The sequence below is a fragment of the Leptodactylus fuscus genome, chromosome 8 (genome assembly GCF_031893055.1).
Source record: "Leptodactylus fuscus isolate aLepFus1 chromosome 8, aLepFus1.hap2, whole genome shotgun sequence".
NCBI lineage: Eukaryota > Metazoa > Chordata > Amphibia > Anura > Leptodactylidae > Leptodactylus > Leptodactylus fuscus.
The window spans coordinates 86,542,138-86,686,316 of NC_134272.1; the positions used below are offsets into that span (position 1 = coordinate 86,542,138).

At 43.0% G+C, this 144,179-nt stretch overlaps 1 protein-coding gene across 10 annotated transcripts; it reads right to left on the reverse strand.

The window, feature by feature from the left end:
• Nucleotides 1-4,773: 4,773 nt before the first annotated feature.
• On the reverse strand, nt 4,774-80,756 carry R3HDM1 (R3H domain containing 1). 10 transcript variants are annotated; one of them, XM_075284549.1, is made up of 28 exons: nt 80,626-80,756; nt 62,792-62,911; nt 52,410-52,618; nt 49,403-49,610; nt 43,049-43,090; nt 42,643-42,732; nt 39,864-39,999; nt 38,829-38,907; nt 32,003-32,062; nt 30,893-31,033; nt 27,031-27,139; nt 26,849-26,944; nt 25,298-25,335; nt 25,169-25,219; nt 24,849-25,057; nt 21,106-21,360; nt 17,933-18,090; nt 14,859-14,960; nt 12,718-12,984; nt 12,124-12,247; nt 9,893-10,050; nt 9,393-9,544; nt 9,200-9,312; nt 8,729-8,898; nt 7,793-7,937; nt 6,884-6,966; nt 6,506-6,590; nt 4,774-5,767 (listed from the first exon to the last, which is right to left on the reverse strand). In XM_075284549.1, the coding sequence occupies exons 4-28, from the start codon at nt 49,568-49,570 to the stop codon at nt 5,400-5,402; spliced, it is 3,399 nt and encodes a 1,132-aa protein (XP_075140650.1). In that variant the 5' UTR covers nt 49,571-49,610; nt 52,410-52,618; nt 62,792-62,911; nt 80,626-80,756; the 3' UTR covers nt 4,774-5,399. The 10 variants fall into 10 exon arrangements, 9 of the variants coding, with proteins under 9 accessions (XP_075140650.1, XP_075140648.1, XP_075140649.1 ...); XM_075284547.1 differs by having other exon boundaries at nt 9,209-9,312; nt 24,831-25,057; XM_075284548.1 differs by having other exon boundaries at nt 6,515-6,590; nt 24,831-25,057.
• Nucleotides 80,757-144,179: the final 63,423 nt, after the last annotated feature.

The window sequence follows — 144,179 nt, forward strand, 5'->3', positions numbered from 1 at the left end:
AGGGATTGTCTATTGTCCATGTACACTTTTGGGCAACCCCTTTAGCAGAATAAATATGGCTGCTGTTATGTGTGCAGTCGAGATGAGCGAATACCGTCCGATCGAATATTACGCGGTAAGCACAGTAAAAATTCGTATCCCCTCCCACCTTCCCTGGCGCTTTTTTACACCAATAATTATGCAGGGGAGGTGGGACAGGAAGCAGGAAAACGTAGGCATCGAAACAAAATAGGAAAAAGTAATTGGTTGGCTAAATCAGGTGACCTCGGATTTACGTATAAGAATAGTGGCAGCCATATTCGTGTCAGATGCGGTTTGGTGAGATAGGTAGAGACATTGTGCTGAGGGTCAGAGAGAGATTTTAGCTTCTGCTAGGCAGGAAAACTGAAAATCAACAGCTCTTTTCAGAGCTAAACTGCAGTAAGAGTATATACACCTCCAGTATATACACTCAACCTGCCAAAATTTCACAAAAGCCCTTTTTAGGGCTCAAATTCCCTACAACTCGTATACACTATATGCCTGTTCCATAGGGGGTGAGAAGAAACCTGTATACTGTCATGTGGTATATAGGGTAGTGGATATACGCTCAATATATCTACCCTCCAAGTGTATACTGTAAACAAAAACACTTGTACACATCTGTAAATGCGTCAGGGTAGCATAAAGCGATGGGGGCGGGGGCGTGGAAATCCAGCTGGGGATCCAGGGCACAGTCGAGCTACTGCGGATCCAATGGCTACTGGAGAGGGGCAGCCAGCAGTGCCCTCATCCACAAGGTCAAGCAGGGTACCGCGCTGACAAGGCCCGAGCACCAGGAACCGATGTTACAGTGGATAGCGGATATTGCTTCCAGCGGCATTTGCACCAGCCAGTCAGCCACTACCTCCAGGCGTGTTACTACACAAGAGTGTGTCTCTCCTGGCGATTTAGTGGTTGTGGACCCGCAACCAGCATGTCCCGTCTACAATGCTAATGATGAGACACAGTTCCGTGTTTCTGTTCCAGCTCACAAGTTCCTCGTCCTCCAACACCACCACCATCACCGATGAAAAACATTTAAAACCACCCCATTAAGGCTCACCCCAAGGGCCTGAAAACTAATTTTTTTTATGGCTCACCCCAAGGGCCAAAAACTAAAACTCTGCTGGTAAAAGGCTGAAGTCACCTCAAGGGCCTCAATCTCTGCTGGTAGCTCAGCTTACGGGCCTCTAATTTAATTTGGAAGGGCTCACCTCAAGGGCCAGAAAAGTAATTTTTGGAGGTCTCACCACATCACACACACATAAACAATGACAGGTCAGGGTGGGGACTGTTGGATTTCCCATTGCCTATTCCATCTGTGGTTGTCATGGACAACGTGACAAAGGGGTGCTTGCTAATGTTTCTTTAGCTTAAAATTTGTGTTTCTGTCCATCCAATTGGGGAGGAAAGAAGGTCTCCAGGTATTCCCACTTTGCATAGAGGTTCTATTGAGTTTGGAAAGTGTCTATTTGATGCGACACATTTCCCATGATACAGACAATCTCACTATGTTTGTTCCAACTGACCATGAAATAGCAAAAATAATAAAAAGAAAAAAAAAAATGGAATTCTCTTCACATCATGAAATTGTTTTCCTCCATGGCTACCCCCTCTTTGGTTGACCTATTTTTTACTTTATAATTTTGGAGGGGTTTCATGTAATGATGTCATAAAAGGAGATGACATCATCAAGCATTTTTTTTTTGCAGCAGTCACACAATATAGAGGGTTAAGCCTAGGGGATACACACTATGGTAGTATGGTGCACGTCCCTTTAAAGGTTGTTAAAGTGATCAGTATGATAATGTTATAGATGATGCAACCATTTCTGGCAACAGTCCCAGACATTCAGTAACAATAATGGCAAATTCATGCAAACTCCATCAAGTGACCATTCTGTGGCAGGACTTATACTGTACATCCAGATGTTACCAATGACTTGGTATTGTACCCATTTATTATATATTATATTATCTTGTCAGCAGTCTATGCACCTGCGCCATGTGATTCCGGTCCAGTTTGCTCCCGTGTGCCTGACATCTCCTTTATTACAGGAATACATCAGCATCTATCAAATCTCTCCTGGCAGCTCTGAGACACCAATCCTTCCAAACAAGCTCTTCCCTCCTCCTGTGTCTCCAGTGCTGCTGAAGATACCACTTATGTTCTATCTAAAAGACCAGTGATGCAATAAGTCCTACTAATATTATAAGTGTGAAAGTTTGTGTGTTTGGATGTTTGTTCCTCAATCACGCTAAAAAACATAGTTTTCCCTTAGGATTGAGTCACAGGCTACTTTTGGTGCCACTAAACAACATGGCTTCCTAGCAGGAGACTCACAAAAGCAGGACTCCTAGCCCCAGCTATAGACTCACACACACTGCCTGGCATTTCCTGCCTCAACCTGCCTGCACACTCCTTACTGTCACCTCAGGAGTAGCCTTCACTCTACTCACTCACATATCACATTGTCTGTATCACTACATACACAATATAAACAGATCATATCACTACATACACAATATAACATCACATTGTCTGTATCACTACATACACAATATAACACATCACATTTGCTATCCCACCAAACTTTTTAAAGCACTTTTACAGTTTCACACGTCTGTGTCCGCCCAATTCTCAAGTCACCGCAGACGAAGTCGCGGGTAAAAGCTAGTGTCATATAATGACTAGATGCATAGTAAAACTGCCATGATTCACAGTACCTGTCTATCCTATTCTGTGAGTGCTGTGTGCAGCCTGCAGTGTATCCTATGAGATGCAACCATCATGATGCTCCCTTTATACTGCTTGTCGATAATTTCTCTAAGTGCCATGTGCAGAATTTCCAATTTTGTTTTTTATGTTATGCAGTGTCACACCGCTCTCCCCTGCCTCCTGCTTGTAAGAACTTACAGGAAGAAAAATATCGCAAGTAGGAAGACAAGTTTCTTGGGTCAAGGGAACTGTACTTGTACTAGAGACGAGAATATTAGTTGACATCATCAGAATCTGACTCAATACTATAATCTGCATCAGTTGTACCATTTTAGAGAAGTCTATTCAGACTGGTGGTTTGGCTTTAAATAATGGCAGGTACCATGAGTGGAGGTTGTGTAAAGATGACCATGCTACTCAGTGGGGTGCTGGGCCGGACCACCAATCATATTCTGAAGATGGTCCAGCAGTGCAAAATATTAGGAAAATCTCTTTAGGCTAAGCCTATATTCACATTACAGGGATATAGTCTGTGTAACATCCGCATTAAATTCCTTGCATGTTCTATGTTATATGCATTGTATCTACAGCTATTCCTATGACCAATTTTTTGACATGACCTATTTTCACCCGTATTAAAGGATCCCTAAATAAATTCAACTGTATAAGGGCTAGTTCACACGGGCAAAGAGGGGACGGATTATGGCGCGTAATCCATGTCATAATCCGCCCTCTCACAATGGGAGTCTATGGAGACTGCCAGGCTCCTTTTTTCCGTGAGCGGTATGGTGCCACTCACGGAATAAAGCAGCCGCCTGTCCTTTCTTCAGATCCCTGGGCTGTTTGTGCCAGGTGACCACTGTAGACAACTACAGGCCTCACCGGTGACCTCTTCCTGAACAGCACGTCACAGTAGTCACCTGCCATTTATGAATAGGTTACTGCTGAAGCAATCCTCTAGCTCAAGTGGGACGTCACTGGTGGGATCTGTATACAGATTGAACGGAGCCGTCGCTGCTAGAAACTGGAGCCCGGAAAGAGGCAAGTAGAGGTTTGTTATGTTTAAGGGTCCCTCAGGGGCAGTATTTCTAATAAGGGCATCTCATCTATATCCCCCATTGATATATTCAGGGCAGAACTGCAGTACCTAAAGCCGCAGCTAGACTTTGTACAGCGAGTAAGCAGCGCAACGCTCGGCATGTAAACATTACAAGGAGCCGAACTGCCCTGGTACCTGATGAAGAACTGGACAAATCCTTTAAATCTCTAGCAGCGTTGATTGCAATGAACAGCTGAATCTTCCTGGGTTACATTCTCCACACAGATAGGTTCTTACTTACACAGGGATGCCATCTTGTATAATAGAAGCCTGGAAGGCCTGATCATTTGTTGTAGGTGCCTGGATGCAATATGGGCTACCCTTACAATACCACAATGTACTTTTTTTTTTTTTTTACCCCAGAAATGCATGTTTGTACTCTATCACAAAGATTTTGTGCTTGGAATAAACTGAAACAGTAAAATGGATGTGTTTTTAGCATCAGCACCGAGAGTGTGCGGCCATTTTGGTGAAGAATGACATTTTTCTAATGCAGGGGTAGGAAACCTTCAACTCTCCAGCTGCTGTGAAACTCCCAACATGCTTCATTCACTTCCATGGGAGTTCCAGGAGCAGCAGAGCAAAGCAAGTATGCATGCTGGGAGTTGTAGTTTTGCAACATTCCCTACCCCTGTTCGAATGTATTGATCCAAAAAGACACAGGGAAGGCTAAAGGAGTAGTATATTCAAGACCGACAAGCCTCGAGAGAGAGCGTATGTGTATATACTTGTATGTAGGTGGATGACCAAGTGACCTGTAGACAACCATGTCCGATTGCAATGGCAACTACCAGTGAAAGCAGATCTGAAGCCAACTGGTGACCAACTGTGCATAGCAAAGCCCATAAGGCCCGTTCACATGGTACGTGGGTGCTCATATGCATTTTAGCCCCTACCTTGCCCTTCACAAAAAAAACACTAAACCACAATTAAAGAAAAATGCCTTTTGTGAGAAACCATTTATTTACAATGAACTTTCACAAAGCCTTAATGTATAGAACTTATGAAGGGCACAGTGAAGAGGGTCCTTCGCTTTATCAGCAGCCCCTTGGAAGACGGGGTGGGGGGGCCCGGACTAGACTTCTCTTCAAAACAGTAATAGGTCTATTATTATAATATATATCTATATATATAGATTTTTCTTTAAGTGCAGCAATAATTTCCCCACCCTGTTCTATTAAAGTGGATGACAAAGTGCTGGCTTCAAGGAGGAAAAAAAAAAAAAAAAGAAAAAAAAAAAAAGTAGAAAACAGACTTTTGTTTTTTTTTCTTTGTTTTTTTTTCTTTTCAACATGGGCATTCATTATGAACAACATTTTTTTTTTTTTCTGTACAAGAGAACTTTGGGTCCGATACAGAAATATAAATATAAAACAAACAGGCTATAAAAGGGGAAGGGTCAGGGAGGTCTGTCCTACTGACGGGTGACTCTCTGCCGGCGCTGTAGGATCATCTTCGGTTACTAGACTCTGGCGGTGGTTTTCTACACGCAGACCCCTCTGAAGGCCAATCGTCGTCGTGCGAGAAGGGCGGACATTGCAGGAACGCCTCCCTTTGTCTTCTACTGAGAGCTCGCTCTTTCGAGGATGTGAAGGTCGTAGGGTTTTCTGCTCGTTCTCAGTCTAAACTTGTTCATTAAATTATTGTGTTCTTTCAGTGCATTCTTAGCAGCCGATACGGTGGGGAAGGTGGCCACGATGGTGTAGGTGGAGGCCAAGTCTGAAGAGGGGCTGGCTTGTTCAGTACTCGGGTGGCTCTCCCCACCGCCGCAGTAGTGTTGATGGTGTTGATGTGGGGGCTGTTGTGATCGAGGGTCCCGGAGCCACCGAATTTTAGCACCTACTTTAAAAAGTTCACCAAAAAGCATTTCTGCATCTTTGCGACTAATTCCGTCAGGCAGTTCTGTGATTTCTAGGACCTTCCCAATAACTGCAAATACGGAGACATAAAGGAGATATGAAAAGATCTGGGTTAGGCCGGGATTGTCAATAGATGAGAACCTTGTACCCAAGAACTGACTTTGTAAAATCTAGACCTATAAAAGTCAGTGATGATCCCCCTGGTAAGACCACCACTGGGGAGGGAGAGGTCATCCCTTTGATGGGAGGCCCAATGGCTGTGATGGTGGCCATTTGGACACACGTGGATCCCTCATCGGATGACTTACTGACGAAGTAGACGAGATATCAAACAGTCCTCCATCTTCTTCAGGAATGTCGTCTTCCTGTGTCTTCTTCCGGCACAGGCTTTGAAACTTGTAGGCCTCGGGCAAAGCCTAATGCGCATGCCCACGGCCATTTTCTTGTGGCCACGGGCATACGCAGTAGGCTCTGCCTGAGGCCTACAAGTTTCAAAGCCTGCGCCGGAAGAAGACACAGGAAGATGACGTTCCTGAAGAAGATGGAGGCAGCGCTGGAAAGTTCTCTGGCAGCATTGGGAATACCCCCAGTGCTGTTTATGCACTGGGGCACGCCCCCAGTGCTGCGAGAGAACTCATCTGCATACCGGCGAATACCGGTATCTCTACGGAATGGCGGCGCGGAGAAGACATCTAAAGGTAGGAGACGAATAGCCTTTCTTAAGGCTTTTCCGACGTGTTAGGGACAAAAAAAAAATTCATTCTCAATGATAGGATCCCTTTAAAGGGTAAGCATGCAAAAAACATACCAGGTTCACCTGCAGAGAGGTCCGTGGAAGCAGCTTTCTTGGCATTTTTTTTGCCCCTATTTCCATGTCTGTGTCCAGACTGACCCTGGAACATGCACAAAGGAGATTTCTTTTTATTATATATATCTGCTAGACGATATTATTGAGTCTACTATGATCATATTTACAGTGTATCTGTATCTATAGCTATGTGCCCATGTGATTGTATATTATCTGGCTTATAAGGAATATGAAAACATTCATTCTTTTACCCCCAGTGACTTGGATCCCTGGAGAAAAGCCTATGTATCTATATTAAAGAGAACTTTATCCCCTGAGACGTCTTCATTATATCCTAGATGTGGATGTAAATGTAGGATCAAGAACACGATTATAAACCTGTTGACTTGTTATATGTCCGTGTACTAATTGAGGAGCATTGTATTGTAATGGCTGACCAAGTAACGGATATCTTGTATCACCTGCCAGGGAGAGAAGAAACAAGACAGAAAGAAACCGATAAGATGGAGGCGACCCGAGTCCTGAGAAGTTATGTGTAGTGCTAAAAATATTCACACCCCAAACCTCAAGATATTTACTAGGCCATCCCCGCTTCTTACAAAGCCTACATGTATGGAAGGTAACGTTGTTGTACCTTATGCTCCGATTTATGGACAGCTATTATACCCGACTCTCTCAATATACCTGCACACAGCATGCAAAGGGATAGGGTATTAGCTTAATACTACAGGATTGGGTATGCTGAAACTAAGCATGCCCAATCCTTCTCACCCCCGACACCTGCCATTGTGGGGAGTCAGTATCCCTCCCCATACACCTAAAGATGGCTGGCCTGGATGAAATCAGTGGGTCCGGCTTATTTTACTTCTTCTTATGTGTATGTAATTCTTAAAGGGCACATCTGCTAAATTTGTAGTATAATGGTCCCCTTATGTCCCCACTCTGCAATTGGCACGTCTCACTCCTTCTCTATCACTCATAACCCTGTCAGTGCCAGTACAGGGAATGTGCAGGGAGTCTGCAAAGCTAGGGAGAGGCGAGTAATAATGAAGTCCTGACCGCTCGCTCCCAACACATCACCAGTGAGATAAATAGACCAGAAGAACACAAACTCAAGCATCCCCTCCATTGATATTGGGTAAATGGGGCCCTGTTCTTGTGCTCCCCCGAGACACCCACCACTCAGGCAATAAGTTGCCTTTGAGAAAAAAAAACTTGAATTCTGCCCCCTGACTGTCTGGGAGGTGCAGTGCATTAGTTTTTAGAGACAAATGTAGAACCTCTTACCTTGTCCTGGAGCAAACGGCCTAGAAAAATGTGGAACTAGAGGGAGAGCGGATAAACCAGGGCGGATGTTTTTCATGTTGGCTATTTGGACAGGGACCGGTGACTGAGTGGGCGATGTAATAGGACTGCTTAGATGTGAACTATGCTGCAAAAGGGACCAAAAACAAAAACCATTTACATAGATCCATCTGTGTAGAGAGCAGCATATAGTCACAGCGGCTCTATTCCATACCAAGGCATACAGGCCTATACTCTGTAAGGTGAGGGGAAGTAAACCTTAGGGGAAATGTGTTGCCAGAGAATGAACTTTTTTTCTTTTTTTAAAGTTTTTCCAAGTTATGCATATTTATGCATCTTAGACTCTGGCCACTAAGCCAAATAATATGCAGACACTTCCTATTTTTGGTAGGAGATTTCTTTGCAACAGTCTCCTCACTTACAGCATGATTATAGTGATCATGTATATGTAGATAAGACACAGAATCCATCAGTCACAATAGGTGATGTAACATCTTATCTACTCCCCTCTCTGTACAGGTCACACAGCATGCCCAAAATACTCCCCATAGAAGTGAATAGGGTCTGCTCCAGACTACTATGTCTATAGCTCATGTCCAGGAGACAGGAAGTCAGAGCATTTTTGGCTTGGTGGCAAGAGTTGGAATTGTTTTAAACATTAAAAAAAATAAATAAATAATAATAATAATTATAATATATATATATATATATATATATATATATATATCACAAAATAAAAAATAAAAAAATACATGTGACTATAAAACAGGTCGTTTTCTGACAACACTTTCCCTTTAACTATATAGCCATGAAGAGCAAATCCATAAACCCATCCCAAACAGGAGATCTTTCCAGAATGACTGAAGCAGACTCCATAGTCACAATCCTTACGGAAACATGAGCGCCCCCTTCATTTACCTGGGTAGACGGATCCAAGCTTCCATACTCTGCTGTTTTATGAGCCCTCTGGTGGTCACAATAATATTTATTTGGCTTCCACTGAGGTGGTGAATGTGTTTGAGGTGGTGGGTTGTTCGGAACATTGAGCTGCATCATTACCATTCCACCAGGAGGGGGCGGTGCTGGTACTGTAAAAACCAAGATAAAAATTTTGCAGTAAAAATTTGCAGGAAATAAACGAAGGAAATTGAATCGATTATATTAAATGGGGATTTGCAGGATCAGGCAAAAAAACCAAACAAAAAAAACATCTGTCGTCTTGCAGAAACAGCGCCACATCTTTCCATAGGTCATGTCTGGTATTGCAGCTCATTCACAGTCAAATAAATTGGGTTGAAATGCAATTGAAGAGGCAGCCTATGCACAGACATGGCTCTCAAATGAACCATATGAGTAGACAATAGATAGATATGAGCTTTTTGCACGTACACTGTATACCTGCACACTGAGGACCTGGCAGTGGTTGAGCACTACAAGGAGATGTCGTCCTTGGAAATTGCATCTGGTCAGATCCTGGATGCTGCATATACCCCACTGAGGAGCTGCAAAATACAACTTGCATCAGTGGTCATACATTATAGTACAATATAGAGTGCGGTATATATTTATATACCGTCCATACCTCAAGTTATTTTGCTGTCCTGGTGAGATGACGCTGTAGTAAACTGGCATCCCTGTGGTCGGTAACTGCCCCTGGTGGGACTGGTTAGGAATGAGCACCTGTTGGTGATATGGCTGTTGTGGCACAGACTGGGAGCCTTGCCGAACGGGAACCTAAGAACACAAGTCCACCAACTTATTAGACTTTATAGAGTACGTCTATACCTGATCATACATAACATTTGGACACCATGTTCAGGGGTGACTGCTAAGCGACCCGCTATATTAGGGAGCCCATCCCTCCAATATGTTCAATAAACCATCCCTGCACCAGCTCACTGCCTTCTTTGCTTCACCTTCAGCCCCCAGGGGGCACCACATAGTAATCAATGGATCATTATACCACATGGGGGGGAGGGGCAGACCAGGGGGTTGTTGGGTTGGGACTCCCAATCAAAATTTTGCATGTTCTTTCCAGTTACAATATACACACATGCTTTATTACCGCCTTCCTGGTACTACCTGGTATGAGGGCACTGAGGAGTACTGCACCATAACACCTTGAATGGGATTGCCAAGGTTGCCATGTTGCCCACCGACCAACGTCTGATTCTGAGGCGGCTGTACATTGACCATGCCTTGGTAGGTTGGTTGCTGGCTGGGTATTACTGCAGGATAAGCTGCAACATGCAAAAGAAGATTAGATGAGATAAGAGAAGATTAGATAAGAAAATGCAAAGAATCTGAAACATCTATATACAGAAGGATACAGCCCCAGAGGAGAAGGAAGAAAATAACTACTGTGGTTCAGACCTAAGTCCCAAGAGAATGCTTTGCTAGAAAGTGGCCTAAGTTTTATATTAAACCTATTTTTTAAAGAATTTTTGGTGAAGTTTTTAAAAATTGGCCACATGATCTGTATTCAATAAAAATCCAGTGGCCGGGGTCAGAATGCAGTTCTGACTCTAGCCACCAAGTCATATGATAGACTGAAACTTCCGGTTTTCTGTAGGAGATTTCTTTGCAGCAGTCCCCTCACTTACAGCACACTGTAATGGGTTAAGAGCCTGCTCTACCCGTACAGTTATGGGGTCCAGTTTTGCTTCTGTAGGAAAATCGAGGTCTGACCCAACATCCCAATGCCAGTGGGGTGTAGACAAGACAACGGCCTGTGGGAGGTCAAAAGCCTGAAAGTCCGCACCACTCCGACCTTCCCCAATCTAATCCGCTATAAGAAGATTTTTGTGTGAGGTGAAATAACAGATCGGGGAAAAGTCTCCTGTTAAGTCTAATTCTCAGCCTGAGCCCTTTCCAAGAACAAATGTTCCCCGCCGCGCATCAAAAGAGACGCTCGCTTCAAGTAACCCTCCCCGCGCACGACATGAGAGCAGAGCCGCGCTTTCAGCTCCACAATGCATGAGAATTTAATTTACATTTCAATAATGGCACAAAAAGGTTCTGCAATAAAAGGGCCGCGCCAGCCTCAACAATACGCGCGTATATAAAGACTTACCCGCTACAGGCAGAACCAAACTGGTAGGGGACTGTAAATTGTACTAAAAGGTGCCATAAAGGCAGAAATAACACAAGGCATTTGCATAATAGGTGAGGGACAGGAACGGGACCGTGTTCTCTTTTATTCACATTTGAAGAGAGTCTACAGTGAAGGTGCAATATACGCGGGGTCATGTGACACCCCCCACCGGGACTGGGATTAGTGATGTCATTGTGAATATCACAAGAGATCATTGGGGTAGCAGGAGCCCTCTAATAATGTAACAGTGTCACTACACCAGGGCCCTATAGGTATTAGGATCCACAGACTTATTGATAAGCCGGGACCATGTCCAGTTCCTGTGTCACCACTGATTTTAAAGAAGGCCTAAAAAGCCCACTGACATTCATCAATTTGGCGTATTTTTGTTTATCTATAACTGTTCTGCTATTCCACAGATATAAGCCCTTTTAGTATTAACAAAAGTTAGGGTCTACAAATCAAGCGGTCGGTAACACTTTGCGACATACGGCAAAGAGATACTTCTCTTCCCTAATTTGCATCAACACTAAAAGGGCTTATATCTGTGGAATAACTGAACAGATATGGATAAACAAAAATACACCATGATGGATCACATGATGGATGTCATTGACTTTTCAGACTCGGTGCCAAGTTCTCTTTATAATGATCTTTGTGCACCCCTGCCCTTGGACTCCACTTTACTGCCCAGTCAACATATGCCTAAGTATATACTGTATACTACCCCTGCCACCAATGGAGCTCACAATTTTCTCAGCTCACCCCTTAGGTTTCCTTTAGTAATGTAACCCATTGGTGTTTTGTAGAGAGAATTTAGAAACCAGAGAATCTGAGGAAACCTATAGAATTGATTTTTAAGTTTTTGGTTCTTTTTTTAATTCTAATATTTGACCAAATAGGACGAAGGAGGAGACAAAGGCTGAGATTATCCTGCCGCTAAAAATTTTTTAATTTTTTTTTTACCCTATAAGTGTCCTGAAAAGAAGGCTATCCTACAATAATGATGATCAAAATTTAGAAAACATCAAAAATTCAAAACAAAAAAACAAAACGTGAAGATATAGGAAGAGAAATCGAAGAAGAGAAAGTGGCTGGAAAAGAGACCGGTTCACTGTGAGAAACTTAAACCCTCTCATACAGCGCCCCGGGCCCGCATCCCGCCGCTCCACGTCTACAACACGGCAAGTATCGGGAGAGGAAGAAGAGGATGACCAACCTGTTTGGTGGGCGGCTTGTGGCAGTGTTTGGTTTGGTTGAGAACTAAACTGGACTGATGATACAGGTCGATACTGTTGATTGGAGTGAGGATACTGGTTAGGGGCACAGTAGCAGGTTGGCATCTAGACAAAATTAAAAAAAAAAAAAGTTGATTTTTTGTTTTTTTGATTAAAAATGTATGCCCAATTTACAACCAACCAATTAAATCGAGTCCCTTGTCATTTCCAATGTTATGTTCTTTTTCTTATTTCATAATAATGACCCGAAATAATGCGAATGTAAAAACATTAAACATTTCAGTACAGCTGCTTCGAGTGATAGATCACGGCTTGAAAATGTTAACTCATGCACAATTAGCCTGATTTTTTTTTTTTTTTTTTTTTAAATAATTCCCATCCCCATTCAGTACATTCTGTCCATAAAATACAGAATACCGCAAATTAGTCTGTTGTCACATAATAAACCTTCAAGCCCAAAACTGGATTCCACTAATGAATCCGACTTCACCATTAACAGGCGCTAGAAGCTCCCGGTGTCCTTTACTGACATCTTCCTCATTAGCACCTGAACTAGTCCCAGGGGAGCCCCGTACCTGCTGGAGAGAGGGGGGCTGGATGTATCCCTGCGGCTGGAGCACTGTAGGATTGACAGGCTGGCTGGAGGCAGAATAGTTGGGGGGTGGCACAGACTGTCCAAGTGGTGGAGGAGGGGGAGGAGGGAGCGCCATGATGTAGCCAGACTGTGCAGAAGGTTGAAGCACCACGGTGGATTGGAACATGGTCGAATGAGCATCTGAAGACTCTGCCGAAGGCTGTCTGGCAAGACTCATATGGCTAAACTGGGAGCCCAGGTTGTCTGGCTAAATATATATGGAAAAAAAAAAAAAATTAAAAAAAATTCATGTAAGATTATAAAAACACAACAAAAATATTAATAAAAATTATTAATAGGCCTAAAACTTTAGCAACAAATCCTATAACTAATTCTCTTATTAAATGTAAAAATATGCAAAAAATAAAATTGAAAAAGTCCAACGCCTTAGTCATACCGATGCTAAACAAGTATACAATTACTTTCAGATATGGAAGCCATCAAAAAAAAAAAAAAAAAATTGAATAAATAATTACAAAAATAAAAATAAAGCAGAAGAAGAACACAACTATTTTTCGAACATAAAATAAAGTTAGTCTTTTTGTTTTAACTTCTAAACTGTGTCGTGAATACACAGAAATTCTCATTTAAAACAGTAGAAAATAAAATAAAGTGCCGAATACAAAAATTTCTCATCCAAAAACATCAAAATTAACCTAATAATCTAAGATCAAAAAAAGAAGAAAAAAAAAAAGTTTCTAGTCTTGAAAAAAAAAAAAAAAAAAAAACCCCACCCCCACAACCTTCATCGCTCCTCTTACTTTAATTGTCAAGGTGTTAATTAAGTTATCGTTGATTCATCATAATTTTTTTTTTTTTTCATCTGCCATCCCCGAGGATGGTAAAAACAGCTTAGAGTAGCAGTGTTCATACTGTATCCTGGAACAATGCAGAAACACATCCCCTGAGCTCAAAAATAATTAAGAAAATAGATAATGCTGCCAGAGCGGCTTCGGACTGCGTTAGCAAAAATCTCGGACAATCTATAAAAATGACAATCCCCAAAAAATAAGGTGATTAGAAGAGCCTGGGGGGTAATTATGGTGATATCAGATAATTAGAGTTACAATGAAGTATATGAAAAAAAAAATGAAGTCTTAAAAAATAATTAATAGAGAAAAAAAAAAAGTTTGAACTCATTATTCGGGTTATATAAGGAATTACGGTACTGAGGATGCTATTCCCTTCCCGAATTCTCCTCATCTGCAATTCTTAGGCTCGTATTACAACATTCTTGAAGACACAGTAATGTGGATGTAATTAACTAGTCACCAGATGTTACAATCAATCTGGAAAATGGATCTTAACGGGAACGTGAAAAGATTCTGCTTTATGAAAGTCTCATACGGTTATAGTATCGAAACTGGCCTTAAAACTATAAGATTACAGCTAAATTTTTGGAATATTACGCTTTTAATTATTTTTTATTAAATTTTGAGATTCTGATTTCTAAAATGATATTATATACTTGTAGCATACACATCTAAGTATTTTTCAGAAAGAAAAAAAAAAAAAATCAAAAATTCAGGAAAATCCCAACGCAGCTGAACAATTTCACTTTAATTAAAAATACCGAAAGGAAGGTTTATCCGTGAAAGGTGGACGCCATCTCCTCCACCCGTCAGACAAACCGCATTGTTCCTGCCTTGGGTGATGTATAATAAATGGAAGATGATTGATGATTTGATTTAATGCACAATGACTGTTCTGTACAATATACACGGGAGTGTTTCAGAATCTTAAAAGGGTACACAAGGAAGCTCACGGGGTCTTGAAGGACCTTGGCTTCCTTAAATTTTTTATACAAGCAATGTTTCTAGTGGAAGGTATCAACTATCCCCCAATGGGGCCATAGGAGGTCGGGACAGGTACTTGTATACCAATCCTATGCATGAGTTGCTGGCGCTGTATATCGTTTGCTAAAGGTTGCTAACATTCTTACAATAGACTAACAAAAAATGAAGGGGGAAACAGTGAATTTTTTTTTTTTTTGGGTAGATTTCTACCAATTTAACATAGTTCAACTTCAGACACAAACACATCGCAGAGATAGCAGAGAGAATATAGAGCAGAAGATAGTACCACAGTGTACTGCTGAGTGGGTGAGACTTGCAGGAGCGGGGGTGGATAAGAGACGGCTGGGTACTGAACAGGTTGCGAAGAGGACGGCAGAGACCGGATAGGCTGAAGGAGTAACAGTTGAACAAACTTGGTTAATAAAAGACAAGAAAAACAGGTGGATACACTTAACACAAGACTAAATGATGAGGACGAGAGAAGACTTAACACTCGGCAGCCAAGTTATGTGCCCATTTATCTATTGACGTATCAAATTTTTTTTTTCAAAAAGTTCAAATTGGCGAAAATGACATAATAGTTACTACCGCTATTCCCCACACGGCTTCCATTGTCCTCGTGTCCTGGTTCCTCTTATGTGAGAACTACCAATAGGGAAAGACTAGTAATACGAAAAGGGTTCTCCTCGGCAAGAGAGGGGGCCGCTCCTACAGGGCCGTTCTTCGTTCTGACTGATATCCTCTATGATATCCGTTCACGAGACAAGCACCTTAACAAGAAGTTCCCAGCAACAAAGAGTTGCATGATCGGTACCTGAATGGCTCCTTCATGTCGGTATTTTAAGTGACACATTTTTTTAAAAAGTTTAAAAAATAAAAATCATAAAAATGTTAATTTTTTTGCACAAAATTTTTTTTTAAAAAAAAATTCTAAAATAAAAATATATCTATGTATGATTTTTGAAATTTTTTAATATTTTTTTTTAACTGCACTAAGGATGGAAGCAATTCTAATGTTGAAATTTTGCTTTTCCTTTGGCGATTTTTACTTTTTTTTTTTTTAAACAGCATCAAAAACCGAAATGCATGGCATCCTCCATCTTACCCTTGACCAAGGGTAATGTGCTCTTCAGAATTCCTCCAGTGTATTGGGTGACACGTGGAATTAATAAAGCATTCAAATACAAGGCTGCTGAGTGCGGCAAATTCCTTCCTCCCGTGCTACAATATGTCTGCGTCTATACTGACGTTACATTCATTTTCCATATCCTGTCACTCAAAAGTGATCCGAGTAGACGGCATTCCACGCCTGCCTGAGCCGTCCACATAACATTACACGGATGGCGGTTTCCCACCATAGCGGATTTACTGGGTGTAACAAATCTACATCTATTTGTGTAAGATAAGATATTCACTCGTCTATTATTTACATGACCTCTCGTTACATTGCTGATTTTATGCAAATCTCTATCATATTGTAACGTTGTGCTCATCACTATAGGCAATAGGGTGGAATACAAGGCCCCCCCATTACCGATTTAGGGGGCAGGTATCACTTTTCTTTCACTCTAAGGCTACATTCACATTGGTATTAGAGTCTGTCCAGTGAAGAATCCCTCTAAAACTGGTGATAGAATAAGTCCTGTAAACCTGCAGTTTTTTTGGTGATGTCAGAAAGAAAAAAAAAAGAAAAAAATAAAAATAAAAACGGACACCCCTTATAGTCAATGGGGTTTGTCAGGATCCGTTGTTATGGGTCATTATAATTTTCGCCTTTGTTTAATCCATCCTTAGGATGCCTTCACATCTTAGGAACATAAGTGGGAATTTTTTTCAAATTTTTTTTTTTTTTTTTTAAATGTGCCATTCTAACCATGATCTACATTCGCTACAATAGAGACGGGAAAGCTGTTCCCTTGAGGTCTTAAGAAAATCAACTGCTGCCAACAGTGGTCAGAACCGGTACTGCAAAATCATTTAAATCGCAAGAACATAAAAACTTCTCAAAATAGGACAAATCTACAATTTACAAAAATATAGCTTAAAAAATTATATAGTACCGAGGAACCAGAATTCATAATAGATGACACATTAACTTCATGGCTACGTTCCACCATCACCGTTATCAGGCAGTTGTATAAGTCAGGTGTCGATCATAAAGACAGAGTAAGGCCAGTTGCAAATGACCATGTACTGCCGGCCTGCTGTGAATTAAAGGCACGGGGGACAAGCGGATGGCCCCTGTATGCCGCCCCTTGCACTAGCCGAGCCTCTGCGTCCCCTTTTATTAAAAGAATAGGAGACATGGAGGGAAGGGCTGTAAAACAGGACCTGTTCTATATTCTCCGGTCTAGACTGTCGGCCCGCACACGTGGATTCACGGTCATGCATAGAAATGAATAGGTAACTGATCACAGCCACGGTCGTTTGCAAGGGGCCTAAGTATGAAGAACAGATGGTGCTTCTATTTTTTCCCGATTCTGGCTTCAAAAACGACATTATCCACATACCGACGCCCACTGACTATATACGTCCAGGCGGCTGACCGGTCACTCTGCAAGGACACACCTGTACGTCGTTGCGTGGTTAAGCAGGTGCACCAGATCGTGCAGCTACAGGAGCGAGGAGCCAGCTGCTAGAGCAGCCAGAGAGAAGGTCAGGACAATTTATTACTGTCCCTGCCTTCCCAATCGTTGCAAAAAATGGCTGACCTTATGAGGACACAATGTGTAAATGAGTAAAAAAAATTATATAAAAAAAATTTAAGCAGAAAATTGTGCTATTACAAAATTTTTTTTTAAAAAAAAAAAAGCTAGGAGAAATGACAAAAATAAAACCCTACCTTTCACCACAAAAGGCACAAATCATTGGTATAACCCAAAAAAACGCATGTATGGAGAAAAAAAAAAAAAAAAAGTCTGAACTGGACAAAAGTGGTTAAAAACCTGAAAGTGTAGACTTGGCCTAAAGGAGGCGTTAAAAAGCATGCAGCAAAATAAACTAAGCGTCAATGTATTAACAAAAAAAGTTCCCTGTGGCCGACGACCAACTAAATCTGAACATGAACATGCAAAGCTTTTGTGACAGCTGTGTAAAACTTCTCAGCCAACTATTCACATTATAGCCATTATAGGGAAATATGGTGACACGATGCACAAATACAGAACAGAATTAACAAGACTGGTGTCTGGACCTGAATAATATTTCTTAAAAGGGATGGTTTAGGATTTAGCTGAAAACAGCGCCACTCCAGTATGCAGGTTGTGTGTGGTATTGCAGCTCAATTACTTGAACGAAGCTAGTATTATTGGTACATAAAGATATATATATCTATATCTTGTGCCCAGTCTCCGTACATACCTGTGATATTAGGTGGTTTGGAGCTTGCTGGTGGGGAGGGGGTAGTGGCGGAGGTGGAGGAGGGGGCGCTGGGGCAGGCACTTGGGTCCTAACTGGTTGTTGAGTCACAGGAGGATTATACACAACTGGAGTGCCATCTGGGTTTATAAATGGCTGACCTGCGGAAACATAAGAGTCAACGCTGTGATTTCCTCTCCATCGTAAACAGGAAGTCATTGATACGGTGCAAGAAACTTAATCCCCTACCGAAATAAAAAACAAGGATCAGATCTAGTATAAGTTTTTCTAGGCCAAGGCTACATTCACACTAAGGTTTGCTTTCTGATCTCTATTGACACGGCCGTATATTTTATTGAGGCCCATTAATAAACATAAAGGGGGGGGGGGGGTCTCAAATCCATAACAGAAACCCCTTTAATATCCAGATCTATTGGGCGACCCTGCTCGCTGGAGACAGAGGCAGCCAAGTAACGAGACAAGTGACTTAAAGAGATTTTCAGGGACTTATTGAGGATGACCCATTCTTATGAAAGGTCATTGATATGGGATTAGTGGGTGTCTGATATCTGGGACCCCACCAAAGAAGAAGCCATAGCGTTCAAGTGAGTGCTGCGACCCCTTCACCGAAGACTGAGCAGAGTGCCATATATATCATAGGGGCCTCGTTCGGTTTTGCAGCTCAGCTCGGATACAGATGAATGAGACTGATCTGCTGCTGTACCATGTAATGGATAAACGTGATGTCCTCTGACTGCAGGAAAATATACTGAGGACAGGTCAACAATAGGAAAGGTTTCGAACACAATCCCTTTAACTCACATTTTGAAACGTCACCAATTGCCTCGGTCTAATTTACTACTGGTGGGTCTGAGATTTGCCAAAGTTAAATCTTGACAAAAATTAATGGGCACAACATGTTAGAGAAATGGACCTTGTTGGACCTAAACCACCAGAATATCTGTAAACCAAGCCTAATATTCTGCACCACGGTACTGACCCAGAGATCCGTCTTGGTCTATGGTTGATCTCTGCTCCGCAGCAATGTTGATCTCAAGCACAGTAGACATTGCTGGTGGTTCTGGCAGGACATTGCCTTTAAAGCAAACTTCCAATTATATTACAAAGGTTCATATAGTGGTTTTATATCTTATTAAACAGCATGGTGGCTCAGTGGTTAGCACCGCAGCCTTGCAGCGCTGGAGTCCTGGGTTCAAGTCCTGCCAAGGACAACATCTGCAAGGAGCTTGTATGTTCTCCCCGTGTTTGCGTGGGTTTCCTCCCACACTCCATAGACATACTGATAGGGACTGTAGATTGTGAGCCCTATATGGGACAGTGACTGTCAATGTCTGTAAAGTGCTGCAGAATATGATGGCGCTATATAAGTAAGCATAATAAATAAAGAATAATAAATAGGTTGCCTTCACCACTTATCAGGCGGAGTTACATAGAAGTCTATGGAGAGGGGAGGATAAAGGAGGAGGCTGCTTGAAAAGAAACACCAATAGCTGCAGCTGTTACACTGAAGAGGGCGCTCTTCTAACACTGCTATATATCAAGATAAGACTCTACCACTGCACAAAATGAGGCAGTAAATTGGCCAATAGCGACCACTTGCTTTTCTGCAGCATTAAAGGGATAATACAGGACTGTGATATTGAGAACTGCGGTCTCTTCACTATTTACCACCCGCAGCACCACACATATGCTGGCTGTGCTTGGTATTACAGTTTAGCACCAATTATTGGAGTTGCAGTCTGGCCGTGTGACCAATGGACATGATGTCTCTGGCCTTGAAAGTAGAGCTCAATAACAGTCCCGCAATACCCCTTTAATTATTGGGGAACAGTCAGGAGGGCCCCAAACACGGCCAACCTTTATACTATGTGTATGGCCCGTTTAAGCTATGCCAAGAATATAGGAGATGAAAGTAAAAAAAGAGGTGACCCCTGAGAATTCTTTACAGTAAATATGGTTGCATATTCTAGTGAGATTGGTGCAACATGATGAATCTTGCATGGTTTTATCCCATAAGGATTGCATCTGCCTTAACATCAGGCCGTTATAGGATCTAGAATGCAAAACAGTTATACATCTAAAAAAAAAACAAAAAAACCATGAAATCTAAAATTCTAATTTAAAGGGATTCTACCACTAAAACATCTTTTTTTGTGGATAAGACGTCGGAATAGCCTTTAGAAAGGCTATTCGTCTCTTACCTTTAGATGTGATCGCTGCCGCGCCGTTCCTTAGAAATACCATTTTTTACCAGTATGCAAATTAGCTATCTTGCAGCGATGGGGGCGGGCCCCAGCACTGAAAATGAGATGGGGGCGTCCCCACTGCTGCTCGAGAACACGATCCTGCGACACCTCTATCTTCGGTTGGATCCTCCCCTTCTTTCGTCGTCTTCCTCCTGCCTCACCTCCGACGCCTGCGCAGTTGGCTCTGCCAGTGAGACACCAGCAGAGCAGAGTGCGCATGCCGGCCAGCGGACATTTTTGGGAGGCCGCTCCTGCATTGAACTTCAAGAGCAAGAGTGGCCTCCCAAAAATCGCCGCTGGCCGACATGCGCAGTTGGCTTTACTAGAGTCTCACTGGCAGAGGCGTTAGAGGTGACGCAGGAGGAAGACGACAGAGAAGGGGAGGATCCAGCCGAAGATAGAGGTGTCGCAGGATCGTGTTCTTGAGCAGCAGTGGGGACGACCCCATCGCATTTTCATTGCTGGGGCCCACCCCCATCGCTGCGAGAGAACTAATTTACATACCGGTAAAAACCGGTATTTCTAAGGAATGGCGCGGCGGAGATCACATCTAAAGGTAAGAGACGAATAGCCTTTCTAAAGGCTATTCAGATGTCTTATCCACAAAAAAAGAGGTTTTATGGTAGAATCCCTTTAAACTGGAATATTCCCAACCCCAAAACATTATGCAATAAAATCTAGAACCCAAAACATTCTGAATTTAGAATTCCCTTCACAAAAAATGCATTCTAGAACCCAATAATTTTATTTTTATTATTATTATTATTTTTTTTTAACGTTCGCCTCCCCCCAAAAACTTAACACAACCTAGAACTCGATTTAAATTGTAAAACCTAAAACCACTTGAGCAAGGCTCTGTGCACATTGCTGCCCCTCAGATATACAGAGTGGTATTCACCAAGTACAAACCTGTTTGTGGGTTGATCAGAATGCTGCCGGGTGGAATGCCAGTGGCTTCCAAGGGAAGCAAAAAGAAGCTAGTGCTAGATGGAGCCACTTGCCCACTTAAGCCACCATCAAAGGAAAGAGTATTACTAGTGCTGACAGGTGGATAGACGGCGGCTGAGTCGTGGGAAGGCTGGCTTACAGCGGGTACTGGAAGAGGCTGCTGGGAGAGAGACAGAGAACCTCTGGACGACCCTACACTACTAGAAGACTCTGAACCTATGGGAAAGGAGCAATGGAAGAAAACAAAAAAAAAAAATTCTGTATTTTTACCTAAAAGATCAAAAATACAACATGCACATTGATCGATGCAAAAATGTTAACCCCTCAGCTGCCACACAGCAGAAGCGGAGGCTCATGCTTAGGACAACCAAGGGAGGCGGGAAGTAGCTAGACCACATCAAGCAAAGCATGCAAGTAGCAAAGGGTTAAAGGTGGATCCCCCTCCTCAGATGCAAAAGCTAGTCAGAAACAAGCAATACCTAATAACTAATGTGCCTATCCCCCAAGTCCCAGGGAAATCAGGATCAGACAGGCTGATAGGCACCCTGACCATATATCCTGTGGGGAGGTGATAATGTCAGGGCTCTACGGCATCTACACCTCTGAGTCGTGACCAAAGATCTCCGTGTCCCCCGCAGACTTCTGCAGTATTGTAAGTGGATGGAGTTGCAATGTGATCCTGAGGGTGCTGAAAGTGCAACTTCTAAAAAATAAAATTTAATCCAATCGATGTTTTTGCAACCAGAAGTTGAAGCACCCTTGGGGGTCACAAAGCGACTCTATTCACTTACTTTAGTGAAGGAGTCGCAACGCGACACGGCAAACTTTGGCTCTAGCCTAAGTGTCAATCTTGGGACGAGCCCTTTAAATGATCCATCTGCCGCTGCCACTAGGGGGCGACTTAGATACTTACTGCACCGGGTATTATGGAGTTTAAGCTCCCCCTAGTCTAAGTCTAAGGGTCTAAGCTCCCCCTAGTCATGGGTGCAGGCAGCACGAATTTCATTCCTGTCTATGCTGCGGTTTTGGAGCAATGTGTCAGGAAAACAAAGCTTCAAAAACTATAAAGATCACCAGAAAACGTCCCACCAATGTTGTACAACGGTAGCCAATATTGAACTGGTGACGTGACGACCCTGTCAGGGCGGACTGTATTATATTTAGCCACATATTGGGGCACTCAGAGGGCAAAAGGTCCCCTTTAACCACTGATAGAGAAACATTGCAAGCAGGTGCACCATGCAAAGTTAAGCCATTCTGCACAGCGACAGCACTGCAAGCCATCCCTATGTAGAACCATGACTGAGCTTGGCCAGGTTAGCTGCTTATATGGCTCTGTGCCCTACGTCCATCTGCAACCCTGTATGACAAGACGAGGTTCAATGCAGGAGAAACTCCCATCACCTCAGATCAAAGGCTTAAGGCATGTTACCCATGTGTATTCCTGCAGCCATGCACAGATTACTGTCCCCAGCATATTAGTGTGTCTATTGTAACAGGACTTAAAAACAGGAACTGGAAAGATGCAAAGACTTTTAATAAACCAACAGAGAATTAAGAATGTGTATGAGAAGTATGTGCCCCCTTAGTCCTGTATATACTGTAATGATATGGTTACTCTAAGAGAGGAATGCAATGAACATTTATCTGGGTGGTCATCTTGTAATACTACAAGTCGTCTGTAGGGGTCAATGTGACGGGGAATGCCTGGTGGTCCGCATCTTCTTTATTCCACATGATCTGTTTGCGAGGGGGCTCACAACCTCTTACAATAAAGCTACCGTGGTGATCTGCTGATCTCTATGGCAGCTCCGACCTGCATGGGGTGGTCTTTGGGATGAAAGGGGAGAGCACATCCTTTAGGGAATGGAAGCGTCGTAGACTAATCTGCCGGCTTGCAGACATTTTCTTAATGAGCTGTAAAATCTTGATCTTAAAGGGGTCTTCCAATTAAAATATGGTAAGGCATTCATAGATGGGATTAATCCATTTAACAGGTGAAGTCTCTTGGCTTGGAGGTGTAGAGGAAACCTTTAAAGAGAACCTTTCACCACCTTGAACAAGTCCTTTATAACATTTAATAGCTGCACCGATTCCGGCACAATTTTGTCTCTAGCCCCCACTGTTCCTGAGCAACCAATGCTATTAGTCTTGGTGCCCAATATGCTATTTAGACTAAGTACTGTCAAATGGCAACGTCAGGCAGGAGCAGACAAGGGGTGCGAGTCTGCAATCAGAGACAGAGTCAGTTCTCAGTTCTGACTCACGCCCCCTGACATTGCAGAGCTTACACACTATCAGGCACCGTGTTGCTCAGGAATGGTGGGGTCTACAAAGAAAATTCCAACTGTGCTGTAATCAGGTGATAAGAACTTGAACTGATTGAGGCAATGAAAAGTCCTCCTTGCACGTTGCAGAAATGCAGCTTCTTTTGTTGCAGATTTTGCAGAGGGCTACAGAGGGAATGGGAAATATATAGGAAGTTGTTATACTTCTCCCTTCTGCTCAGTCCAGTCCTTGGCTCAAATAATCGCAACAAAATCTGCAACAAAAAAAATCTGCATTTCTGCAACGTGGGGCCTCAGCCTAACGGGTTTGGTTGAGGCACAAACTAACTATGGAAGTAAGGAGAGGTGGAAAATTTTAAAAAAGCGAAGACACCTGTACCCGATTGCTTTGTTGTCCTGCACTGGTGTCCATGCGGTCTCATGCTTGCCTACCTGCACCCCATGTGACTGCTGAGACTGATCAGTGACATCAGCAGGTACTGGAGAGGATCCAGTGATGCCACACATGTTACCAGCGACCAATGAGGCCACCTACTGGTCTCAGCGCTTATGTGGGTTGCAGGACTTCTAGCAACAAGTTACCATGCAAGACTTGAAACAGACACTGGCGGCAGGAGAGTATATGTTTTTTATTTTATATCTCCCCCAGTCTCCTTACAGGTCGTCAAATTCCTAGTCAACCCCTTTAAGTCCTCTACCTACTGTAGGCGATAGAGACCCTAATAAACCGCCCCTCCCCTCCCAAAGTCATGATATTTTCTGGTTGGTATTCTCTTTCTCATGGGTTGGTTTATTAAAAGGGTTTTTATAAGACTAGAAAAAGGTCAGAATTTCTTTTTCGGGAAGAAGACTTAGCCTAGATTTTGGACTTAGCCTAGATTTTGGACTGTGTTGGGTATTGCATCACGTTACCAAGGCTGAGCTGCAATACCAAACCAAACCTATACAACAAAGTGATGCTGTTACTGGGGAAGTGGTGACAATTCCATATCTGATTATGGATTGGAGTCATGAGCTTGGTTTGCCAAGAATGTTGCTTTTCCTGCACGAGGTGCGCTATCCAACCAATGACATGTGAAGTAGTCAGCGCTGTAGCGTACCAAGGTTATTCTCAAGGGCGAATCGTAACTAGGTAATGACTAACGCTTCCAGAGATGACGGAACCAGTTGCCTACATGCATGCTGTGGTCACAAGGTCTGTCCGCCATCTTTGGCTTCCTGTATGCCCATCTAAAGCTCAAAGCTACAACAACAAAAAAACTACTTAAAACCTGCAACAAATGTTGGCATGTTGGACACAAGCACACAAAAAACTCAAGCATAGAAAAAACAAACAAAAAAACAAAACCAATGAGAAAATGCCTTGGCAGCCGCTTCTCTGGTGCACACCGGTGATACCTGTTTTGGAAAGCCTGCCTGTGCTTTTGTTGCTTCCAGAGCTATCCCCTCGTGTCAAAACCGAAATCCCACTGAAGCTGCTAGCTTTGGTGACAGCGGGCTTCAGGTTTCGGATGGAGCTGTCGGAGTCCGTACTGCTCCACGGGCGAGGCTCATTATACTTGACATCATTCTCAGTACTGCTGAAGAGGCTGTTTCCTGATCTACCTGAAGCGTCTTTATTGATCCTGAAAATTTATACAACTGGACTGTAAAGATATATGGAAAAAAGAAATCGCAAGGAAAAAGAAAAGCGGAATACACACACATGCAGACGGAGAGGGGGGAGGGCGAAATACCTAAATATCTGGCGCCTTTGCTGGGTAAGATTACACTCTTCCTCTTGAATTCTGTGGGTATTGTAACAGGACAGTTAATGGGGTGCAGGCAATGTATCTTCGTAGACACACAGGGAAGCAGAGTCTTACCTTTTATCCGTGAGGAAATTCTCCTGAGAACACAGGGACTGATGGAGAGAGAAGGAAAAGGAGATTGTTGAGTATTAACACAGATTTTCAGCCCAGACAACAATTTGTAACAGAAGAGCCAAATAAGATGGATGTTTTTCCCAGTTTATCTCCAGGGACCACAAAGGATTCAAGAGGTTACAATCCAATCTGAACACTGCGACAATTTAGTAATGATAAAATGGATCATATAGTGCAGAGAGAACTGTGCATAGGTGATGTACATGATGGTGAGAACTGTGCAGCTGTTCATAGGAGCGCTGTATTATCAAAGAAATGTGCAGCAGCTCATAGCTGCACTATATGATCAAGGAGAGAACTCTGCAGCAGTTCATAGGTGCACTGCATTATCAAGGAGAACTGTGCAGGAGTTCATAGGCGCACTGCATTATCAAGGAGAACTGTGCAGGAGTTCATAGGCGCACTGCATTATCAAGGAGAACTGTGCAGGAGTTCATAGGTGCACTACATTATCAAAAAGAGAACTGTGCAGCTGTCCACAGCTACAATGTATTATTAAAGAGTAAACTGTGCAGCAGTCCAAAGCTACATTGTATTTATGGAAGAGAGGACTGTACAACTGACAAAGCCAAATACCAACTATGTGTCTTCTACCCTAGAACACCAAGGAAGTAGGAATTACACTAGATTAGTCTGGAATCTTACACTAGCCCTGCATCTATTCTTATACCATCAAGAAGAACCACCATAACGGTCAACACTAAAAGGGTTTTCCAGGCCCCAGGGAGGCCACAGGATAGGTCATCCATAGCAGATTGGTAGGGGTACAACACCAAGATCCTGCACAGATCAGCTATGCTCCTACTCTGGTAATAGGCACCCATTACCTAAATAAGAGCTGAGCTGCTTCCGGCCAAATCCACTGCAGTATCTCCCAGCATTCAAATCAGCTGATCAGCGCAGAGTGGGATGTCAGACCCCCGCTGATCAGAGACAAATGACCTATCCTGTGGAAAGGTCATCAGTATAAAAGAAAAAAACAAAAAAAAAAAAAAACACCCTGGGGTTGGAAATTCACTTTAACCCTTCACCTCCGTAGCCACCAGAGCTGTGGACCTGAACCCCTCCACCACATTAGACCACCAGGGAATCAAACATTAACCCCTACATTAATCTAGACCACCACACTTGATAACATTAACCCCAAACTATCCCAGAACACCAGAGCTGACAATACTGACCCTTTCATCACGCTAAACTACTAGAGCTGACATGAATCCCTCCACCACAAGAGACCACCAGGGAATCAGATATTAACCATTCCACTACCTTAGCTGATAATACTAACCCCTTTCCTATCATAGCACACCAAGGACGGCTTAACCAGTCGCGTTTTCTGTGGTCTTAGATGCAAGAAAACCCAGTAGAACATAAAATGCTACACCCTGTACTGAAATATGGAGCGTGCACGTGCACCCTTGAGAGGCCGATGAAGCATAGATACGTGACAAACACGAAAGACAAAACCTCGACATAAAACATTCTACCTACCTCTTGCGCAAATATCCGCTCTCTAGCCCTCTGGTATTCCTCTTCCCGTTCTTCGATGGACTTGCTTCTCCTGTCATCCTTTAACCTCATCCTCATCTGTGGAGAGAAAGGGATTAGCTGCAGGATTGGCGCATAAGCCGGTGGTATCTGTCATGTACGGAATCCACGGCGGCGGCGCCCACCTGATTATCGTCCTTGTCCAGGCTGGAGTTATCCCTTTTGAGAATGTACCGCTTCTGGAAGTCCATGCTCTTCTCGTCCTTGATATGTTCTTCAAATTTCTGATCAGGGCTGAAAGGACATTTAGGAGGTCTATTAACATTCATGGTAAGATGGCGGTATTAATCTGGAGATGGGGGAAGTTACTAAGAATTTATAGCAGCGGGCACCTTAAACACAGAGCAAGAAACACAAGCGTGTGCCTGACACATGAACATTTCAAGCCTTCCATTAACAATTTAATTTCTCGGAGCAGGCAGCGAACATGGCACGCAATAAACACATGTCACCTCTTATTACGCAAATAATTTGACAGCATTGAAGCCTTTCTATGCAGCTAGGTGGAGAGTGAGCCTCCCGTAATGAAAGAGCAGGCTTATCACTAGGGTAGGTATGCAGATTTAGAGTTTGGGATTTGCCATTATATCACTTTAAGGGTATAGTCACAGGCGACATTCTGCTGTAAACTCTAGCTCGCTGACATTTGGAAGTTGTAAGGGTCAAAACGGAAGGGACTCCAAGACTAGGCAACATAATCATATAAAAGGAACCTCCAACGTCTTTGACTCCTTTAATAGGTGGCGCTTTACCGATTCTGGCGCAGTTGGAATTTTTTCTGTAGCCCCCACCGTTCCCGAGCAATCAGTGCTGTTAGTTGTAGCAAAATGATGCTCTTTGCAGTCAGGTGGGCGGTCCCTATCTTGTGGCTCCTATCCAGGACCGCCCATTTGACAGTAGAGAGCATAACTGTGCTGTAACTAACAACACTGTTTGCAGTGGGAACGGTTTGGGCTAGAGAAAAAATTCCAACTACGTTGGAAAGAGTTGAGTGGTACCTGTAGAATAATGTGAAGAACTGGGAGTTGGTTGAGGCGAAAAAAAGGTCCACTCTAAGGGTATATTCACTGCAACGTTTGCATTGCATACATTTTTGTCAATGCAAAACTCCATTGAGTGCCTCTGAATGGGGTTGTCACTGCCTGGATTTCTGCAAGCCCCATGCAGATGCGCTGGGTAGTTGCAGAAATCTATGACTAGACACACAAAAGGTTATGTCCGCCATTTTCTATTGCGCCAATACGTTTAATATATAAAAAGGAAGCCTTCATTAAAAATCTGATTTGTGCCTATAGCTCCAATTCAGGCCCGGTACGTCTCCATGATTACAGACAAAACCTGTAGTTGTACTCCCACCTGCCCAAATGTTGGGGTCATATAGAAGAGAATATGACTGCAGGATGACACTACGTTATACTTGTATACAAGTGGTATCATTCGTGGTATGGCGGTATAAGTTTTACAGCCGGATCCTACGAGCCCTACTACCAAGTAGACCAGCGGCTTCCAACTACAATCACCAGTCTAAAGCCATTGACTGCTGAGAGTTGTAGTCTTGCGACTTCTGGAAGGAGACAGATTTCGGTATATACAGGGTAACCACCTATAGCCGTCACCAGAAATGGGAGAAGAGCCGTTTGAAGCCTCTCTCAGGTCACTGCAGTTGACCCCTAGATACACAGTAGAATGGTACGGCCTAAACATGGCGTCAGTTACCAAGACTACCACGGTTGCCCCTATGAAGGTGAAATGAAACATGGCTGCCAATCTGTAGGGGATGCTTTAGAAAGTCAAAACACACAGAGGAGACACAGGAAGAAGACGTATGAGCCGCTTCAGGATGGACACCGTATACACGGCGCTCCTTATACTACTAACTGAATATGGACACCGTATACACGGCGCTCCTTATACTACTAACTGAATATGGACACCGTATACACGGCGCTCCTTATACTACTAACGGAATATGGACACCGTATACACGGCGCTCCTTATACTACTAACAGAATATGGACACCGTATACACGGCGCTCCTTATACTACTAACAGAATATGGACACCGTATACACGGCGCTCCTTATACTACTAACAGAATATGGACACCGTATACACGGCGCTCCTTATACTACTAACAGAATATGGACACCGTATACACGGCGCTCCTTATACTACTAACTGAATATGGACACCGTATACACGGCGCTCCTTATACTACTAACTGAATATGGACACCGTATACACGGCGCTCCTTATACTACTAACTGAATATGGACACCGTATACACGGCGCTCCTTATACTACTAACAGAATATGGACACCGTATACACGGCGCTCCTTATACTACTAACTGAATATGGACACCGTATACACGGCGCTCCTTATACTACTAACTGAATATGGACACCGTATACACGGCGCTCCTTATACTACTAACTGAATATGGACACCGTATACACGGCGCTCCTTATACTACTAACAGAATATGGACACCGTATACACGGCGCTCCTTTTACTACTAACGGAATATGGACACCGTATACACGGCGCTCCTTATACTACTAACTGAATATGGACACCGTATACACGGCGCTCCTTATACTACTAACAGAATATGGACACCGTATACACGGCGCTCCTTATACTACTAACGGAATATGGACACCGTATACACGGCGCTCCTTATACTACTAACGGAATATGGACACCGTATACACGGCGCTCCTTATACTACTAACTGAATATGGACACCGTATACACGGCGCTCCTTATACTACTAACTGAATATAGACACCGTATACACGGCGCTCCTCATACTACTAACGGAATATGGACACCGTATACACGGCACTCCTTATACTACTAACTGAATATGGACACCGTATACACGGCGCTCCTTATACTACTAACAGAATATGGACACCGTATACACGGCGCTCCTCATACTACTAACTGAATATGGACACCGTATACACGGCGCTCCTTATACTACTAACTGAATATAGACACCGTATACACGGCGCTCCTTATACTACTAACAGAATATGGACACCGTATACACGGCACTCCTTATACTACTAACGGAATATGGACACCGTATACACGGCGCTCCTTATACTACTAACTGAATATGGACACCGTATACACGGCGCTCCTTATACTACTAACTGAATATAGACACCGTATACACGGCGCTCCTTATACTACTAACGGAATATGGACACCGTATACACGGCGCTCCTTATACTACTAACGGAATATGGACACCGTATACACGGCGCTCCTTATACTACTAACGGAATATGGACACCGTATACACGGCGCTCCTTATACTACTAACTGAATATCAAGGTCACATGACATGGGCGAGGGTCACATGACTGACGCCATGTTTGGGCTGGGTTATACATATAGACAGCATTGGTATAATAAAGGTGTAATAACATGTATTTAGTAGGCCCGGGCACCCAACATTTAGGCCGAACAGTCTATAGGAATTGGGAAAGACGCCAATTTCCTTTCAATGGGTCCTTGCATTTAGTCACCATACATACATTACTGCATAAGGGGACATATGAGCAGGTCTGAGTCCACCATATTAGAGTGTTATCCGGGACTAGGACTTGAGTGCAGCGACCTCTTTCATACATACCAAGCACAGCACCATACATAGTACAGTGGCTGTGCTTGGTATTGCAGCTCAGCCCCATTCATTCGAACGGGACTGAGAAGCGCATGGCCTTGCAGCCAATGGACATGATGTTATGGGCCTGAGAAGAGAAAGTGGAGCTTAATATCACAGTTCCAGATAATCAAATTTATATCCATATACTACAGAGCAGTCACGACATTTCTGGCTTCAAAGACGTCCAGCGGACTATCGGTGTGTGGTTGAAGATTATTAAAATGAGCATTTTCCCTATTTTCTGTGCACGATGCTGAGACTCCCCGTGACCTACGACATAGCTGCACTTTTATAACACTCACATTCTTGTATTGCTCGTTTTGTTCACGATGACAGATTTGCCGCTTTGGTCCACGTTGTGATCAAGGCCAAAGTAAGCAGCGACTCTGTGCAGGAGCATCCTGTGATACGAGGTCATCGGGGGGAATTTCTTACGCTGAATTCTGCAAATAAGCAGAAGAGACATCACAAACGCGTCCGTACAGACGTCTACAAAGACCGAAACTTCAGCAACGAAAACTAATAAGACTGAAGGTTTTATAATCTAATCAGCTCTGTAACATTGTAGCAAAATAATTATACAGTGTAACTATCAGATGTATATACATGCAACAAGCAGGGAAACAGTCAGCTAAGAAGGGAGACAGTCAGGGAAAGAGGAAGCGAGACAGTCAGGGTGGGACGGAGAGAGTTCAGAAACCTTTCCAAAGATCTCTTTACATCCAGGCCTATAACATGACAAGGAGACATTGTAGGGCTTCTTTACAGTAAGAGCAGTGATACTACACAACCCCCTGCCACAGGATGCGGTGATACAAATGCAGAGGACCCTCAAAGTCTCCTTGAAAAGTAAAACTAATCACCATTTATGGAAACTAGTATTTTGGCACGGGGCGGCAATCTGATGAATTTATTTCTATTGCAATATTTGGAGTTGGGAAGGTTTTCCCTCGAAGGTGACGTTCACATCCGCAGTGGAGTAGTCACAGTGTGTCAAAAAAAATAAAATAAAATAAATTAATTTTAAAAAATCACCCAACGAAAAAAAATGCAGGTCCGATTTTCATTTGGCAATTTCAGTTTTAAATCGATATGCGATCTATCCCATTATAATTAAAGGGTCTGTAGGGCTCCGTATATATCCGCTGTTGTCCTCTGAGGGACCAGAACAACGGGACAACCAACGCAAGTGTCAATCGAGCGTCGTATAGGGCAATTGAAGAACAAATAGACACCTTTCATACACAGGGTTAAACATACTACAGGTGACAAGCGTCTCATTACTGGGGGTCCCATCAAACAGGATTCCAGGTCCCCATGCTTGACGTCAGCCAAGGACGCTATACATGCCACCACGTATGGGACAGACTAGGAAAGCCGAGCGCTGTTCACACACAAAAGCCTCTACTTACTCATTGGTAGAAATAAAATCTAATATGTCCTGTTCCAATTTGAGCAGCATCATTCTGTCCCTAAAAGACAAAAAAGAACAATGTGATTTATGGGCGAAAGATAATAAAGGAGGAAACTTCTATTATTTCTTGCCTTCCTGCTAATAGTCCTCAGAGCGTCTCCCTTACAGTGACGGCACGGCCACCATGACGCCTCCTAATCCTCCGCTCGCTTTCTCCGTCTCTAATTCAATCCTAATCACCATTTAAATTAATATTAATTAGTTTGGTTAATGGCAGAGCAAGAACATCAATTATGAAAGGCATTCGCGAGGCCGCTGCCTGCGCTGATCAGACGGCCAAGTCCCTGCCCCCTGCTTCTGTGCTTCTGACACGAGCCTGCAGATCACCAGCAGGATGGAACGCTGCTGACAGGATGATGCGGGGGTGCACAACCCAGGTCCATATTATGCACCCATATGGTAATAGCATGCAGGCAGCAAGCGAGGCACTAAGCCGGGGTCTGTTACCACATTCATCCTGATACTGGATCTCTAGAGAAAGCCTCATTCTATTCACTGTATGCAGACTCAGATCTGCTGCTGGATCTACGCAGGACGCTTGGTTCTGTACCAGGTATCGCTACTAAGCCTTTCACCTAGCATGAACCTGTTACGCCATCTGTATACTAGGCTTGGTTACTTACTGGAGTCCACAGCAGACATAGTTCTTGTAGGATATTTCCATACAAATGTAGTAAGCTTGGTGCCGGTACTATACCTGGGCAGGGACTTGGGTCTTGGTGCTGCATTTATGCCACAAGCTTGGATGAGTTACTGTATCTAGGTTCCGTTATTTTATCTATGCGGTTACTTTGGTGCTGGTATTGTATCCACGCATTAAACTCAGCGCTGTTACGCCATATACGTAAAAAGCTCATAGGTGTCACTGAAGCAAACTTGGACCTCTTATGTTCACAGGGCAGAATCTGCCCCCAAATCAGTGTCTAATTCCACCAGGATTCTATTCAATGGAAGACGGATCAGAACAGGACGCAGAAAAAACTTAAGCGTCCTGCTCAATCCTGCCACAGACTCCGCAGGTTGAGACATCCCACAGATTAGGTCCATTCACCTGTTATTGTATGAATGTACTAACTTTGGTTCTGGTACCTCATGTATTTAGTAAGCTTGGTTCTGGTACCGTATCTATGCAATAACGCAAAGCCCTGACACCATATCTACATAGTCATTGCTCAGTTCGGTTACCCGATATACAGTCCTATGAAAAAGTTTGGGCACCCCTATTAATCTTAATCATTTTTTGTTCTAAATATTTTGGTGTTTGCAACAGCCATTTCAGTTTGATATATCTAATAACTGATGGACACAGTAATATTTCAGGATTGAAATGAGGTTTATTGTACTAACAGAAAATGTGCAATATGCATTAAACCAAAATTTGACTGGTGCAAAAGTATGGGCACCTCAACAGAAAAGTGACATTAATATTTAGTAGATCCTCCTTTTGCAAAGATAACAGCCTCTAGTCGCTTCCTGTAGCTTTTAATCAGTTCCTGGATCCTGGATGAAGGTATTTTGGACCATTCCTCTTTACAAAACAATTCAAGTTCAGTTAAATTAGATGGTCGCCGAGCATGGACAGCCCGCTTCAGATCATCCCACAGATGTTCAATGATATTCAGGTCTGGGGACTGGGATGGCCATTCCAGAACATTGTAATTGTTCCTCTGCATGAATGCCTGAGTCGATTTGGAGCGGTGTTTTGGATCATTGTCTTGCTGAAATATCCATCCCCGGCGTAACTTCAACTTCGTCACTGATTCTTGAACATTATTCTGAAGAATCTGCTGATACTGAGTGGAATCCATGCGACTCAACTTTAACAAGATTCCCGATGCCGGCATTGGCCACACAGCCCCAAAGCATGATGGAACCTCCACCAAATTTTACAGTGGGTAGCAAGTGTTTTTCTTGGAATGCTGTTTTTTTGGACGCCATGCATAATGCCTTTTTGTATGACCAAACAACTCAATCTTTGTTTCATCAGTCCACAGGAACTTCTTCCAAAATGAAGCTGGCTTGTCCAAATGTGCTTCTGCATACCTCAGGCGACTCTGTTTGTGGTGTGCTTGCAGAAACGGCTTCTTTCTCATCACTCTCCCATACAGCTTCTCCTTGTGCAAAGTGCGCTGTATTGCTGACTGATGCACAGTGACACCATCTGCAGCAAGATGATGCTGCAGCTCTTTGGAGGTGGTCTGTGGATTGTCCTTCACTGTTCTCACCATTCTTCTTCTCTGCCTTTCTGATATTTTTCTTGGCCTGCCACTTCTGGGCTTAACAAGAACTGTCCCTGTGGTCTTCCATTTCCTTACTATGTTCCTCACAGTGGAAACTGACAGGTTAAATCTCTGAGACAACTTTTTGTATCCTTCCGCTGAACAACTATGTTGGACAATCTTTGTTTTCAGATCATTTGAGAGTTGTTTTGAGTAGCCCATGATGCCACTCTTCAGAGGAGATTCAAATAGGAGAACAACTTGGAATTGGCCACCTTAAATACCTTTTCTTATGATTGGATACACCTGGCTATGAAATTCAAAGCTCAGTGAGGTTACAAAACCAATTTTGTGCTTCAGTAAGTCAGTAAAAAGTAGTTAGGAGTATTCAAATCAATAAAATGATAAGGGTGCCCATACTTTTGCACCAGTCAAATTTTGGTTTAATGCATATTGCACATTTTCTGTTAGTACAATAAACCTCATTTCAATCCTGAAATATTACTGTGTCCATCAGTTATTAGATATATCAAACTGAAATGGCTGCTGCAAACACCAAAATATTTAGAACTAAAAATGATTAAGATTAATAGGGGTGCCCAAACTTTTTCATAGGACTGTACATGATAAGCTTGCTTCTGGTTCATCTATACAGAAACTTTGGTGCTGGTACCATATCTATGCTTGGCCCTCTGATCATATCTGTGCACTAAGCTGGGATTTTGTAAAGTTTCTACGGGGCTGGAATCTGTTCCGGTGTCCATGTAGTAAACTTAGTTGCGTTTCCACATCTATAAGTAGATCTTTTATTGCATCTATATAATAACCTTGGATATTACCGTATTTCCTGTAGTGATCTCATCTTTGTACTACACTTACTTTATTACCGTATTTGCACGCCTAATGAATCCAAATAACCCGAACATTATATACACACCCCCATGAGGCCCCCACCACAAGTCAGGATTATATAAGTATTCTCCAATGACACGCCCGTGGCTTGCTGCACCTACCTCATGTACCCCCTTTTCACTTCTTAGATCCGTTTTCCCCCTACCAATCACAATCTGCTTTTAGTAGGTGGTAGTTGCAGAATTACCGTATGTAGTCCCAATGTGCATTATTGCACCCCCTCCCCCCAAATATAGGAGCCCCCCCTGATATCCTCTGCTACAATCTCTCAAAACGATATGTAAGACTGTTCATTCAGCGTTCTGTATCTGGGTGGTGCGACAGGGAGACAATAGCGGCAGCGACAGGCTGAGCGAGCACAGCAGGTGCCGAATTGTAGCAGTAACAAAGGATTAAGACATCTCGCTCTTAAGAGCGCTGGAAATAGAAGGCATCGCATTGATGTCTGGAATGCCGCACTTTGGGGTTTAGACTGCTCTTACATGGGCGAGGGACCACATATGGTGAGAAATCCTGATCGCCATTGACTGTATATAGTTATTTTAGGAACAAAATCCCACGTAGCTCCTAACATGAGAAGGAAAGCTGGGTGACCGGTAGTATGAATACAGCTTTCTTAGGGGTTGCCTCCCAGCTTTCCCAAGCTTAAAAGGCATAGTTTGTGGTTATCCGGAAACAGTGCCACTTAGGTTTATGGACAGTGTCAGGTACTGCAGCTCCACCTTAGTCACTTAACGTCCGTCACAGTTCATGGAAACTTTACAAAGTTATCTGACAATTCCTACACAAATTGTATTTCTAACTATACTGGTTGTCACCCAACTTTACCTCTAGATAATCTAACCTAAACAGTAGAATACGTATCAGTATGGCAGAAAGGAACAATGCAAGGTTTGTGGGAAAGCTGGGTGGCAACGGCAAAGCGTGGTGTGCAAAGAGCCTAACTAGACATTGAGGTCTGGTTAAGTCGGGCAACAACCCCTATGTGAGCTTAAGGATACATGCACGTGATCCAACCTACGTGGAACGGGCGCACATAACCCGGATGACGGGCAGGGACCCCTAGCAGCCATGCCATACGGATGGCCACCCAGCTTTCCCACATATTTCCAAAAGTCTGCCCTTTTTTCAAATGCAAAAAATCCAACAAGTATTTGCGATTCTCTGATGAATTCGCCACAATTTGCAATTTTTCTTTTTAACATTAAATATAGTCATTTTTAGTCTCCTCCCCAGTGTCACGTCATCCATCCGGTGGCGTGAACCTAGCCTAAGAAACCTACAGCGCAAATTGACAACGTGAAGGACAGCGACAATTTACGGACTTGTACAATTTGCAGAATGTGTTTTCTGGTTGGAGGGGCGGTTCATATTGTCGGAAAAAAAATAAAATATTGTTCAGCCACCGCAAATCAGATTCTATCCAATCTAAGCCGAAGGGGACAAAAATAAAAAATGACATTGGGCGCTCCTGGCAAACTTTCATCTCGGAGTCTATAAATCAGGAACGGTTAATAATGTCCCTGAAATTCAGCCGCGTTCCCGAGCATTCGGCGGCTAATCTCTGATAATATAAGCAGCCGATTCCACCACGAGCAGATGGGAGAGGAGAAAAGCGGAGGCTTTATCGACGCTTCTTTAAATACCAAGAGCCAACAGTTTGGTTGCTGAGCAACAATAATTGAGAGATAAATATCTGGAAGAAACCGGGATTCTTAAAGACGCAAAAATATGTTCTAAATAAATAAATAGGGGGGGGGGGGATAAATTAGAAAAATTACAGATTGTAAGAAAGCAAATCTGTGGTCCGATGGGGTTAATATATATATATATATATATATATATATATATATATATGACCATAGGTTATAGGATAGGAGACAACATTGTCACCAACAGAGTCGCAATCGGAGGTGGGAGGGAGCGAGAAAATTTTTTTGAGAGGACCACAAGATACATGTAGAAAAGTTTCAGGAGCTTCCAAAAAACTGGAGATGTAACAACAAGGATCATCGAGAAAGGATTCTTGTAAATGGGCATCTCAATGAAAAAAAAATCCAAACAGGCTTCAAATTTTATAAGTGGTACCCACTTAACCAATCGATGACTGAAACCGGTCACTGGTTGAGCAAGATCTTCCAACACCTGACCAGTTGATTTGGCTTCCGGAAGCCATATAGACCAGGGGTAGGGAACGTACGGCACTCCAGCTGTTGCAAAACTACAACTCCCAGCATGCACACTGGCTCTGCTGTTCTTGGAACTCCCATGGAAGTGAATGGAGCATGCTGGGAGTTGTAGTTTCACAGCAGCTGGAGAGCCAAAGGTTCCCTACCCCTGATATAGAAGGTATACGGATGGAAGTAGCTCTGCCCCTATGGAAAGGAAGGGAAGCAGAGCTGCAATTCCCTGGCAACACTGCTACAGTGTACGGAGCTGGAAGCTGTATACAGTGTACAGAACTGTATGTTTCCAATAGGATACTTTATGTACAGCTTCTTGCAATCTGATCAGCGCAGAGCCCTGGTGTAAGACGTCCTACCAGTTCAATATCCTATATCTTAATGGATTGCTCACCAATATCCATTACTCATCAATCTTGGACAACCCCTTTAAGTATTTGAAAGAACAATATAATTTCCAGGACTAGCTAGATGGGGTGCAAAGGGTGCAGCACCAAGTGACCCCTAGGGATGACCAAAGTCACACAAAGTGAGCAAATGACATAGCAGATGCTAAAAATTTAGCATTGGGACCCAATAGCTAGTTACATCTCTGCTGCATAGATTTTTCAGATCAGGCAATATTCTAAATTCTGATACTTTTTCTATTTGCACAAAGTGATGCATTGTAGGATCTGATGACAGATACACAGTTAGCGGTAAGGTCTCGTCTGACAACAGGTGGGGGTCCAATTTGTTTCTAAGGGCACAAGTGGAATTTTCGTACAGCCATGAAGATGAATCCCCTTATCCCTAGCTACCTTGGTTCCCCTTAGGTATTGAAAGAGTCTTCTCAACCAGAGAGATCACCACTGGAGACCGGTGGCCTTCAAAACCTCCTACCAGAGGGCACTTGCAGATATCCCCGTGCGAACATCCATTACATACCTACATCAAGGTTAATTTCTATGCACCATTTTATTCTAGATGATCTTTAACCGTCCTTCTTACTGCAAGTTCCCTTGGGTTTTGTGGAACATCTCAATGACAAGCCGGCCAGATTCACCTTGCAAAAACCTTGCTTCATTACAACGACTACAGCAAAAGATGCAAAGCCCAATAGACAAAATACGGCAATAGACAAAGTTTTATGTAGAGATGAAGAAAGCCTTCACAGGAGACGCCTATCCTCAAACTTCCCCCATAAGCAGATGTTTCCTGCCGCTTCATGATGACTCGCGGTAATATTAGTGTCACAAGCTCAGGATTTTTAAATGAGTTTAGATGGCAGAAGTAATAAAGCGCAGTCCGGGAGACAGGGAAGGTTATTCCGCGTGTCACTTGTAGAAACTATTTATTTCCCTAAAGAGATTTGGTTCAATATTTATTCAATTTATAAAAGTGCAGAAGTCGCCGGCGTCTTAAGACTGTCAGATATCCCCGGCAATAAAACGGGATCAAATTCACCTACCTGGGGTTACTCTTCAGAGTGTTCACCAAAAACTCATGGAGGTCTATGCCGGTGGAATCTGTGTATTCTTGACTGGAATCTGCAAGAAGAAAGAGGAATTATGGAAGAGACCCAACACCGAGGTCAAGACTTTCAGCACATAGAAGTCTCGTCGGATGACTTGTTCTAGGAACACTGCTGTTACTTTGTCCTACGTTTTACGGTTCAAAGTTAATGGACTTCTGAAGCAAGAACAATACTCATCTAAGTGTATCCAGATGATCACACTTGTCGACTAGATCTTCTAAGAAACCAATGCAACTTCTTAACCAGTTATTATGACTCTAAAGACCATTGAGCCCAAATAGTCTACTACACAAAGGCACCATTACCTACACAAAAAGTGTATGGCCCATGGATAAGAAGTCTGGAGCAAAATCTGGTGAAGCAAGTCTTAGGTCATGGTAAGTCTTGGAGCTCTGACTTAAGAGTTCCCACTAGGCATGTAGATCCATAAGCAATCCCGCAATCTTCATGGTTACAGAGTCATAGACGAACATGTGTATGTGCTCGGTCAGTGGTAAATTGTACGGATGACAATTGCATGATGTCCCTATGCCACCCACGTCTTCTTGGACTCAATTTTCTTCAGTAAGACTGGTCTACAAAATGGACTAGTATAGGACTTGCCCAGGTTCTTGGTCCCATATACGGACTCATGATAATATACGACCATGAGAATAAAATAGGTCAGTGTGCCAGCCGTGAAAAAAAAAACAGCTAATGCACGGACACGTATGTTAACATGGAGCCTTATGGCTATAGGGGTATTGATTTATTAGAATAGCCTACAAAGTGGTACCAATGATGCAGTATCCAATGAGAGCCCACCACTCATACCTCTAGGTAACCTTCAGACATGGAGGCATTTGTCAGGTCAAAAAGATTGAAGACGTTCACATAATAAAGTTACGACGTGCCAAGCAGTAAAAGTTGCAAGACTCTTCTAGAATAGTAAGTCATTTAGAATACAAAGTTGCCCTGCAAATCACAAACCTCGAGAAAGCATTTTGCGTGTGGACTTTTCATTCCCTTTTTCCTTTTCAGCTTCATCTTTGGAAGGTTTATCCTCTTTACCAGGGGACGGCGCAAGCTGAATCGATATTGGCTCCTGGAGATTTGGAATGGGCTCCTTCAAAATAAAGAAAAATCTAGATCCAGCTATACATTGGATTACGGGAGAGAAGATGTAGAAGGATACCAGTCCAAGAGGACCAAGATCTATACCAGGAGGCAAAGAGTCGTCTTCAGGAACGCAAAAAACCTTAAAACAATAACGAGTTGATCTATGCGGAAACGTTTACAATGACATATGGATTTCCCATATGCTGACAGATACAGCCCCAAGTCTAAGCTTATATATGAAAGGTCATAGGATGCGCCACTGGGTCATAGCAGATCTTGTGTGACCCAATTAACGTCTGTCAACCAAAGAGTGACAACTTGAAAGAAGTCAAAGAAAGAAAAACCTCACCCCATGTACCAGAATACCATAAGGCAGCTACATGCAAATGTTGACTTGGGGCACCCAATGTCAAGGAACTTTAGGTACCCCAACTCAATATTGACATGCAGGCTCCCAAACGGGCCCATCATTTCAATCGGGCATGGACTCTTGAATACAGTGAAAGTTGGACTAATCAGGATTTAGGCAGCTCATGGCAAAAACATCAAGATCCACCAATAAATATCTTATGTGCCTAGCCCCCCCCACCCGGTGATGTACATGTCTACCCCGAGCCATACAGTCTTAAGACTCGTAAAGCCTTCATTTTACCACCCCTAAATGGATTGACAAAGCTCTTCAATAAATATTTTTAAGCAATAAAAAAACGTGTCGACAACAAACCACCGTCAGTAGAACAGATCACGCCAGGGTGTCTGACAATAAAAGAGTCAAGATAACACTCAGAAAACTTTGAGTAATTGCGGTTCAGTCTCTCTCTTCGTCCAAAGTAGACATCCATTAACCGGCCCATAAACCTAGATGACATATTAAAAGCACATCTTACCTAAAAGCCTGGGCATTACACAAGGGGACGCTTGTGGAAACACAAGTTTAAATCTTAACACTGCAAAAAGCCTATTGTTTGCTAGATCCGCCGCAACGTAATGCGATCTAAACACGATAAAGGATTTACCCTCGGTCAAATAAAACCGTTCGCTAAGATGATGTCCAAATGATTACAGATGGCAGGTTACAAAAAAATAACATTGGGGTTGGGTAAAAGAGGTCAGGACTTCTACAGGTGGACAACGAAACTCCATGGTCTTGGGTGAAACAGAGTATTAAAAATATTTCAAAAACATTCACTACCGAATTGGAAATTTACCAATAATTATAAAATTCCTGAATCATCTTCAAGTACCTAAAGTCTGTTCATCTGTTTCATAGGCATATGTCTCTCCGCAGAGACCCCATTGACAATTGTATCCATCAACTAGAATACCCAGACTCAAAAACACACCACCTCACGACTCTACAATGATCAGAATGGCCAAATTTTAAAGTCAAAACTTTAGAGTTGAGACAGTTCATCTCAAATTGAGTAGTAGATCGGCTCGTGAACAACCAAAAATATTTGTTACTCAAGTCCAAAAAGTCACTGATAATCCACAGAAGTGGTCAGCAAGCCCTTATGTACCCATAGAGGTGGTCAACAAGTCCTTATGTACCCATAGAGGTGGTCAACGAGCCCTTATATACCCATAGAGGTGATCAACGAGCCCTTATATACCCATAGAGGGGGTCAACGAGCCCTTATATACCCATAGAGGTGGTCAACAAGCCCTTATATATCCATAGAGGTGGTCAACAATCCCTTATATACCCATAGAAGTGATCAACGAGCCCTTATATACCCATAGAGGGGGTCAACGAGCCCTTATATACCCATAGAGGTGGTCAACAAGCCTTTATATACCCATAGAGGTGGTCAACGAGCCCTTATATACCCATAGAGGTGGTCAACGAGCCCTTATATACCCATAGAGGGGGTCAACGAGCCCTTATGTACCCATAGAGGTGGTCAACAAGCCCTTATATACTCATAGAAGTGGTCAACAAGCCCTTATATACCCATAGAGGGGTCAACAAGCCCTTATATACCCATAGAGGGGTCAACAAGCCCTTGAGTAGATTATTTTTGTCAATAAGTCATAAGATAATATACATATACTAACAAGTTAATTTGCACATTAACAATTTTTTTAGGATTCTTTCTTCTACCATTTTATCGATTTCGTAAACAGACAGCAGAAAATAATTCACAACGTAAATTTCAATGACTAAGGCAATGAGTCACAAGGGTCTAAAAAACAAAAATAAAATAAACCCACACCAACTACTCAATTTCTTCTCATCTTGTCACATGCTCAGTCTCTCGCCCTCTCCATGTATTGCTCATAACCACCACAGTCATTTCAGTGGGTCAAACTGCAAGGTCACCCTTATATTAACTTGAAGTCATGCTGCAATATTGCAAAATACATTAGGAATCCCAATGGCTTGACAACACATAATAGATTTACAAGTCACAGCCCTATGATAGGATGGAATATGCAGGATGAAAAAAATAAAAAAACAATGTAAATTTCACAAGTAAAAAATGAAATTAATATGGAGATTATATCTACCAAAAATTTAAACTCATTTAAAATATATATATATATATATATATATATATATATATATATATATATATATATATAAAAAAAAAATTCCAAAAATATTTCACCAACGGTTAAGATGAATGGAAACCTTCATACACGTTACCTGAAAGTCCACGGGGGTATCAGCTGTGGAAGGAGGAGGAGATTCTTCACACACAGCCAGACTCCGCACTAGCTTTAACTTTGAACTTGACTAAAGAAAACGATTTACAAAAATAACAATATAGGAAAGATCAGCTTCAAAACAAATTTTTTTTTTTTTTTTTTAGAATTTTTATTTTTGCATTCACAATGCATTTAGCAGCATTCAGTGAGTCCATAAGCATTTGCTAAGTAAATTTGCAAAAGAGCAAACCAAAAATTCAATTTAAAAAAAATAAAATAAAAAAGCACACAAAAAAAAGCAGAAAAAAAAGTGCATTTATGCCAAGACCACACACAAAAAAAAAAAAAAAAAAAAGAGACCAAAGGGTCCAATAAACATGCCACACACAAGCCTGTTACTATACCTTCGACCTTTTTCCCGTTTGCCCCAAAGGCTGAACGGAGCGCTAAAAAGATTAGGTACAAAAACATCAGATCAAAGAAGGAAGAACAACGGGATAGAATGAAATATTAGTGATGTCAATGAAGCTGCAATTAGAAGCGACAACGTATAAAACCACCGTTAGGTTCCAGGAATTAATTGGACCCAATTATTTACATTAAAAAAAAATTAAAAATAAAAATAAAAAGACCCCCCCACACACACACACACAACAAGGGAGACCCTGCTGGGATTTTTATGAAGGAAAAAGTCAAGATCATCAATCAGAATGATGAAATCCACATAAAATTAACCTTTCCAATCTGTACTTCTTCAGGCAAAAAAATCTAATTAATTAAAAAAAAATACAATTCTAAAACCTAAATACAAGTCTGTTTATCACAATATGACCTTGACTCATCAATTTGTAACTAGGTACACCCACTATGCATGAGCAAAATGTTCTCCTCTCCCCCCCTACTTTTTAATAAGTCAGGGATGTAGAAGAAAAGAAGCCTCTCGATTTAATCGAACTAATTCCGGCGCCAATTAATAAAACAAAAGTCTAATAACGTACGCAAGTGGTTTTTATTATTTAGCCACAGAGATTTTTGATAAATAAAAATTACTAGCCCAATTTACTTTTGCAATTAAAAAAAAAAAAAAAAAAAAATTAAAAATTTGAAAAAAAAATAAAAAAAAAATTGTCTGATTTGTGTTCTTCGAATGATGGAGTTAATATGAAAATAAACCCTACAGATTTAAAGTGACATTTTAATAAAAAATGCATCAACTTTGATGAATTCTAAAGGAGGCCGGATCTCAGATATTGACTCCGCTCCCATGAGATCTGACCCCAAGACAAATAATTAGCTTTTTTTTTTTTTTTTTTGCTTTTATTTCCCTACATTACACTGATCACGCTACATGTAAACTCGAAAGTAAATTAAGTCGACGCAACCGCTCCCATCTCCAGTCGGCGCTTTATTGTATTTATATATTTTAGCACATTATTGCATTTATTCGGTTCGCCTCTTTATAAGTGTGATGCATCAAGATGGAAGGTTGCGGTGATAAATCTCCCCGATCATCGCAACCGCGCGCTCAGACTTAAACTAATTCCAGGAGCGTGATGTGTCAATTCCGGAGCCAGTGCGGAAGAAAAATACTGTACGGGCTTCTTATATTGCGCTGAAAAATGGAAAAAAATAAAAATAAAAAAAATGCCTTCAGACTCATAACGTAAGGCTGTACAATGTGAACTGCTTACAGGAATAACCGGGTTCGATTGAGATTTTTTGCTTTTATGCAACTCGCATTTTAGTTTAAGCAATTTGATTTAAAAATATAATTTTGGCAAAAGAAACAAAAAAAAATTAATTTTTTTAAAAAAATATTTATTTAAAAAATAAATAAATTGACCCTTAGATGGGGGATGTGTCCTGTGTCCTATAGATCGCATGGACTCTCTCACAGTAATAACATAAAACGAGGGATTCTGGGATTCCTCTTAAATCCTCTCTTGATTGAACGCGTCCTACCGAAGCCTAGAAGGATACTAGAAGTCTGTGACCCGTCTTAGTACGGGTATTAAATCAACCAGGGGCAAGATTTAAAGCACAGTCATTTAAAGGAGGCTATACGCATTCAACAGCTATTCCCTCCAACTTCACCGTGCATGTGAATGCTTGGCTCGGCCGAGTGTGCATGTGTTCTGATGGGAAGAAGGCAGGAAGTCATTGGCAGACATCTTTCCCTTAAGAACAAAGGGTCAGGTATGTTGAAATTTAACTTTTATTACCCAATGAATTCAGGGTAAACATCACATAAGCTATTAGACTGGTCTACTCAACTGATATCTGTGATTTTAACCAACCTTGGTCTAATAGATAGGGTCACGTTAAATCCTTGGTGTGACAATGAAGATACGTTACGTTCCCATTAGTATGTTTGTTCAGATAGGAGAACGTATAGGTTTATTGTATGGAGTTGATAGGGTTAATAGATGGTGCCAAATACCTCTGACGTGAAGACTTATTGACTAGAGATGAGCGAACACTGTTCGGATCAGCCGATCCGAACAGCACGCACCCATAGAAATGAATGGAAACACCTGTGACGCCGGCCAGCCGCCGGCAAAGTCAGCGTCACAGGTGCTTCCATTCATTTCTATGGGTGCGTGCTGTTCGGATCGGCTGATCCGAACAGTGTTCGCTCATCTCTATTATTGACCTAACTAACCCCGATCTGTTTTAGTCGACCTTCCACCCAGACCATCAGATGTTGACCCCAAGGTTCGGACATCTCCCATAGACATTAGTCAGGGGTTGTGATAAAATGACTCAAAAGACAAAAAAAACCTAATATACATGCAAAGACACCTTGGGGCTCTACAACCTTTAATCTCGTAGCACTACTTGGGGCTATCTGGTGGTTAAAATCTGCCAATCAACAGCCAACACCATCATTGGTGACACTGGAAGAAGCTGTAGAAACGCCGCCATAGGCAAGGTTCCAGGAAAAATCAGAAGGAAACATTTTTTTCAAAAATTCTCTCATTTTGGGTCAAACAAAAGTTCAAAATTCCAACACGACCACATCACTAGCAGGTGACATTGAGGTAACACTGCATGAGATCAACTACTTTCGGACTGGTAGATGTGGCCGATACACCAACGGTTTCTCCCAACCTAGGTGTGCAAAACTGGTTTTACACAATTGGGTAAAGAACCAGGTAGAACCGCTAATATGGAGAGAAATCTTACCCTCCGTGTTAACCTTATTGAGCTGACCTACGCAGCGACAGGTTTGACTTTTGAAGTTAACTCCTGCTAAAGGGAATTTCTACCTAAAACTAAAAACAAACACAAAAAACTAAGCCCTGCAATTCATTGTCGACCATCAAATTTTTACAACGGCTTCTCCCTTTAGAGTTTTCCATGTGACAACACGAAAAGCATCCAGGACTCGCTCCCTAAGGGGTTGTCACTTACATCCTTAGGTTCTGAAATCTCCTTATACCTTCATGCAGATGTACAAGGACAAGCGGAGATGTATTATTCAACTAGGAAAATTTCATTTTTTTGGAAGAAAACAAAACCCCAAAACACAACCTCCGTAAGGAGCTCTAAAGGCTGTCGTTTCCAGTTCTCACCGAAAGCTTAGAGAGTTACGAACAGGACAGAGAATTTGGAAGAATTTTTGGTTCTTGGTGGAAATCTCTTTGGTTAAGTCTTCAGCTGTACTGGAAGTCTATAGAGCTGCGTCCGCTCTGCGGCAGCCAGGAAGGTTATTTTAAGCTGGGACCCATTCACTAGAATCGGACAAAGCATGTGGTAGCTACAAAGCTCCGGCCAACAGCCAATAGGGGTGCACGGAGTTGGACTTCACCAATCTGCGACCCATCATAAACCCGAGACGCCCCCTTTAATAATCTGGAGGTACTAAAAGCCTTCAAAGAAGCCCTTAATGTGTCCCCGAACTATGGCCGGCCACTCATTTATGATATAAATACGTACTGTGCAAGGCCCAGTATTTAGGCTATACCTAAGATTGTTTTAGAGTTGGGCAGAGGGAATGGCAACCATTAAAGGGGATTTCCTGCCTCAAATGCATTCTTCATGTTGATAACCTGTCCACAGGATATCCGATATGTGGGGGTGCAACAATCCGATCCCACAATCGGTCATCAATCTGGCTGCCTCTAGATGCAGGAGGCTACAGTGGTCGAACCCCCACCGATCAGATTCGGATGACCGACCCTTGTGTAACCTGTGGCTCAACCGTAAACTATGGAGGAGCAGCAACTGTTTAATTTCCCTGCAGCACCACCACAGGGCAGATGTGGTATTACACTTTTCCCTTTAATATCGGCATGGGCTGTGTCCCATGCCAATATACTCTTTATAGGTACTCGACTCTGGGCAATAGGACCAAAGTACCCAAGTCGGGGTTTTCTAAGCAATGATAGGTTAGAGGTCAATACGGACATCGCGTTGTCTATGACTTGTATAAACCACAGAATTAGGCAGGGTTGTGGAGTTGTACAGGTGAGAATTGGGTCAAATTCTGGGTGGAGGAATTAAGTTTAATAAATTCGAGGATATTCATTGCTTATGACTGACCAGGCTGTCCGCTATTTAAGAAGGTCTTAGAAAAACAGAGAAGTCAGAGTCGGTGGTTTGGCCATGGAATTAGGTTAACAAGTTGACCTCAATGTTTCCCTCTAAGAGCGGAGTCACCACCGACCACATTAACCATGATGTCCCAAATACATATGGTGCCTGGACAAGGTCACATCTAATCTATGAAGAAGGGAAGATCTTACAGAATTTCTTTTATGGTTAACGTGTAAAATTTCCAATTTGTCCAAACTATAAAACCTCATAACCCATTACGTTTATAGGTCAAATCTGCCCCATAATAAGAACCAGCCGCACCAAGATCGGCAAAAACATTCCTATATTAGAACGGCGGAAACGGGCAAAATACAGTAGAACGGGGCTACGGGTTCTCATGGAGTAATGAAGCGGAAACGGTTCGGTGTCAATCATACACGGCTCGGCACTGCAGTTGAGCGCTTTTGTAATTACGCGGAAAATTGTAGCAACGGAGTGAAGGCTTGAGTGTGTCACTGTCACTATTCATGGCACATAGCTGGGGAACATCTCCAGCGAAATTGAAAACAGCAAGAAATTCTTTTTTTCTTCTCCCTCCCTCTCCTCTCGTATCCACCTTCGACTGCAAGAGGAGTAATTGAATCAAATGTGATTAAAGGGGTTCTCTAGGATTACACCAAGAGAGTCCCAACATCTAATCTTCTGACTCACAAAGATATTTTCTCTCAAGGGTCGGTCCGGAGATGCAAATATTCCCGAGTACAGGAGCAAAAAAGAGTAGGGTTGGTTCACATGCTCAGGATTGATTGGTTATGCCTGGTCTGTATCCACAGGACATATGGAATAGTAATAGCTTGCACCGCCAACAGACATGACCAATTAATCCTGCCCCCTGCAGCCGTCATCTACAAGACTGTACTCAGGTATATAAATCGGGGGAATATACAGACTTATAGCTCTATCGTTACAGGATACTCGAGATCTCCTTAAAGCAACAGTAACCGCTAATAAAGGGCTTTTCGGGAATCTTTATAGGGCCGACAACTGTACACGCTGGTTTGTAAGGCTTAGACTAATCTTATATGGCCATAATTTATAAGATTTTTCTATCAATGTGATCATTTACGTGTTTATTCTATGCGGTTTCAAGGGGGAGGTTGATTTAATCCAAGTCATTAACAATATTATAAGGCTTTAGTCATCTACTTGACACAAAAAATTAAAATTAGAATAATGCATTTCAAAAATTTCCAATTTTTTTTTACAACATGCCCCCTGAAGGAACACATGGTAACCGGTTACACAAGTCTATGGAATATTTGTACATTGGTGAAAGATTCTTAAGTGTGAGTGGTAGGTTACGTTTTCTTACCCAACTACATAATGAACAAAAATTCTAGGAATTTTTTTTTTAAATTCTAAAAAAAAACAAACAAAAAAACAAAACAAAACAGGGAGCGCACATGCGGGGAAATAACATATCTAGCAAAAATCAAACATGATTTTTTTCTGAAAGATGGGAGTTGGATCTTTTTAGTTCCAGCACATGGCTTATTAGTAATTCTTAGGATGACTTGGGCGTCGTCTTCAAAACCCAACAGAAATTGAGAGAGGGCAGAGGAACAAAATAAATGAATAAATGACTAAAGATGGGGGCAACACGGTGGCTCAGTGGTTAGCACTGCAACCTTGCAGCGCTGGAGTCCTGGGTTCAAATCCAGCCAGGAACAACATCTGCATGCTCTCTACGTGTTTACATGGATTTCCTCCCATTCTACAAAGACATACTGATAGGGGAAAAAAATGTACATTGTGATCTCTATATAGGGTTCACAATCTACACTTTAAAAAAAAACCAAGAACATTACTACAGCCATAGCCGAGGTTTACATTGAAGAAGGAAAGACACGTCAAGGTCAAGTGATACTTGGCGATATTTGCAACATCTCTTGTAAGAAGTGAAACTATTATTGCATTTATTTATCCAATTATCACTTGGGCAGGTCGATGCTTGCCTATCATTGAAAAAATATAACAAAAAAGTATATATATATATTATGATTATATTTGTATCGGGTCCATTGTAAGAAAACAAACACATGCAAAAAAATAAAATAAAATATTAAGAAACCTAGTTAAAGTTGCAGAAGTTTGCACTGTACAGTAGGATCCCTGATAATTCCCAGGTTAAACCTTGGCCCGGGGTGACGCGGCCTTACCGTAGGATCCTGCTTATCGCAACAACCGTCGTCCTTTTCTGCCGGTCCTTTCTCATGCCCTGCTGTTTGGAGAAGGTTTTCGATGGAGCTGGAGTGGCTCAGGTCGTTCTCGGATCCCTTCATTGCATCGGGGTCGTCTTTAACAGCAACAATACCAGACATCCTCATTGGAAAAGGTCACTTTAAAACTTTAAAGGATATACAAAACCTAAAGATATTCAGAAAAAATAAAAAATAATTTTTTTTTTTTGAAAATTGGGTAAAATAAATAAATGAATGGATTAAATAAATAAATCTCATACTAGGCCGGTCTATCTGATGCTTGTTGCTTAGCGGAGCTGAATTCATCATCATTTCACTCTTGGGGGCTGCCTTGTTAGCGCCTTATATGACACTTTAGGTTGCCTATGGTTTTACTAGAACGTTCTTAGCTCTGCTACATCAATATGAGAGACTATACAAGCAGATTAGTACTCAATGCATGTGTAAGACGTGGCCGGTTTACATACATGTGCGCCATGTACATGTCAGGCCATTGCACTACCAGTGGAGAGTGATGACACTTTGGACAAGGTTGTGTATACAGTCATGTATCAAACACATATTCCGTAGCGCCGTATCCACACCATACCACTCACAGAGCACATAGTCTTATCAACTATCAAGACAATCCCCGGCAGTACAGAGGGGGTTAAAACAGGATCCTGTAAAAATCAGGCACCAATTATCCACCCCTGGGATTGTCAATGTAATGGCTACGACAAGCTGCAACTTAACCAGGGCCATTGACTGACACTTATTTTAATTTAACCCTCGAGATGTCACATTCCATCACAAGGGACCCCGTAACTGCAGCAAAAAAATAAATAAAAAAAATTCAGGATAGCAAATGGTTAAAAACTCTGACTCTTCATCTACTTCCCAATATAGTCAACCCAATGTATTCCCAGTGGTCGTGGGTCTGTGGCATTCCTAGTTAACCCTTTAGCCTGTGCAGTTGCCTGGAATCCTGACACATGGCTCCAGGGTAGGTTATTACATAGATCAGAATACATTGCTGTAAAAATGTAACAAATTCATATATATAATATATATATATATATATATATATATATATATATATATATATATAGAAATTTTAGTATTTTTTGCCAACTCTGTTTCACCTATAATAATTTTTTTTTATACATCTCTAATGAAAAAAATAAATAAATTATATATATATATATATATATATATATATATATATATATATATATATATATATAAATTTATATTTTGTAATATTTATAGAAAATCTGATAAAGTATTTTTTTATTTGTATTTTTTTTTTTTTTTACTTTTTGTACTTAACATATATGCATGCATAATATATCGCAATGTAAGGAGAAAAAAAAAATATATATATATATATATATATATATATATATATATATATATTCAGATTTTCTTCCTTTTCCATTTATACTAATTTTTTGCCTGGTGTGCACGCTCACAATTACCCTCCCCAATCCCCTCTCACGCCATCTATTACGTAGCTGCTCACTTATTAGCTTTTTTTAATTTCCTTAGTGATGCCAATAGTAGAACACTACATTGCATTACTGCAGTCATTTGCTTGTTTGCATGCTGCAAACCACTCCGGGGTGCCAATACTTCTGCAATGACACCAAATTAAATGCAAATAAGTCACACCCCCCCCCCCTACAACCCTTATTTTTCAGGGGCTATAATTCAGTAAAATAGGGGGGTTGGCTTTAATTGTTTTCATGAAGTGTCAGCCAGGATTCTAAACATAGACTTTAACAATAGACCGGTTCCTGTTACCATGGGAACAAGAGAGGAGAAGCATTAGCTGCAGCTTCACAAAAAAAAAAAAAAAAAAAATGTGGCGTACAGGTAGCAAGAACAAAAGAGCAGATCCCCGGCATACATATAAATATATTATCGCAGGAATGTGCCTGTGCATACAGCAGACAAAGGCACCGCCACATTTATCATCATTTGCTTTAGTTTTATGCTAAATAACCTGACCCCGGAGCAGACCGAAACGTTGACACCATGCTGCAACAAGCAGGGATCTGTTTGGAGTTGGGAAAGGTTCCGGTGTGCCAGGTCACGTTGCATAAATCACTAGAACCCCCAGCGTGTGATTTCATAACCTCATTTGAATTAAAGGGAAGCGATACATGCCGCGTACAACGTTGTGGAATAGGTTGCCGCCATGTCGAACAACAGGACATCGAATGCACGGTATGGCGCAACGACGACCAACGCGTATAGATGCGCAGGAAGGGACGGTCTCATCGCCCAAGGATTTCACTTACACAGCAGTAGGGGAGTATTATATTGAATTTTTTCGAAATAAAACTATTTTATGGGGGGGGTACAAAATACCAAAATGCACAATATTCAAAGCCGGTACGATGTGGATAATGGTCAACAAGGTATCCAAAGAAAGAAAAAAAAATAAATAAATTGGAAACCAATATTGGAAGTTTCCGCCGCTATTCATTACAGATAAAACACCATTGTCTTGTCGGTGCCCTTATCAAATCTGCTCTCCAATTAGTAAGCCCTTGTGCGGTGACCTCATTGAGAGGTGGGCAATTACCGGCCACTTCTCCCCTCTCCATTCAGTATTAAAAATGATCCATAGGCAGACGGGAAGGTCAGGACACCAGCAGGGCATTTACCATTGTTCTTCAGGTTTTTTTTTGTAACGTTGCACGGCAATTACGGGCCAAGTTCCAATAGATGTTTCTACAGCCGTTAACTACAATCTGGTGCAGATCTAAAACTCTCAGCAGGCACCATCGGCCTAGGACTGTATGGACGTGCTGAGACTTTTAGTCCCACATTACCAAAGACTGCAGCAGAAGGTTCTAGAAAAAAAAGAAACCTACCGATGGAGCCAAGATATGGGGTTACAGCACGATCGCTAGACGTCATATGAATAGTAATGGAAAGATGGACCTGGAGTTTTTGGAATTTTTGCAACATTTACCTGATGAATCCTACTGCTATGAGTATGTGATGTCCCAGAGTAACAAAGAGAAATATTTTCAGGCTCCTTCCCACCGAGATTAAGCAGGATGTCAGTTGTAATGAACCATCTGGAAGGTGATAGAAGCCGTCCCATGTCCCTGTCACCAGTGGAAGGTCCTGGGCTGGGTGATGTGGCTGGAGGTCAAGTGCAGCATCTCTCGCACCAACCTAAAGACGACATATACAAATATATATATAGAGGTACAGACAAACGTGCAAAAAAAAAAAAAAAAGACAATTTGCCTCCAAAATATCCACGTGCAAACAAGATTCGGGACCGTAACCTTACTCGGTATTCTTCTCGTCTGCACCGCAGATAATGCAATGTATTTATGTAATAAAATGACTTCTCTGCCAAGACATTCTGCCAAGAGATTTGGAAACATAATGGAGAAAACAAGCCCAGGATTTGGCAATTTGCACAGATTTAATCATTCTAAACACCAGGACGTTACGCTGGAAAAATTAGATAATTGGAGAGAAAAAAAAAATTAAAATTTAAAGAAAAAAACCCCAAAATGTTAAAACAATGAAGGTTTTGCAGATGAGAAATACCTCTACATAGATTGCAGCCTGCATCATCATCTGCTCATTATCACTGGTGGGAACGTTGTGCTTAGAAGGACACGGTAAGAGGCGCCTCCTTAAATATTATGCAGAATGTTAAACTTCAAAAAAAAAAAAAAACCAAGGGGAAAGACGATGAGAGATTCACAGCACATCAACAGGGCCGGCCGTGTCATTTTATCCTATTAAAATGAAATCAATCGCAGTCACCTGGTTACGAGCCAAGGTGATCTCTAGAGGGGGGAGAACAAAATCCTGCAGCACTGGAGAAGAAAAGTGCAATAATGTGCTATAGGGTCCGTCAGGGGACTGAGCAGGGCAGGGGGGCTTTACATTCACAACACTGAGCAGGCAACCCATTCACAGCCCTGACAACACAACATAGGAGAAGATTACACGATAATTAGGTGTTTCCAGACCATCGACTTCTCGTGAACACGAGAAAAAAAAAATGTATCGCCAACAGATAGGACCAATGCAGGAACACATGGCTATAGATGGGGAGTTAGAAGGACCAGGACAATGAGATTTCACCAAAAACTTGGAAGGAGGGGGGAGGGGGGGGAGAAGGAGCCAAAAAGCAATGAAACTTGTTTACAGTTCAAGAACATCATTGGATCACAGATATAGGGAGAGCGTGGCTGGAGATCGCCGCCGGTGGGGAGAGGAACACAGGGGAAGGGCTTGGACTTGGTGAGAGTTTGGAGAGCCGGACCGGACCCAAGTCCTGGCAAGAAGCTCAAGTGACCTATTACATGCCCCACGTATAGGCTGGGTACTCCCGGGCAAGGTGAACACGGAAAATTCATTGTATAAACTACTCACGTGTACAAACCAATTTAGCTAAATGCACATTTATGAAAATGATTAAAATGGGGGGAAAATTGCTTTTTGGTAACAGAAACTATAAAACTTCAGATACCTGTCCAAATATAAATATATATCTGAATGAATATATCTACACATATATATATATATATATATATATATATATATATATATATACACACACACACACACACACACACACACACACACACACACACACACACACACACACATACATACACACACACGCTTTGCTTTTAATAAAAATACATTATTATTATATTTATGTACATGCAGCACCAGCTTCAGAACCATATATATATATACACATACACACACCTTATAAAACCTCAGCTCTAATACAATAATCCTAAAAAAAAAAAACTAAAAAAAAAAAACAAAACTAAAATCCTGCAAATATATCAAACATGTACAAGACATATTGAACCAAACAAGGAATTTTCTCTAATATAATTTAGTAACATTGACTCCCAAGAAACAATGTAACATTCCAGAGACCTAAACATTCCATCAATACATATATAAATATTTGCAGAAAAACATAGAAGCAACTTCATAGAGCACAATTCCAAAAATTGTAAATAAATGGGGAAAAAAAAATAAATTCAATTTTGTTACTGAATACCGGTGATAAAAACAATGCATCACTAACGTAGAAGCAAAAACTGCAGAATATCAGGAGGAAAAACTGAGAAGAATAAAAAATAAAAGCCTAGTAGGTAGCAAGCCAAGGACTTACTGTGCAGAGCAGTCACATACCTGAGCCATCCCGGCTTCTAGCTTCATTGCAACAAATTACAGAAGATATGCTTTCCATAGCATCTACACAATGACTCGGAATTGCTCTTTGAGAGAGCGATTATTGCAACCCTGCACTTAGACGATGTTTCATGCACCTGGCAAACAGTCTGTTAAGGCAAATACAGGAGGTTGCGAGTAAGCACACAGCCAACAGCTGCCCATGGAGTGATGTCAGCGGCAGCCCAGCCAGTAGCAGAGCAGAACAACTCCAACACGTCTCAAGCTAAATTCAGATCTTCATTAGCAATTCAGTAGCAGATGATGTAAAAAAAAAAAAAAAAAAAAAAAAAAAAAAATACAAAATACAAAAAAAATAAAATATATATAAAAATGTGTGAAGATGTGAAAATGCCAAGCGAGGGGATGGCAAGATTTTATATTTATCATTAAACCGATATTTTACGCAGCGGGAAAAAAAAATAAACGCGTTAAAATATAAATTAAGCAACAAGAGCTCGCCCTAAAACTAATAATAATAAAAAAGCAATATAAAATTAGCTCGAGAGACACAGTTTAGGCTAAGGATCCACGTCACAACAAAGTAACGCGGTTTTTTTCCCGCAACGTTTTTCATTGCCCCTATTATACCTATAGGGAAAACGCCAGCATATCCACATGCAATTTAAAAAAAAAAAAAAAAAAAAATTCTGCAGTGTGTAGATGGGATTAGCAAGAATGCCGGCCGCTTTGCGCGTAATCTAAAACGCAAAGATGAGGTTTTGACCTTAAAGGTGTGGCATCTGAATCCATATACTAATGGGAACACAATAATATGGTCATGTAGATTTATTTATCTAATTTTTAATTGGAAGATTAATAGACACTGTATATTAATAGCTTTAAAAAAAAAAAAAAATTAAATAAAATACAATTTTTATTGCATAAAATATTCCCTTATGCAAAATTATTCTTATACAGGTCTACACAGAGCACAAATTATAATAAATTAAATTTGTGTTTTATCTATAATTTTATTTTATTTTTTTTTAAAAAGGAAAATTTTAAAGGTCAAGTTTATAAGAAGTCACGCAAAAAAAAAAAAAAAAAATATTTTTCAAAAAAAAGAATGCAGAATGCTGCAATGAATGAAAACGGCAGAAGATTTGCAACCACGGCAACACGTGTGAAAGGTTTGGTGTGAAGAAGTAAATCTGAGGCTATTTTATTGACATGCCGAGCAGTGACATCATCACCAGCTCACAGGTAATTGGCCGACATTGGAGCTTATCACACAGCCCGGAGAGGGGGTGCATGTCACTTTAAGCAGCAATGTGTCCTTACTATACAGAAGAGCAGGATCCCAAGAGGCTCCAGTTCACCCTACAAAGAACGGGGACTACCTTTTGCTTTACTTATCTTGCAATGATCTTGGGTTACATTGAGGTCTTCTCCATCCAGAGCTGCATTCACAATTCTGTTGGTCTCTTGTTAGCCCTCAGGTTGCTACATCTCACACCTCACTGCAAACCCTTGCTGGTTCAGGGTCTGTACAGAGCATGCTCGGTTCTGGAGCATTGTGGGAGGTGTAGTTCTTAGACCAGGCATTGTACAGTAGTCTGGTGTAGAAATGAACTACATCTCCCATAATATACTGCACTGGGGTACGATGCATTGTGGTAGCTGAAGAGACAATTCAGTATCCTAGATAAGCTGTCAGGGGTGTGCCTGTCTGCACAGCGTTCACAGATACTAAGTGCCCACCAGCAGGATCCTCAATGTGAAGGAAGAAAATGATACAATGTAACGAGATCAGCCAAACATGACACAATAATACATCCAATATGTATCAATTCATCGCGTTTAGGACTCCGTTCCTGGTCAGGGTTCAAACTAAGACGACCCCCCATGGTTGCAATTTTATCCAAGGCTCCCATCTGCAAAACTGTGCTCTTCCATCGCGTTACCAAGGCCCTGTTACCTAAAAATAACACCATACCACCCTGCTAAAGATTAGGATTCAGTCTCCGTATTCAGCAATACCCAAGAAGAGCAATCAGGTTTTAATTAAATACTGCATCAAAATGACTCCCTAAGGTAATCTGTGAACCTGGTAGATGCCCGTCCCTGTGCACGGAACAATCTAAAGGGTAGAAGGGTTAATGCGGAATACACAAAGCCATTAGCATTCCTATCTGATCATTTGCAACGAAAACGGCCCGAACGTGGGAAAAAACCCAAAAAAAACAAAACCACAATTGAGGAACAATTTTTGATCACTGACTTATTCATCGAACTTAAAAAAAAAAAAAATATATATATATATATATATATATATATATATATATATATATTGCAAGGTTTACTGCATATTTTAGTAATTCTTTGGCACTTGTGTCCTGTAAAGAGGGGTAAAGGCCGCCAAGTCGTCCCCTTGAAGTTGTGATGAAGGCTTGAAGTCAATGGAGTCTTCATTGGTTTGGTCCTGTAGGTTGCTCAGCCCATAAGAATAGTGTTACAAGTTTTGAAAAAGAGGTTGTCTGGCCCCAAATCTGTTTTTCATACGGATGAGCTATGCACAGGATGGGGTCTGATCCCTGGGGCCCATTACCCCGACAGTTTCTGATGTGCGCAGGATCAGGGTGTCAGACCTTCAACAAATTACATACTGACCTATCCTATAATAAATCAATGTTTTGGGACCAGGAAATCCCTATAACATGCAGTAAAGTCACAGATTAAGTCATATTCTCCTTCAGGACGGTCGCCCCTGCCATGTCGCCAATCCCTGCTGGTCTCTATCCTCCCCTCCAACGATCATATGACAAGTCAGTAGTTGTGGTGCACACCATTCCACCACTCGGGTGACCATTGCAGTCATTCATTTGTCCATGGTGGTCACATGACTGTGTCAAATGTCATTGTCGTGCACACAGGATAGGGAAACCAACAGGGACCCAAGGATTGGCAGGAGGGCAACAGCAGAGGATAGAAAAGGAGTTTGACTTGGGCGGGGTTAACATCTGCGTCTGGTGCAGATCCGTCATAATCCGTTAGATCCTGCAAGGCTGAATTTTCATCAATTTCAATTAAAAAATTTTTTTTAAAAAAATGGACATCTGACAGACCCCATTGTAGTTTCTGCAAATTCTATGGTCCTTTTGCTCGTTCTTTTGGTCCTCCAACACTCGGCACAGATATTAAAAGCCACAATTTGTTAGTTTTAGCACATTAAAGCTTTCTTAAATTTTAACCCTATCTCAAACAAATGAGGAGGTCCCCACATTTAGGACCCCCATCCAGCTAGAGAAGACGAGAGTCTCCTATTCTGGAGGATCCAGCATATTGTGCATTGCATGGACACAACAATGACTTTAACCAATAAAAGAATGTGCAATGCCTCATTCCACCTGTGGAGGCAGTGCAGGTAGCCGATACACTTGCAGCCAGGTTCCTTCACTGCAGCAGAATACCAAGTGATCAGATTAATGGCATAAGACTGTGTAAAGCAGACCTTTCAGTAACACAGTCCTGAAATAGCTTCTAAATGACTTTGGAGGAGAACCAGAAAATCTCAGTTAAAGACCCTTGAAAATTCTCTCATTTCAGTGTTAATTCATTGGTGACTGAATTAAGAATTCTTCTGTAAGAGCTTAGTCCCTATGACAACAGCTCCTTCCCTCTGCTCCGTCACCTGTGTTATTATAGTATCCCTCATAGCAACTAAAATCTCGCTTCCGATTTCTAACTCAGGTAAGCAAATGACATTAAATAATTGGGTGTAATGTGACCCTATGTGCCCACGAGAACAAACTGCGCTGCCAGGGATGTCATGGTACACATGCTGCAGAGTTACAGGGCTCCTGTGCGAAAGACTGTGTGCCATCTCTATGCCATCCTAGAGGGAGAAGCTGAGCTGTGTGATATATAGGGTTATATAATAGAGGAGAGAAACTGAGCTCTGGGATATATAGGGTTATAGGATAGAGGAGAGAAGCTGAGCTCTGTTATATACAGTCATGGCCAAAAGTTTTGAGAATGATACAAATATTAATTTTTACAAAGTCTACTGCTTCAGTTTTTCTAATGGCAATTTGCATATACTCCAGAATATTATAAAGAGTGATCAGCTTAATAGCAATTACTTGCAAAGTCAAGGTTTGCCTGGAAAATGAACTTTATCCCCCAAAACACATTTTAACATCATTGCAGCCCTGCCTTAAAAGGACCAGCTAACATTGTTTCAGTGATTGCTCCATTATCACAGGTGTGGGTGTTGATGAGGACAGGGCTGGAGATCAATCTGTCATGATTAAATAAGAATGACACCACTGGACACTTTAAAAGGAGGCTGGTGCTTGGCATCATTGTTTCTCTTCTGTTAACCGTGGTTATCTCTAAAGAAACATGTGCAGTCATCATTGCACTGCACAAAAATGGCCTAATAGGGAAGAGTATCGCAGCTAGAAAGATTGCACCTCTTTTTTTTTTTTTTTGGTAGAGTTGGGAGGGACCTCAAGGGCCATCGGGTCCAACCCCCTGCGAGTGCAGGTTTTCCTAAATCATCCCAGCTATATGTTTATCCAGATTCCGCTTGAAGATTTCCATTGATGGAGCGCCCACCACCTCCCGTGGCAGCCTATTCCACTCTCTCACTCCCCTCACTGTCAGAAAGTTTTTCCTAATGTCTAATCTGTATCTCTTTCCCTTTAGTTTCATCCCATTGCTTCTTGTACTTCCTTGTGCTAATGAGAATAGGGGAGATCCCTCTGCACTGTGACTACCTTTCAGATATTTGTAGACTGCTATTAAATCTCCCCTCAGCCTTTTCTTCTGCAAACTAAACAATCCCAGTTCTTTTAGCCGCTCCTCATAGGACATGGTTTGCAGACCTTCCACCATTTTGGTTGCTCTTCTCTGGACTTGCTCAGTCAACAATCTATCGCATCATCAAGAACTTCAAGGAGAGAGGTTCCATTGTTGGCAAAAAGGCTCCAGGGCGCCCAAGAAAGACCAGCAAGCGCCAGGACCGTCTCTTAAAAGTGTTTCAGCTGCGAGATCGGGCTACCAGCAGAGCAGAGCTTGCTCAGGAATGGCAGCAGGCAGGTGTGAGTGCATCTGCACACACTGTGAGGCGGAGAGTCTTGGAGCAAGGCCTGGTCTCAAGGAGGGCAGCAAAGAAGCCACTTCTCTCCAGAAAAAAACATCAGGGACAGACTGATATTCTGCAAAAGGTGCAGGGAGTGGACTGCTGAGGACTGGGGTAAAGTCATTTTCTCTGATGAATCCTCTTTTCGATTGTTTGGGACATCTGGAAAACAGTTTATTGGGAGAAGACGAGGTGAGCGCTATGACCAGTCTTGTCTCATGCCAACTGTAAAGCATCCTGAAACCATTCATGTGTGGGGTTGCTTCTCAGCCAAGGGACTCGTCTCTCTCACAGTCTTGCCTAAAAACACAGCCATGAATAAAGAATGGGACCAGAATGTCCTCCAATATCAACTTCTCCCAACCGTCCAAGAGCAGTTTGGCCATCAACAATGCCTTTTCCAGCATGTTGGAGCACCTTGCCATAAAGCAAAGGAGATAACTAAATGGCTCAAGGAACAAAACAGAGATTTTGGGTCCATGGCCTGGAAACTCTCCAGATATTAATCCCATTGAGAACTTGTGGTCAATCATAAAGAGACGGGTGGACAAACAAAAACCTACAAATTCTGACAAAATGCAAGCATTGATTGTGCAAGAATGGACTGCTATCAGTCAGGATTTGGTCCAGAAGTTGATTGAGAGCATGCCAGGGAGAATTGCAGAGGTCCTGAAGAAGAAGGGTCAACACTGCAAATATTGCAACGCTGCATTAACTCCTTCTAACTGTGAATATAAGCTTTTATTACTCACAATATGATTGCAATTCTATTTCTGTATGTGATAAAAACATCTGACAAACACACAGAAACCAGAGGGAGCAGATCATGTGACAATAGAAGATTTGTGTCATTCTCAAAACTTTTGGCCATGACGGTATAGGGTTATATGATAGAGGAGAGAAGCTGAGCTCTGTGATATATAGGGTTATATGATAGAGGAGAGAAGCTGAGCTCTGTGATATATAGGGTTATATGATAGAGGAGAGAAGCTGAGCTCTGGGATATATAGGGTTATATGATAGAGGAGAGAAGCTGAGCTGTGTGATATATAGGGTTATATGATAGAGGAGAGAAGCTGAGCTCTGGGATATATAGGGTTATATGATAGAGGAGAGAAGCTGAGCTCTGGGATATATAGGGTTATATGATAGAGGAGAGAAGCTGAGCTCTGTGATATATAGGGTTATATGATAGAGGAGAGAAGCTGAGCTCTGTGATATATAGGGTTATATGATAGAGGAGAGAAGCTGAGCTCTGTGATATATAGGGTTATATGATAGAGGAGAGAAGCTGAGCTCTGTGATATATAGGGTTATATGATAGAGGAGAGAAGCTGAGCTCTGGGATATATAGGGTTATATGATAAGCTCTATTATAACCTGCTCTCACATAGGGTAACAATAATCACTAGTTTTTATTTCACCATGGTCGGGTCACCAGATGTTTGTCGCACAGACCAGGTTTATAAGAATGGAGATGGTTCAGGGGTGACACAAATGATGGAGGAAGTAGTTAGCTTCTCCTACTTATGTTTCCATGCAGAAGGTAACTAAGCGGCCATGATCACTTCCGGCACAAACCAAACTTTACCGACACTGCAGAGTTCAAAAAAAGGAGTTGAGAACCTTTTGCCACTAGCTCCTTGTAAGGAGGTCCCTTTACTCAGGAGGAGCTGTCTTCGGCCACTTCCTCTAGAATTTGCCCCACCATGTATTACATTGAATGAGGCCATGTTCACATTTATATTATAAAACTCACAAAAAAAGCCAAGAAAAGAAAACCGAATTCTAGTTGTGATGGATCCACTACATGATGGATGGACTTAATAGCGCCCCCTTAAGACTATGATTTACTAAAATAAGAACAACGGCCTTTACTGCCCACAACAGGCGCGCGATAAGGAATGAAAACGCTGCCATAACTGGTTTCTATGGGCAAGAAAGTTTCTCTTTTAGACACTTCCATAAATCTTCCATTATATTCTTAGATATTCTGTATTTTGCTTTAATTGGGTTTTCCCCAATGGGAATTCTAAGTAGGGGGAAGCGACTTCCTAATGAGATTTCTTCCTCCTGAAGCTTTTCCCACAAGACCATCCCCCGATAAACCATCTCTAATCGCCATTCTGTACACTTTTATCATCTCCTAAGGGGATCGGCGTCATTGCTTTGCTGAACCATTGCGGCATCTCCAGTAGGGGGCAGATAATGTGCAAAGTCAAAAAATTGTGCTCAACATTTTTGCTTTTCAATTTTTAGGCATCTTCCCCATTTTAGGATAAAAGTTGAAAAACATATAAAAAAAGATGACACCAACAAAGCACCAGCGACCTTATCACAGGCCAACATACAGCGTCATTATCTGACACACGTCACTACGAAATACGGTTTGGGGTGATCCTTTAAATTGGACATCACCTATGTGTTCTTCTTTGTTCGAGGTTACGTAAGGAAAACTCATCACAGGCCTGAAGAGCCCAAGGACCTCCTTCACCTGATCGGCGCTGTCACTCTGAGCAATTTGGAGTTCTGTTTAGCCAAACCTGTTCGGCTATTCCAAAGTTATAAGCCCTGATGATGCACATTAGGGTCTACTAGCCAAGTGGACGGTAACACTGCGGCTCTCTGTGTACTGTACGCCACACCGTGTTACCGCCCACTTGACTAGTAGAGAATATGCATCAACAATAAAAGGGCTTATAGCTTTGGAATGGCGGAACAGATTTGGATGAACTGAACACCAGAACGCTCAGGGTGACAGTGCCGATCAGATGATGGATGTCACTGGGCTTTACAAACCATGCGGTCAGAATAACATGGATGCATTCTTTTTTCAGGACAAATTCTGCAAGCAGAAATAGAACAATGCACATACATAATACAACGTTGGTTTCTTACAATGCAAAAATGTAACATTGGAATGAAGAATCTTGCACAATATTACAACACAAAAGAACGGACCCGGAGAAGGAAACTAGAAAACATAAGTGATACAATGTACATAAAAAGCAGACAGTAGGTAAAGAACCTGCACTTACATTTAATGCCGGTGCCTATAGGGGGCGCTTTATTCCTTCTTTGGTCAAGTATACTAAAGGGAAGAACAGAGGTCAAGCGGCCGTCAGATATTCTTCAGCATCCAAGAAGGTGTCATTCACCTATGTAATGGAGGACACGACCAGTTAACTACAAGTCCTTACAAACTTTAGGAAGTGGATACAATGTATTAACTTTTACAGATATTAAAAATGTTACAATTGTGCACCAAATTGATTACACCAAGAGGCCAAACATCAACGCTGTAGCAGAATTGTTCTACATCGACTCCTGTTCCCGTCACATGAAGCCCTGACCGCACAAGCACAGGTCACTTTCCCCTACAAAATCAGCACACTCCTGAAATACTTTGTGCTTCTGGGAATGTTGTATTTTTGTATTTAGGGTGCCATAACCTTCCTCGTCACACGAGATGACAGGTCACTCATTCATTCATACTCTGCTGCCGTCATCGTTCCTGTTTTGTGTGTGGTTGCTGAATTCCCAGGGGAAAAGGGTCTGAAAATTTACCCAAATTTCCTCGTTTTTTGCCACTTGCTTATTTTTGTTTGTACTGTAGTCAGGCCACAGAAGAAGTCAAAGCAACTTTAATATTACCCTATGTAAAAACATTAGGACTTGTACACAATCTAGAAACAAATCCAACTATCTCCATAAGCAAAAAGGAAAAAAGTTGCGCAACTCCAAAATAAAAGCCGCAAGACCACGTGAAATCCGGCACAGCGACAGCCTCACTGCAGTCTACAGGTTTATTGCCAAGTAAATGTGTGTTTAGTTGAGCAAAAAAACCTCTAATAGCAGCACCATCCGTACTGCTCTAATTCACTGTATCCCCCCAGGAGCTGAAGCTTCTACACAACTTTTTGAGTAACATTTTTTTTTTTAATTTTGTTCACAAGCTGAATTTTCAGAAGACAGGCTTCCATGAATCCTGGTCCGAGGGTTCTAGTCTATAGGGTCACGTTTGACATTGTCCTGATGTTTCTGCTACTTGCGAATTCTAAAAGTGGTCGAAACAGAAGGGCAAACTGATGGCGATCTGGTCACATGGGACTCTCTTGCTCATTTCCAGAACAGTGTTTGGTATATGGTGTGTCAATGCTGAGAACTAGGCAAGATCCAGGACAAACCCTGTCCATAAATTCTACTACAAAGTGCACCTTGTGTATACCAGAACTGAGAGTTCCTCTTACGGCCCTGGCCCATGGGCAAGCATTTTGACGGTTGGCATATAAATCTATGTAAGAGTGTGGCAATGTCATGGGTTTACCTGGCCCTAACAACTCATGCCGATGGGAGACAAACCAACAACAAGCCTGGAACACACAAAAGTTGTCCACTTACAAAAATTCTTTATTGGGACTCTAAAAACCAACAGAAAGCTGGGCTTAGGCTTACATATTTCAGATGCCCACTGTCTCATAACATTTTTTTTTAGCAATGCACGGAAATTTGCTACTGCATTCTCCGACCAGCCACGGACGCAGAACCCACCCAAACTTTTAGCAGCACATCTAAAGCCATTGTAGCCCTCAACCTTTGCATTATAGTTGCACCCCACAGCAGAAATGGACACGGTGCGGGGCTAAAAGACACATCTCAGGTCACTTTGCTCTCCAAGTCTTAGTTGCACAACATGGATGAAATTTGTTTCAAGGTTTTCCAAGTTCAAATGAAGTTTTCATATTTATGACCTATCCACAAGATAGATCACATACTGATGAGCCGTTTGGGTCCCAAACTTACAGATCCGCTGTCCCCGGTACAGTGGACAAGAAGTGTGCACGGGTTGCTCCTATTCAATTAATAGGAGCGGCAGAGTCATCCCGTCTGCTGCATCGTGGTGGCTCCAAGAACCTGCAGCGCTGCACCAAGGAGCAACACGGGTGCAATCCCCGTAATACTGCACCAACTTCTAGCAACTAGAGGCTGCCGAAAGAGGTGATCTCTGGGTGTCGAACCCAAACAGATCACATACTAATGACCTGTTTTGTGGACAGCGAATGGAAAACCCCTTTAAATCTTATCGACAATGCTACTACAGTAGAGCACAGAGGGTTTGCTGTCAGCAATGCCGCAGTGGCTATCCTAATACATGCACCCCCCACCATCATTCAATCTGGTGAGGAAACTCACGGCATACAAGTATAGAATACAGAGGCAGCAGTGCATCATGGGACAACGAGGGTTATGGAAACAGAAAAATCTATCCTAGTAGACTACAGCAGAGAGTTGGGACATCTTTCTAAAAACTTGCTGAAATAAGGTGCAAAAATTTCTAATTGTTAAACAAAAGTTAAAGAAAAAAAAAAATGAAATTAATAAGTCCAAAAAAATATATGAAAGAGCGAATGAAGTCTTGTATTCCTAAAAGATTCTAATAACCAAGCTGGTACTATTGGAACGCCACCAGCAATCCCGTAGGTGCCGCTTACAGGCGTCCAGGACATCGACGGTCATCAAACTGGGTTTTAAATGAAGCAGAACAGCAGAGCTGACAGCGGAGAGCCGGCCACGAGAAAGACAACACCAAAACAAAAAGACAAGGCTCTTCCATCTTCCAGGCTCGGGAGTCTGTCACAGGCCGCATACACAACAGGTCCCAGATGGGGCCGGAGTTGTCTCATTCACTTAGAGCTCTGCTCCAGGCGTCCAGAGCGAACGCAGCAGCTAATGACTGCAGTAATCCAGACTGAAGAGACGATGCCTCCGAGGAAGGAGAGACCCGGCACGACTAGAACTACAAGTAGTCTGCGCCCTGACCCCATCATGGGGCTTACTGCTTACATAGCTGTGCATACAGAGGAGCAACGGAGCGCTCTAGATCCCTAATGCAAATACGTGACGCCTATAAGCTATGCGGTAAACGTGCACTTGAGTACGACGGCTACCTCTGCATCCCCTATAGCTAGGTTAGTGGGTGAATATATGTGCAAAATAGGAGGAAAACTAATATAAAAAAAAAAAAGGTAAATACTTCCTTTATGAAGAAACATGAGCCATAGAGGTAACGACCACCCTATAGAATCCATACTGTGATGTGAAATATGGAGAACATAAAAACATTACAATATGGTGGTGGAAAAATATATAAATAAATTATTTTCTTAAAGGAACAGTCCAGGGCACACATTGTTAAGCGCAGGCTCTGCGGGGGCGGTGCACAACACATGGATTCAAAGAGAGGCTCCGCCCACTAAGGACCTGCACTAGACCTCATACAGAGAGCTCTGCAGCAGTGCTCATGGTGGAATGTAATAAATGGTTTGCTAGATTGCTGCTCCATTCCTCTAAGGGAAAGTTCACGCGGCAGTGCATCAGCATCCCGCTCCTGATTAGGCCCAAATTAATGAACCTAATCTCGAGCCGCGGACGGCGCGGCTGACTCAGCTGCAGAATCCATGGGAAGATAGGGCAAGTGGCTTCTTTTTCCCCGATAGCAGAGAAAAAAAAGTAGGGACTCCAAATGAGGCGGATTCAAAATCTGCCTGCAAAAAATTCTGTGTGAACATACCCTAAGAAGGAGTGTGACTTCTTCAAAGGGGATGGGGCTTATATCAACCCTAACAGATGGAAGGAGGGGGGGAAGCTCCTGCTGCAGCCAGAGACTGGTCCGATCTAAGGTTTGTGAAAAAAAAAAACGGGGGAATGTAACTGGGAGCGATATGTGTTTTTGTCTATTTCTCATGCCTGCCACATGGGGATCCTGCTGCAAAGTGGCAGAACTAAATCTAACAAGACAACCTACCTATGGCCCTATGGGAGATGATCTACACGTGTACAAGTGACCTTGGCAGATAGGACATCAATCATGGGAGGTGGCAGCGCCAGGTGCGGCAGCGTGCTCTATGGGGTGCCATCACACTCTTGTCTGCCACTGGACAGAAAGGTGTTAAAGCAAATGTAAAATGAAAATTAACCCCTGCACAGCCATAACTTAAAGGGTTTAATGTGGGGAAAAAAGCGGCGCACATTTAGAGGTCACAGTGATGGAACACTGACATGGGGCTTGAACTGCAGGCGCCAAAATTATATCAATTATTGCACCATTCCTCACCTCATTCTGACAGAAAGGAGTCATAAAGGGGCGTAGAGGACATGGGGCACATGCTGTGATAAATAGTGCGTCAGGCCGGGACCGCTGTAGGTTTCAGTGCCCAATTTATACAGCCGTGTGCCCTACTGTTAGCATATAGATTTGTCAATAGCAATTCATGTACGCCACCTCTGCCTACACACCTGCTTTTAACCCCAATTGCCTTTTACCTTGACGTCCTTTCTCTCCCCTCTCTACCTTCACTCCTTTTCTTGCCCTCCTCTTCGCCCCTTCTTTCTACTTACTTACCTCTACCCTATTTAAGCCTCTTACCCATTAGATGTCCCCCTTCTGCCTCCATTGCCCTCTCACTCTCCCCTCTAATCTGGTTACCCCATTTCTTTCCTTACATCTACCATCTACCCCTCTACTTAAACCCCCTTTTGCTTCCCTGCTCTTTGCCTCCACCCCCCTATCCATTGCCACCTATCTACCCCTTTCTGCCATGATCCCCTTTCGACCCACCATGATACCCTCCCTATCCATCCTATCACCATTTTCTCTCTACCTCTTCCTTCATTCACCCCTTCGCTCTTCCCTTTCTTTCCCTCCATTTCCAATTCATCGCCCTCTCCCTCTCTGACTTCTCCCCCCTGACTCCTTAAAGGAGCAATACACCTACAATAGTGTCAAATCTGAAGTGACGCCAATACCCCTCACACCTAGGGTACATGACAACACATTCACGGTGGGCGAGCAATCATTTTCGTAGACTTTATACTTCCTCTCCCTTTACAAGATCCTGTTGAGTTGGGGCAACATGGTGGCTCAGTGGTTAGCACTGCAGCCTTGCGGCGCTGGAGTCCTGGGTTCAAATCCCGCCAGGAGCAACATCTGAAAGGAGTTTGTACATTTGCGTGGCTTTCATCCCATTCTACAAAGACATACTGATAGGAAAAAATGGACATTGTGATCACCGCTTGAGCCACGACTCATTTCTTATCCCACGTCACAGTGTGAATACGGCTTCGGAAACCGCTCCTGCGCCGTCAGGACAAAGGCGGAGGAATAGACTTGCCCCAGGTGTACTACATTAAGTAAGACAATTCCATTACATTTGGCGGATGACTTTTCTGCCACACAACTGATTATATTAGTTCAGGCCCTGCCTCGCGCCAATCTAGCTGTGGCACCGCGCCGGGGGTCCATCACAGTCTCTATAACATGGGTTTTCGGCGCTCCGCTCAGTGCCGCATTCATTTCATCACCCAAGAGCTTGCAGGAAATGTAATCGCGTTAACCCCTTCCCGTCTGCAAATTTGGTTTTCCCCTCATTTCACAATAAAAAAAAATTAAAAAAAATCCCGCCCGTCTTAATGCGGAGTGTCGCCGCAACGTTTTAATTGAATTAATGATAGCATTATCCTTTACAAGAACCATTAGGAGATATTGATTTGCATGCATCACAACAACAGCCCCATTACATATCACTTACGCCTCATTATTTCACATAACCTGCAAGCAAATGAAGTGCCCACAATATAATGAGGGGGAGGGGGGGGGGGGGGGCAAGAAAAAAAATAAAAATCAGTCAAAATCCAAAAACAAAAATAGAATTTCGAGCTTCACGCAGCAAGAGCTTAATAATTGGAGCGATACTTGAGAGGTGTTACTGTGCAAACTCGCTCCTAACTACTTCTTTCCTGACTCCGCCGGCAATTATCTATTATTACATCTCACTAATTCCAAGAGAGCGCCGCAGTACCAGCCGCCGGCCACCAGGGGGTGTTGAGAGTCACCGGAATACGGTTCTTTGTTTCGAAATAAATAAATATCTCCTTAATAATCGCCACCGGATTCCTGCGCTGTAACATGCTCGTCCAAGTGCCGGTAATTAATTTTCATTAAAACATGCTAATTAGCGGCGTCATGTCAGAAATGTCGCGCTATCATACGTAAAAAATTTAAGGAAATACCCTTAAATTCACGTCGTTGTCGGAATGTATTCGTAATTACTTGCAGCGTCAGCAAATACGACGCCATCTGGGCCGCCGCGCAATGACAGCTCCGGTAATTAGATTGCAAGCTCTTGTCGCCTGCAAATTCTTATAGTCTGCACGTTTAAAGGGCAAGTCAAGCAAAATCTGCAGAATCCTCCGATGCAGAACATTACCGGTGATGGTTAACCCCTTCACCCAAACCTCATTCAACCCTAAACTCCACTTCCAATTTTACCCCCTCCCCTGCCAGGTGTACGTGAAATGGTTAACCACTTGCTGAACCGGACCCTGACCGCGGCCAGAACGGCCGGCAGGCGCCAGGACTTCGTAGTCTCAGGAGAAGGCACTTTATGAATAAGTTAAAGATGGACTCTCTATAGACGGATCCTCTTAAGGGTTTGTTAACATGACGGTGTACAAGATCCATCTCCGACTCTATAAAGATGAATGGGGGGGGGGGGGATTTTCCTGGATGTGATCCGCGCCGATCAGACAGTGGTATAAGGGGAGAATTAGGACAGAGAGAGTGCTAGCAAGACAGCAAAAGAGAGAATGGTGTAGGCACAAGACATCAAGTAAGAACATGAGAGCAAGAGCAGGTGAGAGAGCGCTTACAGTATACCAAGAGACAGTAATATCAGGTGAGAGAGCGCTACAGTACACCAAGAGACAGTAAGAGAGGGTGAGAGAGCGCTTACAGTACACCAAGAGACAGTAAGAGCAGGTGAGAGCGCTTACAGTATACCAAGAGATAGTAAGAGCAGGCGAGAGAGCGCTTACAGTACACCAAGAGACCATAAGAGGGTGAGAGCGCTTACAGTATACCAAGATACAGTAATATCAGGTGAGAGTGCATACAGTATACCAAGAGACAGAGCAGGTGAGAGAGCGCTACAGTACACCAAGAGACAGTAAGAGAGGGTGAGAGAGCGCTACAGTACACCAAGAGACAGTAAGAGCAGGTGAGAGAGCGCTTACAGTATACCAAGGGAGACAGTAAGAGAGGGTGAGAGAGCGCTACAGTACACCAAGAGACAGTAAGAGCAGGTGAGAGAGCGCTTACAGTATACCAAGGGAGACAGTAAGAGAGGGTGAGAGAGCGCTACAGTACACCAAGAGACAGTAAGAGCAGGTGAGAGAGCGCTTACAGTATACCAAGGGAGACAGTAAGAGAGGGTGAGAGAGCGCTACAGTACACCAAGAGACAGTAAGAGCAGGTGAGAGAGCGCTTACAGTATACCAAGGGAGACAGTAAGAGAGGGTGAGCGAGCGCTTACAGTATACCAAGGGAGAAAGTAAGAGCAGGTGAGAGAGCGCTTACAGTACACCAAGAGACCGTAAGAGCAGGTGAGAGCGCTTACAGTACACCAGAGACAGTAAGAGCAGGTGAGAGAGCGCTTACAGTATACCATGGGAGACAGTAAGAACAAGTGAGAGAGCGCTTATAGTATGCCAAGAGAGACAGTAATATCAGGTGAGAGAGCGCTTACAGTACACCAAGAGACAGTAAGAGCAGGTGAGAGTGAGAGTACTTGTAAAAATAACTAAAAGAGCAAGAAAAATTGCTCGACACCATAGACACCAAAGATTTTGCAAGAGCAAAAGTGAGAAAAGTGATCAAAAGATTGTGAAAGCAGAAGAAGAGAGTAGGAGAGCGCAGGACCGCAGGAGAGAGATATGGTGAACGTAAAAGCGTGAGCGCAAGCGAGAAACCAAGAGTGAGAGTGCACGGAAGACACCAAGAGATCGAAACTGTGAGAGAGTCAGTGCGAGAGCGCACACAAGACATCATGGCAGAGAAATAGTGAGAGCAGGTCTGAGAGAGGAGACATCAATGGTGAAAAATGAGAGTGTCTGCCAAACACCAAGAAATAGTGAGAGAGTGAGAACAGAGCGAGAGCGTGCAAGAAACCAAGAGAGATAACGAGAGCGACAGAGAGTAGTAAGGCAACAAAAGATGGAGCAATAGGGAGTCAATGACAACAAAAGAGAGCGCGAGAGAGGCAGCGAGAGACAGAGACCTCCATGGCACCCGGACAGGTCCTGTGAGGTCGCGCTCGCCTATTATACGGGCGCACTAGTTAGCATCAGACTTTCTTTTTGGCAAATTAAACCCTTAATATTACTATAATGTGGCAAATTCAATTTGGCCGAGCTCCCGGCCTGTTACTATAGAAACCGCAGACATTATGTGACTTACTGCATTAATTCAGCAGCGAACACGCAGGCGGCACAGAGGAGAGCGGGGTGTGGTGCCACCCGAATGGGGTGACAGCATCAATACCCCCCTAGAAAATAAGTGGCGTGGCCTGAGCTGGAGACACGTACGATCTATACTCATATACCTGCACCCACTATATATACTGGAAACCCGGCCAAATACATAGGAGAAGGAAAATACAGGACAAGTATAAGCCAAGATAAGAAAATCTATCATCTTAATAGCTGATCAAAGACAAAGGCCTTGACCTACACTTATCTGGCTGCTTTCCTCTTCCCCTCCCTCACTCTGAATTAGTCCGTCTTGGGAGACCAAGACATGTCAACTCACAGAGGAATCAAATGACATGTGTCCGTAGAATTCTACTGAGATGGGAGGAGCCAAGAGAAAGAGACTGCAGCTAATAGTAAGTTTTCTCCATGTGCAGTGTATAGGGAACGTTATAGCAGAACATGGAGAACTGAGAATTAAAATGGAGCTTGCAGGGGAAAAGGCACAAAAATGCAGAATATAAGTCATATAATGGCCAAAAATAGTGTTACCAATCACGTAAGCACATATGGCAGCTTATCCTGAAAAGTCATCTGAAAGTTTATGTACCACAAAGGAAAAAGTAAGGTGAACTACACTGCTACAGATACAATACTTATTCATAGTAAATATGTGTTATAGTAGTTATATTCTAGTACATAGGGGAAGTATTATAGTAGTTATATTCTTGTACATAGGAGTAGTATTATAGTAGTTATATTCTTGTACATAGGAGGCAGTATTATAGTAGTTATATTCTTGTATATAGGAGTAGTATTATAGTAGTTATATTCTAGTACATAGGGGAAGTATTATAGTAGTTATATTCTTGTACATAGGAGTAGTATTATAGTAGTTATATCCTTGTACATAGGAGTAGTATTATTGTAGTTATATTCTTGTACATAGGAGCAGTATTATAGTAGTTATATTCTTGTACATAGTAGTACTATAGTAGTTATATTCTTGTACATAGGAGGTAGTATTATAGTAGTTATATTCTTGTACATAGGAGTAGTATTAGGGTGCATTCACACTGAGTAAACGCTAGCTTATTTTGTAGAGTAAAATTACACTTGTAAATTTTGCTATCCCATTGACTTCAATGATATTTTTTTACAAGTGTAAAAATACGCCTGTAAAAAAATACGCCTGTAAAAAATACGCCTGTAAAAAATACGCCTGTAAAATGTCATTGAAGTCAATGGAATAGCAAAATTTACAAGTGTAATTTTACTCTACAAAATAAGCTAGCGTTTACTCAGTGTGAATGCACCCTTATAGTAGTTATATTCTTGTACATAGGAGCAGTATTATAGTAGTTATATTCTTGTACATAGGAGTAGTATTATAGTAGTTATATTCTTGTACATAGGAGCAGTATTATAGTAGTTATATTCTTGTACATAGTAGTATTATAGTAGTTATATTCTTGTACATAGGAGCAGTATTATAGTAGTTATATTCTTGTACATAGGAGTAGTATTATAGTAGTTATATTCTTGCACATAGGAGTAGTATTATAGTAGTTATAGTCTTGTACATAGGGGGCAGTATTATAGTAGTTATATTCTTGTACATAGGGGCAATATTATAGTAGTTATTAGAGATGAGCGAGTAGTACTCGATCGAGTAGGTATTCGATCGAATACTACGGTATTCGAAATACTCGTACTCGAGCGAATACCACTCGCTGTTCAAATGTAAAAGTTCGATGCAGAACCAACATTGATTGGCCTAATGCTATACAGTTGGCCAATCAATGCTGGTTCCTCTCCTACCTTTAGAAGTCTTCTCCGTGCAGCTTCCCCGCGGCGTCTTCCGGCTCTGAATTCACTCTGCCAGGCATCGGGCCTGGGCAGAGCCGACTGTGCATGTCCGCTTGTAGTGCGGGCATGCGCAGTCGGCTCTGCCCAGGCCTAATGCCTGGCAGAGTGAATGAAGAGCCGGAAGACGCCGCGGGGACACTGCACGGAGAAGACTTCTCGGAGGATCCAGCCCGACCCTCACTCGTGGACTTGGTAAGTATAATTTGATCGAATGTTGCCTGCCCCTGAAACGAGCATTTTCCCCCCATAGACTATAATAGGATTCGATATTCGATTCGAGTAGTCGAATATTGAGGGGCTACTCGAAACGAATATCGAACCTCGAACATTTTACTGTTCGCTCATCTCTAGTAGTTATATTCTTGTACATGAAGGTAAAATAACATTTACGTAAAATCTTCCCAGCAGTGATAGAAAAAATCTTTCCAATATTTGGTAGGACAATGGCTGAACACCTTAACAAGCAGCGCTGATGAGTCCAAACCACCTGCACCTTCCTAAGGGTGTTCACATGTCGGAAACCTTTTACGCCATATAGCTTTTTCGCGCGGCTAGCCGCAACGGCACGAATAAATGGGTTTAATCAGGAAGGAGTTTCGAGCTGTGGAATCTGCGTGAAGATAGTGATTCCCATTGAAATGAACGGGAGGTGTTTTTGCAGGCGATTTTTGGGGCAGATTCCGCATCCAAATACGCCTGTAAAAACTCTGTGTGAACATCCACTAAATGATTCTCCATGTCAGGCTGAAACTATAAATCTCTTCTCACTCACAATGTCAGTGACTGATTCCTATGTCAGTAAATACGGAACAAATTAGACATCTCATTACCTAATATTTATAATTGTACAATATAAATAACAATCATTGTGTTCTGAGGTTGGTAACTTTTTTTATTCCGACTTCACCGCCCTGTATTCAAGTCGTAAATTCAGAACATTTGTCACTTCGTTTTCCTTGGCAGCAGATACAAAGCTCATTTCTTTACTTGGCAATAATTTTTGCAGTATTGCTGTGAATATCATCATCGACTCGCTCTGACCTTTCATGTCCCCAAGACTATGGAGTTATTCTGCAGGGCTAAGGCGGAAGAATGGATTTATTTGACACATGGAGGAAACTCTTGTCGGTCCATCTAAATTTAAGGCCCCATACACACAGAGGAATCTGGGCCAGATTTTCCTCAGCTGTATTTCCCAACCCTTTATCACAGTGATCTATGATGTCCGGTGTCCCTTTTTTACCGCAGCTCTATATATAGAGTATATACTATATACAGTACTGGACGTAGGATGCACTGTGAGATAAGTGATCAGTATTATGCACGGGGTCTGGGTCTCTGCACTGAGTTTGGGTCAGAAACTTGGACAATGTACAGACCAGATTTTCAGATCCGCATTCCTCTCTGTACTTGGGGCATAAAGGTGTGCTCGGGTTTAGAAAAACCATTTTAAGGGAGGCAACACGGTGGCTCAGTGGTTAGCACTGCAGCCTTGCAGCACTGGAGTCCAGGGTTCGAATACCACCAGGAACAACATCTGCAAGGAGTTTGTATATTCTCCCCATGTCACTCTCGGGTCAAAACCCGCCTGCCACAACCGTCGTGGTTCCCCCTTCCGGAGTCGGCTCAAATGAATGGGCCAACTGCAGAGGTTGCTGCCGCCAGGCGGAAGCCGCGGCTCAGCAAGCCGCAGAATCCGGCTGAAGAAAAGGCAGCTCACTTCTTATTCCCCGCCAGCGGCAACATGCGGAAAAAAGAACGCTAGTGGTCTCCATAGACCACCATTGTATGGAGTCGGATTTTGAGGCAAAATCCGCCTCCTTGCCCCCGTATGAACTAGCCCTTAGGTAACCCTACGCTCTCAGCAGGGTCTCCAATTCAGGGCAGCCATATACAACATCAGTATTGGCCAGAACGGGGCCGATCAATCATAGATCAGATTGGTAACACAAATAGTCAGACCATTCATATGCTAGAATAAAACGGCAAACCAGAAAGATCATAGGATCATTAACTAAAGGGGTATTCCAGCCCAAACACATATACAAGTCGTGTCCTCCCAACAAGTTATCATTATCTAATCTTTGGGGTTCTGACACCTGCACCCTGATATCACAGACGATCAGTCACATATTTTATAGAGATAGTCAGTCCATATGGTCACAAATCATCAGTTTCGGTCCCGGTCATCTCCAAGCACCCCATTGAAGTGAATGGAGTGGTGAGTGCACAGATCCGACCATAGCGCCATTCAGAACAGGGGGCTAGGAAGAGTTTGCTGAAAAACTGACAGCACCCTTAGGGTATGTTCATATAGCAGAGTTTTTTGCAGATTTGGGGCTGAATTTCAACAATGGGACACTGAAAAAACAAGCATCACGCTCAATCTTACGCGTCTCAAGATTCTCACCTGAAGGCCCATGTTACTCTATCATTACATCCAGTACAACACCTGTGGGTAACCTCCTATCACCCTAATCTCAGGGTCTCACGTATTCTGCATTTCCGTAACTTAATTTTCACTGCAGATTTTGCCAATGAATCCAAATGAGTTTCATGCAGATAAACCACAGAATTCACATTATTCATTGCAAAAGGTAAAATCCATGGAAGGAAATTTGCGTCATAACTTGACATAAAACTAAAATCTGCTCCCCGCGTTAAGTGGTGGATGACCGTCGTCCGAGTGTCACCTATGGTGCAGACAATGTAATATGCTGCAGATTTTCCGCCCATAATTCTAGAAGGAAAATCCACAGATCATCCATCTTGTGAGGTCCTGCCCTTACCGCTGCAGCCCACCATTAGTTATATGGATGTGATCGATGTGTCAGTATGGCGAGGGCCACTATTCTTTTCAGGCCAGTGACGTCACAATCATCTGTCTCATGGTCAGGCTGCGACTTAGGTCTCAAGTACACGACTGAGTGTGCAGGTGCAGGTTTTCGCTCCAATGTAACAGAACAGGATAGTACCTGCCCTATAATTATAGGAATGGAGCACTGGACCCCTCATTGGAAGAGCCTTGGCCTTGCACACTTGGTCGTGTGCATGAAACCCAATACTGATTCAAATGAACGATGTTAAGTTGCAATACCAAGCACAACCACCCTATAACATATGGCGCCGTTCTTCGTATGCAATGAAGCTTCAGCACTCGTTCCAATGGCGCACCCTCTTTAACGGCTGCTCACCGGGTGTTGGATCCCCAACAACCTGGAACGAATGACCTATTCTAAGAATTACTGAAACGCTCTTCAAAGGATTTTGATCTCTCACTTACCATGCTGTGACCCCTTAGTGTAAGTGACTGTAGGAGACCACAGCACGCAGTCCTCCATCAATGCTACTCTTTGCAATTTCTGAAACAAAAAATTTGCATAATCTTAAAGGGGTAGCCACTACCCAGCATTGATGGTCCATCCTTCGGACAAGTCCTCAATATGAGATCTGCGAGGTTCCGACAGCCGAGGCACTCTCGGTTCTCAATAACGTCTACATGGCGGGAGCTGCACTTACTCACACTCGCCATACAAAGTGTATCGGTGGAATTTGGTACAGCAGATCCATCCCATTGAAGTCTATGGAGCAGCACTGCAATATCAAACCCTAAAACTACAAGCAAGCAATAAACCACTCTCCAATGCCTCAATGATTCAGCACAGATACTCAGGTAGTCCGTCATGGACACAGAAAAGGGTTACCCTGGTGGAGGCCTGAGTAATGGGGCGCCCAAGGACTAGATGAACGTAGGGGCCTACAGCAAGCACATGTGATCTCAATGAAGAGCCCAACTCCATAGATTTCACACATACCAAACATGCAAAGCTATGAATCTAAGACCTGTGCAAAGATCCATTGGTCCAGGGGGGAAAATGGAAACGCAGTTTTTCCCGCGGTACTTTTAGTTTTTAGTTAGTCTTTCTCTGCAGACTTTCTGCTTCTGTTATACCTATAGGGAAGCTGCCGGTGTCCACAGTGCTTTGGTTTTTGGAATCGCCGCATTTCCGCTGCAGATTTTTTCCTGCAACGTGTGGATGAGATTAGCCAGAATCCCATCCACTTTGCAGGTATTATAAAACGCTGCATTATTCGCAACAGCAAAATTGCAGCTTTTACGCTACGAGGTTCCACAATTTTAAACTATGGCCTTATTCACACACCATGGGCCACTTCGTTTTCTGTGTCCCCCACGGGAATCAGCGAGTTCTCTGATTCTACATCAGGACCCACAAGATTGAGAGGAGTGCTTATTTTTTTAGCATCTTGCTTCAATCCTTGTCTCGTGTTGGGAACAATGAGAGGCAGAATCTGGGCAAAATCTGTCACCAATTTTGAGACTTGATTGAAACCGCTTCAAAATCAGCACCTGATTCCATTGGTTGACTATAACTTTAGGGTTCATTCACACGACTGAAACGCCGCTGATTTTATGGTGGCTTCCACATCCAATTGGTTTAAAGTGGGAGACCGTAAGCGACTTTTTTAGGATGTTGAAAGAAAGAAGTGCACCCGGCGCGATCTTACATCGGATTCTGCAGCTGATTCGGACATGGAGTCCGGGACGAGACAGCGAACAAATTGCACAGGGACGGAATTTGGCGAAGAATCTGAGACCACCTTAAATTCATCTTCACTTTCTGCCATGTGAACCCAGCCTGGTATTAATGGCCTATTCATAGGGTAGGTCACCAATAACAAATCCAAGGGGGTTCGACACCAGGCACCCCAGCAAATGGGACTGAGCTTCTATACCAGAAACGGTTAAACCATGAACTACACCCAAAATTGTCGACACCCGTTCTATTGGCTAATTGGGGGGGTTCCTGGTGTCCTTAGGATAGGTAACAGTCCTGGAATATCCCTTTAAAAGCAGGAAGCAGCGGAAGATATCGAACAAAGTTTTTCCATTTCCAGTATACATCTCATTAAAATTCTACTATAGACATAAAATATTTACCAGCGATCCTCTCATATTAACATATCCATTCAGCTCGTACGGAGGGAACGCCCGTGATGCCGCTTATCTCTGGAAGAACAATGGACAGTCCAACCAGTGATCTCCCTATTAGGCTGGTCTTACGCGGCCGTAATGATTTTACGGTCCGCAAGTTGCTGATCATCAACATAGACTCCGCAGACGCCCGTAAAGCGCCGCACCCGCCCATAGAGTTCTATGGGTGAGTCCGAGCAGTGCCGCAATTCACGGCCATGTTCTATAAACTGCGGACCACGGTTGCGGCCCGGCCACACCACGGATAAAATATCCGGTGGTGTAAGAGACTGCATTGAGTATAATGTGTCAGCAATTGAAAATCCTCAATTATTACGCCCGTGTAAGACCAGCCTCAAGATTAAACCATCTGGAGTTTAAAAAAAAAAAAAAAAAGGCACAAACCACGAGTATAACAATGGTCACAAGTGGTGTTTTTGAGCCTCCATGCCACTATCATGGAATAGGGGGTTGCGTTACCGTTTACTGGTGGCCACTGATCAGCGAAACCTCCGGGGCCAGAGGCGTCATGTCACAGGTGCACGGCCCAGTATATATGAAGACGTGTGCACTCCTCATACATGAGACAGTGTCGTGGAATACGCCAGTCTCCACATATACCCACTACAGGGCGGTTGACTGCTCCTATATACGAGACTGGCGGCATGTCTTATGCCTATGGGCAGCCTGTGGACTGCAGCGGTTTTTAACGGATCCACAAAAGAACACGTCTGTCATTACGGATCTGCCAAAAGGCAAGGCGAAGGCGGTGTTGGAGAACGGATATGAATACGACCCTCTCTGTATTTTGTGGAAGGCCATAGACACGAATGTGTCGGTTTAATATCACAATTACGGATCTATACAATATAGAGATAACAGCCATGATCATGACCGTAGTCGTTTTCGGCGTATTGCCCACCATTGCGGATAGCATACGGATTCTTTCACCATTGGGCGCAAAACACAAGTAAACATAAGCAATCGCACACGGGAACCCCAAAAGTATCTGTTGGGGGTCCTGATATAATCTATAGAACATAGACAGTTATGTTATTAAATTATAGAGACCCCCTTTAATGTTTCCTGGGTGTGTTAAGAGGAATTTCGGAGGCCGGGACCATCCCTGACAGCTACACACATGGAGCTTAGTGTCGATTACCATCAGTCATTTCAGGTCACACAGTGGAACATGACGGGTCACCGGGCATATCCTGGCAGCCACCGCGGCCTGCTGGGCCACACACGAGTCTAAGCCCCGAGGACAGCGTGTGCCCAACTAAAAACAGCAAAAACAATCCCAAACACAACACACACACACAAAAAAAACGCCATAAACCCAGACCTGCAACCACATCAAATACGTACCGGTACATTGTACCTCGCTGTACAGAACGCCGGGCTCAGGCGTTAACCCTTCGCTTTGGATTTTACTAGAAAAACGTGTCAAGCTGTTCCTTTGTTGGCTCCGATACAGGACGAGCGCTAATGAATTAAACTGACCGAACAATAAAAAAGCCGAAACGTGGGCATCTTCACAAGGAATCGCTGCCATGCATCTCATAATGGGACTTCAGCTGCAGGGCTTATATATTACAATATCCAGATATAGAACACAGCTGTTCGATTTTCTTACACAACCCCCCCCCCCCAATCCTCAAACCTTCTTAGAAGGAAAATATTCGCTATAAGTGATATATGAATTGCCAGAAGAACTCATTGAATATCTAAAAGCGAAAAAATTAAAAAAAACACAAACAAAAAAAAAAAAAAACCTGCTGGAATGATTAATGAGAATGGAGCCCAAACAATAAGACGTGTTTATAGGCAACCTGCACCGCCGAAAGAGGGGGAGGGGAGGGGGTACGGGGACGATCTGGTCCATTGACATGTTTAATTGGATCCTTTAGCTAGAATTAAACGTCCTTACCTAACCCCTGCCTCTCAGCGAGGATACAACGCAGACCGGATTGTCGTATAGGGGCAGGGTAACCACAACGCAGGGCGGTATACTACACCGATATTATATCCTATACACATAAGGCCAGCGACACAATACATTACAGCTAAAAAAAACAACAAAAAACGTAAACCGGTTGCACTAGGTAAACCGTATATAGTGCATATTTATAGTGGCGGCCACAGGGGGCGCCGTTTTGTTTCAGTACAACAGCTGTTCTGCACAGTATGCATATGTATTGCAGTTAAATGGAGGCAACTATAGGGTTTAATGGGTTTACACTGACATATCACAAGCTATACACCCAAAATGCACATACACAGAGGTATAGACACACACATAGAAGAGAGATCACTCACAGGAGGTGACAAAGAGCTGCAAGTCCTGAAACACAGCAAGAAAGCAAAGCATTAACCCCTTCAGGGCTGCAGCCATGCCCCAGCAGGAGAACAGACCCCCAGAACTGATAGCCGGTCACACGAACCCCCCTACAATCGGGAGCAGTGGAACATTCGTGACGATCATTAGAACACACTGGGAACAAACGATTAGCGGCTTGTAGGGGGGGACAGTTCCATTGGGAGGCGAGACAAGGCAGGCAGACAAGACGAGCATGCAGGCGGAGAACATTACACTCCTAGGTCACAGATAAGGGGGGAAGGGGGAGAGGAGGCTGCATGGGGGCTACAGCTCCACTTTTATCATCATGTTCCAGTATGAGTCACTTTGCAAACACTTTGCTTTACTTATCTTGTTACTAATCTTGAGTTACATTATGTCCTCTTCCCCAGTCACATCCAAGGCTGCATTGCAAATTCTGCTGGTCGGCACTTGGAATCTGTGTACACTGTGCAGACAAGGCACACCCCTAACAGCTTAGCCGAGAGACTGAATTGTTTTTTTTTTCAGCTCCCACAATGCACCGCGCCCGCGCGCAAGGAATGCCGGGGATGGTAGTTTCGCTTTACCTCAGCGTCAGGCGCGGGAGCGGGCGTCAGAACTACAACTCCCACAAGGCACCAGGGCAGAGCATGCTCTGTGCGGACAATGAGCCAGCAGGGGGCTGCAGTGAGATGTCAGGTCATGCAGCCTGAGAGATAAGAGGCGGCCGCCAGCAAGGGAGTGAATGGACACATGTGCGCTGCCGGCTTCACACACTCTCAGGCTTGGCCTTTGGTTTATATAGAATATATAACCGTATATAAGAAGGTGCATGCTACCGTCAACTCATGTTGTGACCCCGGGTGTCCCTGTATGACACTTGTCCATAAGTCGCCCCCTTGTCTCAGGGCTATAGTGGTCGTCACCCAGCTTTCCCAGACTCCTGAATGGCAATTATCCAATAGGCTTAGCTGCTAGTAATTACGTCTCCCCCCTTGTCTCAGGGCTATAGTGGTAGTCACCCAGCTTTCCCAGACTCCTGAATGGCAATTATCCAATAAGCTTAGCTCATAGTAATTACATCTCCGCCTTGTTTTAGGGTTATAGTGATAATCACCCAGCTTTCCCAGACTCCTGAATGGCAATTATCCAATAGGCTTAGATGATAGTAATTTCGTCTCCCCCTTGTATCAGTCGCCCCCTTGTCTCAGGGCTATAGTGGTAGTCACCCAGCTTTCCCAGACTCCTGAATGGCAATTATCCAATAGGCTTAGATGATAGTAATTTCGTCTCCCCCTTGTATCAGTCGCCCCCTTGTCTCAGGGCTATAGTGGTAGTCACCCAGCTTTCCCAGGCTCCTGAATGGCAATTATCCAATAAGCTTAGCTCATAGTAATTACATCTCCGCCTTGTTTTAGGGTTATAGTGATAATCACCCAGCTTTCCCAGACTCCTGAATGGCAATTATCCAATAGGCTTAGATGATAGTAATTTCGTCTCCCCCTTGTATCAGTCGCCCCCTTGTCTCAGGGCTATAGTGGTAGTCACCCAGCTTTCCCAGGCTCCTGAATGGCAATTATCCAATTGGCTTAGCTGATAGTAATTACGTCCCCCCCCCCCTTCTGACTACTTGGGTTTCGCACCCAATAGGTGATGTTAAGCGGCACCCATAGCCAAAGCAGAGACATGAGTATTTAAAGGGATTGTCCACTTTACCTAAAAACGTAATAAATGACACCCGGAGTCAAAACTATAATTGTCCTCAAAGTTCCTCCTTGTTTCAGGGCTATAGTGGTGGTCACTCAGCTTTCCAAGATTCCTGAATGACTATAATCCAACAACTAATACTGTAATCATTCACATCTCCTCGCTCCCGACCTTTCCTTTGCGGCATTGGATATGTGACGTTTGGTGGCACCCAAAGCCAAGGCGGAAAGATGGATATTAAAAGGGATTGTTCATCTTGTACATGTACTGGTGTACAAGGTGATGTACTTTGTGCGGGCCGAGACTCACCCAAGGGGGCGTCCCATACTTTGGTTATACAGCGGGTCCTCTCCTGCTCCATGTCATCAGAACGGAGCAATCCCTGTCCTTAATATTGGTGTCAGACCCCAGAGATCACACATCCGGTGCAGTATCAAAAATACTTTTGCGGCCTGAAAACCCCTCTAAGTTGCTGTGCAGGGCCGCCTACTGTGCAATGGTTTTTGGAAGCCACACCCCCTTTGGGACATAGACAAATTCACCTCAATTGTTTCAGAAAATTCACGCCAGCATTTAGTGTCCGTACCCAAATCCACATTTTTCACCAATCTGACATTGATGGTTGATCGTACAGATCCGCCATAGCGAGTATAATGGGGGGATTTTGTTTCCATCACTATAAGCACGACTAAATTCGGAACCGCACATCTATCTATAAATAGTGATCTTATATGTTCATCAAACCTGGTGTATAATTCATCTTTATATCTCAGCTCCCCGAGGACTGTGACACTGGGGGAGGGGATAGAATAGAAACCTCATCTGAATATTCAGGTTTTTATCTGTGCAGAGTCAATGACTGTTGTAATCCATCTCCGGCTCCCCGGACAATAATGAAATGTTCTACTAATTAGTGATGACAAAGTCACCTGAGGATTCACAACGTTGTGGTGAGCGTCGCCATGTCAACTCCACCTAGAATTACTTATGTTACTGCCTCACTAGTGCTTATAATACAATACAGTCCGCTCCCCCAGTAGGTGCGATACGGCCCGCTCCCCCATTAGGTGCGATACGGCCCGCTCCCCCAGTAGGTGCGATACGGCCCGCTCCCCCAGTAGGTGCGATACAGTCCGCTCCCCCAGTAGGGGCGATACAGTCCGCTCCCCCAGTAGGGGCGATACAGTCCGCTCCACCAGTAGGTACGATACGGTCCGCTCCACCAGTAGGGGCGATACAGTCCGCTCCACCAGTAGGTACGATACGGTCCGCTCCACCAGTAGGGGCGATACGGTCCGCTCCACCAGTAGGTGCGATACGGCCCGCTCCCCCAGTAGGGGCGATACGGTCCGCTCCACCAGTAGGTGTGATACGGCCCGCTCCACCAGTAGGTGTGATACGGTCCGCTCCACCAGTAGGTACGATACGGTCCGCTCCACCAGTAGGGGCGATACGGTCCGCTCCACCAGTAGGGGCGATACAGTCCGCTCCCCCAGTAGGTATATAATACAGTCCGCTCCCCCAGTAGGGGCGATACAGTCCGCTCCACCAGTACTTACAATACAGTCCGCTCCACCAGTAGGTGCGATACGGTCCGCTCCCCCAGTAGGTGCGATACGGTCCGCTCCCCCAGTAGGTGCGATACGGCCCGCTCCCCCAGTAGGTGCGATACGGCCCGCTCCCCCAGTAGGGGCGATACGGCCCGCTCCACCAGTAGGGGCGATACGGCCCGCTCCCCCAGTAGGGGCGATACGGTCCGCTCCACCAGTAGGGGCGATACGGTCCGCTCCACCAGTAGATGCGATACGGTCCGCTCCACCAGTAGGTGCAATACGGTCCGCTCCACCAGTAGGTACGATACGGTCCGCTCCACCAGTAGGTGCGATACGGTCCGCTCCACCAGTAGGTGCGATACGGTCCGCTCCACCAGTAGATACGATACGGTCCGCTGCACCAGTGCTTATAATACAGTCCGCTCCCCCAGTAGGTGCGATACGGTCCGCTCCCCCAGTAGGGGCGATACAGTCCGCTCCCCCAGTAGGTATATAATACAGTCCGCTCCCCCAGTAGGGGCGATACGGCCCGCTCCCCCAGTAGGGGCGATACGGCCCGCTCCCCCAGTAGGTGCGATACAGTCCGCTCCCCCAGTAGGTATATAATACAGTCCGCTCCCCCAGTAGGGGCAATACAGTCCGCTCCCCCAGTAGGGGCGATACAGTCCGCTCCACCAGTACTTACAATACAGTCCGCTCCACCAGTAGGTGCGATACGGTCCGCTCCCCCAGTAGGTGCGATACGGTCCGCTCCCCCAGTAGGTGCGATACGGTCCGCTCCCCCAGTAGGTGCGATACGGTCCGCTCCCCCAGTAGGTGCGATACGGTCCGCTCCCCCAGTAGGGGCGATACAGTCCGCTCCCCCAGTAGGTATATAATACAGTCCGCTCCCCCAGTAGGGGCGATACGGCCCGCTCCCCCAGTAGGGGCGATACGGCCCGCTCCCCCAGTAGGTGCGATACAGTCCGCTCCCCCAGTAGGTATATAATACAGTCCGCTCCCCCAGTAGGTATATAATACAGTCCGCTCCCCCAGTAGGGGCGATACAGTCCGCTCCACCAGTACTTACAATACAGTCCGCTCCACCAGTAGGTGCGATACGGTCCGCTCCCCCAGTAGGTGCGATACGGTCCGCTCCCCCAGTAGGTGCGATACGGTCCGCTCCCCCAGTAGGTGCGATACGGTCCGCTCCCCCAGTAGGTGCGATACGGTCCGCTCCCCCAGTAGGGGCGATACGGTCCGCTCCCCCAGTAGGGGCGATACAGTCCGCTCCCCCAGTAGGTATATAATACAGTCCGCTCCCCCAGTAGGGGCGATACGGCCCGCTCCCCCAGTAGGGGCGATACGGCCCGCTCCCCCAGTAGGGGCGATACGGCCCGCTCCCCCAGTAGGTGCGATACAGTCCGCTCCCCCAGTAGGTATATAATACAGTCCGCTCCCCCAGTAGGGGCGATACAGTCCGCTCCACCAGTACTTACAATACAGTCCGCTCCACCAGTAGGTGCGATACGGTCCGCTCCCCCAGTAGGTGCGATACGGTCCGCTCCCCCAGTAGGTGCGATACGGTCCGCTCCCCCAGTAGGTGCGATACGGTCCGCTCCCCCAGTAGGTGCGATACGGTCCGCTCCCCCAGTAGGTGCGATACGGTCCGCTCCCCCAGTAGGTGCGATACGGTCCGCTCCCCCAGTAGGTGCGATACGGTCCGCTCCCCCAGTAGGTGCGATACGGTCCGCTCCCCCAGTAGGTGCGATACGGTCCGCTCCCCCAGTAGGTGCGATACGGTCCGCTCCCCCAGTAGGTGCGATACGGTCCGCTCCCCCAGTAGGGGCGATACGGTCCGCTCCACCAGTAGGTATATAATACAGTCCGCTCCCCCAGTACTTACAATACAGTCCGCTCCACCAGTACTTACAATAGTCTGCTCAGGCAGGAGCAGCTCACAAGGTGTCAAAACTCCCAGATGATGGGTGTAAGGTTAACAAGAGACACCTGGCACAAGCTTCAATTTTCAGGTCCACTTAGTCATTGGGCCCCACAGGTGATCATCGTGTTAATGCTGAATTTTGCAAAATGCTGGATCACCTTATAGAACTATACATGCTATCTATGCACAAGTTGAAGCTGTCAGTGCTTCAGCATCACGTTAGTGCAAATGACACTCCTAATACTTTACTAGGGCTGTATACACACGAGCAAGGTTCACAGGTCAGTGCTGCCCATGAAACAATAGAGCGTGCATCACCTATCCACAGATCAGAAACACAGCTACAGTCCCACAGACATGACTGTCCCATTGCCTTGAGTAAAGGAGACCCTACTTACAAATCTGGATTTGGTGATCAAAAGCAACATTGCTTAGCCAAAAATAAATGGTCGCAACTTCATAACCCCAGAGTATAAAGATCAGCTCTGCAGAGTACAGACTGCTGCCGTATAAGTGACCTACTGTGCGGGTTATGAGAATAGTCATGAACGATTCGTATGGCTCTTTCTAGACTGGGGTGTAGAATCTTAGGATAAGTTCACATGGGGGTTTTTTGGTCAGGATTTTGAGACCGTATGCACCTCAAAATCCTGACCAAAAAGTCGTCTTCCATTGAAATCAATGGGAGCCGGTGAGTTCTTTTTTTCCGGGAGCGTTTGTTCGGGCTGACCCACATCTATGACCTCTCAGCCAGCCATTACCCTGCTTTATACGTCTGCGGGCGGGTCTCTCTTCATATTGGAGGAGATATTCTGGTTTGGTTTTAATCCCAGATCTTTTCACTAGGTTTCTGGAAATCTATGCGTTGCTCTATATGGAGCTACCTTTCAAAAGGGGGCACTAGAGTAAGTTTTCCTTATTTTGTCAAGAAGGAGGTAGTTGCATATTCTCTTTCCAGAATATTTAGTGAGATGTGTATGATCTAAAACTCCTTGTATACTGAAAGGTGGCTCCCGACAGAGACATAGTACCCGATCTGACCCAAATCCTTAACTTCTCCCCTGCCAGCAAGTGCCCTGCTTTACACTGATGAGAGGCAATAACCTCTAAACGGGTGTCAATGGATGGGTCCTTTTACTTTTTGGAGGAGATAAACAGATCTTGCCACAAGGTTTCTGGAAAACCAAGCATTGTTCTCCATAGAGCTACCTTCCAAAAGGTGGAACTAGAATAAGTTTTCCTTTCTCTGTCATGGAGGATATAGTTGCTTATTACTTGTCCAGAATATTTAGTAGGACACGTATGGTCTATAAGTCCTTGAACAATGAAAGGTGGCATGAAAAGGCAACCTCCTAAAAGGGGTTGCCCAGGACCTGAAGATAATTGATATCGAAGACCAAGCCATAGGATACCATCAGTATCAAATCAGTCAGGATCCAACACCTGGACCCCACACTGATCAGCGGATATGGCCAACAGAATTCAAGGTATACAGACAGAAGAAGCCCTGCTCCTATTCAAGTGAATGGGAGCAGAATTGGTACACTGAATACAGCTTCCAGTCCATACAGTGTAGCATTGGCACCTGGAATTGTAGGCCTTTCCCATTTACTTAAAGAGCTGCTTCCGATTGTATACAGATTGTGGCAGCCAAAACAGCTGATCGGGACGGGGTCCGGGTGTCAGACGCTGACCAATCTGATGTCGATGACCGATCCACAGGATAAGTCATCAATATCAATTGTCTTCAGGTCCTGACCCAGGACAACCCCTTTAAGGACAAATCCCTCAGAAAGGTTATAGATTAATTCTAATAAAATTGACATACTAGTAGCATAGTCAGTGCCAAGCCACAAGAACAGTCAGGATGTGGACAAGGGCCAAAATCTGAGCATAGAAGTAGAACAAGAGGTACCAGAATAATGATCCCAAGGGGAAGGTGAACGTGACCGTCAGGATCAAGGCCGAGGTCAGAAACAGAAGCATCAGGAATGGGGCTAACGCCCAGTCAGAAACCAGGCCTGACATCATCAGCAGACGCAGGTCTCTTGGTGACATGATGCCGCTGGCCGTGCAGCGGAGACCCACAAGGAGATACGGGGAAGGTATCCGGCTGCCTAGCAAAGCCAGGCGATGTGAATAACAACCAGTGCATTAAACATTCACAACAAATAAGATTATGTAGTCAGAAAAATATTGTTGGACACGTTCCAAGCGCAAAAATTCTAAAAAGTAAATGCTCTGCGGGTGTACGATGCCGGTGATAATATACACAGGCTGTGTGCACCTGCAAACATCACAGCTAATGTAAGATATAGAAAGCTATAAATCAGCCCAGATAACTTTGGCGCTCGCACAGCTGAGGTGCCCGGCGCTCTGGACCGCCTCTGGGCATGCGAAACCAGCGCCTTTAAACATTTTTCTTAATATCTCAGCTCTTGCTTGCTCAGCCTGTTCTCCAAGTGAGGAAATCTTACGGCTGAACACAGCGCTGGTTCTCAAACATCTCCCCAGGGCCAAAGACCGACCAGGTTTCTGAGGCAACCAGCGAACATTCTGTTCATGTGCGAGCCGAGTACATTAATCTTCATGCAGTGACACCGGGTATTCCTAGAATCTGGAGGCCTGTGGCAAAGAGGAACAGGAAACAGATCCTGCGTTAAAGACACTTGATATTTGGATATTATAACCTGAAACAGAGACATTTAAATAAAAAGATGTCATTTCCAGGGCCGGGCAGCTGCATTGGTTCTACCATGGGTACGGGGACATGGCGGCACGGGTGGCATGGTATGCCTTGCACCATGGTGGAACCTGTCATTGGAAGAAACTGACGTGTAGAGTATTACAATGCCCTTGTTGCAGCGACACTAGTTCCCATAGCCAGGGGTAGGGAATGTACGACTCTCCAGCTGTTGCAAAACTACAACTCCCAGCATGCACACTGGCTCTGCTGTTCTTGGAACTCCCATGGAAGTGAATGGAGCATGATGGGAGTTGTAGTTTCTCAGCAGCTGGCGAGCCGAAGGTTCCCTACCCCTGCCATAGACAATACCAGCATTTGAACCTGACGCTGCAGTGCGGTTTTATTTCCTGTGAACATTTCCTTTTTTGAAAGTGAAGAGATCAGAAAAGAAGGCAAACGTATCGATGTGTCTGTAACTAGACAGATCACCTTGAGATAATAATGGCCGCTGTCATTTTTTAGGCAGATTTTCTCATCATTTCAAATTCCCAGGTGGTCTAGGGCAGTGATGGCGAACCTTATATTGACCGAGTGTCCAAACTGCAATCCAAAACCCACTAATTTATCGAAATGTGCCAACACTGCAATTTAACCTTAACACTGTGCAGATTCACAATTGCGGACAATTACAGACCCGAAAAATACGGTCGTATAAATGTGGTAGAGCTTTCAATGATACAAAACATCTTTGTACTGCATTTGGCATCATTTTGAACAATTAATGTTCATTATTTACATCGTGCAGGATCTGTTTTATAGTGACCGTGCAAAGTTATAACAGCCTGTAATAATATCACATCAACTGAATGGTCATCCATGTGACACACAGATATCCTAAAATGTAAGCATGGGGCCCCATAGCAAAGCGTGACCCACTCTACCATGACCACCATCAACAGCAAAATCTGAACACAGCGATGTCACAGTATAGGGATAATACACACAGTGATGTCACAGTACAGGGATAATACACACAGTGATGTCACAGTACAGGGATAATGCACACAGTGATGTCACAGTACAGAGATAATACACACAGTGATGTCACAGTACAGAGATAATACACACAGTGATGTCACAGTACAGGGATAATACACACAGTGATGTCACAGTACAGAGATAATACACACAGTGATGTCACAGTACAGAGATAATACACACAGTGATGTCACAGTACAGGATAATACACACAGTGATGTCACAGTACAGGATAATACACACAGTGATGTCACAGTACAGGGATAATACACACAGTGATGTCACAGTACAGAGATAATACACACAGTGATGTCACAGTACAGAGATAATACACACAGTGATGTCACAGTACAGAGATAATACACACAGTGATGTCACAGTACAGAGATAATACACACAGTGATGTCACAGTACAGAGATAATACACACAGTGATGTCACAGTACAGGGATAATACACACAGTGATGTCACAGTACAGAGATAATACACACAGTGATGTCACAGTACAGAGATAATACACACAGTGATGTCACAGTACAGAGATAATACACACAGTGATGTCACAGTACAGAGATAATACACACAGTGATGTCACAGTACAGGATAATACACACAGTGATGTCACAGTACAGAGAAAATACACACAGTGATGTCACAGTACAGAGATAATACACACAGTGATGTCACAGTACAGGATAATACACACAGTGATGTCACAGTACAGGATAATACACACAGTGATGTCACAGTACAGAGATAATACACACAGTGATGTCACAGTACAGGGATAATACACACAGTGATGTCACAGTACAGGGATAATACACACAGTGATGTCACAGTACAGGATAATACACACAGTGATGTCACAGTACAGGGATAATACACACAGTGATGTCACAGTACAGAGATAATACACACAGTGATGTCACAGTACAGGGATAATACACACAGTGATGTCACAGTACAGGATAATACACACAGTGATGTCACAGTACAGAGAAAATACACACAGTGATGTCACAGTACAGAGATAATACACACAGTGATGTCACAGTACAGGATAATACACAGTGATGTCACAGTACAGGGATAATACACACAGTGATGTCACAGTACAGGGATAATACACACAGTGATGTCACAGTACAGTGCTAATACACACAGTGATGTCACAGTACAGGATAATACACACAGTGATGTCACAGTACAGGATAATACACACAGTGATGTCACAGTACAGGGATAATACACACAGTGATGTCACAGTACAGGGATAATACACACAGTGATGTCACAGTACAGGGATAATACACACAGTGATGTCACAGTACAGAGATAATACACACAGTGATGTCACAGTACAGAGATAATACACACAGTGATGTCACAGTACAGAGATAATACACACAGTGATGTCACAGTACAGGGATAATACACACAGTGATGTCACAGTACAGAGCTAATACACACAGTGATGTCACAGTACAGGATAATACACACAGTGATGTCACAGTACAGAGATAATACACACAGTGATGTCACAGTACAGAGATAATACACACAGTGATGTCACAGTACAGGATAATACACACAGTGATGTCACAGTACAGAGATAATACACACAGTGATGTCACAGTACAGAGATAATACACACAGTGATGTCACAGTACAGGATAATACACACAGTGATGTCACAGTACAGAGATAATACACACAGTGATGTCACAGTACAGGATAATACACACAGTGATGTCACAGTACAGGATAATACACACAGTGATGTCACAGTACAGAGATAATACACACAGTGATGTCACAGTACAGGATAATACACACAGTGATGTCACAGTACAGAGATAATACACACAGTGATGTCACAGTACAGGATAATACACACAGTGATGTCACAGTACAGAGCTAATACACACAGTGATGTCACAGTACAGGATAATACACACAGTGATGTCACAGTACAGAGATAATACACACAGTGATGTCACAGTACAGAGATAATACACACAGTGATGTCACAGTACAGGATAATACACACAGTGATGTCACAGTACAGAGATAATACACACAGTGATGTCACAGTACAGAGATAATACACACAGTGATGTCACAGTACAGGATAATACACACAGTGATGTCACAGTACAGAGATAATACACACAGTGATGTCACAGTACAGGATAATACACACAGTGATGTCACAGTACAGGATAATACACACAGTGATGTCACAGTACAGAGATAATACACACAGTGATGTCACAGTACAGGATAATACACACAGTGATGTCACAGTACAGAGATAATACACACAGTGATGTCACAGTACAGGATAATATACACAGTGATGTCACAGTACAGAGATAATACACACGGTGATGTCACAGTACAGAGATAATACACACGGTGATGTCACAGTACAGGGATAATACACACAGTGATGTCACAGTACAGGGATAATACACACAGTGATGTCACAGTACAGGGATAATACACACAGTGATGTCACAGTACAGAGATAATACACACAGTGATGTCACAGTACAGAGATAATACACACAGTGATGTCACAGTACAGAGATAATACACACAGTGATGTCACAGTACAGGGATAATACACACAGTGATGTCACAGTACAGAGCTAATACACACAGTGATGTCACAGTACAGGATAATACACACAGTGATGTCACAGTACAGAGATAATACACACAGTGATGTCACAGTACAGAGATAATACACACAGTGATGTCACAGTACAGGATAATACACACAGTGATGTCACAGTACAGAGATAATACACACAGTGATGTCACAGTACAGAGATAATACACACAGTGATGTCACAGTACAGGATAATACACACAGTGATGTCACAGTACAGAGATAATACACACAGTGATGTCACAGTACAGGATAATACACACAGTGATGTCACAGTACAGGATAATACACACAGTGATGTCACAGTACAGAGATAATACACACAGTGATGTCACAGTACAGGATAATACACACAGTGATGTCACAGTACAGAGATAATACACACAGTGATGTCACAGTACAGGATAATACACACAGTGATGTCACAGTACAGAGCTAATACACACAGTGATGTCACAGTACAGGATAATACACACAGTGATGTCACAGTACAGAGATAATACACACAGTGATGTCACAGTACAGAGATAATACACACAGTGATGTCACAGTACAGGATAATACACACAGTGATGTCACAGTACAGAGATAATACACACAGTGATGTCACAGTACAGAGATAATACACACAGTGATGTCACAGTACAGGATAATACACACAGTGATGTCACAGTACAGAGATAATACACACAGTGATGTCACAGTACAGGATAATACACACAGTGATGTCACAGTACAGGATAATACACACAGTGATGTCACAGTACAGAGATAATACACACAGTGATGTCACAGTACAGGATAATATACACAGTGATGTCACAGTACAGAGATAATACACACGGTGATGTCACAGTACAGAGATAATACACACAGTGATGTCACAGTACAGGGATAATACACACAGTGATGTCACAGTACAGGGATAATACACACAGTGATGTCACAGTACAGGATAATACACACAGTGATGTCACAGTACAGGTGGTAATACACACAGTGATGTCACAGTACAGGGATAATACACACAGTGATGTCACAGTACAGGATAATACACACAGTGATGTCACAGTACAGGGATAATACACACAGTGATGTCACAGTACAGGATAATACACACAGTGATGTCACAGTACAGGGATAATACACACAGTGATGTCACAGTACAGGGGTAATACACACAGTGATGTCACAGTACAGGGATATTACACACAGTGATGTCACAGTACAGGATAATACACACAGTGATGTCACAGTACAGGGATAATACACACAGTGATGTCACAGTACAGGATAATACACACAGTGATGTCACAGTACTGCACATTGTGATATCATGGTACAATGCTCACAGAGATGTCATATGGCAGGGATAATATTAATGAAATGTTAGTGGTTCTTCATTCTGAGCAGATTTCCCTCTATGATATCCAGATGTTATAATAGTTTATATGGACTAATGTGATCAGTCTTGTAAAGCTTCACCACCTGTCAGTAGGCAGTCCAGGCCATGTATGACTTTTGCAGTGTGTAGCCACTATGACATATTTTCCTAATATTTTTACAATATATACTTTTTACCACTTGATCTTGGGGGCGTCTAATGAGAGGTCTGGCTACTTACCCCATTATAGTTCATGTTTCATTGATGGTTATTCTTTATTCACACATATCTATCACATGTGCCCATGTTTTACCTGGAATGATTGATACTTCTCCCCAGTTTTAGACTTTTATGATGCATCATTTATTATTATTATTCTAGAACTATAAACTAATTTCGGTCTGTTAGGACTGAAATACTAAACACTCCATCATCTGCCTTGCTGATCTCTCGGGAACTCCAAGTATGTATCTTCATTCTGCCATTATCTGATATTATCTCGGTAAACCTGTTTAATCTACAATTTCTCTTGATATTTGAAGCCTCCAAGACATTTCTGCTGGGTTTTGCTGTTGCAGCAGAATGTGAGGGGAACGCTAAAGAAAATGTTTCCAGTGTCAGGATATTCTGCTGTATCGATAGAATGTTCCGTGCTTTTCGGAGTTATTCTCTAGAAGGAACAAAAGATTAATGGGACAAGGCAAATAAGTCACTTGTGTTGTGAACAATTGTCGCCTGTGATATATGAGTGTGCGTGGGTGCAGGTGCTTCAGTTATGTTCAAAATTAAGATGTGTCTTCAATAGGAGCATGTTCAGACATCTGTGTTGGTAGCCAAGCCTGACTGTGCTACTAAAATTTTTAGTAATAATATAGAATAACAATGATAAGGTTAACAGAGGGTTCTCATAGAATAATAATGATGATAAGTTTGACAGAGGGTGGTCATAGATGTATAACAATTATGATATGGGCGAGAGGGCGGTTATAGGTATATAACAACTGCGCTCATAGAGCAGTCATAGATGTGTAGTAATCATGATAAAAGTTACAAGAGGGTGGTCACAGAAGAGAATTGTTGTAAAAAAAAAAATATTAATAAGGCTGATAGAGGGCGGTCACAGGAATGAAGTGATAAGGGTGACAGAGGACGGTCATAGATGTATAATAATGTTAAGGTTGACAGAGGGTGTTCATAGAATAAGAATGATGATAAGAATGACAGAGGGCGGTCATAGAAATATAGTAATAGGGTGACAGAGGACAGTCAAAGATGTAAAATAATAATGATAAGGTTGATAGAGGGTGTTCATAGAATAACAATGATGATAGGAATGGCAGAGAGCGGTCATAGTAATATAGTGATATGGTTGACAGAAGACAGTCAAAGATGTATAATAATAATAATGATAAGGTTAACAGAGGTTGCTATAATAACAATGATTATAAGGGTGACATAGGGTATAATAATGATATATAATATAATAATGTATAATAATGATGATGAGGTTGACAGAGAGAGTTCAAAGAATAGGAATCACTAGAAGAGTGACATAGGGTGGTCACAAATGTATAATGATAATGATGATAAACTTGAAAGAGGGTGTTCATAAAATAACAATGATGATAAGGGTGACATAGTGTGATCAAAAATGTAAAATAATAATGCTAAGTTTGAAAGAGGGTGCTCATAGAATAACAATGATGATAAGAGTGACAGAGGTCAGTCATACATGCATAATAATGATAAGGTTGGCAAAGGGTGCTTATAGAATAACAGGGATGATAAGGGTGACAGAGGGCAGTTATACATGTATAATAATAATGATAAGGTTGACAGAGGGTGCTATAATAACAATGATAATAAGGGTGACATAGGGTGGTCATGGATATATAATAATGATGAAGTTGACAGAGAAAGTTCAAAGAATAGCAATGATTAGAAGAGTGACTTAGAGTGATCACAAATGTATAATAATAATGATAAACTTGAAATAGGGTGCTCATAAAATAACAATGGTGATAAGGGTAACATGGGGTGATCACAAATGAAAAATAATAAAGCTAAGTTTGACAGAGGGTGCTCATAGAAAAACAATGATGATAAGAGTGACAGAGGGCAGTCATACATGCATAATAATGATAAGATTGACTGAGGGTGCTTACAGAATAACAGGACTGATAAGAGTGACACAGGGCGGTTATACATGTATAATAATAATAAGGATAAGGTTGACAGAGGGTGCTTATAGAATAACAATAATGATAAGGATGAAAGAAAGTTTTCATGATCAAGGTCACAGAGGGTGGTCATAGATGTATACTGATAAGATTGACAAAGGGTGCTTATAGAATAATAACAATGATAAGGGTGACAGAGGGTGGTCTTGGATGTATACTGATAAGGTTGACAGAGGGTGCTCATAGAATAATAATAATAATGATAAGGGTGACAGATGGCGGTCATAAAAATATAGTGATAAGGGTGACAGAGGGTGCTCATATATGTATAATATTGTTAAGGTGACAGAGGATGGTCATAGATCAAAAATAATAATGGTAGATTGACAGAGGGAGATGAGTGAAATAGGCAAAGAGAAATAATGTGACAGTGGGTGGTCGTAGAAGAGGAAAAAATGGAGGACTTTTCAAGGGTGGTTATAGAAGAATAATACTGATGGGGTGACAGAGGTTGGTCATAGATGTATACCAATTAAAAAGGGGGCAGTCATAGAATAAAAACAGTAATGATGAGGGTGAGTTTACCACATATTTATTTCAAAGTGAAATTCTTAAAATTACTCTTATTCTTCCTCATTGTTGGCAATAAACATGAGGATTTTATGGTCAGGGCCACAAGTATCAGTGGGGGGGTGCAGTAGTAGTTACACCCAGGGCCACTGTGCTTGTTGAGACCCAAAGGCCTGCCACGTAAGAGGACACTGGCATCATAAATGGCACATAGAAGGGGGGGGGAGCCTTGCTAGAAATTCAGCAATTGTGCCCAGAACCTTGCAGTTACACCCCTGGGTGCAATAAACTGTCCAAACTGTAGCAGTTATTTTGTGAATGAATGAGAGAGAATTAATTCCCATCCATTATTTTTAATACCACTAATAATAAATCGCTCATAAACTCTCCGACTAGAGCACTTTGGGGGACGTCACCGCCTTTCGCAAGAGATGAAGACTTAAATAGAGACGAGGGCACACACAGCGGGGTGTTCAGGCTGCATCCTATAAGGGGAGTGCAATCCTCATGCACTGCGGCAAGCTGTCAGTAGATTTGCAGCCCACCCAGAGACACATGTTCTTGCTATTTTTGGAGTTGTCTCACAGAATGTCCTTAACGCTTTCACTGACAGACTACAGCGATCACACACACACAACATGGCGGTGGCTGGACAAGGGTGACATCAGGAATAATGAGGGAGGATTTTATAATGGTCACATGTAGAGTGCAAATGATATTGAATGCCGAGGGTCATAGGACAATACAACTATCACGTCTTAAAAGAAATCCAGTTATAGAATATCATAACATTGATGGTGATCTTGAGTCTGGACCCCTACTGTTTTATAGAACAAAGGGGCCACAGTGCTCTGTAAAAAGCACAACCCTTCCCCCTTTGACCACACACAGAGATTTCTATACATCTGTAGCGACACATTCGCATCCATACACATAAGAAATAAATGTCATCCAACATCTAGCATTCATCCTCCTGTAGAATCAGAGAAATCAAAAAACTCTGTGCACAATGCATCAATGTCAGTGAGGAGGAAGGAAACCTTTAATAAGCCTGAAACTGTGAGCTGACAAGCCAAGGTTCACTCATCAATTCAGGATTCACTGACTTCTAGGAACAAACCCATAATGACATGACAAGTAACTCAATTCATGAAGCACCTTCCTTTGAAAATAATACACAGAATATGACTACTATAATACTGCCCTCTTTGTACAAGAATATAACTACTATAATACTGCTCCTATGTACAAGAATATAACTACTATAATACTGCTCCTATGTATAAGAATATAACTACTATAATACTGCTCCTATGTACAAGAATATAACTACTATAATACTACCTCCTATGTACAAGAATATAACTACTATAATACTGCTCCTATGTACAAGAATATAACTACTATAATACTACTCCTATGTACAAGAATATAACTACTATAATACTGCTCCTATGTACAAGAATATAACTACTATAATACTACCTCCTATGTACAAGAATATAACTACTATAATACTACTCCTATGTACAAGAATATAACTACTATAATACTGCCTTCTATGTACAAGAATATAACTACTATAATACTGCTCCTATGTACAAGAATATAACTACTATAATACTGCTCCTATGTACAAGAATATAACTACTATAATACTACTCCTATGTACAAGAATATAACTACTATAATACTGCCCCTTATGTACAAGAATATAACTACTATAATACTGCTCCTATGTATAAGAATATAACTACTATAATACTACTCCTATGTACAAGAATATAACTACTATAATACTGCTCCTATGTACAAGAATATAACTACTATAATACTGCTCCTATGTACAAGAATATAACTACTATAATACTACTCCTATGTACAAGAATATAACTACTATAATACTACTCCTATGTACAAGAATATAACTACTATAATACTGCTCCTATGTACAAGAATATAACTACTATAATACTACCTCATATGTACAAGAATATAACTACTATAATACTACTCCTATGTACAAGAATATAACTACTATAATACTGCTCCTATGTACAAGAATATAACTACTATAATACTACCTCATATGTACAAGAATATAACTACTATAATACTACTCCTATGTACAAGAATATAACTACTATAATACTACGCCTATGTACAAGAATATAACTACTATAATACTACTACTATGTACAAGAATATAACTACTATAATACTACTCCTATGTACAAGAATATAACTACTATAATACTGCTCCTATGTACAAGAATATAACTACTATAATACTACTCCTATGTACAAGAATATAACTACTATAATACTGCCCCTATGTACAAGAATATAACTACTATAATACTACTCCTATGTACAAGAATATAACTACTATAATACTGCCCCCTATGTACAAGAATATAACTACTATAATACTGTTATATTTATAGATGATAATACTGTTCTTGGGTAATTTGTAGACTTCTTCTATCTGGCTGTACATCTAGTAATTGCTTATTAGACCTTGAGACATTGTCTGCTCCTCCAGTCACTTACATTGGGACTGAGTCTCGGATACATATGCAATAATATGACGTGCAGATTTCTCGCTGAGCAGTCCCAAAAATATGCCAAGCACTTGTGCCACTTTGAGTGTTAATACTGTCTGTTTCAATGATCCTTTCCCCCTCAGGACTACATTATGAACAGGTGCTACAATAAACATGCCGGGCACCTGTTCTCCAGTGTAAAGTATTACTGAGGAATGAAGCCGGACTTATTTTGGGGGCTGATGCGGTGTCTAATTAAACTGGCAGTGTTAGTCGCTCAGTAAGAATGTGGATGGAGAGCTAGAAAAGACACGAGAATAACAGGTCATTATTGGGGTGATTCAGTTATAATGACAGCTGGTGACAAGACGTCGTCCGCTATATGGGTGGTACGCTGTCAGTATTATGGGACACATTTATGACATCCCAACTGGTCTGGAAAAAGGTGCAATTTTTGGGGAATGCAGTAAAAGAATCCATCCTGCTATCATTTATACATCACTTTGTACAAAATGCAAGCTTGGATGGATGGAGGGGATCGGGGGCTTAATGACAAACATTTACCATTGCACATTGTACACCAATGGGTCCCCCAGCGAAATTTGGAAGCCCCATAGACGTAAATGCGTCGCAGTATGGACTCTGATGTCATCCAACTGATTTTAAAAACAGAGGTCACATGGCTGCTTTTTACTGATGTGTGAATAAGACCTTAGACTATGATAATGCTGTTCTTTATGAATACGCCCCTCTGTGCTTTAGGCTGCGGATTCAGGGATTTTGACTGCAACACGTTAACAAAAAAATTGGAAGAGATTTTGGTCGCATTGTGACTCCCAGGTTTCTGCGACTGTGAAACTTTGTCTACAAAAGCACTGATGCAATGGAAGGACCTTGGCTCAGGGCCACTTGTATATAGGAAATAATGCCGCCATAGTTTTTCAAGAGCCTCTTAGAGACAAAAATGTCAGGCTGTGTATATAAGAGAAAGAAGAGACCTATTGTGTGCTGGTTCCTATCGGAGTGCGGAAAAACATATTCAACATGTATTATCTATCTATCTCCTATCTATCTATCTATCTATCTATCTATCTCATATCTATCTATCTATCTATCTATCTATCTATCTATCTATCTATCTATCTCCTATCTATCTATCTATCTATCTATCTCATATATATCTATCTCCTATCTATCTATCTATCTATCTATCTATCTATCATCTATCTATCTATCTATCTATCTATCTATCTATCTCCTATCTATCTATCTATCTATCTATCTATCTATCTATCTATCTATCTCATATATATCTATCTCCTATCTATCTATCTATCTATCTATCTATCTATCTCCTATCTATCTATCTATCTATCTATCTCCTATCTATCTATCTATCTATCTATCTATCTATCTATCTATCTATCTATCTATCTCTCTCTCTCTCTCTCTCTCTCTCTCTCTCCTATCTATATATTTATATCTAATGCCAGGTCACGCGGGGTCACTGAGTGCACTAACTACTGCCTCTTAACATTCAGGGTTTGTTCACATCATGCTTAGCATTTATGCTGAGTAAGTCCATAGTATATACACCAAACATATATAAGACTCCATTCATGTAATGCAGCCGTGCACCTGTCATGAGGCAACAAGAAGCTGTCTCCTTAGGCAGCGCCACCTAGTGACAATGAGAGTTGACATACCAGCCATTCCAGGCAGTGAGCACAGGCTGTCTTGTGACGGTAGACACAGCACCCACATCACTATTAGGGGGAGCCTTTTAATGTTGTAGATCACGGTCCATTGACAGACAGTTTTTTGGCATCCAAAAGTTGCAGATTTTTGTGCCCCCCATTTTTACACGCTTTTGCTATTTCCACTTTTGTGAGGGGCCTAATTTGCTGGCACACGGACAGTCAAAATTTGCACCAAATATATTAGCAGGAATGAACCTGTACTGAGGACTAAGAGCGTTGTAGGAATAGACGGTGTTAATAAATTCCTCCCATTGTATTGAACATTGCACCGAGTAACACTCCACCAGTCCCGCGCTGCCGGTGTGATACCACTTTGTGATGATATTAATTATAAGCTCGGAGAAGCAGATGTTTTTTCTGCATATTCAGCCTGATGTCTCCCTTGCTAATATCTGGTTATTTGTTACACTTCAGTAATTTTTACCATTAAAAAAAAATATATATCGCTTCACTCCAAGAAAGTTCAATAACAGATTTTGTAGGGGCGCTTATACTTTATACTGAGGAGTCAATCACTTGGCCTTGGTGCATTATTAGCACGGTACAGGGTCAGGCCTCATGCACATGGCCGAGTGTGCAGGTTGAGGCGGGGTCAGATTTTTTAATGGAATGCACTCAATGACATCTGAGCCCTTTCTGTCCTCCATTGATCCATTGATTTCAATGGGGGGTTCTGGTCTGATCCATTGCACGGAGTAGGATAGCGCCTACTGTATAAATATCAGAATAGACCCCCCTCCCCCCTTCAAATCAATGGAGTATGGAAGGCACTCAGATGTCATCAAGTGCACTCCATTAAAAAATCTGACCACCCTCGGCCTGCACACTCAGTTGAATGCCTGAGTATTAGCTAAAGGGGGCGCAGCAGTAGCAGTCACTACTGGGCCCTGGACTCTGAATAACCTGCCTGGTTTGCTGTGGACACAGGGAGTCTTCCCTAAGAGTAATAGTCATAGGGAATCAGGAGGCCACAGGGGGTGGTGACTAATACTGATCATCACAGGAAGTTACAGGAAGTCACAACGACACAGGGGGTGGGGCCTAATACTAATAGTTACAAGAGTTCACTTGGAAATGGTGGGTGTGGCCAAATACTAATAGTCACAGGAGGTCACGTGGACACAGGAGGTGGGGCCTAATATTAATAGCCATAGGGAATCAGGAGGCCACAGGGGCTGGTGACCAATACTGATCATCATAGGAAGTTACAGGAAGTCACAAAGACACAGGGGGTGCGGCCTAATACTAATATCACAGGGGTTGGTGCCTGATATTAATAGTCACAGAAAGGGTGCAGCCTAATAGTAATAGGGAATCAGATGGACACAGTGGGTGGTGACTAATACTGATCATCATAGGAAGTCGGAGGAAGTCACAAAGACACAGAGGGTGGGGCCTAATACTAATAGTCATAGGAGGTCAGAAGAATACAGGGGGTGGGGCATAATACTAATAGTCACAGGAAGTCACATGGACATAGGAGGCGGTGCCTAATACTAACAGTCACAAGGGATTTTGTGGACATAGAGGGTGGTTCCTAAGTCACCTACAAGTCCCTACATTCTCAGCAGCACCGACTAACTATCGAAGGACTCTTCTAATAAAGGGGGAAGTCCAAAGCAGACAACCCCTTTAAAGAGGACCTCTCATGGGTTTGGGCACGGGTAGTTCTATATATTGATGGAAAGCTGAATTCAGTGCGCTGTCGGCTTTCCCGATCTGTGCCCGGGGTAAAGAGCTATCGGTCCCGGTACCAGAGCTCTTTACAGTCAGAAGGGCGTTCCTGACAGTCTGTCAGGTACGTCCTTCTCCACAGCAGCGCTTATAGCGCTGTACTGTGTGAGCGGGAGGAACGCCCCCTCCCCTCCTGATAATACTCATCTATGGACGAGCACTGTGAGCAGAGGGAGGGGGCGTTCCTCCCCGCTCACACTGTACAGCGCTATAGGCACTGCTGTGAAGAAGGACGTACCTGACTGACTGTCAGTAACGCCCTTCTGACTGTAAAGAGCTACAGTACCAGGACCAATAGCTCTTCACCCGGGGCACAGATCGGGAAAGCCGACAGTGCGCTGAATTCAGTGCACTGTCGGCTTTCCAGCAGTATATAGAACTGCCTGTGCCTCGGACCATGAAAGGTCCTCTTTAAGAGAAATCTCAGTGCAGTACCAAAGGGATGTCGTCTCTCTATTGAGCCCATCTGTTCACAGACCAATGACACAGGACCATTTTAAGTAGATTTAGGCAGACCATGCGTTTTGACTTCTAGACTTGGACAGCTTTGGGTTTTTCTGTCCACCCTCTTAGAGCTTCTGGTGCCTACAATTTCCACCTGCTCCGTCCCCTCTGAGTCGCCGCAGTGTAAATGGATGTCAAGTGTGTAGCACAGGTTTGGCCGCCCGCCCGCACGGCTTCTCAGATCCCGGCTTCACTAAAGAGGTTAAGCTTTTGTAATTTATTTTTTATCTAATAAAAGCAGAGATGTGACCCGCTATATTGTATTATTCAGCAGCCACATCATTTGTAATCTGTAAGGCTGGAAGATTTCTGTCTCTTTTGACAGGTCTGGAGACTACATGATGGATTGAGAAAATCACTGTAAGGGTGTTAAGGCCTCGAAATTGCTGCGGTCTGATGGGGATTCCTATTGTACAAAACAAGGCGAGGCGTCCGCTATCTATGACATTGGTGAGTGCAGATTATCATTAGAATCCATGAGAACCTTCTCCTGGTACAATACTGAAATGCTGCGGATTCCATATGGAAACGTATTCTCAAACCGCCTAGGATTATGTCCGGGTAATGCGACAGATGTCATACCGTGCCAGGGATACAACCCCACCGGTGGACTGGTGAGGAAGCCAATCACAGAGATTGTGATGACATAGTACTTGTGTGTCTGACGAGGATGGAGGAGCAAGAGGATAGAGTTTTGCAGACCTCAACCCAATTAAACCCTTCACTACACTATTCTAGACCACCAGGGATGTTATTATTATTATTTGCCTTCGATGCCTGGCCCACCAGGGATGCTACCATTAACTCCTTTCCTAATTCACCAGGTACCCCTCACTTGCCTAGCCTACCCAGGGATTTTACCATTAAACCTCCACTGTTCAAACCCACCAGAGATGTTACCATTAGCCTTTTCACTACCCCAGACCACCAGGGATGTTATCATTCATTCCTGACAAACCAGGGGTACTCCCATTAACCCCTTTACTTTCCTAGCCCACCAGTGGCGCTGCCACTCACTTGGTCACTATCCTAGAATACCCAGGGATTTTACCATTATCCCCTTTGCACACCTAGCCCACCAGTGGCACTTTCACTCATCCCGTCACTATCCAATATTACCCAGGGATTTTACCATTATCCCCTTTGCAGATCTAGACCACCCGGGATGCTTCTGTTAAAAACTTCATTGCCCTAGGTGACACAGGATGATAGATCAACATATCTACAGTAACAAATATTACCAGTAAGTCTGGAAGAATAGACCAAAGATATTGGATACTGGATACTGCACCGCTAATATCTATATAACTGATCTGATGGTGGTATATAGGTAAGCAAGATAAATAAACTGAAGCGGAGCCAAAGGAAGGTTATTTCTAAAAAAAGCCCCAAACACAGTGCAATATGTATGTATGAGGGATACTATGGGCACTATAATAACTTGGTATGCTCCATCAAGGGGCGGGTAGACAGGAAGTCCGTGAGAGCCAATAGTTGCAAAGCACAAGTGATGTCATAGAAGGGGCGTGGCTTTGGCAATCAGAGATCAGAAACATACAGCAGTAATTATTCACTGTAATATCAAGGCTCTACAGTATCCAAGACATCCAGGACCTATAGTGTCAGCAGAACTACATGACCAAGTTATGTTTAGGCAGGAAATCTACTTTTCTGTGAAGGCATCCTATAAGAAAATTTTAAATTACCTCCAAAGATCGCTGTCACATCTATATGTAAATGGATAACACAGTGCACCCGCCCCAGCAGCCCTGTGAGCAAAGGGAACCATAGATATGAAGGAACATCCTGGAATATTTCATGTCTTTATCTTCAGTTCTATTAATATTTCAAGGGAATGAATATTTGAGCAATTGCAGAGAACATGGTCTGGTCCGGACACCACATAGTGTAACTCCCCCGGAGTCCCTGCGAGGAGCTAGACCAGTGATGGCGAAACTATGGCACGCGTGCTAGAGAGGGTACGTAGAGCCCTCTATGCTGGCACGCGTGCGGTCGCCCGGATAGCTCAGTAATGGGGAATCCGGTACAGGATTCCCCGTTAGTGAGCGATCGCTGCTTTAAGTTGGATGCACATACACCTGAAAGCTGCCAGTGTAGGCCGCGCGGTACACACAGCCTACATTGACTATACAAAGCGTGACCTCTGCACCAGTGCGGACGGGATGACTTAAGTCATCAGCGCCCGCAGTGAATAGGAGAAAGAGGACGCCCGGCGGCCCTTCAGGTAAGTATATTTGTGTATATGTACGGTTTGGGAAGGGGGCTACTGTGGACCATTTCGTGCTTTTTTGGGAGGGGGAACTACTGTGGTATTGTTCATGCTGTGTAGGGAGGGGGCTGCTGTGGACCATTTAATGCTGTGTGGGGAGGGGGCTACTGTGGTCCACTTCATGCGGTGTGCGGAGGGGGCTACTGTGGACCATTTCATGCTGTGTGCGGAGGGGGCTACTGTGGACCATTTCATACTGTGTGGGGAGGGGGCTACTGTGGACCATTTCATGCTGTGTGGGGAGGTGGCTACTGTGGACCATTTCATGCTGTGTGGGGAGGGGAACTACTGCGGAGTATACAGGTATAATCCTGTGTGGGGGCCACTGTGGCGCAGATTGTACTGTGTGAGTGGGCCACTGAGAGGCAGATTGTACTGTGTGAGTGGGCCACTGAGAGGCAGATTGTACTGTGTGGGGGCCATTGTGGGAGCAGATTGTACTGTGTAGGGGCCACTGCGGGGCAGATTGTAGTGTGTGTGGGGACAACTGCGGGGCAGATTGTACTGTGTGTGGGGGCCACTGCGGGGCAGATTGTACTGTGTGTGTGGGGGCCACTGCAGGGAAGATTGTACTGTCTGTAGGGGCCACTGCGGGGCAGATTGTAGTGTGAGGGGGGGCAGCTGTGGGGCAGATTGTACTGTGTGTGGGGGCCACTGCAGGGAAGATTGTACTGTCTGTTGGGGCCACTGCGGGGCAGATTGTACTGTGTGTGTGGGGGCCACTGCAGGGAAGATTGTACTGTCTATTGGGGCCACTGCGGGGCACATTGTAGTGTGTGTGTGGGGCCACTGCGGGGCAGATTGTAGTGTGTTGGGGGGCCACTGCGGGGCAGATTGTACTGTGTGTGGGGGCCACTGTGGGGAAGATTGTACTGTGTACAGACCTTTCAGTACAAGCTCTGTAAAGCGCCATTCACACGACTGTAATTTGTGGATCCAAAGAGTTTTAAGGTTAAATTGGCGTGTTGGCACTCTGCGATAATTTATTGGGTTTTGGGTTACAGTTTGGGCACTTGGTCTCAAAAAGGTTCGCCATCACTGAGCTAGACCGTATGTGCTGCATTGTACTGGGCGGCTTCAGTATTATTCTTGTTGACCACCAATTAAACGCTGCGTAATAATAAATTATATTCAGGCTACAAAATGATTCTATCTGTCGTACAAGGTTTATGGTCGGAAAGAAAGAAAAAAGAAATATGTTTTCAATTATGATGAGATGCAGAACATTCTCCCAACAGCCTTGGTGCTGACGCAGCACATTACACATTGGGGTGTCTGTGGGGTGCTGCGAGATATAAGGAACATTATCATGAACTATTGTATAGCCGCAGAATAGTTTTATTGCCTGTGTATAACGGTCTGATGCTGCAAGTAGTTTGTTATAAGACTTATGTCAGCAAAGGAAAGAGAACATTATTTATTCAATATTCCTAAAAACGGGGAGAAGAATCAGCACTAAGTACAAAGTAACCCTGACTATAGTGCAGTAATATGGTAACTATATTCTTCTACATAGGATGAGTATTGTAATAGGGGGCAGTATTATAGTAGTTATATTCTTGTACATAGGAGCAGTATTATAGTAGTTATATTCTTGTACATAGGAGTAGTATTATAGTAGTTATATTCTTGTACATAGGAGTAGTATTATAGTAGTTATATTCTTGTATATAGGAGTAGTATTATAGTAGTTATATTCTTGTACATAGGAGCAGTATTATAGTAGTTATATTCTTGTACATAGGAGTAGTATTATAGTAGTTATATTCTTGTACATAGGAGTAGTATTATAGTAGTTATATTCTTGTACATAGGAGTAGTATTATAGTAGTTATATTCTTGTATATAGGAGTAGTATTATAGTAGTTATATTCTTGTACATAGGAGTAGTATTATAGTAGTTATATTCTTGTATATAGGAGTAGTATTATAGTAGTTATATTATTTTACATAGGAGGTAGTATTATAGTAGTTATATTCTTGTATATAGGAGTAGTATTATAGTAGTTATATTCTTGTACATAGGAGCAGTATTATAATAGTTATATTATTATACATAGGAGGTAGTATTATAGTAGTTATATTCTTGTACATAGGAACAGTATTATAATAGTTATATTATTTTACATAGGAGGTAGTATTATAGTAGTTATATTCTTGTACATAGGAGCAGTATTATAGTAGTTATATTCTTGTACATAGGAGCAGTATTATAGTAGTTATATTCTTGTACATAGGAGCAGTATTATAGTAGTTATATTCTTGTACATAGGAGGTAGTATTATAGTAGTTATATTCTTGTACATAGCAGGTAGTATTATAGTAGTTATATTCTTGTACATAGGAGCAGTATTATAGTAGTTATATTCTTGTACATAGGAGCAGTATTATAGTAGTTATATTCTTGTACATAGCAGGTAGTATTATAGTAGTTATATTCTTGTACATAGCAGGTAGTATTATAGTAGTTATATTCTTGTACATAGGAGCAGTATTATAGTAGTTATTTTCTTGTACATAGCAGGTAGTATTATAGTAGTTATATTCTTGTACATAGGAGTAGGATTATAGTAGTTATATTCTTGTACATAGGAGTAGTATTATAGTAGTTATATTCTTGTACATAGGAGTAGGATTATAGTAGTTATATTCTTGTACATAGGAGGTAGTATTATAGTAGTTATATTCTTGTACATAGGAGTAGTATTATAGTAGTTATATTCTTGTACATAGGAGTAGTATTATAGTAGTTATATTCTTGTATATAGGAGTAGTATTATAGTAGTTATATTCTTGTACATAGGAGCAGTATTATAGTAGTTATATTCTTGTACATAGGAGTAGTATTATAGTAGTTATATTCTTGTACATAGGAGCAGTATTATAGTAGTTATATTCATGTACATAGGAGGTAGTATTATAGTAGTTATATTCTTGTACATAGGAGTAGTATTATAGTAGTTATATTCTTGTACATAGGAGTAGTATTATAGTAGTTATATTCTTGTATATAGGAGTAGTATTATAGTAGTTATATTCTTGTACATAGGAGCAATATTATAGTAGTTATATTCTTGTACATAAGAGTAGTATTGTAGTTATATTCTTGTACATAGGAGCAGTATTATAGTAGTTATATTCTTGTACATAGGAGCAGTATTATAGTAGTTATATTCTTGTACATAGGAGGTAGTATTATAGTAGTTATATTCTTGTACATAGGAGGTAGTATTATAGTAGTTATATTCTTGTACATAGGAGGTAGTATTATAGTAGTTATATTCTTGTACATAGGAGCAGTATTATAGTAGTTATATTCTTTTACATAGGAGTAGTATTATAGTAGTTATATTCTTGTACATAGGAGTAGTATTATAGTAGTTATATTCTTGTACATAGGAGGTAGTATTATTGTAGTTATATTCTTGTACATAGGAGCAGTATTATAGTAGTTATATTCTTGTACATAGGAGTAGTATTATAGTAGTTATATTCTTTATACAGGTGGCAGTATTATAATATTAAACATGTCAAATCTGTGCTCCATTTTTAGATGTGATGGGATAATTATTCAGAATACAGAATATTTAGTTATATAATATTTGTTACCATATCATTTAGGATTATTTATTGTACCTTTAATGCGATTATTGGTTGTGACTGGAATTTTACACCTGCAAGCTGGTAACGTTTTTTTCCGGTGGAATCGTTTTGATGTTCCTCGTCTTCCTGAGTCGTATTTCAGAAGCAGTAAATGGTAACAAGTCTCTGGTGCTTGTCAGGATTCATTATCATAGCGTCCGTCTGTTCGCGGGAGCGCCCGGCATAAACCTAATCAACAATCCACATATTACAATTCGTCATAATGGATGACATAAACCTTATGGCCTCAGTCATTTAGAACAGAGCAATGCAGGACATTTATGAAGACAGAGCTGTATATATGTTATAAGCAGATGATTAAATATTATGTCCTGCAGGCGAATTGATGGAATTTGTCAGGTTTATATTTTGACTGAGGGCCACAAGAAAATATCTTTATCCCCCTTGCCGTTCTAGAGGTCCAGTCTAGCAGAATTTGGACTTGTACGACTACCAACACTTACTGAAGTATTCCCATATGGACATTTATAGGTATATCCGCAAGATGTGCCATAAATGTCTGATATATGCCGGTCTCACATGTATTTCCCCTGACCCCTGCTCAATAGGCACAATGAAGGGAAAGTTGGCTGCGCATGTGCAGGTCTCTCCATTGACTTGTAAATAGTGGCGCAACAACCGTATAGCCGGTAGCATCAAAAACCGTTCCCATCCTCCAATCATTGCTCTGGGCCATTATAGTGTGCAAAGTTGTTTGTCTTCTTACCAACAGTCCTCAATTTGCCAGGAAAATCCCAAAAATGGCAACACAAAAGGGATGGGATTGGTGCAAAATTTACCAAAATGTGGTGGATGACAGCACTCCTATGTGCCTTGTTACAGATTTTTGGGGCCCAGAGGTTACACCTCTCTATCCATATCACATACTGCAGCTATAACATATAATGGGAAACATTGACGCTTTGTTTGAGCAGCTGGAAAATAAATAATTCCGCCACGAGATGCTAAAAATGCACCTGAAGCCGATCCCACAGCTGAGCCGGGGGACGCATGTCATTACAGTCAGGTATAAACCATTCATTATAGGTTTGATGTAAATATTCAGGGAAAGTTTTAATTCCTGCAGTTGCGTATTATGACATATTGTCACATATTGTCACATTACACATTGTTATATATTATTACATCTTACATATTGTTGCATAATGTCACCTATTATTATATAGTGTTACAGTTTGGTGATTTGTTGTAAACAAGCAACATAAACATATACAAAAAATACATACAGCAGAGAGAGCACGAGAATTCATATAGATATACTGTATATTGTTGTGTTTTTCATAAATTGTTGCATGGGAATAGATTACACTTGGTAATGTATCTTATTAGCGGCAGAAGTGACATATTCCTCTCCTTCTTCTGTCTGCAAGCCTCACTAACCTCCTCAAACACCCAAAAATCCATCTAGTGTAAAATAGTAAGTAGAAGAGAAGAATTGGGGAAAAGGAGGAGGGGGATGCAGGAATTACTACCGGGCCCTGGAGCCTCAGGGGGGCCAAAAATCTTCTGTACAACATAAAAATATACTAGTATTATAGTTAGCACATGGCAAGTGGGGGCCCCATTATATAGTTTAGATTGGGGCCAATGTTATATCTTTGGCTCAGGCCCGAGACATCGTGTCCATAGGTCGCATGGCGGGGCGGCTGCTCAGTCCTATTCAAATGAATGGTAAGCTGAAGGGGAAGTGCAGGCGGCTTTGTGAAGGAGCAGGATTGGTAAGAGAATAGGGCCTTACTCCAGCAGGTAATGGCCCATTAAAAAAAAAAAAAACCATCAGAGGCCCGCCGCCCTTTCTTGGGCACTGTGACAGCCGCTATCGCTGCTACCCCAATATTTATGCCACCGACTGTATTATATTATTCTCGTATTGCTTTATTATGTTATTTTATTGTTGTCCTGTTTTATTGTATTATCATTGTTTTGTATATTGTATTATATTATAATTTTGTGTTATTTTATTGTTGAATTATTTTATTGTTGAATTATTTTATTGTTGAATTGTATTGTTTTATTGAATTGGCTTATATAATACTGTTCTATTGTATGTTAGTATTGTTTTTTATTGTTTTATTATATTGTATTATATTGTTATGTTCTATTGTGTTTTAGCATTGTTTTGTATTGTTTTATTGTAATATGTTATTTTGTTCTATTTTATTTTCCTGTTGTTTTGTATTGTTTTCTTAGATTGTAATGTTCTATAGTATGTTAGTATTGTTTTGTATTATATTGTTTTATTATATTGTCTAAGGGTGCATTCACACTGAGTAAACGCTAGCTTATTTTGTAGAGTAAAATTACACTTGTAAATTTTGCTATCCCATTGACTTCAATGACATTTTACAGGCGTATTTTTACAGGCGTATTTTTTACAGGCGTATTTTTTACAGGCGTATTTTTATATTTAAAAAAATATCATTGAAGTCAATGGGATAGCAAAATTTACAAGTGTAATTTTACTCTACAAAATAAGCTAGCGTTTACTCAGTGTGAATGCACCCTTATACTGTAATGTTCTATTGTATGTTAGTATTGTTTTGTATTGTTCTATTGTATTGTATTATATTGTTTTGTAATGTTCTATTGTATTTTAGCATTGTTTTGTATTGTTTTATCGTATTGTCTTATATTGTTTTGTTCCATTCTATGTTAGCATTGTTTTGTCTTGCTTTATTACATTATATTATATTGTATTGTCAGCATCTATTTAAATGACCCCTCACAGACTGGCTACATTATATTTATACTTCCATTGATCCCATATAACAATAATACATTAGCTTTCCTGAACCGTTGGGATTTAAGAAGATATCAAACTACTTTATGAATCTGAGGGATGATTGACGTCTTCACTTTCCCGGTGGATTTCCAACCAGTCATGTTTTATTTAACCGACCTTCCTGATTGACAAGCCATCACAATAATTACAAAGATACCAGTTCAGGGGCATCTGCTGTTCAGCAGCCGAGGTCAGGCCAAGCCAGGACCTTCTCTGTGCTGCGACATATTAAAATAACGTGACAATAGATACTTGGCGCCTGAACTACAGGATATACACTGGACTTGCTATAAGTGTCAGTGAGGTCTCGCTCATCACATGGAGACGTCGTTGTTACATTGCAGGAAGTCATTGCTTGCTCTTCTTTCTCTAGCCATGACTCAAACTGTGGGAACCGCCATGTAAAACCGCTCTTTACTCATGGGCGGCTACTCCAACCCACAAAAACACCAATGACCGAGCATCATAGTAAATATAAATGGTTGACTCTCTTGCTGGTTGCTCATGTTTACTTGTGCGCCATTTGATGGGACAGCCAATGCTAGTATACCCCAAGCAGTGTTGTATCCGCCTATGTCCTCACCTTCTTCCAGGACTGACAATCCCATCAGTTGTGACTGCTAACAAAGGAACAAGGTAGAAACATCATTACTAACCAAGACTTTACAAAAAGGAAACCCTAACAAAACACAAGGAGTACCCCAACCACGCCGACCCTCTTCCAAAAAAAATAGAAAAAAGAAGGGTAGGGAGAGAAAGTGGGCCAATGGTCCCATCCGAAAGAGGTACCAGTCATGTGATCACTGTATACAAAGACCCCTTTGTGATATACTCCTCACTCTACCACAATACTGGCAAGGGATGGAAGTGACCCAAGGCCTGACCTTATCGCCTCCAACCTCTATTCCTCCTGACTATGTTCATGGTGCCTTCCATAAGAAGTGCAGTGCCAGCGAGGATGAACACAAACTTCATTCAGAATTTGTCTCCGTTTGATAGGTCACTTTGGGGAAACTCCAAGATAAACTTTTACAACACTGAGCACAGGGTTAGTTCACATGGAGGAATATGGAGGTGACATGGGGGTGGAGTCTGCCCAAATTCTGTCCTAAAACTGCCTCCTATTGTATTAAATGAGAGGCAAAGAGCGGAGCAGGAAGCTGAAATGCTAAGCGTCCTGATCAATCCTTTTGCAGGTTCCATGTCTGATTCAGCTGCAGAACCCCCATTGTGAGACACCCCAATGATTGGCCCCATTCATCTGATCCTAAACAGTAAGTGAATGCTGGAGGGGTAGATATGTAAGAGAAATATGAGGCAGAATTCCACCTTAATGGTCCAATGATCCAGAGTTTTTTGGTGCTGATTTTGACGCTGAATCCGCTTCTGAATCCATGTGGAAATAAAGCCTCACATTGACATCAATGGATTCCTTTATCCGCTAAAGCAGGGGTAGGGACCCTTCGGCTCGCCAGCTGCTGAGAAACTACAACTCCCAACATGCTCCTTTCACTTCCATGGGAGTTCCAAGAACAGCAGAGCAAGTATGCATGCTGGGAGTTGTAGTTTTGCAACAGCTGGAGAGCCGTACGTTCCCTACCCCTGCGCTAAAGGAACCCATTGAAATCAATGGGAGGCTTTTTTTCCGCGTGGATTATGTCTCGGATTCAGCATCAAAATCAGCACCAAAAAATTCCAAGTGAATGGACCCTAAATTCCTCTGCACTTTGCGCCAGGTGAATAGCCCCTGGCATTGATCAGACATCTGGAACCCACACTGATGAGCTGATGTGGCCACTGGTATATAAGGTATACAGCCCTCCTCCTATACAAGTGAAGGTGGGTCCTTAGTTCCAGGCACCAACACTGAAGTGTATGGACCAGTATACAGTGTACGGAGCTCTGTACACTGTAGTGGTGGTGCCTGGAACTGCTGCCCCACCATTAACTTGCATAGGAATAGGGCTGCTTCTGGCTATATACCATATATATACCTTCCTAAAGCCACATCAGCTGATCAGTGTGTGGTCCGTGTTTCGGGTAGGTCATCAGTATCCACAGATGGGTCCTCAGTACTAATTATCTTCAAACCCTGCACAACCCCTTTAATTTTATTTTCATTTTGCAAGCCGGGAACTTTTTTTGGTGCAGCAGGGAGGTGATCTTGGCCTTTAAGGATCTAACTAGAAAAGCGACATCTTGTTCTGTATTTTTCCTTTATAATTGAGTGTCTCGCCGCCATTCGTATAGAGGGTGAGGATATTACTTGTCGATGTGCGGTATACAGTTGTGTTTTTGAGGCTGACAAGCAAAAGAAGGAAACAAATTGCTGTTATGTGAGGATTGCGGCTGGCATTTTCTTGTTGAGCATTATGAGGAGCTTGTTATCACCTCTACTGAACATTCTTCTCTGCATCTATATTTAAATTGCAACTTGTCAGCTTTGCACATTTGCTGCTACTTAGACACTTCAGATTTACCCGCTATGATTGTAGGAGAAGTCTTGTGTTCTGGATGGCGACAACAAAAGTATGGCTCCATGTGCAGAGGCTTTTAAGTCTTCTGCCAGGGGCATTGCTCTGGGGGGTGCAGATGCCCCCAGATCCCGGGACCTTAGGGGGGGTCCAAAGACCTCTTTGTTATTGAAGACGACACCAGTGATACAAATGGGACATGGTCAGATGTTGCGCTGGGGCTCAGCCGTCTGCCATAGAGGATCTAAGTTGTTCTAAGATTTTGATGCCGAGCCTTGTGACCAGATACAGACTAGAAATAACAATAAGTTTAGGACTGATGGCGGAGTGACAATCATGGTCAGTTCACAGGTTAATACCACTTTGATGTCCATGTGTCCTAATGAGAGACCCCAATATTATCACCTGCCCCATATGAGTTCAGGCCGTGCCACTTGTTGACAGGTGATATTAGGATTTTTGTCAATATGTCTTCCTTGACCACAATGGTGAAAAATGTAACGTTGGTCATCTTGGGGTTAATTCTTTTTGTGGTAGACGCTCATTGCTCCTGCATGTCCTCCTTTGTCAAAGCCTGAGATAATCAAAGACTAGAAGACACAAGAACCTGAAAGGCCGATCACAGCCACATATACAGAATCGCTGCCTAGGACGGGTTTACATTTTGTCTTTATATTAAATCCTGTCTTCTCTGCACATCAAAGCTTTAGCTCCCGTGATCTTTACTTGTTCTATTTTCTTGCGATGTCAGACCGGTGGCTCCCGACCTCTCCCTCTCACAGCTGAGAACAGGAATATGTCTTTTCTAGGAAGTATTGGCATCACTAAGTCAGAGAGTCACCCAGGCTTCCTACAGAAGCACAGGCCCTGCTGTCTCCTCCTAGTCACATAGATTCACTGACCTAACCCATGTTGGTCGTATTATAGATCCATATGGTACAAGATCTGTACTGCAGCACCCATGGGATTCCATAGGGTGATACTATGTGGGTCCCAATCACTAAGACCCCTCACTAATACCGGGACCCCTGTTTAAATGGATAATACACCCAGTGATGTCACAGTACAGGGATAATACACACAGTGATGTCACAGTACAGAGATAATACACACAGTGATGTCACAGTACAGGATAACACACACAGTGATGTCACAGTACAGAGATAATACACACAGTGATGTCACAGTACAGAGATAATACACACAGTGATGTCACAGTACAGAGATAATACACACAGTGATGTCATAGTACAGGGATAATACACACAGTGATGTCACAGTACAGGATAATACACACAGTGATGTCACAGTACAGGGATAATACACACAGTGATGTCACAGTACAGAGATAGTACACACAGTGATGTCACAGTACAGAGATAATAAACACAGTGATGTCACAGTACAGAGATAATACACACAGTGATGTCACAGTACAGGATAATACACACAGTGATGTCACAGTACAGGGATAATACACACAGTGATGTCACAGTACAGGGATAATACACATAGTGATGTCACAGTACAGGGATAATACACACAGTGATGTCACAGTACAGAGATAATACACAAAGTGATGTCACAGTACAGGATAATACACACAGTGATGTCACAGTACAGGGATAATACACACAGTGATGTCACAGTACAGGATAACACACACAGTGATGTCACAGTACAGGGATAATACACAGTGATGTCACAGTACAGGGATAATACACACAGTGATGTCACAGTACAGAGATAATACACACAGTGATGTCACAGTACAGAGATAATACACACAGTGATGTAACAGTACAGGATAATACACACAGTGATGTCACAGTACAGGGATAATACACAGTGATGTCACAGTACAGGGATAATACACACAGTGATGTCACAGTACAGTGATAATACACACAGTGATGTCACAGTACAGAGATAATACACACAGTGATGTCACAGTACAGAGATAATACACACAGTGATGTCACAGTACAGGATAATACACACAGTGATGCCACAGTACAGAGATAATACACACATTGATGTCACAGTACAGGATAATACACACAGTGATGTCACAGTACAGAGATAATACACACAGTGATGTCACAGTACAGAGATAATACACACAGTGATGTCACAGTACAGGAATAATACACACAGTGATGTCACAGTACAGAGATAATACACACAGTGATGTCACAGTACAGGATAATACACACAGTGATGTCACAGTACAGGGTAATACACACAGTGATGTCACAGTACAGGGATAATACACACAGTGATGTCACAGTACAGGGATAATACACACAGTGATGTCACAGTACAGAGATAATACACACAGTGATGTCACAGTACAGGGATAATACACACAGTGATGTCACAGTACAGGGATAATACACACAGTGATGTCACAGTACAGAGATAATACACACAGTGGTGTCACAGTACAGGATATTACACACAGTGATGTCACAGTACAGGATAATACACACAGTGATGTCACAGTACAGGAATAATACACACAGTGATGTCACAGTACAGAGATAATACACACAGTGATGTCACAGTACAGGGTAATACACACAGTGATGTCACAGTACAGGAATAATACACACAGTGATGTCACAGTACAGAGATAATACACACAGTGATGTCACAGTGCAGAGATAATACACACAGTGATGTCACAGTACAGGGATAATACACACAGTGATGTCACAGTACAGAGATAATACACACAGTGATGTCACAGTACAGGGATAATACACACAGTGATGTCACAGTACAGAGATAATACACACAGTGATGTCACAGTACAGAGATAATACACACAGTGATGTCACAGTACAGGATAATACACACAGTGATGTCACAGTGCAGGATAATACACACAGTGATGTCACAGTACAGAGATAATATACACAGTGATGTCACAGTACAGGGATAATACACACAGTGATGTCACAGTACAGAGATAATACACACAGTGATGTCACAGTACAGAGATAATACACACAGTGATGTCACAGTACAGGGATAATACACACAGTGATGTCACAGTACAGAGATAATACACACAGTGATGTCACAGTACAGAGATAATACACACAGTGATGTCACAGTACAGGAATAATACACACAGTGATGTCACAGTACAGAGATAATACACACAGTGATGTCACAGTACAGGATAATACACACAGTGATGTCACAGTACAGGGTAATACACACAGTGATGTCACAGTACAGGGATAATACACACAGTGATGTCACAGTACAGAGATAATACACACAGTGATGTCACAGTACAGAGATAATACACACAGTGATGTCACAGTACAGGGATAATACACACAGTGATGTCACAGTACAGAGATAATACACACAGTGATGTCACAGTACAGGGATAATACACACAGTGATGTCACAGTACAGAGATAATACACACAGTGATGTCACAGTGCAGAGATAATACACACAGTGATGTCACAGTACAGGGATAATACACACAGTGATGTCACAGTACAGAGATAATACACACAGTGATGTCACAGTACAGAGATAATACACACAGTGATGTCACAGTACAGGATAATACACACAGTGATGTCACAGTGCAGGATAATACACACAGTGATGTCACAGTACAGAGATAATATACACAGTGATGTCACAGTACAGGATAATACACACAGTGATGTCACAGTACAGGATAATACACACAGTGATGTCACAGTACAGGGATAATACACACAGTGATGTCATAGTACAGGGATAATACACACAGTGATGTCACAGTACAGGGATAATACACACAGTGATGTCACAGTACAGAGATAATACACACAGTGATGTCACAGTACAGGATATTACACACAGTGATGTCACAGTACAGGATAATACAAACAGTGATGTCACAGTACAGGAATAATACACACAGTGATGTCACAGTACAGAGATAATACACACAGTGATGTCACAGTACAGGGTAATACACACAGTGATGTCACAGTACAGGAATAATACACACAGTGATGTCACAGTACAGAGATAATACACACAGTGATGTGACAGTACAGGAATAATACACACAGTGATGTCACAGTACAGGATAATACACACAGTGATGTCACAGTACAGGATAATACACACAGTGATGTCACAGTACAGGATAATACACACAGTGATGTCACAGTACAGGATAATACACACAGTGATGTCACAGTGCAGGATAATACACACAGTGATGTCACAGTACAGAGATAATACACACAGTGATGTCACAGTACAGGGATAATACACACAGTGATGTCACAGTACAGAGATAATACACACAGTGATGTCACAGTACAGGGATAATACACACAGTGATGTCACAGTACAGAGATAATACACACAGTGATGTCACAGTGCAGAGATAATACACACAGTGATGTCACAGTACAGAGATAATACACACAGTGATGTCACAGTACAGGGATAATACACACAGTGATGTCACAGTACAGAGATAATACACACAGTGATGTCACAGTACAGGATAATACACACAGTGATGTCACAGTGCAGGATAATACACACAGTGATGTCACAGTACAGGGATAATACACACAGTGATGTCACAGTACAGGATAATACACACAGTGATGTCACAGTACAGGGATAATACACACAGTGATGTCATAGTACAGAGATAATACACACAGTGATGTCACAGTACAGGGATAATACACACAGTGATGTCACAGTACAGGATAATACACACAGTGATGTCACAGTACAGGGATAATACACACAGTGATGTCACAGTACAGGGATAATACACACAGTGATGTCACAGTACAGGGATAATACACACAGTGATGTCACAGTACAGGGATAATACACACAGTGATGTCACAGTACAGGGATAATACACACAGTGATGTCACAGTACAGAGATAATACACACAGTGATGTCACAGTACAGAGATAATACACACAGTGATGTCACAGTACAGAGATAATACACACAGTGATGTCACAGTACAGGGATAATACACACAGTGATGTCACAGTACAGAGATAATACACACAGTGATGTCACAGTACAGGGATAATACACACAGTGATGTCACAGTACAGGGATAATACACACAGTGATGTCACAGTACAGGATAATACACACAGTGATGTCACAGTACAGGATAATACACACAGTGATGTCACAGTACAGGATAATACACACAGTGATGTCACAGTACAGGGATAATACACACAGTGATGTCACAGTACAGGATAATACACACAGTGATGTCACAGTACAGGATAATACACACAGTGATGTCACAGTACAGGGATAATACACACAATGATGTCACAGTACAGGGATAATACACACAGTGATGTCACAGTACAGGGATAATACACACAGTGATTTCACAGTACAGGGATAATACACACAGTGATGTCACAGTACAGGGTTAATACACACAGTGATGTCACAGTACAGGGATAATACACACAGTGATGTCACAGTACAGGGATAATACACACAGTGATGTCACAGTACAGGATAATACACACAGTGATGTCACAGTACAGAGATAATACACACAGTGATGTCACAGTACAGGATAATACACACAGTGATGTCACAGTACAGGATAATACACACAGTGATGTCACAGTACAGGATAATACACACAGTGATGTCACAGTACAGTGATAATACACACAGTGATGTCACAGTACAGAGATAATACACACAGTGATGTCACAGTACAGGATAATACACACAGTGATGTCACAGTACAGAGATAATACACACAGTGATGTCACAGTACAGGATAATACACACAGTGATGTCACAGTACAGGATAATACACACAGTGATGTCACAGTACAGGATAATACACACAGTGATGTCACAGTACAGTGATAATACACACAGTGATGTCACAGTACAGGGATAATACACACAGTGATATCACAGTACAGGGATAATACACACAGTGATGTCACAGTACAGGATAATACACACAGTGATGTCACAGTACAGGATATTACACACAGTGATGTCACAGTACAGGGATATTACACACAGTGATGTCACAGTACAGGATAATACACACAGTGATGTCACAGTACAGAGATAATACACACAGTGATGTCACAGTACAGAGATAATACACACAGTGATGTCACAGTACAGAGATAATACACACAGTGATGTCACAGTACAGGGATAATACACACAGTGATGTCACAGTACAGGATAATACACACAGTGATATCACAGTACAGGATAATACACACAGTGATGTCACAGTACAGGATATTACACACAGTGATGTCACAGTACAGGGATATTACACACAGTGATGTCACAGTACAGGATAATACACACAGTGATGTCACAGTACAGGGATAATACACACAGTGAGGTCACAGTACAGGGATAATACACACAGTGATGTCACAGTACAGGATAATACACACAGTGATGTCACAGTACAGGATAATACACACAGTGATGTCACAGTACAGGATAATACACACAGTGATGTCACAGTACAGAGATAATACACACAGTGATGTCACAGTACAGAGATAATACACACAGTGATGTCACAGTACAGGGATAATACACACAGTGATGTCACAGTACAGAGATAATACACACAGTGATGTCACAGTACAGGGATAATACACACAGTGATGTCACAGTACAGAGATAATACACACAGTGATGTCACAGTACAGGGATAATACACACAGTGATGTCACAGTACAGAGATAATACACACAGTGATGGCACAGTACAGGGATAATACACACAGTGATGTTACAGTACAGGATAATACACACAGTGATGTCACAGTACAGGATAATACACACAGTGATGTCACAGTACAGGATAATACACACAGTGATGTCACAGTACAGAGATAATACACACAGTGATGTCACAGTACAGAGATAATACACACAGTGATGTCACAGTACAGGGATAATACACACAGTGATGTCACAGTACAGAGATAATACACACAGTGATGTCACAGTACAGGGATAATACACACAGTGATGTCACAGTACAGAGATAATACACACAGTGATGTCACAGTACAGGGATAATACACACAGTGATGTCACAGTACAGAGATAATACACACAGTGATGGCACAGTACAGGGATAATACACACAGTGATGTTACAGTACAGGATAATACACACAGTGATGTCACAGTACAGGATAATACACACAGTGATGTCACAGTACAGGATAATACACACAGTGATGTCACAGTACAGGATAATACACACAGTGATGTCACAGTACAGGATAATACACACAGTGATGTCACAGTACAGAGATATTATACACGGTATATTGCATTATCATCACTAACTGATCTTATATCTGAGTGACAATGACCCCCTTGGATTGTTCGGTCCTGTAGCGGGCCCTATGACTGCTGCCCATGATATTTTGCGGTATATTACACAATGAGACTATCTGGCAGTTTTATACAGTTAGCGACACTTTATTATCTTGTGTTATACAGTAATGCTTACTTTGCATGGACTGCAGAAAGAGAACTGGATAGAAATGAACAAAATGTAAAAACTGCAACTCGTAAGATTTAGTTTCGGCAGCTCCTTCTGTTTGCTCAGCACCCGACCTTCAGGACAATAAGAAGGAAGAAGCAACAACTCAATGGGAAGAAAGTCTCTTAAAGTGAACGGTCACCTATGGCTGACGATAGGCCCTCCCAGGCGTCAGGGCCCGGGGACCAGCAGACATGTCGGGGAAGGGGGGGGGGGGGTCACACATATTTATTATTTTTTGGAGGGGGTCTAAAGGTTGGTAGAAGCTCTTAGGGACGTGTTCACAAGCTGCAGATTTTGTTGCCATAATTTCTGTCACTCAGCTTCAGTTCCATTCCTCTTATTATGAAGGTTTCCACATTCAGCTGGATAGAATTTTTGAGACAGAGAAATTTTTGCAACAAAATCTGTTGTGTGTGAATGAATCTTAAAGGGATTTTCTAAGGATTCTGATGTACAGTGTGAATGGGGACATAGGTAACGGCGGCGGTGATGTCACTAAGGGCAGGGGCGTAACTACCGTGGTAGCAGCAGTAGCAGCTGCCACAGGGCCCGGGCCATTAGGGGGCCCGGTGACAGCCGCTACCGCTGCGGTTTTTTTCAATAGGCAGTTACGGGCCCTATTCACTTGCCGATCCTGGCTGGGCCGGGATCTGCAAGTGACACCGCGGGCCTCACAGAGGCTATCATTATACTCGGGGGTCTTTGCAGACCCCCGAGTATAATGACCAGCGGATCGGGAGAGGTAATAAACATAAAAAACTGTTACTTACCTCTCCGCGATCCTGCCAGGCCTCCGTCCTACTGCTGTCTGACGTCTCTGACGTCTCTGACGTCACATGAACCCGGAATGCTTCCCGGGTCATGTGACGTCCGACGTCATTAACGAAGGACGCAAGAGGAGGACAGTACAGCACAGGAGCCGGGGAACAGGTAAGAAGCAACAGTGGGGTTTTTTTTTTAATGTTTTTATTCCCGATTTAGTCTCCGATTATTATACTCTGGGGTCTGAAAAGACCCCAGAGTATAATAATTGTTTATGGGTGTCCACAGAGGGACACTATTGGGGTTAACACTGTGTGTGCAGGGGACACTATAGGGGTTAACACTGTGTGTGCAGGGGACACTATAGGGGTTAACACTGTGTGTGCAGGGGACACTATAGGGGTTAACACTGTGTGTGCAGGGGACACTATTGGGGTTAATACTGTGTGTGCAGGGGACACTATTGGGGTTAATACTGTGTGTGCAGGGGACACTATTGGGGTTAATACTGTGTGTGCAGGGGACACTATTGGGGATAATACTGTGTGCAGGGGACACTATTGGGGTTAATACTGTGTGTGCAGGGGACACTATTGGGGTTAACACTGTGTGTGCAGGGGACACTATTGGGGTTAATACTGTGTGTGCAGGGGACACTATTGGGGTTAATACTGTGTGTGCAGGGGACACTATTGGGGTTAATACTGTGTGTGCAGGGGACACTATTGGGGTTAATACTGTGTGCAGGGGCAAGTAAGTAAGGGACATAATAGAGTTCGGAGGAGGGGGTCAGTCGAGGTCTTCGGCGTCAGTTGGGATGGGGGGGGGCCATGTCAAAAGTTCGCCACGGGGCCCCGCCATTCCTAGTTACGCCACTGACTAAGGGCTAAGTCAGACAGGGTTATGTCGGGATGTCTGTTGTCCATCCCCACACTGGTACATGTTATGTGTCTATAGAGGGCTCTTCTTCAGTCTCCTCTACCTCCATCCTCTCTCTTACATAGCTGCTAGCTCATCTCTATGTCTGTATCTTATTTATTTGGCATCTTATCTATGAACTGGGATGTCCCAACTACAACTCCCAGCATGCTCTGCTCTCTCAGGCCGCCCCTCCCCTTCCCTGACATGCTGGGACTTGTAGTTTATACAAGAGCTGGAGAAGCTCAGTCTCCAGGGTGCAGAGTGCAGCCGCGCAGGCCCCGCCCACTCAGCTCGTCACTTCCCCCTGTGGCGCGCGAAGTTTGAATGACGTCATTTGGCCGATTCTCTGACGTATCCGCTGGTTAGGAGGTCCTCGTCACTGGAAGTAAGCGGTAGTGTGAGTGTGACGTCAGTGTGATGAGACTAATAATGGCGGTGTGTGATAGGAGGGGAGGGCGCCATGTGTGAGGGGCAGGAGGCTCCAGGCTGTCATGTCTGGGGGTACAAAGGGGCAGGGGGCACAGAAGTGAGGCGGGGGGCACAGGTGTGAGGGGTACGATATGGGGGTAGGAGAGGGGGCACAGGTGTGGGGGGGGGGGCAGGAGGCTGCAGGCTGTCATGTCTGGGGGGTACAAGGGGGCAGGAGACAGGGGGCACAGAAGTGAGGCGGGGGGCACAGGTGTGAGGGGTACGATATGGGGGTAGGAGAGGGGGCACAGGTGTGGGGGGGCAGGAGACAGGAGGGCACAGGTGTGGGGGGCAGGAGACAGGGCACAGAAGTGATGTGGGGACACAGGTGTGAGGAGTAGGATATGGGGGCAAGAGACGGGGCACACGTGTGAGGGGCAGAAGATGTGGGGGGCAGGAAACGTGAGGACTCGGGGGACAGAAAACAGGAGGGCACAGATGTGAGGGGCAGGAGATGTGGGGGCACAGGTGTGAGGGGCAGGAGATGTGGGGGCACAGGTGTGAGGACTCAGGGGTGGCAGGAGACTGCAAACTGTCATGTCGCCGGTACAAGGGGGTAGGAGACGGGCACAGAAGTGAGATTGGGGCACAGGTGTGAGGGACATGATACAGACTGTCATGTCTGGGGGTACATGGGTGTAGGAGACAGGGGGCAGAGGTGTGAGGGGCAGCTGCACCAGTTTTCTATTATTTTTGACTTGTCAGATGCTAGGGGTTGTAGTATTGTATCACTTGACCCTTTGTGTTCCAGTTCCTCTATGTCAGTGCTTGCTGTCAGTGAATGGAAACTCTCTCCTTACCCGCCATAACTGAATACCTGTACAGGTCTAAAACTTCTCACAGCTGAGGTGTTGTTACACTTTCCTTTATTAACTGATGATCTTTTTCACAGTCTTTAGAGACTCATCTGCACAGAGCGTCACCTGTGGCCCCCTGTGTGGGTTGGGGGTGTTGTTATGTAACAGATTGTGTTGTAATATTGTATCTGGGCTGTTATTCATGTCTGATCACCGGTTGCACACGTTACCTTCACAGTTGGCTCATCACTCAGCTCTGACAGCAGTAGGCGGTAGTACTGATCTGTCTGCTATGGCAGGTTTCCAGTTTAAATATATTGTCTCCTCCATATGCTGTGTATACCGTCATGATATCTGTCATTACACATCAGAGCCACAGGGGAAGTGTAAAAGTGCAGCCGAGAATGGAGGCATGGTATCAGTGTATACATGATGTATGTACTCCAACAGCAGAATAGTGAGCGCAGCTCTGGAGTATAATACAGGATAAGTAATGTATGTATACAGTGTCTGTACCAGCAGAATAGTGAGCGCAGCTCTGGAGTATAATACAGGATAAGTAATGTAATGTATGTACACAGTGACTGTACCAGCAGAATAGTGAGCGCAGCTCTGGAGTATAATACAGGATAAGTAATGTATGTACACAGTGACTGTACCAGCAGAATAGTGAGCGCGGCTCTGGAGTATAATACAGGATAAGTAATGTAATGTATGTACACAGTGACTGTACCTGCAGAATAGTGAGCGCAGCTCTGGAGTATAATACAGGATAAGTAATGTAATGTATGTACACAGTGACAGTACCAGCAGAATAGTGAGCGCAGCTCTGGAGTATAATACAGGATAAGTAATGTAATGTATGTACACAGTGACTGTACCTGCAGAATAGTGAGTGCAGCTCTGGAGTATAATACAGGATAAGTAATGTAATGTATGTACACAGTGACAGTACCAGCAGAATAGTGAGCACAGCTCTGGGGTATAATACAGGATAAGTAATGTAATGTATGTACACAGTGACTGCACCAGCAGAATAGTGAGCGCAGCTCTGGAGTATAATACAGGATAAGTAATGTAATGTATGTACACAGTGACAGTACCAGCAGAATAGTGAGCGCAGCTCTGGAGTATAATACAGGATAAGTAATGTAATGTATGCACACAGTGACTGCTCCAGCAGAATAGTGAGCGCAGCTCTGGAGTATAATACAGGATAAGTAATGTAATGTATGTACACAGTGACTATACCAGCAGAATAGTGAGCGCAGCTCTGGAGTATAATACAGGATAAGTAATGTAATGTATGTACACAGTGACTGCACCAGCAGAATAGTGAGCGCAGCTCTGGAGTATAACACCTTATATAACTCTATATCAGGATAAGTAATGTTCTCAGCTTTGTATGTAGTTTATTATATTTAATAGTGGTAGAGTATTGCTGATGGTTGATGTACATTTTATAATGCTTGTCCACTTATCTCTATTTTTGATCATGTCATTGCGGTGTATTGCTCGCAGCTATTAGTCAGGTTTCCCGCTGATTGTGAGATTGGTCGGACACTGCTATAAACAGCCCTCACGGCAATTTCAGAGCTAAAAGCCAAAGTGACAGAGCGCTCGGTACATCACCACTTGTGACATATTATGATCTACTTCTACAAAGCAGGAAATGAAAAATATTGTATTTTTTTTAAAAACTCTTCAATTTTCTATTTTTATCTGGTTCAGGGAAAGTTAGGTGACCATATGTCTGCTATAACCGCAACCAACTGGTAATGTCACACAACTTTCTTAAAGCTGAATGTCAGATTTATAATGATGCTGCCTTTACCAAGTTAATGCTGCATAGTATAACACATTTGTCTTTCAGGATTCTAGGAAATCTGGGTGATTATAGTCTGTGGCCATTGATGCTCTTAAAGGGTTTTTTCCTGTTCATGGGGTTGTGGATAACTTACAGAGAGTGAAGGATTTTTGTCCCCTGTTCTGAATGAAGTAGTGGAGGCTAAAGGAAATTAAAAATTAACAATGTAGGTAGATTAAGTTCACCCCCTTTTCTGTGTTGCTGAGATATTGCTTTTTTTGTTAATATGTAAATTGGCTTTTTGGAGCAACAAGGGCACTACCATTGTTGTAAATGGATCATTTGCATATTGACATAGTGACACTAACCTATCTATCTGCAGGGCTGGGGCGATATACTGGGGTCTGGTGACAGTAACCTATCTATCTGCAGGACAGGGGTGATATGCTGGTTCTGGTGACAGTAACCTATCTATCTGCAGGGCTGGGGTGATATACTGGTTCTGGTGACAGTAACCTATCTATCTGCAGGGCTGGGGTGATATGCTGGTTCTGGTGACAGTAACCTATCTATCTGCAGGGCTGGGGTGATATGCTGGTTCTGGTGACAGTAACCTATCTATCTGCAGGGCTGGGGTGATATGCCGGTGCTGGTGACAGTAACCTATCTATCTGCAGGGCTGGGGTGATATGCTGGTACTGGTGACAGTAACCTATCTATCTGCAGGGCTGGGGTGATATGCTGGTTCTGGTGACACTAACCTATCTATCTGCAGGACAGGGGTGATATGCTGGTTCTGGTGACAGTAACCTATCTATCTGCAGGACTGGGGTGATATTCTGGGTCTGGTGACAGTAACCTATCTATCTGCAGGACTGGGGTGATATTCTGGGTCTGGTGACACTAACCTATCTATCTGCAGGACTGGGGTGATATTCTGGGTCTGGTGACACTAACCTATCTATCTGCAGGACTGGGGTGATATTCTGGGTCTGGTGACAGTAACCTATCTATCTGCAGGACTGGGGTGATATTCTGGGTCTGGTGACAGTAACCTATCTATCTGCAGGACTGGGGTGATATGCTGGATCTGGTGACAGTAACCTATCTATCTGCAGGGCTGGGGTGATATGCTGGTTCTGGTGACAGTAACCTATCTATCTGCAGGGCTGGGGTGATATGCTGGGTCTGGTGACAGTAACCTATCTATCTGCAGGGCTGGGGCGATATGCTGGTTCTGGTGACAGTAACCTATCTATCTGCAGGGCTGGGGTGATATGCTGGTTCTGGTGACAGTAACCTATCTATCTGCAGGGCTGGGGTGATATGCTGAGTCTGGTGACAGTAACCTATCTATCGGCACTCAGTGGGGTTGCGGCAGGTATTAATAGGATCTCTATTCGTGCTTTCCTTGCCATTGTGGGTTGGTCTGGCACAGTAAAGGTTAATGCCGCCACTAACATAAATGTCATTTTCTCGTTGCCGTCCTCTTTCGGCGAGCTGTAGATGGGAATGGATTGACTCAGGTTGAATGGCGAGGTTTAATGAAGTATTTTTAGCGCTCATTGCAGGAGGACGGGTCCCCATTCCATTCCAGCGGGGGTTATGAGCTATTAAATGTGTCTCTACCTATGATAATGAGCCGCCGTTGATTATAATGTCCATTTTAGAATTCATCTTCCAATTCCTCCCTGACTTTCGTTTGGGGAGAGAATCGCAGAAAGATAGATTCATCTTTCAGAAAACAATCCCTCAAGAGGCCAATTTATTTTCCTCAAGCGGAAATATATTCACTTGTAATGTTGTGAATAGCGAGTAGTGTGAACGCCGCCATGTAGCCCAGCTATTTTTGAATGAATTTACACCGGAGAGAAAGCCAATTGAAATTGCTAATGTAGAGGATGTCCCTTTGGCCTCCACCTGTTGTCATGCGACCCGCGGTTCCCGTCTCTTATTGTTCAGCTTGCACGCAAGGTGTCCGTCATAATAGAAAAATGAATGTCTTAAAGGGATTCACTGGACACCGACATTTTATTTATCTATTAAAACCAGATGGTGAAACTTTTCACTTTTTTTCCCTAATCTTTTATTTTCTGATCGTAGATTTTTATTATTCTGTTTTCTGTCCATGATTATGGGGGCGGCCATCTTGTCTGAGCTTCTCCTCTGCTCTTTTAACAGCATTTAGTGATCTGCTTTACAGCACAGTCTGAAATAGACCGGAGCCAACTCATTGGGGTCAAGGAGAGAGTTTTCTAGACATGCTCAGTGCAGGGAGTGGGATGAGACAAGTTGTGACATCAGAAATGGCAAGTGTCGGTATTTTGTTGGGCTTAATGCTTAGAATAAAAATTGCAGGATTTGGGGAAGGTGACAGAAATTAGAATAGAATTAAAAACTCTCAAAAAAACCCTTAAACCTAAAAACTTTCTTTAAAATATGTCCTTTTCTGGTAGCACATTCCCTTTAAAGGAGCAATTTTGTCACCACCACCAACTCCACCTCTTTACGCCATTCAGTAGGCACTGCTCCATTGATTCTGGCACAGTTGGAATTTTTTCTCTAGCTCTCACCGTTCCTGAGCAATCCTTGTTGTATGTTTCAGCACAGTTATGCCCTCTACAGTGAGGTGGGCGGTCCCTGACACTCTGCTTCAGTCTAGGACCGCCCACCTGATAACGGAGAGTATAATTGTGCTGAAAGTATCAGGAAGGATTGCTTGGGTATGGTGAGGGCTAGAAAAAAAATTCCAACTATGTCGGAATCAGTGGAGTAGCGGCTATTGAATGATGCAAAGAGGTGGTGATGATAGGTCCTCCTTAAATTAGGCTTTGTTGCGCTTTTAGGAAGGTAAAAGGTGTTTGTATCGGCTCCATCTTTATCTTTCTGTGTCTACTCCTTGAGAAACTAACCTATGGAATTCAATTAATTTTACCTATTACAAAGGTATTAGGGACACCCCTGTCCCCTGTGACCCCAACCTCATACAGCTTCCCTGCCCATAACCCCTCAAGAGGATGCATGGCAGCCATTGACGGGCAATGTAATTGGGGTTTTCAGATTTAAATATAAGTAACAATGTCTTTATTTTTGGATTCCACTTTTTGTTTCTTTTTGTATGGCAGCTTTATCACTTATAAGTTCTTTCTTCTGGGGTGACGGTCTGTACTTGTGCTGCGTCACTACATTATTTTGGGATCGGCCTTGATGTGTATTAGTCAGAGCAGCTGCTCCTGTACTGTTTATGTATATCGGGGTTCGCGTTCTCACGGTGACATTGATTCTTCGGTGATGTAATCCAGACGTATGGGGTATGAGCCGATGTGCTAATGAGTCAGGACCTGGAGGGACACGACCGTGAGCAGAAGATTCTCACCCCGGATATGTGATAATTATTATTAGGACCTATCTTCGTACACAGACCTATTAGAAGGGAGGCATGTGATACGGTAACAAGCCAGGATGTGCGGATGTTTAGTAAAATGTAACGGATAATGTTTCCATTCACTGTCAGCAAGCAGAGATCTAGAAAATGGTGAGAACTAGGGTTGAGGGATCGGAAAAGATCGGATCCCGATCTGCCATCGAGCAAATTTCACGGTCGCTATTGGCTGGAAAATGATCGGATATCGGATTTTAAAATCGATCCTGAAATCTCAAGATCGGCTCAACCTTAGTGAGAACTGAAACACAACGGTGAGGATTTACTAAGACTGGCGTTTGATATGCCAGTCTTAGACTAAACTGTGACTGTTCCCTTTAATTCCGAAGACTTATTCCTAGGAGGAGGTGTCACTGTCAGATTGGTGAGGGTCCAACTCGTGCCATCCCCACTTATCAGCTGTCCACGGCAGGTGCTGGAACTAAGCAGTGGATGGAGCCACAAGTACCCTGGCCACTATGTAGCTGCTTCCGTGTTCCTAAATAGTTCCTGTACATGAAACGGCTGAACGGCGGTGGTGTTGGCTGTCAATATTGATGACCTACCAATATCAAAAGGCTGTCTACCAACTACCCCAAGCCTATTCAGCTGCCACCACCATGTTGCAGAGCACATTATAGCGATAACCAGCTTTGAAGTCTTATGCAAATGAGGCAATTGGTGTACTGAGGGCGGGCCTTCAGTCCTGGGAGCACTGCTATTGGTGTTCAAGTATAATGAGTGATGTCATAGCAATGGAAGGATCCACTCACTGCATGGGGTGGTGCAAGCAGGAGTGACAAGACCAGTGCTCCAGCGGACTGAAGGCCCCGCCCCCAGTGCACCCAATGCCTCATTTGCATAACACTTTAACGTTTTCTATAAAACAGAGTTACAGAAAGATGTTTCTCAGTGTAACGTGCTTCATGATACGGTGGTGGCAGCTGAATATGGTTGGGGAAGGTGTTAGGGGTGTCCTGTTAGAGATATACCCCTCTTACGATATCTTGATTCCCACCAGTTTCCGCCATGTGTTCTCTGTAAGACCCCGCACCCTCCTGTTACCTCTCTTCCAATTTTCTTGTCATTTTTGAAAAGTTGTGAGAATGCAAAACTGTTAGAAAATCACACATTGTCTTTGTAAATCTGGCATGTTAAAAAGGTCTGGATTTTTTTTCACACCTGAGAATGTGCCAGTGAGTAAATATTCCCCAGAGTTGTGAAATGTATCAATATATAATGACTAATGGGATACAAAGTAGAAAAAATGGCGGCTTTACAGAAGAGCGCCACACCTGTCAGTGGATTGTATTTGGTATTGCAGCTCAGTTCCACTTAAAAAGGACTTGTCATTGTTTCTACCCGATGCAACTGAATACCCAGCATGGCGCCCTCCAGTGTATAGTGGCTGTGTTTGGTATTGCAAGTTTTTCAATAGGACTGAGCTGCAGATAGGTTATGTGACTGATAAGTGACGTCTCTGACCAGTGAAGCAGATGCAATTTTCCCCAGCTGATCTGCGGGGGTACAGGGTATTGGATCCCACTGGCCAGATCTTCAGCGTTCAACTTCCAGAATATCCTTATTTAGAAGACATTAGTTTTTAAAAAAATAAATACTCATTCTGGTTTCTTGTTCATTGTAGGCGAAGAATGGCCAAGACGAGAGTAAAACAGAAGGAATCGACTGAGGATGTCGCAGAAAAGTTATCATGTCTTCCCGAAAAACTGCGAGAGAGGCTGCTGCCTTTCCAGAGGGAAGGAGTCCTGTTTGCATTGCAGAGGCAGGGAAGGTAAGAAGACACTTGCGTCATTTACATGTCGATCATATGATATTAGGTGATGATGAGGGGCCGGGGGTACAAGAACCACCACATCAGGACAGTCAACAGAAACCGGCCCTCAGGACAGAGCGTCATTGGGGTCAGACTGGTCTACGCAAGTACTATAGGACACTTATAATGGGCCTCCAAGGTGCAGCGGAAGTCATCGTCACCTCAAGCCAAAGTGCTTGTTCTGCTTAATAAGACCTGATGTGACCGCTGTGCAAGAGTTGTGAAGAATCCGAACCTGACGGTCACAGATTGTGAATCACAAGCCACTTTCCCAGCATAGAGTTCAGTGTCTGCAGCTCACGGGCGACTTGTTTGGGATATTTTCTTTTCACTGTCTAGCAGGTGTTGCAAATGATAAATTGCACCCTAAAATAGTGGAGCAATGTCAATGCAACAGAAAAAATGGTCAGAGACCACATAAATCAGAGACTGAAAGGGAACCTTCTCCCCCTTTCCACATCCCAAACCGTCCCAGCCCATACTTTGTATGGACAGACAGCCCAGGCTCCATTGGTTTATCCTAGAGCTGTCTGCCTGTTGTTACCCAAGTATCCAATCTACCCGAATACCTGCCTGGGTGGTATCAGTACACAAGCTAATATGCTGGCTTATTGCATTCAAAGCAGGTAAAGAAAAATTTTAGAAAATCCCATATTTCCTCATTGATCTTCTGCCTCTCCCTATCAGACTTTGCCCAGGTTCCTGCTGGTCTCTACTTCCTGAGTTCATCTTGTCACACAGGAAGTGCTGGCCGAGGCGGAGCTCTGCTTTGAGCTGTGATTGGCTGAGAGGGCATTTCCTTTGTGTCATGTTAGGACATTGAAGTAGAGACAACTATGGGTCGGGGCAGTGATTGGGCATTGGTGAGATGAGGATCGGATATTTTGTTTAACATTCTGAGCCCATTTTTTTTTATTTTTTTTTCCTGTTGTAAAACCCATAGGGGGGGAAAAAAAAATCAATATTAAAAATTTCCACATTACTACTGAGCAGGAAAAAATGGAAAATAAGGTAAAAAAAAATGAATCCCTAAAATAAATGTATCACAGACAAGTGTCAGTCAGTATATATTCTATAGTCACAACAAAAACTGTGCTGAAAAATTTGGCTTATACTCGAGTATATACGGTATAACTCGGCCCGCGAAAAACAAACCAGAACACCAAGGGCTACAGTGAATGAAAAAGTAAAATAAAGTTACGACTTCTAGAAAGCAATTAAAAAAAAAAAAAAAAAAATTGTTCTAGTCCTCAAGGCCGAACATGTCCCTGCCCATATATACCCATGAACCTGGACACGGCCAGAATGAAAAGTTCCCTCTAGCAGTAAAGTCTATAATACAAAGGGACCCCTTTATACCGCCCCTTTAAGCCCTTAAACGATTGTGTTATTTCTCATAGATTTTGCTTCTCAGCTTTTCGCCTCAGTTCCTTCCTGATTGTTATGTAGGGGAAAAAAAAGAAACTTCTCTCAAAAATCCGGGACGTGAGGCTGACAGCCATCGCTCTGTAATGGATCTGAGAGGGATTCTGGTTCCCCTCCGCTGCCCTCCTGTTCATCTTTATTCATTCCGCCGGCTTTCTAAGAACAGCCCATTGTTGATATCTCCTTCTCTCCTGGTAGATACACACGTATCTCTGCTCCGTAACAAACCTCATATCATTTGTAGGTTTTCTTTACAAGGAGATTTTCTTTTGACAGGTTTGTACCTTTCCTGTTGTGTTTTTTTTTTGTGTGTTTTTTAATCTTTTGGTTCTGCGACTACATTTTTGTTCCCGCCGTCTGTCTCTTTTATTCTTTTCTCCGCTTTATTATGCAAATGTTATTGTGTTTTTCACAGAATATCTTAATGATTTGGATAATTAATTACGGATATGGCTCCTTGTTATAATTAATAACGTAGAGAGAAGAACGCACATCAGTCCTGTGGTTTTATAAAAAAAAAAAAAAAAAAAAAAAAATGTATTAAAAAAAAAAATTAAAATTATTCGATTATATTAATCTATATAGAATTAATGATTAGTCTTGAAAAAAAAATGGAGGAAAGAAAATAGAGGAATATAATAATATAATATAATAATATATATTTTTAACATTTTTTTTTTTACATTTTTTTCCTCCCTTTTTAAAAGAAGAAAAAAAAAAAGAGTAATCGTTATTTTTATATATATATATATATATATATATATATATATATATATATATATATATATATATATTAATAAAATTAAATCAATTTTTGGGGACTGTATAAAGTATAATAAAATTCCATGGCTTTTAGGGTAAACTGTGGATCTTCCAATAAGCCTCACGCCCATCCTTTTGCGAAATCAACTTTTAGACAACGCCGTCTCTTAGGTGAATAAAAGGAGATGAAAGTTTGTTTAGAAGTGAACACATTTAGAGATAGAAGCAGAAAACATGTCCACGGAGGTTCTCAGAAGAGGTAGAAGGAAAACCTGGCTCGTGTCCAAAAACGGGTTCTCGAGTCAAATTTCTGGCAACCCGCCATCAGAACGTCCCCTTACAACCAGTGTCACTCTCCTAGGAAAATTAGCATAATTATACATGTGACATGTGGAGAACTCTCAAGAACTTTGTGGCCCAAACATCAGGCTCCAAGGCAGCGCCTATCTAATGATTATGACTTGATATTTCCAAAAGCAAATTTTCATACAATTACCGTATATACTCGAGTATAAGCCGAATTTTTCAGCACCGGCTTATACTCGAGTCAAGCAAAAAAAAAAAATAAAAATTTGTGGGGGAGGGTCTACGACCAGCCACAATAGTAATGTATAGAATCTCCCATAAAATAGTGAAAGCCCCCTCGGCTTGTACTCAAGTCAATAAGTTTTCCCAGTTTTTTGTGGTAATATTTGCGGCCTCGGCTTATATTCGGGTCGGCTTATACTCGAGTATATACGGTAACTTGATCATAGGTGAACATTGTTGTAAGGAGTAGAGTAACAAGGCCATAGGTGTAAATGGAATTTATCAAAGTTACGAAAACATCATGGAGGTTCACCACAAATTTTCCGCACTGCAGGATGTAAAATTTGCTGTGGATTAGCCAAAAATCGGTGGCAAAATCTGCATTCTTAACCAAATCTGCAGGAAATTTGTGTGTAACTCCAGAGCGGAACGCCTCAGCTAGTCCAACCATATTCATGGTGCCCATAAGGTAGGGCTGCGTGATTAATTTCCAAAAATAACCAAATATCAACCAGGATAACTGAAGTGACTCTGCTTTCCTCGGTTATTTGGGGTTGGTTATTACAATATTTGCAAGTCTGGAGTCTTCAGAGGTGAGCAAACATTAAAAACAGTGTCACTCGCCTCTCCTGGGCTCCGGCATGGTTCTCCTGTTCTCTTTGATGTTCCTGCCTGAGGTCAAGAACTGCGAGGCCGGTGATTGGGCCTCAGCGGGTCACTTGGCATTGTAACCTATAGATTAAAGCATTGCAACACTTTGTGACTCCTGTGACCACTGAGAGCCAATCACAAATCTGAGCGGTCCCATAATTTGCCTCCTTAAAATTTAGGATTAAATTAGGTGTTACCCTTCCCCTCGTCATCCCTTTAAAGTTGACTTTTTGCATTACTGGCCACAGTTACTGCAGATCGGGTAAGTATTGCTTTAACAGTTTCCTAGGGGGACCACTCATTTTGGAGTTTTTACAATCTGATACTTTGTATTAACATTTTCATAGATAATAAACAATAAACAACCCCTAAAGAGTAAGGGGGTGTTCACACTACCGTCATTGTCCGACAGGTAGTGTCCGCTCCTAGTGTCCGTTCAAAATCTCGCACGGACATTTCAAGAGGACAGAAAAACCCGACATGTATTTTTTTTTCTGTCCGCTTGAAAAGTCGGACATCTTTACAAGCGGACAGTGAAGGAAGGGCACGGAGTGCAAAAGAACACACCCGATCGCCATTTAAATAAATGACAAGTGTCACGGACACAGCTAGTGTCCGCTCCTAATGTCCGTGCCAGATTTTGAACGGACACTAGGAGCGGACACTACCTGTCGGACACTGACGGTAGCGTGAACGCCCCCTAACAAGTAGTTTAGATACAGGCAATATATTCAATAATAGTACAGTAACTTCAAATTTCAGAGTCTCCATCATCTTCGACTCCCCCAGAAGGCATAAAGAACGGGATATTTGGTTGAAACACATTGAGCCCCATTCATGCAAGAAATACTAAACCGTATTTCTTCGGAAATTGAGCTTGCCAAAGGGGTTATTTGTAAACGAATGGGGGATATAGCCTGAGGCCCCAAAATATCTTGAATTCTGTCTGGGTTTTACATTTTGTATCGATCCCTGGAAGATTGGAACAAATCCTTCCCTTACAGTAGTGGAGGAGAAGGACTGCACCAGGACCTACGTTGTTGGTGTCCTCCACCCGTCACTATCCGAACGGCCTTCTATTCACTTTCTATCCACTTTTGCATGCCATATCTTTTATTGAGACCCCACCAAGTGAGTGTCAACCTACTTAGAAAATATATGATTCGGAAAAGTAGGTTGACTCTCTTCATGTGGTTCCAGGTCGTCACTGCGATTTTTGCGAAGTAGGTCTTGGCAGAGGGGAGCCCCTTGTGACTTATCTAGTGCAGACCCCCATCCTTATTATACTATGTTGACGGATGTGCCAGGGGGTTAAGAGCAGGTGGGTCGCCAGAAAACGCTCATTCGTTTTGAGTGCCCCAGTTGTGCTGACATGGGAGACATTTTTCATACCGTCTCATTAAGTGTCTCTCAGGACCCTGCAAAAAATGTCTCCTGTCGGCGTACGCGGTAAGTCCGCACTTTATTAATTTTTATTTTTTTTGAAATAAGAAATTTCCCTCGCCCAAGATTGCCCTCTTCTTCTGTCCGGCGCCAGCTCATTAGTAAGTCCGGGTCCGGCGCCAAGACCTGGCTCAGCATATACATTCATATGGTTTCTGCAAGAGGTAATCGTGATACAAATCTGTCTGAACAGGGAAAAGAATTCTTCCCCTGCCCATCGTCTCTCTCCACCGTCGCCCTGCCGCCGCCGCCATGCTGAAGCGCTCACGTTGCAGAGTTTAGTAATGGGCTGTGACAATGCTAATTTCCTCAACTCCCCGTATCACATTTGTTGGAGCTGCCTGCCGACTTTACACAGAGAGAAATATTGTCCGGCACACAATCGCCTCAAAAAGAGCGAACAATTCACACAACAAAAGCTGCAAATCAGCCGGCGAGAGCGCATAAAGAAATGATTAATGTACAAAAGCCCCTCGCTGTAATGGAGCCAAGGCCGGCCGCTGCTTGTAGCCAAAGTGGCTATATCCCACTCCAATAATTAACAGGCGGAGTGACATGGAGGACATTAATCATGAGACTGTCACATCAGCACGCAAGCAGTTTTCCGAAAAATAATGTAGAAAGTCTGCAAACAAAATCCTACAAGACTATTGTAGGTGCTGGAGCCAGCCAACGTCTTTAGGGCCCCTTGGTAAAGTTGTTCTCTATCCGTGTATATGGTTACGTTCCGGTATCCTCAGGTCAGCCGTGAAGTGGAACCCGCCAATTTGTTTTTGCGTGCAAAATGTGGACTAAAGCAACTTTGCAATAGGGGTTAAAGGTTACGTGTCTGATGGGTGGACCTCATAGACTATCATTTTCTTCTCAGACCCCTACTGGACAGAAGAAAGGGGGCAGTTTGATTCCTTGTTCTGAATGGAGTGGACATTGGATGGTTTTCACCGTTCCATTCATATCAGTGGAGCCCTCGCCTATCTCCAGCACTCATACTGGAATGAATTGAGCGCTATGTGCATCGCTCTACCAGGGCTCTATCTCAAGCCACCACTGATCTGCAAACTGTTCCCTACCCCATGGATAGGGGATAACCTGCTTTTGTGGGGAAAACCCCTATAATTTGATCCCCGGTGTATACGGTCAATCCATGGTTGTTCTAGTCTTGTCAGCCAAGTAGTATCTGCAGTATCTTGCTCCGGAATCTTATATTACATGGGTCAGCAACCTTAGGCTCTCAAGCAGTTGTGAAACTACAACCACTTCTATAGGAGACAATTTTGCATGTTGAAGTTTGACAACAGCTGGAGTGCCGATGGTTGCTGGACCCTGCTATATAGTGATGTCTAGCAACTTGGGTTAGAACATCTCCAAAACTGCAAGCCTTGTGGACCATCTGGTGGGGTAGGTCATCGGCGTCCAGGCTAAGAGAAGCGAAGTCTACTCTACCTGGTGTGATTCATAGGAGAGATATTGGAGCACAAGTTGCAGAAAAAGTTCCTGTGTCCTGGGATAGAGAAGTGTCCGTAAACACCGGACATCACCGCCTGCTAGGTATGGGGCTGCACGACTGGGAACTGGTCGGAGTGCCCATGTTGATGTCTCTCTTGAACCAAAAATTATATGCCAATGCGGTGTCTGATTCCATCGTCATGGCTTGGTGTGTCCCTAGCCTAGAAAGACCAAGACATCGATAGATATAATAGCTAGACCTGGTCAGGGAAGTTATTCAGCCTCTTAGTGTGAACATGGCATCCATTTACAGAAAACACAAGGTATATGAAAAATTCCCAGAAATTTACATTGTAAAACGAATAAACTATATTTACGTTTTGACACTGTTGACCATCATCTCCTCCTCACTATGCTCCGCTCAGTCGGCCTCAATGACACTGCGCTCTCCTGGTTCTCCTCTTATCTCTCAGACCGCACTTCCAGTGTATCATTTCCGGGCTGTTTCTTCCCCTCTTTCCCTTGCTGTTGGGGTTCCTCAGGGCTCGGTCCTAGGCCCCCTGCTCTTTTCTCTGTACACAGCCCCCATTGGACAAACCATGGCCAGATTTGGCTTCAGGTACCATCTTTATGCTGATGACACCCAATTATACACATCTTCCCGTGACATCACCCCTGCACTCATACAGAACACCAGTGACGGTCTCTCTGCTGTCTCTAATATCATGTCCTCGCTCTATCTGAAACTAAATCTCTCTAAGACTGAACTACTACTGTTTTCACCATCTAATAGATCTGTCCCTGATATATCCATTGCAGTCTCAGGCCTTACTATAACTCCTAGGCAGCAGGCCCGCTGCCTCGGGGTCATGTTTGACGCAGACCTTTCCTTCACCCCTCATATTGAATCATTCGCACGTTCATGTCACCTCCACCTCAAAAACATCTCCAGAATACGTCCTTTCCTCACCAGAGATACACTAAAGACACTTATTGTCTCTCTGATTCATTCTCGCCTTGACTACTGTAACTCCTTACTAATCGGTCTTCCCCTCACTAAACTCTCCCGTCTACAATCTATTCTGAATGCAGCGGCCAGGCTCATCTATCAGGCTAGACGCTACAGCGATGCCTCTGGTCTGTGCCAGTCACTACATTGGCTGCCTATTCATTATAGAATAAAATATAAAGTTATCCCCCTCCCCCACAAGGCTCTCCATAATGCCGCACCTCCCTACATTTCCTCCCTCATCTCTGTCTACCGCCCAACCCGTGTTCTCCGCTCACTCAATGACCTAACACTTACATCCTCTATTATCAGAACCTCCCCCGCTCGTATACAAGACTTCTCCCGAGCTGCACCACTTCTCTGGAATGCTCTACCCCGGACAATCAGATTAACTCCCAATTTCTACAGCTTCAAATGCAAACTAAAGACACATCTTATCAGACAGGCCTATCACAATGTCTAATGTAAACCCTTCCGTACTATAATTAGAATCCCCAAAATCTAACCCTCCTCTGTCCCCGCTCCCACATTTCCCCACATGATATGATGCCATCTCAGGCTAACTCTATAGGTCCAAGCTCCATCCACAGGTTACAGGACACGACTGGTGACGGCTCATAAAGTTTTATGTTTGTGTAATGACAGTCACCTCTATTACAAAAGTGTCTGACCTCTGTATAAGCAATGCCGCCCCTGCTACCTCTTGTGTCACCCCCTCTACCTCATAGATTGTAAGCTCTTGTGAGCAGGGCCCTCAGTCCCATTGTGTGACGTGACTATTTCTTTGTAATGTATCTTTCTGTCTGTATTTGATCCCTACAAATTGTACAGCGCTGCGGGATATGTTGGCGCTATAGAAATAAAATTTACTATATTATTATTTAAACAGAAACCCCCTAACCCCCCCCCCCCCCAACAGCCAAAGACCGGCACACAATCTGAACACAGCCTTATCAGCGGGTACCTGTGCCCAATTAAATCTGTGTAAAAGAAAGAATAATGCAAATTTTTTAAATTTAATTTACAGAACGTGAGAAGTTCCATCTTCCTTCTAGAAGCTTCGACCTGTGGCCTCTCGCGTCAGTGACTACTGATCTACCGCACACGTCCGCACGCACGCTTTTTATATATAATACATCTGTCACTGCTACTTAACAGTCATTATCCAGTAGCTTAAAGCGGCTGCAGTCAGAAATGCGCCGCGCTGTCATGTCTTAAAATAGCAGTGAGGTTGCCGCGTCGTTGTACCTCTTTCATTATTCCGGGCTGTGTATAATTAATTCCAGGAGGAATTGGCCTTCAGTGATCTGTCATGGAGTCATCAGAGAGAGAGAGAGGTGTCATTGGCGGCTTCTGCCTGAGCGCAGGAATCTGCAAGGAACCGGCGAGCAGAATTAAAATAAGCGTTTCAGCAAATTGAAAGATCATGGCATTGTTTTAAAGGGGGTCTCCGGTTAATAGGTAGAATTAAGAGTAATGGTAGAGGCTGAAGCAGCAGCACCTAAGTCTGCTCCCCGGCTGAGGGTCTGCTACTCTAGGCAGTCGCAGCAGACGGGTTGTTGCCTCTTGAATTTAGAAGGCTGTTCATTTTTTTGATGGATGAGAGAAATTGCACAAATCCGGCTAAACTGGTGTCCTCATTAAACGGTTGTGCAATGTCTAAGCAGGCTCAGAATGGGTTAACGTATAAAAGAAACAGAACTCAACGCACCCATCCCGAAAACTGCTCCTGTTCTGATAGTCTCCAGGTGGTGGTGTGGTTAGGTTCTCTCTGGTGTGGTGTAGATCCAGTAGGTGGCACTGCCTTGGCTATGGAGTCAACCCCTCCTGTAACTGTTAGTTTTAGACACCACCCCTGTGTCCATACCCCCTCCTGTGACTGTTAGTTTTAGGCACCACCCCTTGGTCCACTTGATCTCCAGTGTCGATCGTATTAGGCACCACCCCCTGTGTCCACATGACCCGCAGTGTTGATAGTATTAGGCACAACCCTGTGTCCATGTGACCTCCAGTGTTGATAGTATTAGGCACCACCCCTGTGTCCATACCCCTTCTTTTCACTATTAATGTTAGGAGGCACCCCCTATGTCCACATGACCCCCAGTGTTGATAGTATTAGGCACCACCTCTTGTGTGCACGTGACCTCCAGTGTTGATAGTATTAGGCACCAGCCCCTGTGTCCACGTGACCTCCAGTGTTGGTAATATTAGTCACCACCCCCTGTGTCCACGTGACCTCCAGTGTTGATAGTATTAGGCACCAGCCCTTGTGTCCACGTGACCTCCAGTGTTGATAGTATTAGGCACCAGCCCCTGTGTCCACGTGACCTCCAGTGTTGATAGTATTAGGCACCAGCCCCTGTGTCCACGTGACCTCCAGTGTTGATAGTATTAGGCACCACCTCCTGTGTCCACGTGACCTTCAGTGTTGATAGTATTAGGCACCAGCCCGTGTCCACGTGACCTCCAGTGTTGATAGTATTAGGCACCAGCCCGTGTCCACGTGACCTCCAGTGTTGATAGTATTAGGCACCACCTCCTGTGTCCACGTGACCTTCAGTGTTGATAGTATTAGGCACCACTCCTGTGTCCACGTGACCCCCAGTGTTGATAGTATTAGGCACCACCCCATGTCCACGTAACCTTTAGTGTTGATAGTATTAGGCACCACCCCCTATGTCTACGTGACCTCCAGTGTTGATAGTATTAGGCACCACCCCCTGTGTCCACGTGACCCCTAGTGTTGATAGTATTAGGCACCACCCCCTGTGTCCACGTGACCCCCAGTGTTGATAGTATTAGGCACCACCCCCTATGTCTACGTGACCTCCAGTGTTGATAGTATTAGGCACCACTTCCTGTGTCCATGCCCCTTCCTTTCACTGTTAGTATTAGGCACCACCCCTATGTCCATGCCCCTTCCTTTCACTGTTAATATTAGAAAGCACCCCCTGTGTCCACATGACCTCCAGTGTTGATAGTATTAGGCACCACCCCCTTTGTTCATGTGAAACTAGTCAGGTTAGGGTTGCATTTAGGAGAGCCCCAAATGCAGAGGGTGTTAGTGGAATCTGCTATTCTGCACAACTAAGACACTGAGGCAGCTCCACCTACTGGATCCTCATAACACAACATCAGTCCAGTCTTGACCTCCTCCTGGTCCCTGTTGGTCTCCACTTCCTCATCTCCTTGCGACACACAGGAAGTGCCAGGAAGATCCTTCTCGGCCAATCACTGGATGAGGTCGGTCACCGCTGCAACCAGTGTTTGGCTACATGGTCCAAAAAGTATTACCTGGCAGGGACCAGACAGTGTTGGGGTTGGATCAGTGAAGCAAGTACTGCTGCCATTATGTTTTAACCCATTCTGAGCCTGTTTTAAAATGTATTTCTTTGGTATTGCAGCTTACCCCATTCACTTGAATGGTACCGAGCTCTAAACATGACGTCCCATATCTTGTGGAATGATAGGGCTTCAAAACAGAATATTCGTGAGGTCCCAGGTATTGGACCCCACTGATCTTCAGAAGAGGACCTAGCCGGAGGATAGGTTCTGCATAAATTCTGGAAAACCATTTCAATGGGTCTTAGGAAAGTAGGCCAGTGAACTTGGCCCCAAACAGCTATATTTTCGTGGCCTGAGAAGTAGGGCCGCCCTCTCATTCACACTGGACGGACCTTGTGTTTTGGTGGCCTATTGGGAAAAACTGTAAAATACACCCGTGTACCCATTTTGGCCACAGCTCGTTTTGCAAGTTCCATAGGGGGCTTTATGAATTTTGTGAAAGCTAAAATATCACAGGGTACAGGACCGAGAATTTTTGAAAATTTTTGTCGATCCGTGATCTTCGTCCAATTGCCGTATTGGGCAATGGAAGGAATTTTTGTTTCCTCCAATGGGGCAATCGCAACCCATCTTATGGGTTAATTTTTTTACCTTCCTCTTGTGTCTTTATCCAATCTTACTCACGATGTTGCTATGTTAATGCGACGCATTTCCAGGAGAATTTGTTTTTACTTTCTTGAGTGTCATTTGGGCAAAGCGTGGGTTGTATTTTTTTTGCCGCATTTCTCGACCACGCTCGATGCCCTGTGTGAACCCTGCCTTAGAGTGAGTCAGACAATAGCGCAAGCTGCTCATAGCATATGGTGACAAGACTGCCATCCCCCGAATTAAATATGCATATAGAGATATACTTATTATGTTCTGGATTTAGCTCATCGCGCTTTTCTTTTTAATTTAAAAAAATGGCCGCTCATTCAGAGAGTAATTATACCGTATCTGCATAATTACATAAGTGCCGCTTTAGAATATGAGGACCCAAAGACCCCTGAGATTGTTTTCCTTATAGCAGGTTTTTTTTCCATCTTACACCTGTCCTATTTATGAGCGGATAGCATATGACGCCAAAAAAGACCCAAACAACCAAAAATGCCCTCAAAACTTGACAAGCGTCTTCTTCGTACTCTTTTCAAAAAGTGAGAAATTCTCCGTCTACTACCTGTAACTTGTGTGAAGCTTTTGAAGGAGGAGAAAATATGTTTTAGGACACACTAGTAAGAGATTTTGAATGGTATATTGGCAAGAAAAATCAGATTTTTTTGCCAGCGTGAAGCAAGAGGGGAATTAAACTGCTTAGGTCATGTTCACCCATGGCGGAATTGCTGCCATGTGCGGTACAGATCCTGCACGGTCTTGGTGTGACCCCGTACTATCGTGTGCAAAAGAAAAGAGAGCTGTAGACTTTGTTCACATTACATGATGTAAAAAGACGTGTTCTGTGCGCCCAACATGCTGGGGCGTAGCCATCGGGGGTGCAACAGTAACAGTCACTACCAGGCTTTAGCCCATGGGGGGTTTCAAAAGGTTTCTCTGCCACATAAAATATACAGCAATTCTAAATGGCACAAGGTAGGGGCCCCATTAAATGGATTTTACCATTAAAATCACATTTTTTGTAGATTACACGTCGTATTAGCCTTAAGAAAGGCTATTCTTCTCCCACCTTTAGATGTCTTCTCTGCGCCGACGTTGGGTAGAAATCCCGGTTTTTGTCTGCATGCAAATGAGTGCTCTCACAGCACTGTGGGCGGGCCAAAGCACTCAAACCGCAATGGGGGCGTCCCCAATGCTGCGAGAGAACTCTCCAGCGTTGCCTCCATCTTCTTCAGGAACGGCCTCTTAACGCATCTTCTTCTGGCGCTGGTGGTCAAACTTCTAGGCCTCGGGCAGAGCCAACTGCGAGAGAGACCTCATTTGCATACAGAAGAAAACCGGGATTTACCGAACGGCGGCGCAGAGAAGACGCCTAAAGGTAGGAGAAGAATAGCCTTTCTTAAGGCTATTCCTAGGCGTGATTTATAAAAAATTTGATTTTAATGGTGGAATCCCTTTAAAGATTCTGCATTGGGTCCCAAGAGCTTCAAGTTGTGCCATCATGTGCCAAATGTATCCATAAGTTCCCGTTCAACCAAACAGTGACGCTAACTTTTCATGCCTTGTGCGCCAGGAAAGAGGGATATGAACCATGGAAGAAGCAGCAAATTTTATTATAAAAGCGAAAAATTTTTGAAC

Excerpts from the sequence above, each read along its gene's own strand:
- R3HDM1 (XM_075284544.1), bottom strand. The coding sequence starts at position 49,570 with ATGAGGATGTCTGGTATTGTTGCTGTTAAAGACGACCCCGATGCAATG. Across the intron at positions 38,908-39,863 it reads ACGCAAAATGCTTTCTCGAG|ATTCCAGTCAAGAATACACA; the intron begins GTTTGTGATTTG and ends TTCTTCTTGCAG. Across the intron at positions 12,248-12,717 it reads AGCCCCCCTCTCTCCAGCAG|ATGCCAACCTGCTACTGTGC; the intron begins GTACGGGGCTCC and ends AATTTTGTCTAG.